Below are 128,467 nucleotides of genomic sequence, written 5' to 3'. Positions count from 1 at the left end.
CAGATGACCACTCTCAAAAGAATTGCTATATTTATTGAACAGAATGTAACACAACATGACATGTAATGAAAGTGACTGGATTATATGGGTCTTTCTCACCGACATGACAAAGTGAAGTCATTCAGTCGTGTCCAACTCTTTGTGATCCCGTGGACTGTAGCCTACCAGGCTCTTCCGTCCATGGGATTTTTCCAGGCAAGAACACTGGAGTGGGTTGCCATTTCCTTCTCCAGGAGATCTTCCCTGACTCAGGGATTGAACCTGGGTCTCCCATATTGCAGGCAGATGCTTTACCATCTGAGTCACCAGGGAAGTCTCACCGACATAACATTGAGCAAAAAAAATTTGATGTGTAGAATATTACATCGTGCACCCAGTTATACAAAGTTCAAGGATATCATTTAGGAGTGTGACTATCCAAAGAAAAAGCTGGAGAGAATTGAAAGTATTTGTTGTTGGTCAGTAGGCCTGGGCACAGAGAGTAGGGCAGAAGACTATTTTCAATATATTCTGTAGCAATAGTCGAATTTTAAAAGCTGCGTATGTGTATAATTTTTATTTTAAAAATGTGAAAATAATTTTTAAATGAAGGAGAGGTATGAAGAAATGGAAACTATGAGGGACAGTTGGGAACAGCATTGGTTCTGAACAGAAATAGGAGAGGATGGTCAGCTGTCATGGGAGATGAAATCAAGGGAGGTTTGTTTGTTTTGACTGTTTTTTTAATTATTATTATTTTTTGGAGTATAATTGCTTTGCAATGTTGTATTAGTTTCTGCTGTGAAATGGAGTGAATCAGCTGTGTATATATATTCATATATTTTCTCCTTCCTGGGCCTTCCTCCTATCACCCCCCACATCCCACCCGCCAGGTCATCACAGAGCACGTAGTTGAGCCCCCTGTGCAATACAGCAGCTTCCTACTAGCTATCTGTTTTATATATGGTAGTTTATATATGTGTTGTGATTTTTTTTTTTTAAGTTAAAACACATTTGACACTAATGGGCATCCCTGGTGGCTCAGAGGTAAAGAATTTGCTTGCAATGCAGGAGACTGGGGTTTGATCCCTGGGTCAGGAAGATCCCCTGGAGAAGGATACAGCTACCCACTCCAGTATTCTTGCCTGGAGAATCCCATGGACAGAGGAGCCTGGTGGGCTGCAGTCCATGGGGTTTCAAGAGTTGGACACGACTGAGTCACCACCCCACCATGTGACACTACCGTGAAGAGTCCATTCAAGAAGGGGAGGTCAAGGATGAAGATGATTAGGGAGAAAATCCAGACCATGGTCCTTGAGAAGGCATGAGGAAGTAGGGATCACATACCTTTGATGGGGTGAGGGTAGACACTTTGTATGTAATAACAGAAAGGATGAGGAAGAGGGCAGAGGCAGACAGAGGTAAGTGGGCCTGTTGGGTAGAGGGGATGTGAGAAAGGTCCTATCCAATGGGCTCATGGTTCTCTTTAGGGGAAAAGAGATCACTGAGAAAGGATCATTGGCTAGGAGAATGTTTCAGTTCAGTTCAGTTCAGCCGCTCAGTCATGTCCACCTCTTTGCGACCCCATGGACTGCAGCACGCCAGGCCTCCTTGTCTATCACCAACTCCCAGAGTTTACTCAAACTCATGCCCACTGAGTTGGTGATGCCATCCAACCATCTCATCCTCTGTTGTCCCCTTCTCCTCCTGCCTTCAATCTTCCCCAGCATCAGGGTCTTGTCCAATGAATCAGTTCTTTGCATCAGGTGGCCAAAGTATTGGAGTTTCAGCTTCAGCATCAGTCCTTCCAATGAATATTCAGGATATCATTTAGGATGGACTGGTTGGATCTCCTTGCAGTTCAAGGGACTCTCAAGAGTCTTCTCCAACACCACAGTTCAAAAGCATTAGTTCTTTGGCGCTCAGTTTTCTTTATAGTTCAACTCTCATATCCATACATGACTATTGGAAAAACCACAGCTTTGACTAGACGGACCCTTGTTGGCAAAGTAATGTCTCTGCTTTTTAATATGCTATCTAGGTTGGTCATAACTTTTCTTCCAAGGAGCAAGAGTCTTTTAATTTCATGGCTGCAGTCACCATCTGCAGTGATTTTGGAGTCCCGCAAAATAAAGTCTGTCACTGTTTCCACTGTTTCCCCATCTCTTTGCCATGAAGTGATGGATCCAGATGTCATGATCTTGAGAATGTTTAGGGAGAGAGAATCAAAGCTTTGAGAGTGGGGACATTACAAATTAAGTCATTGTAGTGTTGGATCTTGTCAGGCGTCCACTTGAGGTTGGCAATCATGAGTTTATGGTGATATCAATTCTTTCATTTGTATAATTGCTTTAACAGAAACTTTCAAAACCAGGGAATATGTACCCCTCCCCGCTTCCCTGAGATACACAGCAAAGCACAGTGTCTACTCAAGGCCACAGGATAAACATTGCACAACTTTTGGAAGGTGAGTTTACATGACAATAATTAATTTGAAACATTTTTATTTAAAAACCAAGAACACATAAAACATGGATTAGAACACAAAGTTCCGATAGATTTTTATAGTAAATCAGAGTATTTAAAAATTTTTAAAAATCATGTATATATACATATAACTGAATCACTTTGCTGTATACTTGAAACTAGCACAATATTGTAAATTAACTATATTTCAAGATAAAACAGCTAAATTTAAGAAAAATTTAATTGATGTATAGTTGATTTACAATATTGTGTTAATTTCTGGTATACATCAAAGTAACTCAGTTATACATATGTATATCCTTATAAAATATTCTTTTTCATTATGGCTTATTATAGGTACTAAAGATAGTTCTACTGTGCTATCCAGTAGGATCTTGATGTTTATCCACTCTATATAGAATAGTTTACAGCTGCTAATCCCATTATCCCTCTCTATTGTTCCCCCAGTTTACCCCTGCAGGCAATCACCAGTTGGTTCTCTGTGCTTCCTCAGTGGCTCCGTTGGTAAAGAATCTGCCTGTCGTTCAGGAGACCCAGATTCAATTCCTGGGTTGGGAAGATCCCCTAGAAGAGGGAATGGCTACCCACTCTAGTATTCTTCCCTGGGAAATCCCAGGGACAGAGGATATTTTAAACGGGATATTATGATGACAAGAAGTTGCTCTAGATTCTCCCTCAAATTCCTGAGTAAATGATTTGCTTGCTCCCTTTTACAGATAGGAGTACCCAGGTGAAAAAATCTGAGAACAAATGATGTAGGCCACAGTGGGTGTGGGATTCCCCCAGAGGCCAAGTGGAGGTTAGGAACCATAATTCTGGACCCCAAAGCATGCGATTTCTCTACCTTCCCATGCACATCTAAAGATTCTTCTTAAAGATTGTTCATTTTTGTGTTAGAAGGTTCTGTTAAACTGTGTTCTAAATGATCCGTACAATAATCCTGTAGTTCTTCTATTTAACAGACAATTGCGACTGTGGCTCCAGAATGCTGGCTATAAATAGAATTTTATTGAAACCCGTGGCAACCCCTGCTTGCTGTTGGGAGGGTGGACCACTCGGTTATTTTGGGGCTTCTCTTTTGGTAAAATTCAGAGCTGTACACACTGGGCTCAGGCTTGTACTAAATCTGGACTCTGTTTAGGGAAATACATTTGCATCTCTGTCATCCTTGCTGTTTGACAGATGAGTAGAAGGAGTCACAGAGGTGTTGCTTGCTTGAAGTCCTAAAACTCACAAGCAGAAGCTGCTAGTTTCCTATTCTGTCAGAGTAAATGGTGCTACTATTTTTGGTTCGGTGTTCTTTTCCATTTCTGGTTATCGTGATCAGAGAGAGAGAGACAAATTCTACTTTGTTTCTAAGATACTCTGTGATCTCTTTCAGGCAGCTCACAAGCCATGTATTGTCACGGAAACTCTCACATAGTAAGGTCCTTGGGTGACGGTGGCAGGTGGGGGCTCATGTGTTCAAACCCACGCAACAAAATAAAAAGAAAACATTACCTCAAACTCTGTGCCAGAAATGATAATGAAATCTGTGGACTTAACCCTTCTTTAATAACTTGTCAAAATCTGTTATCTCCTTAAAGCTATGCCCTTTGGAAAGAGCGAGAGGTGAATACATCTCACTGGTAATGAGTAACATTCACTGAAAAAGCATTTAATGAGGGTTTAAAGGGGTTAAAATTATTTCAAGCATTTAGGAAAATCCCGAATTCTATCTATATGCTGAAAAGCATAATATGATAACAGAGCCTAATAATACAGGGCCATTATCATCCCAGGAAGAGCTTGGTTTCAGGGGTACAAGAGAGGTGCACCAGTTCTTCTCAGCAGAGACTGAGAAGATGGGGGGGAAAGCAAATGAGGAGGTTGTTACAGATCCAGCCAGAATGTTTCATCATGTTTTTCAATTGGGATGGTATTTCACAATGCAGGGTGTATGGATAGAAAATTACCAGTCTCCTTCTAGACTTGGAACTGCCTCTGTGGCAAGGAGACTTGATGCTCTTCACCCTCCCAAATCCCCACCTGCCAGTACACTTGATTTTGTGCAATCTTTTCTTCTTGAGTGTGAGCTGGTCGGGTAACTTGCCTCTAATCAATGAAATCCATCAAGACAGAGGGTTCCCTTTCTGGATTAAATGATCTAAGATGGTCATGTCCCAGCTGCTGGCAGACTCTCCATGGCTGGCTTTGATGCAGTAAGTGGCTGTGTCGGGGAAGTTCACGTGATCTTGGGACCTCAAGGCAGCCTTTGGTCAAACAGCAAGCCAAACTCCACGCTCAGACTCCTGACCATGGCGTCCTAACTGAGACAATTAACGTGTGCTGTTTAAGTTGGGAAAACAAATACCAGCACGAATTCATCATGCCCTCTCACCCCTGCGTCTTTCGTCCATCTGTCCCTTCCACCAAGAATGTCCTTCCTTATCCTTTCCCGCCATCTGGAAGACTCCAGATCTTGTGATAGTCAGCCATGACACTTCTTCCATGGAACTTTTTAGAACAGTGGAATTTTTTTCCCTTTGTGCCTTTAAGGCACCTTGTACCCTTTCTTGTCATGCTTGTTGCATTTTCATTGATGAAATATGGGTGTGCCTGTTCACTGGACTGTGAGATCCTTGAGAGCAGGGGCTGAACTTCTCCATCTGTTTCCCCAGCGTCTACCAGAGTGTCCACCCCTGTGTTTACAATATTAGTATCTGCAAATTGGATAAACAGTGTCCAGAGGAAAATTACCCAGACTATGCCTTTGTAAACATGCCAAGGATCACAAAATCATCCTGGTTAAATCTCACTGTCTTAGAGGTTTAAATAAGCAGTTTCCCAGTTTGTGCTGTTGGCCTCTAGTTTTGAAACCACACTCCTTGTGGTTGATTGCATTAACATTTCAACATAGGAAAAGGGCCTGAGATACTCAGATAATTCATTTACTTTACATCAAGAACAGAATGAGACCTGGATGCCTGACTACTGTCTTGATTTTCAGTGCTTTCCAGTCTCTTACCCCACTTTGCATCCATTCCAGCTGTCCTACTTCTACATCCCTCCTCTTGCCATTGTCTTTTGTTTCTTAAAGGCCCAATCCTCTCCCACCATGGCCTCCATACTAGACTGTATGCAGAATCACTCATAGGGCACCTCAATGGTAAAAGTGGCCCCTTACCCTACCAGTGAAACTGCAATCTGTGGACACCTCTTGTACGACATCTCTTATAACACTTCTGTCCATAAAAATAGGAACTTTATACCGGCTCTTCCTTTGCTTGGCAGCATCTCACAATGGTGTGCTGAGAGACTTCTTTACACTTGAAGGTTAAGTGCATGGGCTCCAGTTAGACGATCACTGCTTTCATTCATCAGCTGTGACACCTTGGGCAAGCTATTTCTCCATACTTAAGTTTCCTTATTAGTCAAACAGAGTGTTAATAGTACTTACCACACAGAACTGTTTCAAGAGGTTTGGGCTTATTGATACATCCCTCAAGCTCTTGAAATAGTCCCTGGCACTAGATAACTGCTTGCTCTTGCTGAAGATTACAAAGTTTGCCAAGTAATAAGAAACATGTGAAAAAAGATTGACATGCTAAGTTCTGGCCAACACAAAGTTAGAGAAACACCATGCAGGAAGCATTCAATATTGTGGCATTGGGCAAGTCCAGGTTGTGTCAAAGGATGCGATTGGTTCAGTTTTTTTTAAAGTTAATTTACTTTTAAAATTTTCTTGGCCATGCCACACGGCATGTGGGGTCTTAGTTCCCCAACCAGGGATCAAACCCACTTCCCCTACGTTGGGAGTGCAGAGTCTTAACTGCAGGACCACCAGGGGAGTCCCGCAATTTGTGATGCCCATCTCTTATTTTCTTGCCTTTTCTGTTTGGTTAACAGAATGATGTCCTTCCTTCAGATGTCTCTGCATCCTGGCACCCTCATCCCAAGGATCTTGGTAATTATCCTTCCAGCTATGAGAAAGGACAAGTTTTACCTCCACTTTTTTAAATGTGAAAACTAAGCCATTGAAAGATAAAATAGGAACTGATGGATATACTTTGGCCTATGCTTATTTAAACCCTTTTAGGTGCAAGGCTTCCTGTTACAGCTTCATGAAGAGGGTAGTCCACATTAATTTCTCCTTCTTCTAAAGGAGAAAGCCTATAATATGCGTCTTGCTCAACAAGTTACTATTTCATTGTTCTCTGCTTCATGCATATTAGTTATGTTTCACCAAGGATACTGTAAACTTCCTAAGGATGAGGACTAGATTCTGAACCCCTCTCATCCTGCCCTAATCACCCCAGGGCCAGATATCAGATCACTAGGGACAGTCCTTATGTCCCAGAGAGCATTGAAATTATTCAATCTAGCCGACCCTGAGTCTGCCTTGCCTGCTACCATGCCAAGTCCATTATTTCCCCCAAAAACCACAATAAAGGTGCCTACCCATGGTTTCCTTCTCTGTTTCTCTCTGCCGACTCATCTTGCAAAAAGGGTGGACTGTGGTAGACAGCACTGCTCTTGTTGATCCTGATATCTCTGTTCTACCAAATTCTCCAAGTGTTGGTCTCTTCCAATCTTATCCTGCAAATTCTGCTAATGAATGACAAGGGCAAGAGAAATGTTTGCCAACTAGGTCCTGCATGAGAGTGTCTGTGACCTAGTCTCTGTTTAAGAAGCTCAAAATATTTGATAATCCAAATTAGAACCAGGGTTGTTCAGAGGGTTCCAGTTACTCCAGGCTTATCCCAAAGGATGGCCAATATTAGCTATGATGTGGGTGTACATGAAATCTACCAAACTTGTTTCAGCCATCTCAAAAGCAGATGAGGACTTCATGACGCCAAATGTGTGTTATCATAGCATCCTGTGAGAGGCTGAATCACCGAGCTAAAAGGTGAGGCCAGGAGCCGGGTCGATGGAGCTTTTTTTTTTTTTTTTAAGATTTCTTATTTTTTTTTCACATGTAGAACATTTTTTAAAGTTTTTACTGAATTTGTTACAGTATTGCTTCTGTTTTATTTTATTTTATTTTATTTTTTGGTCATGAGGCATGTGGAATCTTAGCTCCCTGTCTGGGGATCAATGCACTGAAAGGCAAAGTCTCAACCACTGGACCACCAGGGAAGTCCTCTGATGTCGCTTTGAAGCCCGATATTGTTCAATCACTTTGAGCAACATCCACACCTTCCCTCACCTCCATTTTTTTCTTCTGTTGGTTGTTGATAATAGTAGGATCATGGTAAAGGGCAAACATTTGTAAAATCCTTGCCTATCATAGTGCCTGCTATGGAATATGTATTTGATCAATGAAAGATATTAGTGCTATCACAGAAGTGTATACAACTTAAGTCACCACTTCCTGGTCTTCATTAATTGGGCAAATAAGTCTTCCTTATTTCTCACTCCCCTAGAATGAGTGAATCTGCCCAGAAGACAGAATTACCTAGAATGCCTCCGTCAATACTTTCCCATTTTGAGATTAAGATCAGGATTTATCATTTTGTTTTGTTTTACTTGTGGACATAAAAAATTCCTAGCCATTTAAATGAAAACAATTGTATCTATATATAAAAATCTATATCATGGGTTAAAGTATTAAAAGTGACAGCTTAGGGTCAGAGTGATGTTTCAGTGATATCTTAATGGTGCACTACAAAACTCCAAAATGTTTGCTTTATCCTCATTTCAAGTCATCAGAGTGGGCACTGGAAGGATTTTTATTAATAATACATGGGGCACCATGTTAGACTGACAGTGGTGACTAGCTGTCTAAAATTCTTTCTGGGACAGGGCAGATATAAACAAAGCAACCAATAAAAACTGTAACCAGGGAGACTTGCTCCCTGGGAATATGGTTTCAGGTGGAAAATTCCTATGCACCAGTTTAATAAACTATTTTAAGTTTGTTCCTATGGCATAAAGGCCATTTTTGTGTGTTAGTCAACATCCACATGGCCCGTGCTAAACATGGACTTCCTAAACAGAGAGGATATTGGCATCACTCCATAGAACATCCAGACAAGGCACTAATAGGTGTCCTAATGATGGGAACCTGGATAATTTTAGTTTCTCTTGATTTGTTTTCCATGTAAATGTGATAGGATCACAGTATGAGAGGGCAAGGCATCTGAGAGATTATGGCTGCACAAATACTGTATGAACTGAAACCTCAAAAATATCCCACCACTCAAAGACAAATGACCAGATGATAGTCTACTTCAGATGCAGAGGAAATAGGGCTGCAGTCCAGGTGATTGGAGTGCTTTTCTTCTCATTCTAAAGCTGCTTGACCCTTGTAAAACATCATCACAAATTTTAATACAGTATTTAAATACTCTTATCCTTACAGCAAATGTAAGTGTTGTAAAGTGGTATATCTGTTAGAATCTTCTGAAATTGTTGCGAATCAATGGTGACATGAATGGTTCAGAAATGAATGTGAAATGAAAGGATTCAGGTATGAGAAAATAATGGTATCTATGGAGTCTTGTGCAAATACACTTTAAAACCTATGTTTTGTGTTGTTTTCTTCTCAAAGAAAAGTGCTTCAAGGTCCATCTTTAACGGCTGTTTAAACATCTTGTGTCTGAATTAGCAGCTTCCTGGTACTGAAACGTGACCGTAATATGTTCTCTGTTTTTGAAAGACGTCTCCGTGGCGTATTAATTTCTTTCAGGAACTGATATTTACTTTGAGGGGGATTGTGGAAGAGTCGTGATGATAATTCAGAAGACAAATAAGCCAAGGAACAAAATAGCTTGAGGTGGTAGTCACTCGGGCTAGGCTGAGGCCAGGTGTCTACATGTAGAATAAAGAGAGGAAATGATTTTGGACCAGCTTGGGGAAACTTTGGACTTGGAGTTAAATCGATTCTGCAACTTCAATTTAATTCTCTGCACAAGACAAATAACAAGAACCTGTATTCTCCCCTCTCCACGGTTACCCAAACACAGTGACATCATACAGGGGACCACTGGCAACTTCTTTCAAATCCACAGGATGAAGAACATGCTTGAGCCTAGCCTATGCCCTTTGCAACTTGTTCTTTACAGCAGTGCTGGCACTGTTCTCACGCCATTTTCTCATCTGTCAGGTGAAGAGGGAGCAGGGTGAGTAGTGGGAAGTACCCGGGGCTTAGACCTTCAAAGCCCAGTTCAAAGCCTCGAGTGCCATTTAATGGCTGTTTGCTTCAACTGCGCTCAGTTGTCTCTGCGCTTCAGTTAAGGTTTCCTCAGGTGTCAAACAGTAGCAGAGATACTAACCTTCTAGGGCTGTTGGGGGTGATTAAGTGGGATCACTTATGGAAAGCTTTCTGTACACAGTAAACAGCTGTGGATGTTATTATGGGGACCCAATGGCATTGACATCATGTATTGTTACCTAAATCATTCGTCCCAAGGAGTTTGCCAGCGATTTCTGGGAGTTGGTACAGGTGTGTCGGATCTGTTCCCCAGAATCCTCCTCATTTCCTGCTGCTCATCCCTCTGGGCTCAGCTCTCCATTGCCACTGTTGATGCTGTCTGGCCATTTTGGCGGCAAAAGAAAAAGCATTGCTTTTTCTGGTTTATCTTGTCACCCACCTGGGACAGGTCCTTTCTCTTAATCCCCATCACTGGGAAGACATCAGCTTGCATCTCAGTGAGAGCTTACTGGGAATTCAGAAATAGTGGGTAGGAAGCATAATTCAGAGAGAAATTTACCGACACAGCACACAGTCTGAGCCAAACTCCAGGTGCCTTGCTGGGTCCCCACAAGAAGAGCTCCAAACCGCTCTGTAGCTCAGAGGTGGGGCCAGAACCACTCCAGGCCTCAGAGAGAAGAGGACAGTTTTGCTCGCTCCGATATAAGGCTCACTTCTGTGTTCTCTGTTCCGTCCTAAAGTGATTCTTGTAGGAGGGAACCCACCTCACCTGGAGGAATGAGCTCTGGCCATGATAAAATAAAGGCACCCACAGTAACTGGGTGGGGAAGGGAGCCCCAGAACTTGTAACCCCCCACTCCCGCAAGCTTCTGGGTTTTCCTCAGGAGTCACAGAGACTCACAGCAAATGAGGCTGTGGAGCAGGTGAGGCTGGGCCACTGGAAGCTGTGTCTGGGTCCTGAGAGGCAGTTCTAAGATCCTTCAGCGACGATCAGTGGGATGGTGGCTGTCCTGTCTTCCTTTTCACAACTAGTTCAGGAACCGGGCCACATGGAGGCAGCAGGTCCTCAGGGAAGAGCAGCCCAAGGAGCTAGAGAGGGAGAAACAGCCAGAACAAGGGAGGCCAGAAGAGTAGGCAACGCTCCGTGGACTTCCCTATCTATCTAGGGATGTGGATCTGTTATAAATGTGTAATAAGTATGAAAATACATGTTGCTGTTAGCTGTTGTTGTTTAGTCGCTAAGTTGTGCCCAACCCTTTGTGACCCCATGGACTGTAGCCTACCAGGCTTCTCTGTCCATGGATTCTCCAGGCAAGAACACTGGAATGGTTGCCATTTCCTTCTCCAGGGGATCTTCCCAATCCAGGGATTGAACCTTTTTAAAAACTTATTTATTTATTTTATTTTTAATTTTTTTTAATTTATTTTTTTATTGAAGGATAATTGCTTTACAGAATTTCGTTGTTTTCTGTCAAACCTCAACATGAATCAGCCATAGATATACACATGTCCCCTCCCTTTTGAACCTCCCTCCCATCTCCCACCCCATCCATCTCAGGTTTCTGAACGATACAGCAATTTCTGTTGGCTCTCTATTTTACATGTGGTGATGTAAGTTTCCATGTTACTTTTTCCATACATCTCACCCTCTCCTCCCCCTCCCCATGTCCATAAGTCTGTTCTCTATGTCTGTTTATCCACTGCTGCCCTGTAAATAAATTCGTCAGAACCATTTTTCTAGATTCTGTATATGTGCATTAGAATATGTCTCCTGCATTGTCAAGCGGATTCTTTGCTCACTGAGCCACCTATTTTTTAAAATTTTTTGGCCACACCACAAGGCATGTGGGATCTTAGTTCCCCAACCAGGGATTGAACCCTTGCCCCCTGCCGTGGAGGCACAGGGCCCAAACCACTGGACCACCAGGGACATCCCCTGAAATTCTTTAAGCAGTATAGTTTGTGGTGATTTGTTAAACACCATAGAAAACAACACAATTGATATTTGTACAGAGTACTTTTTTCTGTCCTTTAGTTTCAACCTTTCTAGATCCTAATATTTTGATTGTTTTTCTTATAAGCAGCACATAAATAGAAAAAAATCAACTATCACAGTATTAAATGTATATGTATATACATATGTGTGTGTGTATGAATAAAACCTATATATGTGTACGTATGTATGTATATTCAATTGCTGTCTTTAAATCTTGGGTCTTAACTCCATCCATCAGCATTTATTTTTTTTTAAACTTTCAATGCTATTTTCTCTCCTCCTTCCATTTGTCTCCCAATCTCTGCTTTTAAAAGAGCCAAGATATTATTGTTTTCTTATAATTTGTTTTCTTGTTGACCGTTTTAAATACACAAAGTGGCTGAGCCTTATATTCGATATTTACCCGCTTTTTGCTTATGTAGCCTCTGAAAAACTTTCTATCACAGTCAGTGACCTTGTACAGAAAAAGGTCCCCACCATCGTTCTAAGTAAACACTGGAACATAATGCCCGACAAAGCAGCCTGACTATGGAATGTGGGTAGCAAATTTGCAGCCTGGCTAGCCTGGCAGGGAAAGCATTCAAGAGGGCTCTTTGTGTTGGAGCAAAGCAGCAGGAGAAGACTAAGGGCAAAAGAGGTAACACAGGCCAAAGCTTGCTGGCATTTGTGGATCTGATTCCAACAGGTTTAATATAGCTCGAGTCAATAGTGCACACGTAGTTGTGAAGTCAAGCATCATTAGGACCGACTATTAAGATTGACACTGGGGACCTGCAGGCAAAATGCTTGGAATGAATGTATGGTTTTTCTTCAAGACAGGCTGGGAGAACATACCCCATCAAGATGCTACAGTTCTGATGGGTGCGTTAAACGATGTGAAACCAAGTAGACCAGAATACAGAGGATTTTGTCATCAGAATGAGAAAGATTCAAAGACCAGCTGTGTGTTTGCTACCTGAGCTAGCCTTGGCAAGTTCATGGGGGAAGATTTCAAACCTTGGATTGGTCTGGTGAGAGAGATTTAATGGGGCAGACAAAATGTTCAGCACTTCATATAGACATAATTGATCCCAACTTCCAACTGTATAAAAATAAGACCAGGCCTGTCAGGGATGATGAGACAATACATTGCACACGTGAAACCTCTACATTGCTCCAGGTTTCCAAGGACTATGGTTAATTTTCAAGGGGTTTCTGGCTCCAAAGCTCAAAAATCATAGCACCTCTTTATAGAGTCCTGCTGGCTACCATGGGCCTGTGTGGGGATGTTAGCTCATGATAGCCCCTGGTGAACACAGCTGCTTCAGCTCCATCATTCCTCTTACCATCAAGCATCGTATTCAAATTCTTAGAAATCTGAAGCTAAAGATGTTCCTTTATCCTTTTCAGGGCGAGGAGGAGGGATTCTGAATTTTGTTATTTACATTATGTGTGTTGCTAAATTGCTTCAGTTACGTCCAGCTCTTTGCCACGCTGTGAATGGTAGCCCGCCAGGCTCCTCTGTCCATGGGATTCTCCAGGCAAGAATACTGGAGTGAGTTGCCATGCCCTCCTCCAGGGAATCTTCCCCACCCAGGGATATCGAACCCATATCTCTTAGGTCTCCTGCATTGGCAGGCAGGTTCTTTACCACTGAGCCACCAGGGAAGCCCTGTTTATATTATAGCTAACATTAATTGAGTTTTCATATATGTAATATAAGGTGTTAAGCACTTTATGTGATCTCATTTATCCTCTCAAGTCCTATAACTGAAGATAACTTTTTTGAAAGAGTAACGTTTCGAAACAATATATGGGAAAACCACACTGTACATGTGAGAACATCGACCTAAAATGATCAATACCAAGGCTTTTGGCAATAAAATTACTGGAAAAAAATCTATTGGACATCTAGCTAAAAAGAACATGCAATTTATACAGGGAAAAATTGGATTATCGTCAGACTGTTTAATAACAAAGAGTGAATAGATAACACATATGTATGTGTATGTACATATAGGGCTTCCCAGGTGGCATTAGTGATAAAGCACCCACCTGCGAATTCAGGAGACAGGAGAGCCAGTTCCATCCCTGAGTCGGAAAGGTCCCCTGGAGGAGGACATGAAATCCACTCCAGTATTCTTGCCTGGAGAATCCCATGGACAGAGTAGCCTGGCAGACTATAGTCCAGAGGGTTGTGAAAAGTCAGATATGACTGAAATGACTTAGCACTCAGACATGCATGTATATATAATATATTAAAGAAAGAAAAATGTGAGCTAAGGATTTTATTTCCAGCAAAACTTTCAAATATAACTAAGACAAACTAGTAAACATGCATGAATGCGGGAATTTTGTTTGTATGAACTCCTCCTGAAGATCTACTAAAGAATGATCTTTTGGCGGGAGGGGGGATTGGAATGGGGAACACATGTAAATCCATGGCTGATTCATGTCAATGTAAGGCAAAAACCACTACAATATTGTAAAGTAATTAGCCTCCAACTAATAAAAATAAATGAAAAAAAAAAGAATGGTCTTTTGACAACCAAAATAACTAGAGAGACATTGACAGAAGAACAATTGGCGAACATTAAGCATATTGTTACTTTTAGAACTAAGACCAAAAGAGACTCAAAGGGAGAGAATATAGTATGTAATGGATATATGCTCTGACAATAGAGATATTGGATGATTGTTAAAAATGGAGAGAATGTGTGAAAACTTTGTAAAATGTTTTCTGTAATTACATGGGTGATGGTGGAATTAGCTTGCTTTTCTGAGACTGTTGTGTATGCTTTGTAGTTTAAACAAATAATTATGCCATATTCTAAGTCTGTTGTTCCCAGTATCCTTTGGAACCAGGATTCTTACTATGAGAGAAAGGAGATACGAATGTAACATAGAAAAGTTCAAGGGAAAAAACCTCTGTAATCTTGAATTTAAATAGAAAATATCAGTGTGAACTCATTGGGCATTTTATCTCATTGCTTTTTTTCTGGCTCTATACACTAAAAATGCCTTAAAACAATGACCAACACAGTTGGTGTGTTGCCTGGGAGAGTATTTAATGGTGTGAGAGTGTGTATGTGTGTGTGAAGCAGCTTTTGTCAAGGCTCTCCCCCTCCCCACCTTTGCTCACTTTCTGGATCCTGCTCTATTTTTACAAGGATACTGATCTTTTATGGATCATGGCTCACCTTTCTTGAGTAGCCATTAAATCTGCTATTATTTCTAAACGGTTCAACTTGACTTTTTTCCCTGAGTCATAATGGTTTATGACGTTACACCCGTGGGTCTTGAGCACACCTGTGGAGATGCCGGTTAGAGGAGGTCTTTCCTTGAGTGCCCAGAGACAAGATCAGAGAGGAACAGAGGGCTTTTGGAAGGCACTGAGAGAATAAATGCTTGATACACAGTGAAACAGAAGCAGAAAGTCCCCAGCAACCATCTCACCCAGATATGCAGCTATTCTTTTTTTTTTTTTTTTTTTGAAATTTCACGTCTTTATTTTATTTATTTATTATTTTTTTACTTTTTTTTTTTTTTTTTTTATTTCAACTACAGAGGGCAGGTCTTTATTCCCAATCCCGATCCCCCCTCCCACCTCCCTCTCCACCCAATTCCTCTGGGTCTTCCCAGTGCACCAGGCCGGAGCACTTGTCTCATGCATCCCACCTGGGCTGGTGATCTGTTTCACCATAGATAGTATACATGCTGTTCTCTTTGAAACATCCCACCCTCACCTTCTCCCACAGAGTTCAAAAGTCTGTTCTGTATTTCTGTGTCTCTTTTTCTGTTTTGCATATAGGGTTATCGTTACCATCTTTCTAAATTCCATATATATGTGTTAGTATGCTGTAATGTTCTTTATCTTTCTGGCTTACTTCACTCTGTATAAGGGGCTCCAGTTTCATCCATCTCATTAGGACTGGTTCAAATGAATTCTTTTTGACGGCTGAGTAATATTCCATGGTGTATATGTACCACAGCTTCCTTATCCATTCATCTGCTGATGGGCATCTAGGTTGCTTCCATGTCCTGGCTATTATAAACAGTGCTGCAGTGAACATTGGGGTGCACGTGTCTCTTTCAGATCTGGTTTCCTCAGTGTGTATGCCCAGAAGTGGGATTGCTGGGTCATATGGCAGTTCTATTTCCAGTTTTTTAAGGAATCTCCACACTGTTTTCCATAGTGGCTGTACTAGTTTGCATTCCCACCAACAGTGTAAGAGGGTTCCCTTTTCTCCACACCCTCTCCAGCATTTATTGCTTGTAGACTTTTGGATAGCAGCCATCCTGACTGGCGTGTAATGGTACCTCATTGTGGTTTTGATTTGCATTTCTCTGATAATGAGTGATGTTGAGCATCTTTTCATGTGTTTGTTAGCCATCTGTATGTCTTCTTTGGAGAAATGTCTGTTTAGTTCTTTGGCCCATTTTTTGATTGGGGTCATTTATTTTTCTGGAATTGAGCTTCAGGAGTTGCTTGTATATTTTTGAGATTAATCCTTTGTCTGTTTCTTCATTTGCTATTATTTTCTCCCAATCTGAGGGCTGTCTTTTCACCTTGCTTATAGTCTCCTTTGTAGTGCAAAAGCTTTTAAGTTTCATTAGGTCCCATTTGTTTAGTTTTGCTTTTATTTCCAATATTCTGGGAGGTGGGTCATAGAGGATCTTGCTGTGATTTATGTCGGAGAGTGTATGCAGCTATTCTATCCTCCTCTTTCTCATCACACCTTTGCTTGCTGGTCTCTAATACACACACAGCTAATGTTCTTTCATTCATTAACATCACCTGGTTATCAAGTCCCTACTAAGTGCCATTCTAGATTCTAGGGACAGAATGGTGAAAACGATGGGAGGCTCCATGCCTTCCCTGTGGTGAGGACGATGATAAACAAATACACTCAGATAAGATAATGTCAGAGGATGAGGTGTGTCCCATAACCCTAGAAGCTTCATTGACATTTATTGAGTGTCTTCATCAGACACTGATTCACATCCCCTCCATGTGTTAATTCACTTAATCCCTTCCACACTTTTATGCTGCCTCTGATGTTATTATCATCCACATTTTATAGAGGAGGAAATGGAAGTACAGAAAGCAAGATTAAGTCACTTTCCAAGGTCACCCTGCCAGTAAGTGGTACTGTTCAGTTCAGTTCAGTTCAGTCGCTCAGTTGTGTCCGACTCTTTGCGACCCCATGAATCGCAGTACGCCAGGCCTCCCTGTCCATCACCAGCTCCCGGAGTTCACCCAAACTCGTGTGCATTGAGTTGGTGATGCCATCCACGCGTCTCATCCTCTGTTGTCCCCTTCTCCTCCTGCCCCCAGTCCTTCCCAGCATCAGGGTCTTTTCCAATGAGTCAACTCTTCGCATGAGGTGGCCAAAGTATTGGAGTTTCAGCCTCAGCATCAGTCCTTCCAATGAACACCCAGGACTGATCTCCTTCAGGATGGACTGGTTGGATCTCCTTGCAGTCCAAGGGACTCTCAAGAGTCTTCTCCAACACCACAGTTCAAAAGCATCAAGTCTTTGGTGCTCAGCTTTCCGCACAGTCCAACTCTCACATCCATACATTACCACTGGAAAAACCATAGCCTTGACTAGATGGACCTTTGTTAACAAAGTAATGTCTCTGCTTTTTAATATGCTATCCAGGTGGTCATAACTTTCCTTCCAAGGAGTAAGTGTCTTTTAATTTCATGGCTGCAATCACCATCTGCAGTGATTTTGGAGCCCAAAAAAATAAAGTCTGATGCTGTTTCCACTGTTTCCCCATCTATTTCCCATGAAGTGATGGGACCAGATGCCATGACCTTAGTTTTCTGAATGTTGAGCTTTAAGCCAGCTTTTTCACTCTCCTCTTTCACTTTCATCAAGAGGCTTTTTAGTTCCTCTTCACTTTCTGCCATAAAAGTGGTGTCATCTGCATATCTGAGGTTATTGATATTTCTCCCGGCAATCTTGATTCCAGCTTGTGCTTCTTCCAGCTCAGCGTTTCTCATGATGTACTCTTCATATAAGTTAAATAAGCAGGGTGACAATATACAGCCTATTTGGAACCAGTCTGTTGTTCCATCTCCAGTTCTAACTGTTGCTTCCTGACCTGCATGTAGGTTTCTCAAGAGGCAAGTCAGGTGGTCTGGTATTCCCATCTCCTTCAGAATTTTTCACAGTTTATTGTGATCCACACAGTCAAAGGCTTTGACATAGTCAATAAAGCAGAAATAGATGTTTTTATGGAACTCTCTTGCTTTTTCGATGATCCAGGGGATGTTGGCAATTTGATCTCGGGTTCTTCTGCCTTTTCTAAAACCAGCTTGAACATCTGGAAGTTCACGGTTAACGTATTGCTGAAGCCTGGCTTGGAGAATTTTGAGCATTACTTTACTAGCGTGTGAGATGAGTGCAATTGTGTGGTAGTTTGAGCATTCTCTGGCATTGCCTTTCTTTGGGATTGGAATGAAAACTGACCTTTTCCAGTCCTGTGGCCTCTGCTGAGTTTTCCAAATTTGCTGGCATATTGAATGCAGCACTTTCACAGCATCATCTTTCAGGATTTGAAATAGCTCAACTGGAATTCCATCACATCCACTAGCTTTGTTCATAGTGATGCTTTCTAAGGCCCACTTGACTTCACATTCCAGGATGTCTTGGCTCTAGGTGAGGATCACACATCGTGGATTATCTGGGTCGTGAAGATCTTTTTTGTACAGTTCTTCTGTGTATTCTTGCCACCTCTTCTTAATATCTTCTGCTTCTGTTAGGTCCATACCATTTTCTGTCCTTTATCAAGCCAATCTTTGCATGAATGTTCCCTTGGTATCCCTAATTTTCTTGAAGAGATCTCTAGTCTTTCCCATCTGTTGTTTTCCTCTATTTCTTTGCACTGATCGCTGAGGAAGGCTTTCTTATCTCTCCTGCTATTCTTTGGAACTCTGCATTCAAATGGGAATATCTTTCCTTTTCTCCTTTGCTTTTCACTTCTCTTCTTTTCACAGCTATTTGTAAGGGCTCCTCAGACAACCATTTTGCCTTTTTGCATTTCTTTTCCATGGGGATGGTCTTGATCCCTGTCTCCCGTGCAATGTCACGAAACTACCGTCCATAGTTCATCAGGCTCTCTGTCTATCAGATCTAGCCCCTTAAATCTATTTCTCAGTTCCACTGTATAATCATAAGGGATTTGATTTAGGTCATACCTGAATGGTCTAGTGGTTTTCCGTACATTCCTTCAATTTAAGTCTGAATTTGGCAATAAGGAGTTCATGATCTGAGCCACAGTCAAGTGGTACAAGTAACATTTAAATTCAGACCACCTAATTCTTGAGCCCTCAGCTTTAGCCATTAGGTCATGTGACTCCTGCACTGCTAGGGGAACCCTGAGTCAGGGAAACATATAAAGTTCCCAGGGGAACTTGGGGCTGTGGCTGGGATGAGGAGCTTGCATTAAATAGGGTAGTCAGGGAAGACTTCTCTGAGGAGAGGGTATTTGAGCTGAAACCTAAGTAAAGAGAAGTGGTCAGATATGTAAAATACTGAAAGAAGTGATTTCCAGGCAGAGAAATCAGCTAGTATAAGGATCCGAAGGCAGAAATAAGCTTGAATTGTTTGAAGTACCAACAGAGAGCAATGGAGTGGTTATAATCTTCATGAAAAAGGAATCCAAATTTAAGGCAGAAAAATCTGACTTATATTTGAGTCTCAGTTTCATTTATAAAAAGGAAATGATAAGCCGACATTACTTGTTACACAATTAAAGGAGATTGTGGTAGCCAGAATGATAATCACTGTTATTAATACTTCCCTGGCAGTACAGTGGTTAAGACTTCGCGTACCAATGGAGTAAGTGTGGGTTCAATTGCTGGTGGGGATCTAAAATCCCACATGTCTCAGGGCTAAAAAATCAAAACATAAAATAGAAGTAATATTGTAACAAATTCAATAAAGACTCAAATTAAAAAAAAAAAAATTAAGTTGTCCACGTAAATATAGCCTGGCTAGCTTGCCTTTTTCCATAAGACCACATCTGTGCTACTAGTTAAAGTTTAATTGAGCAGGTACTGGGTACCTACCACAACACACATGTATTTTAAAGTCATCACATTTATCTTGGAAAGCATCCGTTATCCTCATCTTGTAGAGCACTAGCCAGAAGATCTCAGAGGTTAAATAATATTTCCAAAGACAAAGATCTAAAGTATGTTACAAGACAGCAGTCCTAACCCAGTTTTGTCTTACTTTAAAGCACAAGTGCATTGTTGTACAGCAGAAATTAACACATTGTAAAGCAATTATATTCCAATTGAGAAATTTTAAAAAAGCCTAAGTGTTTCTTCTATACCATACTTCTTTATAAATCATAGACTCATCCACAGCACGCAGGGAACAATGTCTTGTTCATATTAATAGCATCACTTCTGATGAAGACACTGTGTAATAAATCTTTTCTATCTGGAGGTTAGGATGGTGATGGTGATAATACTGGAGTGAAGAGAAGGAAGTAAAGCAAAGTGAATTGGAGACATGGATTGCTTTGGCTGTGTTCCTGTCCTCAGATGTCCAAACGCTTCTGACAAAACACGCTCTTCCCCTGCTCTGAAGCTGTGCGGTCTTGGCCTCAGAGAATCAAGAATCAAGCTGATTGCAAACTTGGTGCATAACAGAGAAAATAAAGACATCATTTACTGACTGATTTGGACTAAGAAAAGATGTATTTACTTGCAGTTTATTATGTTGAATGTGACAGGCATACATTTGGGCTTTTTATTGAATGATGACTTACTACATACAGGAATTGGTGCAATTTGTAATGCAGATTATGTTTTTAAACAAAAAAGGGTGCAAATACACTGATGACTGTCACATGACTTGCTCTGCACTTCTCAAAAAGTGGCTTGAGTGTGGGCGGAACGACAAATATACCCTAGATGCACAAATGTAATTTCCAAAGAAGATGATTCTGGGCAGCTTCCAATTCAGTCGGGCAGATTTAGACAGAAGAAATCCACAGCTAAGAAAAGCTAAGGATCTTAAAATAGCCAGAATTGGAGTAGCATCTTTTGAATCATTCCCATTAACTGCTGAGATGCCTCCAGACAGAGCAAGAAGAGCCACAACTAAAATTCGAGTGTGGGATGAGAGAGTACATGTCGCATCTTTGTAAGATTACATAAGTTAAACACCTGGCAATCCCATTTTTACTTCTAATAACAGGCAGTTGGGGGGCAGGAGAAAAGAGGAAGAGATCCTCTCTCTATGGTGGAAAGCAATAGAATGAGAGTCTGGTCCACGGCATATTTTCTGAGTACTGAGTTTTGTGACCTCATCGGCTTCTAGGCATTGAGCCAAATCTTGTCTTGTGATACATTTATGCAATTCCTCGAGGTCGCAGACTTTGGTTTTTCACTTTGAGCGCAGTTGTGACTTGACCTGTGGGCAGGATTTGTTCTATCCGCCCCCTTTCCCCACAACCAACCACCATATTCATTTCCCTCAGCACGTGACTGCACAAACACTCCACGTTTCTTTTAGAGGAAGGCAAATTCTATTAATTGCTTTTCTCTGTCTGACTGTTTGGGCTTCACAACGGATTTCATCCAGCCATTAAGAAAAGAGTATTCATTCATGTTAATAACTTCCATTTAAGCTACTGGTGAGTAATATCAAAGAGAATGTGTGACTAAAGGAGCAACCCATGCAAAGATCTGAAAATCCGTGGAAACATTTTTATTTCAAGACTTTTATTTGCCTTAAGGGACAGCAAAGCACAGCCGGATATTTTCAAATCATGTGTCACGGCTTTTCTCGTGATTCAAAATTAAAGCTTTCCTTGCTTAAGAGAGCTTGCGGCATGCACGACACGACACGTCAAGACGGTTTCTTCTTGCAAAACCTGGGAACTTCACAATAAATTCCGCTATGGAGATTCTGACTCCTATTTACCCCTCACTTGGTAATTTACCAGGGCAATTTCCCCTCCTGCTGAGGGTGGGCAAGCCCTGCCCCTCACACAGGCTGCAGAGCCCTGCTTCTCATGTGAGAGCAAGTGCTACGCCCCCGGCTACATTTCAAAGAAAAGCTCAGCTTGCCAGCTCTTGTCAAAAGTTCCCACAGACAGTGATTCCACTTAAGGCCTGGGTGCAGCGTTGGAAGCTGGAACAATTCAGATCTACACTGCACATCCCGCCCCAACATGTGCGTGTGGATCCAGGCTCACACGGGGGCTGGTGTCTCGCTTTCCTAGGTGGTGAGGGTTCCAGTCTAATTTGGGGCAGCCCAGCATGGATTGCCTTGGCTTGCCTTCCACAGACCTGCTTTTTCCTTCTCTCATTACCCAAAGAGGGTCTGAATTTGTTGGAAAACAGGTGAAGGAGTGAGAAGGCATTACCCAAGGTCTCTTTGCTCCTCTGAGACGCCAAGCCACATCAGCCCTGATGGTCTGCCTTCGTCTTAGAACTAGCTGGTCTTTTGACACAGAGCTAAGTTTGATCAGTGGCCTTTTGTCTTATTTTGTTTGAACTGCTGGTGGGAGATGAAGTAGGAAAAAGGAACTTGCAATAATCATCCCTCCCCTCCACCCTAACTTACCTATGCTGACCACCCTACAAGCTCACTCCATCCCCCAAATGCCTCCAGATAGGGACTGATGGGTGGGGGGCAGTGGTGAGAAGGAGGAGAAGAAACAGGAGGTATGCTCTTGACCTCATGTAGAGGGAAAGAAGTGGTATTAGAAAAAGTTCTGTTCTCCAGCACAAATGCCAACTTGGGTGAGATCTTGGAGAATGTGTCTTAGTTTGCTTGGGCTGTGTAGCGAAGTGGGTGCCATAAAGTGGGTGCCTTCCACAGAAGAATCATATTGTCTCACAGTTCTGGGGACCGGAAGTTCACGAACAGGTGCCAATAGGCACCTCACTTTGTGCATCTTTAAATCTGGAATCATATTACCACCTAACAAACGAGGCTGCTGCAGGGATAGACGACAGAGCAATCTGGTAGCAAATATTATTTTGCAATTTTGTTTGCAGCTAAGTTTGGTAACTGTTTGAATGCAGAGTTCTTAAACTTGCTTCCTTGTGAGGGCTTCAGGGAGATTGTTCATGCCTCTGTCTCAGCTTTTGGTGTTTTGCCGGCTATCTTTGGCATTCTTTGGCTTATGGAAAGTGAAAGTGAAAGTTGCTCAGTCGTGTCCGACTCTTTGCAACCCCATGGACTATACAGTCCATGGAATTCTTCAGGCCAGAATTCTAGAGTGGGTAGCCTTTCCCTTCTCCAGGGGATCTTCCCAACCCAGAGATGGAACCCAGGTCTCCCACATTGTAGGTGGATTCTTTACAACCTGAACCACAGGGGAAGCCCTTGGCTTATGGAAGCATCAACCCAAACTGCCTTCATCTTCACATGGTGCTGTCCCTACTTTATTTATTTTCATGAGTGCTGCTTACTACCCATTAAACCAACTTCATGACCATGGATGGGTCATGACTCACAGCTTGAAAAACACTGGCCCAGCCTATACAACATCAGCTGCAGGCTGAGCTCTAGGGAGCCAGCAGAAACTCTGAGGCTCAGATGAGTCAGTCAAAGTCAAGGCGCACTTCTGCTCAGCTGACTTTCACCTAGGGCCCTATTCCAGTAACCAGACTCTTGCTTTGATTCTTGTACTAAACTCCAATCCTGGACCACTGTCTGGGGCTCCAGCACAAGACTCTCTTTTGTGTTTTATTCTTCCTACACCGAAGGCTTGCTTGTGTGGTTGGGTTTCCACTCCGTGCTCTCAGATTTCCCAAACTCTGACTTCAGTTGTCTGGCAGCTACTGTAGCACCCTGCATAGAGTGGCCTTTATTGGTCATTGAATGAATACAGGTGTGGGAATGGTTTGCTGCTTATTACTGAATCAGTGGCTTGCTACCTTTCTGCCCCTTTGAACTTCCTGCTAAGCCCATGGGAGACCTCTCGGGCGTGTCTCTGCGCCCTCTGCAACTCTCCTTGAGTTAAATGAATCCCAGCTCTTCTGCTGAGAGAAAAAATAGGATAGGAGTCTGAAGTCAATCGAAATGGGGGCTCTAGTGTGAGAGGGCTTGGGTGATGGGGTGACAGGAGAGCACAAAGCATCTGAGATGGAAAGTCAGGGTGGGGGGCGGCACAGGAAAAGGCTGGTACCAAAGAGAAGCTTCACGAGAGGAATCGGGGCAGCATCATGAGTCCTACAGACTTGGCACTTAAACTTAGTCCTGACTTGTTCACTTCAAGCTCACTTCTATATCTCACTTTGTGCATCTTTAAGTTTGGAATCATATTACCACCGAATAAACAAGGCTGTTGCAGGGATAGATGACAGAGCAATCTGGTAGCAATTATTATTTTGCAATTTTGTTTGCAGCTAAGTTTGGTAACTGTTTAAGTGCAGAGTTCTTAAATTTGGCTATGGCCAGCCTTAGGCAGATTCTGGTGTCCTCTTTTCTTCCTTTTTAGTATTCCCCACCTTTCCCACCTCCTACTCCCCTAGAAAGGAATCTACAAGAATTATTCCTGCTAAGGTAGCTGGTGATAATGACCTGGAGAGATTCCCTATCCATATGGATGTTGGCATTTTAAGAGAAAACTAAGGTGAAAAATCTTAGTAACCTAATTGAACAAATTGCTGCTAGCTGAATTTCAGGCATTACAATGAAAGTGGAGAGTGTATTTTGACTATGAGGGTCTCATTGGTATCTCTCAAAACATTGTAACTGGGGTAGATTTCAGACTTAGAAGTTGGCAGCACAACTCATGGCTTCTATTTATACATTTAAACTTGACCCTAGGATTATATAAAGCAAACAGAATTTTTTCAGCTTTACTCAAAGATCAGTATTTTTCAGTCTTAAGAAAAACCCAATGAAATCAATCACTGGTCCACCATGAAACACAGGTACATCATTATTTAATCTAATTTAACCAATTCTAATTATTCATTCATTTACTTCCCAAGAACTCTATTTCCCACTTCTCAAACTAACTTTTACAACATTATTTTTTCAAGTACGTACTATATGTGGAAAGTCTGGGTAAGGCATGTGTAATTAAAAATGGATTAGGTACTCTTATATCACACTCCTTTGTTTACACCTCTCCTAAGATAGTATATATGTGTGTATTTGGGTGTGATGTGTGTGCATATATATATATATGTATATATATAAAAATATAAAATCTGGATATGTTTATAATATTCCAGACATATGCTTATAAATATTCATGAGGCAATCTATACATAACTGAATAATTTAAATTCCTTAGCATCACCTGATCTGTTTATAGAATTCCTATTCTTTCCCACTTGAGCATCACCTCATTAAGCTCTTCTCAAGCCCCTCTCAGCCAGCATTCTGAATGTGCCTAATGCAACTGGTAAAGTTTATAGGGCTGTATTAGTTTTCTATTGTTATATAATAATGGACCCAAAACTTAGTAGCTTAAAACTATGCAAATTTATTATCTTCTAATTCTGGAGGTCAGAAGTCTTAAAAATCAAAGAGTCAGCAGGACTGTGCTCCTTCTGAAAGCTTTAGGAGAGAATCTGTTTAATGTTTTTTCCAGCTTCTAGCAGCTGCCTACATTCCTTGGTCCATGGCTTCTTCTTCCACCTTCAAAACCAGAAACAGAGTAACTTCAAATCTCCCTCTTTGCTTCCGTCATCACAGCTCCTCGGATTTTGACCTTCATGCCTGTCTTAAGGGATCCCTTGTGATTATATTGGGCCCTCTTGGAGAATCCAGGGTAATCTCTTCATTTCAAAATCCTGAAATTAATCACATTTGCAACATCCCTTTTGCTATACATGTTAAGAGGTTCCAAGGATTAAGACATGAACATTTTTGGAGGACCCTTATTCTCTCTACCACAAGTACAAAAGAAAAAGTTTAATAATTTTGTGTTTGTCAAACTATTTCCTGAAAATAGAAGAAATGGGGTTTCCTCATGATGGCGTGTACGCTTGCTCTAACTCTCTGGGTGTCGTGCTTACAATGACGTTACCATTTGAAACACTGAATATATACAAGACTCCAAAGGATGAATATGGGAGACTGTAAACAGACTTCCAAGGTTGGGAAGTCTTAACAACAAAACAGGAAATTCTAAAAGTAAAAATTGTTAATAGTTTAGTTTCTTGATTTTTTAAAGTGTTAGACCTTATATGTTTAGGATAAAAAGCATTGTCATCTTGATATTCTCCCTAAAGAACCCACTAAAGTCAATGTGTTTAGAAACCACTCATTCTTTACTAAATCACTGATTTAATGCTTACTGAGCACCCACATCATACCAGGCACTGCGCTGGGCATTGGGGTCTGATATTGACCAAGATCGACAAGGTCTTTGCCCTCCTAAGCACACAATCTAGTGGAAGATAGGAAAAGTGCAAGAATTATTACAATACTATATAGTAAGTGTGTGACACAAATGTTTCCACTATTGTTCCCCCTACACCCACGTCTTAATGCAGGAACTGTCTACCACCTCATCTCTGGGTGTCAGGGCCCAAACACCCCAGAGAAGAATTGGGAGAAGAATTTATGGGGATCTTAAGCTCTTAAATAAATGGAGGGGAGCAGTGACTACCAATACATTTCAGATGGAAAGCAACAAACAATTGAACTATTAAAATGGAAGCTGCCAAGGACAAGATGAATAGCTAACACTTCCCCAACTGGGCAGATTGCAGAATGCCCCAGAAAGGCAACAAATGGCCTACAGGCACTGGTTCAGCTTCACCAGGAATCCCCAGTGCTGTTCACTAGGGTTAGTAAACTTTTCTGATGCTGACCCTGCTTGTCTGTATTTGTCCTGCCCAGGCAGACCTCTCATTCCCAGTCCCCACCTCTTCTAAGGTCATGTCCATCCTCTACCCCACACACTCCTGCTCCTCAACCCAAAGGACCCTCTATTTATATGTATTGGTGGGGAAGCTATGCTCCATTTTTCTTTCATCCTCTTTCTACTTCTATTTTTGTGGTCTAAATTCTGTTCTTTGATTCCCTCCGGACTTCTCTTCAGATATTCAAAAGCCTGTTTAGAGGTTAAAAAGAAGTACTGAACATTGACTGTTTCCTGCTTTTAAAATTCCTACTTTAACTATCCTACTTTTCCTCCAGGCAAAGCAAATGCCTCTGACAAACAGAAAAGTCACGCAAGTGCGAGGATGCTGGGGAAAGGAAAGCACAAAGACAGACGTTTCGAGATATTATCATGCAGTTAGAGTTATGGCAGGGAAACCTCAGGATGCTGACGGGCCAATCAGCGATCAGGTTACACAGGGCCCGCAAGGATAGCTTCAGAACAGTTGAACAAATGCATAGGAAAATCAACTTTGAACCTGAACTTATACCTCATAAAACCTAATTGGTTTGTATCACAGACCTATAATTAAAAGCTAAAACGATGAAGATTCTAGAAGAAAGCATAGAAGAGTATCTTTGTGACTTGGGGTAGGTAAATATTTCTTAGAAAGGGCATAAAACCACTAAAACTAACAGGAAAGAAATCCAACAAACTGTATTCCATGAAAAATTTTAAAAACCATGTATATGTATGTATATGTGTCACTGAATCACTTTGTTGTAGAGCTAAAACTAACACAGCAGTATTAATCAACTGTACTCCAACATAAAATAAAAAGGTAAAGAAAGATTACCAATAAAAAGGTTATGGTTATGAAAATATTCCCTGTACCTATATCTGACAACTGTAACTCTCCAGAATATACAAATCAAGAACAAGGTTGAACTATCAGACCCACAGCTTCTGTGAGAGCCTGCTACATTTATTTTTGTTAACAATTTATTTATTTTAGTTGGAGGATGATTACTTCACAACATGGTGATGGCCTCTGCCATACATTAACAGGAATTGGCCACAGACATACACATGGCCCCTCCCTCCTGAAACCCCCCCCACCTCCCTCCCCACCCCACCCCACCAGGTTGCACCGGCTTTGGGTTCCCCGCATCACACATCAAACTCCCACTGGCTATCTATTTTACATATGGCAATGTATATATTTCAATGCTCTTCTCTCAAATCATCCCACCTTCTCTTTCTCCCACTGTGTCCAAAAGTCTGTTCTTTATGTCTGTGACTCCTTTGTTTCCCTGCACGTAGGGTCATCGCACTATCTTTCTAGATTTCATATATATGCATGAATATACAGTATTTGTCTTTCTCTTTCTGACTTACCTCATTCTGTATAATAGAGTCTACTACATTTAGACAGATGTAGGTACTGACGACAGTCTGATGGTTCCCTGGACCCACCCCTCAGGCCCTAAGGGGAGAGGTTTCTAACCAAAAATAGGTTTTCCCAGACAAAGGCATCTCAGGACATGATTCACTCTCCTTGCTCCATTTATTCACCAAAACATGGTTACTAAAATCTTACCAAAGAACTTTTGCAAGTCAACTGGTAACGCGATATTTTCATGCAATACCCCGTTTAGCTAAACCCTCTGAAGTCTGCAACTGCAGAAAAACCCTGGAGGATTGGACAGCTGCTCCAAAGGATTTCTGAAAATTCTGCCTGTGGTTTGGTAATCGGGGCTGTGGTAATTTTAATCCAATAAAGGATAAACATAGAAAGTTGTCAGAGAGTCTAAGAACCTCAGAAGGAAACATTTATACAGTTTCTTTTCTCATGGAGTCATGCATCAGAGAGTTGGTGTGTCCAGGCAGAAGGTTTATACAAGTGTTTGCATTTCTGCCTTTGAGTTCAGTTTTCTGAGGATGATTGTTGAAGAAACATTGGCATATTATAAGAGATTTTGTAAGACCTCAAAAAATCAGAAGGAAAAAAATTACTTATAAGTCCGCATTCAGTTTTTCTTACTCCTATCATCATAGTTTAGATCATATCTTTTCTCCTAGCATCTTTTTTATAACATTTCTCTATATTTAAAGCTACCTGCGAACCAGTTTTCCTTAACTATGTCCCTAATGGTAGATATTCAGATTGTTTCCAATTTTTCTTTCTTTAACCAAGATGAATAATGCTGTAATGAACATCTCTGTGCACTAATTTTTAAATCTATTTCAGAATATATGCTTAGAATTCTATCCAAAATTCTATATTACTGTGTTTAGGGACATGAAAAGAAAAGTTAAGGGTCTTGATACTTCATCAGACTGGTTTCCAAAACCTTCACACCCTTTTATGACAAGCCTAGAAGTCCCTTTTCCACTGTATCTTTAACAGCACTAGGTAGTCTCAGTTTAGAATCTATGGCAATTTAATGTGAAAAACACTCTCTTAGAATCTACTTTAGAAATGAGTTCCTTTAGTTAATTTTCATTTACTGTCACCCGTTTCTCAAGTTGGAATATGTTTATTCCAAGTTTTTAAAAAGTGCTTTTCTCCTTTGTTTTTGTCCTCTCTGACTATCTTTCCTATTCTTTCTTACTAACGCTCCACTTTTCTCCTCCCAACCAGGAAGGCTGTTTAACATTCCACTCAGAATGTCCACCAGATGTTGATGTGGCCACTGACGTGGGGGAGGGATGGATACAAGAAATTGCCTTTAGTTCTTTTCATCAGAAACTTGTGGAAGGCTAGTGTGAGACATTCCTGTAGTAAAGGTTGAATAGAATCAATTTTCTAAAATCATCAGACGAGTCTTAATCTGAATCCTGATGGCATCGTGTAACTTTGGCTTCAGCTCCATAGCGCTCCTTGAGAAGTTATTGAATTCCTGATTATTGCTTGGGCATAGTTAGAAGAAGGGCACTCTGTATTCCCAGAGGTATTCCTCTTCTCTAGATATCTTTTGGCAGACTGCTTTTTTTTTTACTTTTTGGTCACGTGGCGTGGCTTGCGGGATCTTATTTCCCTGACCAGGGATTGAACCCTCGCCCTTGGCAGTGAAAGATCAGAGTCCTAACTACTGGACCACCAGGGAATTCCCATGCTAGACCATTCTTAAGCATCCAAATCTTGGGAATACAAAAACATCCATTTCTTCCTCCCTGGAAAACCCTTATCCATTCAGGTTTCTGTAGTTCAAGAAGAATACCTTGTGAATGGGGTAGGTCACATTGGCTTATGTGACCAATTAGTGACAGCTATTTGACAATAGGATTTCTTTATTTTATTTAAAGGGATATGTTGGGGAAAATAACATGGGAGAAGTAGATAAAAATAGAAACAGAGAGGCAGTGTCACAGAGATTGAAATAGAAAGAGTGAAACAGACAGACAGATAGAGAAAGAGACAACCAGATGTAATGAGAAATGAAAGACTGTATCTATTTTGTCTCAGGGGTGTGTGTGTGTGTGTGTGTGTGTGTGTGTGTGTGTGTGTGAGAGAGAGAGAGAGATACTCATGTGAAACAGGGGATTTAACTTTCAATATACAGTGCCAATGTCCCAAAATATACCTTTGCCTGCAAGGCTCCTGCAGGTTCATTTCAGCACTTGGAAAGGCTGGCCTGATTCGTGTGGTCTCTCAGAGGCTTCCCGTGGTCCTTATCCACGAGTCCCCTTGTAGATGACTGCCTCCAGGCAGAGAGCTGCTTCTGGGCAGCAGGAGAGGACAGGAGGCATCCAACTATTGAGCTGATGATTCCATTAGATGATTCCAGAATAAGTCAGCAAACAGTAAAATAGAATATGAAGTGAAGGAGCAAAAGTCACAGATAAAACATAGAAGAATGGAGAAGGAAATGACAACCCACTCCAGTATTCTTGCCTGGAAAAGTGCATGGACAGAGGAGCCTGGCGGGCTGCAGTCCATGGGGTTACATGACTGGGCATGTGGGCACAAGGGTGGAGGGAGATGGGTTGGTAGCAATAAACTGGTGGAACTTAAAGAAAAAACATAGAAGAGAGTATTTACATTTTAGGGGTAACTAGAAAGCCTTTGGGATCCTAGAGAACAATGACTAATTGCTAATGAGGAATTAGAAACTTTCGGACAAGGGAGACCAGAAGGCTCGAGAGTTGTTCTTTGGCAGAATGTCTTCCTAAGATCCTCCATGGAAGAAGTCTGAACTGCCAGCTTCTTCAGATTTCAAGACACATGCTAGTAAAAAGCACCCAAAAGAAGAAAATGACTTCAGATGCTGCCTCTGGGCTCATGGGTTGCTGCTTCTAGAAGAGCAGGTGGGCATCATACATTGGGAAGTGCTGATGGTCCATTCCCTAGGGAAACACTTGAAAACTGTGGCAGTGGTTTTAGAGCAGAGAGAGAAAGCAAGCTTTTCTGTGATGCTGTCATCAGTTATTCACAGCTGGATATATTTGTCTCGGTTCTGTATAGGATTAGGAGCTAAAGGTCCCCACATACAGCAGCAGGAAGATAGTTGAGCTTGGAAACTGCCTTATATTATTCCTCCAACTTCCTGACTATTTTCATAGGGATAGACGATACCAAGTAAACAATACAACTTTTGCTTGTTGCTGTTTAACGAAGTTAACTGAATTTGGCTGAAATGTGGCAGGCTCAGAGCTTCTAAAAATGAGGTCTCGCAAGACTATGTGATGGTTTTCTTGTCATCGCAGGTTTGATCCCAACTTTTTATCACCTTTGAGATTTCCTGGCTTTAGGGTGTGCTTTCTGTTCCTTGTTCAGCAGGTGGAGCTCTGTAACTATTAAGGGAATGACATGTCTAAGCCTGGAGAGTTTTCTTTGATTCAATACAGATCAGACTTTTTGGAGAGGGTAGAACACCTTGGACTATGGTGACTGATTTGTTCTTGTGGGGTTTCCTTAAAAGAAAGTGTGTCTTGACATATTGCTTCTGAGAGTGTGCAACCATAGAGAGAGTCCATGATAAGCATTTTCCCTTTTACTACGACTGGTATTCTTTGCAATTATTCCAGGTCAATTAAGTTTGGTTTGGGGGATTGGATTTACTAGTGTTATTAGCGTACTTGGCACTGATAATGATTACAATTTGCCAAGTGAGCATTAGGAGGTTTACTGTCTAGCTTTGAACCATATGATCATCTCTCTCCATTTGCTCATTAGGCCTTGAAGTCCCAGCTCTACTAAATTCTCAAGACTTTTACCTATTTATTAAGGTTTGCTTTCCCAAAGCAATGTAAAAAAAATTATTTTTCTTTCTCCAAAAAACTTTTCCCCAAATATGGCATGTTCAGTCCTCGGTCGTGTCTGACTCTTTGTGATCCTGCGGACTGCAGCATACCAAGCTCCTCTGTCCTCCCCTGTTTCCTGGAGTTTGCTCAGATTCATATCCATTGAGTTGGTGATGCTCAAAACACTGATAAAAGTGCTAATGATGAGATAAAAACACCCATAATAAATGTGTTAAGGAGAAATTATACGTCCATATTGTCTTTTTCTTTTCTCCTACTTCTAATGCTGATGACTCTGTAAGAAATACTACAAATATATGATATCACTCAGATGTGGAAGCTAATTTTAAAAAGATAAAAATGAATTTATTTACGAAGTAGAAACAGACTTACAGATTATCAAAACCAAACTTACAGTTGCCAAAGGGGAAGTGTGGGGGAAGAAGGAATAAAACTGGAGATGAATATGCACACACACTACTATATGTTAATATAAGATACACAACCAACAAGGACCTACTTACAGCACAGGGAACTCTACCCAATACACTGTGATAACCCATATGAGGAAAGAATACAAAAAAGAACGGATACATGTTTCTGTATAACTGAATCACTTTTCTGTACACCTAAAACTAACAACATTGTAAACCAACTATACTCCAATAAAATTGAAATATGAAAAAAAGAAAGACTGAGAAGCCCAAGACTTTAGTGACTTGATACTGTTTTTTGATAGAGTTGAAGCCCAACTGACATTAATTGGTGAATGAATGGGTGGATAGATGGCTTGATGGAAAGAAGGACAGACAGAAGATTTGAAGTTTGGATGATCCTTGCTGAAATTTGCCCACAATACAGTACTGATATTACTGCTTCAGAGAAACATACAATATTTATTTGTATGAAGCTTACTCAGAGAAGTTAGCCTAAATAAATGTTGCAGTCCCATCCTATAACTTTTAACAGGCTGTCACAAATATTTTTGTCTAAAGTTTTCAGACTTCCAAAATGATCAGAAATAACAAAGGGTACAGTAGCACTTTTATTTTGTACAGCATAGCAGAAACAGGGACAATTTTTAGAACTGGTATAAAGTGGTTTTTATGAATTTGAGACTCGCTTGCATAATATTTGCCAAGAGTTGTGTAAGACTAGAATGATTAAATGCAGTATACATTCCAACAAATATTACTTGAGAACCTACTGTGTGCCAGTAAGTGTACTAGGCCCTGGGGGATCAAGAGTGAATATATCTGTTTATGTCTCTGAAGATCCTACAACCTCATGAGAAGGTGCCATATGAACAGATCATATTGAGACATTATGATGAAATTACCACCATCTGGATCAGGGAAGAGGTTTAGACTACGATATTCTTGCAAGCACTACCTGATTCAGCTTTCTTTCTTAGTATCTAGGGAATGTCTGGAAGATTTGTTGGGCTTAAAAACTATATACTGAAAGAATGAATGAAACCTGAAGACTGAGCAGGAATTTCTGGAAGGAGATAATGTCTAGAACATCAGTAACTATAAGGATACTAATAATGATGGCTAATATTCAGAGAGTTTATTATGTACATCGTTTAAAATCCTCATTTGTGTCACCTTCCTCCCGAACTCTCTGAGATTAATATTATGATTATCTTTATTGTACTGAGGATAAAGCTAACACACAAAGATAGGTTAAAAATTTTCCCAAGATCACCTACCAATAAGTGTTAGAACCAAGATGGAAACCCAGCACTACCCCCTGAAATATGGAGGGGCATTTCAGGCACAAGGAACGGTGGGAGCAAAGGCAGAGCAGTGAAAATCCATGTTTGCACAGATCTACTAAGAAGGTTGAATTTTCTTCTGCAGGAGATCAGAAATCACTGAATTAAATCACTCAAATAAACGACATAGTTAGATTTCTGCTTTAGCTAAGGCATTCCAGTTGCTGGGTGGAGGTTAGTTGGAAACCTTGGGCTAAGACTGAAGGGGTGTTGAAGGATAAAGAAGAGTTCACCACGTGAAAGATGTGAGAGAACAGAAGGGTTTGGGGCGTTGGGCGCACTGTGTGGAACGGCTGCCTTTGCCGGGAACCTAAAGCACCGTACTCTGGTTGTGGCGTAAATCGTAAGGGTGATAAGAGACGAGGGCGATGAGAGGTTAAAGGTGGTAAATGGGGACAATACTGAGCTTGAACTTGTTTCTTTAAAAGTAAAATCCAAGACCATTTAAGAGTTTTGATCAAATGCATATTTCAGAAAGATCCCTCTAGTATGTAGAAAATGGACTGGAAACTGTAAAACTGAGAGCAAGACATAAAGGCAACAAAAACGGGGTCAGCGGAGTCAGAGAGATTTTTAGGAGATGGAATTGACAAGACTTGATGATTGATGGATGGGTCATCAAGTGGTGAGAGAAGTAAGGAGGAGAGTCACCACAGATCCTGGTTGCATCAGAGTAGTTACTATTAGCGCCTCCTTTCACTCTTAAGAACACAACACTTTAAGTGATAAAGGATATGGTTACTCTTGTTAGAAGTGAAAGATGTCTCATGGGGTCTCGGTTTGAGCCACAGAATGAATGCCATTCACCAAAACAGAGGATGAAGGAGAAAGAGCAGGGGTAAGGATGAAGACAAACTGGACATTCCGGACACATTGAGTTTAGTGACTGAGGTTAGAGGACAATGGGAATCTTGACGATCTTGTGACGTGTCAGGGCCAGAGATGTAGCTTTAAGGATCGTTTGCATAAAAATGGTATCAGATCCAATCAATACCTTAGAGCTCCTGTCACATATGAGTCAAGGCTCTGAGACATCTTGTCTTCAGGACCAGATGGTTGGGAAATTTTGGAGAAAAGCAACTAATCGAATATTTTCTGTGCACCTTCAGCTGAGTGGATGGATGTTTCCAGTACAGGGCTGGTTAGTGGGATTTTCTGAGTAGGGCCATCAAGTAATCATTGTGACTGGGACTGCTACTGGTGCCGTGTGGTTCAGGGTCATGCTCCTGGTAGAAGAATATGAGAGTTGGTTCTTGTCATGAAGGACCTTGTGGTCAAGTTAGGTAGATAACAGCTGACTATACAACCAACTATTGTCTAGTTAGTGACACACAAAAGACAATTAAAATGATGAATTCATTTTGAAAATGAAGCATTTATATATTCTAAGTTGGCAGTACAAACTAAGAGCATTTTAGAATTTCTGAGCGGAGAAAGAACACCATGAGCTGGAATAGTGACAACCACTTGCTAACTTGGCATTACATCTTCCTGAGATGTTTTTGGGAACAGGCATAGAAGGACCCCCATGAATGGTTCTTTCGTATGAGTTTATGCCCGTCCTTACACTGCTGGGTACTGTCTTGCCTGACTGCTGGAAATCTCAGATGTATCAGCATTCATGTCATTTCTCCCATGAACTAGAGTTGGAGAGATCATGTGGAAAGCTTCAGGGAGGTGCTGGGCTTTGGCATAAAGGAACAGGCATCCAGAGTGTAGCACATACAACAGGTAACAAGTCAAAAGAGTGGGCCAAAAGTGAGTCTGGCATCGATGAGAATCATTAAGGAAACTGGAAGGTTCATGGTGAACAATAACGGAGGAAAGGTTTAGAGAAAACTTATTCTCTTAGATGGAGCTCTCTTCTGCAGACCTAGAAGCTCCTGCTTATCTTTAAGAAAGTGAAAGTCACTCAATCGTGTCCAGCTCTTTGTGACCCCATGGACTCCTCTGGCTGCCAAGCTCCTTTGTTCATGGAATTCTCCACGCAAGCATACTGGTGTGGGTATTCATTCCCTTTTCCAGGGGATCTTTCCAACTCAGGGATTGAACCCAGGTCTCCCACAATGCAGGCAGATTCATTGCCGTCTGAGCCTCCAGACCCCATCCAAATGTCATCACTTCCATGGAGGTTTCTGTGATCCTCCAGACAATCAGGCCGTCCTCTCTGTGAGCTTCCAAGGCACTTGTTGATACCTCTTACCACGGCATCAATCACAATCACTCTGAACTGGTTTACCAGGCTGGTTCCTCCATTGGACTCTGAGTTATTTGAGGCTATAAACTGTCTTTTTTTTCCTGTCTCCCCAGGATTCTAGTATAGTACTCAACCTATAGAAGAACTTGATTAATTTTAGCAGATTAAAGATTTAAATGACAGATAAGATGGGACTTACTTCTCCTGCCAAATGGGTTTACTAGCTGTCCTCAGACAAGCTTCCCCCTGCCCTGTCTCTGCCTTCTGTCTATCAACATTCCCTCCAGTGCGGCACTCCCCTCCTCTCTAACATCTAATTCTCGCCTTTTCCTCTAGTAGTGTTAGTCGCTCAGTCGTGTCTGACTTTTTGCCATCCCATGGACTGCAGCCTGCCAGGCTCTTCTGTCCATGGGATACTCCAGGCAAGAATACTGGAGTGAGTTGCCATTCCCTTCTCCAGAGGATCTTCCTGACCCAGAGACTGAACCTGGGTCTCCTGCATTGCAGGCAGATTCTTTACCATCTGAGCTACAGGAAAGTCCCCTAGTTTTCTTCTAGGTACTGCTCAAAGTCCAGAGCTCCCAGGCAGCCTCCCCTGGGATGTGCCTTATCCCTTTGTCAGCAATCTTTGGTTCATCTGATCACAAAGACTCTTACCCTCCTGGACTGGAATTCCCCCTCTTTTATAGTGAGGAGATGGAAAAGCACCAGTGTGGGATTGGCTTCATCCTAAAGTTGGGCAACAAACATTGTATAGAGTGAGAGCACAGTTCAGTGAAGCCCCTTCCTACTGGCGAGGCAAAGAGGGACACAGTTGAACAATCCAAGGAAACCAACAGGAGTCTTCTCTGTGTGATGGCAGCCCTCTTTTCCCCAGGCTCTGGTTGTGTTTCTCCATGTTTATGTGTCAGAAGCCTTCCAGCTCAGCCCGGAAGCTAGCTTTGCTACTTTGTGATTACAGTGGGCAAACCTCTGTTTAAGGGAGATAGATACACATCTTTCTAGATCTTGCTGACCCCCTTGCCTAGATTTCTAAGCCCAGCCAACCATTCATAGTATTGCTTTTTCATTAGCAAGTTCTTAGCAGAGTCCTGTCTCGCGTAAACCCAAACGAAAGCACCAGGACAAACCCTTCAGTGTCTCTGAGTGGCTGTCCTACCTGTAGTTAAACTAAAAGAAGTGATCATTGCTTTTGTCCCCTGGAGAGCTTTCTCCAGTTTCAAAGTGGGCCAATAACTCCCTGAACAGAAGAGGAAGCGAACTATATTTAAAGCAGTGCCTTCTTGTTTCTGTTTTAGCCATTTTGGCAAACCACTTGAAAAATGAAATCTTTTGGCCTAAACTCAGTTAAATCTCAGATGCAGTTAACTGTGCCAAGATAATTCCAATTTAGCATCACCTTACATTATTTAAAGCTGTGGCTGAGGAAGCATCCACAGGGGCCATCAAACAGAACTGGCTTGAAGTTTTGGATCTTGTTTGTTTTTTTGTGTTTGCTTGCAAAGAGGGGGCGGATATCAAAATGTATGGCAAACGGGGGTGGGAGTTGAAGGTAATTCACTGGTTTATCCACTCAACAAGTTTCTTTTTAAGCAGTCTGTGCCAGACACTACACTAGGTGCTAGAAATAAAGTGATAAATAAGACCCAGGCTCTGCTCTTGAGAGGTTCATGGGGATTCAAATATTTATAACCCAAACCAGAAGTCCTGAAATGTAAAGAGCTAAATGCTGTATGTGGGGGCATGGAGAATGCCACACCTACACTTTTAGAGGATTCATTTGAGCTGGAACTTGAAAAACAAGTGAAGTTTGCTTGAGAGGAAGGGCATTCTAGGTGGAGGAAACAGCTTGTGAGAAGACAGGCATGAAAAGGCAGGAAATGTTCTAGAAGCAAGAAGTTAACTATCGGAAATAGAATGAAAGAGATGTAAGGGACCATACATTGAAGGCAGATTCAAAAGGGTCTGATAAACCATGGTAAAGACTTGAAATTTGTTCTGTAAGCATACGGAGTTATTAGTGATATTTAACAGGCAAGAGAGTCAACAACATCTGGGGAGGAAATGTCAGCAGACGCCCTCATAGATGGACATTTGCTCACCATGATCCCATTCTTTCTTTCAGGAAGAGAACGCTGACTGCAACACGGAAGATATTAATACTTGGCATGCGGAGACCATGAGCAAGTTTAGGAGACTGTTGTGACTGTCAGATGGGAGATGATGCACTGATCTGAACTACAGCAGTTGACAGTGGCAATGAGAGGCCAAATCAAAAGATATTTTGATGATAAAATGATCAGGAGTGAGTCTGGTTAATTTCTTCGAGGCCGTGTAGGCGGCATATAGCCGGACTCAGAGAGCTGTGAACTGCCAATGCTGGAATAGGACGCAGGAGGAGCAGCCAGTTTGGTTAGCTGCAGGGAAGGGCAGGGTGAGTGAGGAAGATGCTGGGCCTGGCTTTGAACATAAGTCTGATGTAACAGAGATCCTGGTCAATGGTTCACCACCTGCGATGCTCAGCCTGCCCCAGACCTGAGGATTTAGAATGTCTGGCAAACAAGAGTGTCTTTAACTCCTGTGGTGATTTTTGAGAAGATCTTCCCACCTCCTCCTGGTTGAAAACCACCTCGGGTGGCTTCCAACCACCCTCAGAATGGAATCCGCATGCCTCTCCATGGTCTAGAAAGCCCATGACTCCTGGCCCCTACATCCCTCTCTAACCTCATCTTGGTCCCCTCTTCACTGGTCCACACAAGCCCCACTGGGCTTGTTTCTGTTCCTGAAACTCCCAAGAGGTCTAAGAGGCCTTAAAACCTTTTCCTATTCTGGCCCCACTGACCTTCCAGGTCTTTCTGTTTATGACTCTTTTGTATCATCAAGGTCTCAGCTTAAAATTCTCCCTCCAACAACCACTTCCTTGTCTGTCTCTCCAACCTCAGTAAACCACCCTCCCTCCTCAGGTCACCACATGGGACCCTTTTTGTTTTCATCACTGAACTTTCATTATCAAAAAGCAGGTTCTTCTCACAGACAGAGAAAACAAACTTATGGCTACCAAAGCGGGAATGAGGTGGGGAGGGAAAAATAAGGAGCTTGGGATGAACAGATACACATTATTATATATATAACAGATAAACAACAAGGACCTACTATATAGCAGAGGGAACTATATTCAATATTTATTCAATATTTTGCAATAACCTACCATGGAGAAGAATCTGAAAAAAGAAAATGTGTGTGTGTATATATATATGTATATATATTATGTATATATATATATATATATATATATATATATATATATATAACTGAATTGTTTTGCTGGACACCTGAAATGAATACAATATTTTAAATCAACTAGACTTTAATAAAAGAAAACAAAAACCAAAACCCCAAAGGATGATAAACTGGAGTGGTTTCTGGAAGCTGTAGCCCCATGTACCCTTCATGAAAACAGGTGCTGCTTTTATAGTTCTGGTGCTTAAGAATACAGAACATAGTAGGTGCTCAGTAAACATTTGCTGAAGGATCTAATAAGGGAGGTAAGGAGGGAGGCAGAGGGCACTGCAGAGGTCCAGAGCACGGGATCTAACTCAGGACATGGGAACAAGGGATCTTCTGAAAGAAGTGAAGTCAGCCTGAGTCTTGAGAACCGAAGAGGTTCCCACTAGGCGGAGAGAGTCCCACTAGGCTGAGCTGGAGTGGTCAGAGATGAGGCTGGGGGATGTCCGAGGGCAGAGACTGGGCCCTCCTGTAGGAGACCACAGAGCATCCTTTAGCGGCTAAAATGGGAGGTTCTAGGGCTTTATTCTGGCAAATCTGCTGACTGGTTCCTGGCTTCTGTGACCTTTGCAGAGTTGATCTGGCACATCGCTGTGTCACCTCTGACATTTCTTGGGCTTTTTTTTTTTTATATTAAATTCCTATCAACTGCAAGTATCCAATTAGAAGAGGTAGTTTGAAAATGGGGAGTGGGGGAAGGAACTTGAAAAATACCCTGTTTTTTGAGTCAACCCATCCAAGAGCCTTGTCTCTGCCATGAGAACCGGTTTCTGAGTGCTCTGTACTGTCTGTGAGGATAAGCCACTGCTGCGTGCTGTTTGTGCAAGATGTTGGCAAGAAGAATGGCGAGCGATTGCTGTTTCTCTGGGGCCCTCTGGAAATGAGATGCCTGTCTCCCCAGGACACTCGAGAGAGCCAGATTCTAAATGAAATAGAGCTGCATCTTCATGAAGACTGTTTTGTGCACTGAATTCAAAGGATTTGTTTCTGCTGGTTTTCTTTATCTGATATTTAGAACTTGCATATAAGGCTTTTCCTGTTGTTGTACTCAATCATGTTGGATTCTTTGTGACCTTGTGGACTGTAGCCTGCCAGGCTCCTCTGTCCATGGAATTTTCCAGGCAAGAATACTAGACTGGGTTGCCATTTGCTACTCCAGGGAATCTTCCCCACCCAGGGATCAAACTCATGTCTTTTGCATCTCCTGCAGTGGCAGGCGGATTCTTTTTACCTCTGTGCCACCTGGGAAGCCTAAGGCTTTCCCTACTTGCTTTCTTTTCCTCCAGTCATCCCCCTTTTCTATCCTTTTTCCTTGAACTCTACATCAGAAATAAAAGCTTTGCAAATTTGGAATCATGTAGTTTGGACATCAAGATTAAACAGGCACAGATTTGAGATAATAAGAGTCAGACTTGTTCTTACTCAGCATTTGCCAAAACTTCAGTTAGTCACCTCTCACCCTGGTGACTCTCTCCATAGGCACACAATGTCAGTATGATCTCTGTTTTTCTTTGAAGAGATTTCCTTTTTAATTTTTTACCCATCTTGAGCATTATAAAATCATGAGTAAGATGCTATATTTATAAATTGTCCAAAGGCATGTTAAAATAATCAACTATTAAAAGTAAAAATATCTGTCCTCAATAAAGCTAGGAAAAAAAAAATCTGTCCTTTTCCAACTAAATTCATCTTATGGAGGTTCCGGAACTTGGGAGACACTGGCCCAAGACCAAGACCTGACCAGTTTACATGTTTACATCTGTACTGGCTGATCTCATTCCTCCTGAGGATTCTAACCCAATCACAGGATTTTCTGTGACTTCCCTGGTGGCTCAGACGTTAAAGTGTCTGCCTACAATATGGGAGACCTGGGTTCGATCCCTGGGTTGGGAAGATCTGCTGGAGAAGGAAATGGAAACCCACTCCAGTACTCTTCCCTGGAAAATCCTATGGATGGAGGAGCCTGGTACGCTATTGTCCACAGGGTCACAAAGAGTCAGATACGACTGAGTGATTTCACTTTCACTTTCACTTTCTCCAGGCACATCTGCTCTTCTTTAGGTGGGATCCAGTATTAATTAATTAATGGGGATCCAGTATCACCAACGCAATGGACATGAACTTGGGCAAAGTCCAGGAGATGGTGAGGGACAGAGAGGCATGGTGTGCTGCAGTCCATGGGGTCACAAAGAGTTTGACACTACTGGGCGACTGAAAAACAACAACAAATTACTGAATTCTAAAGACTGTTTTGCAGGTTGATCAATTAGTTGATATTCACAATCATGCATTGCAAATCAAGAGAGTCAAAGGCATGCTAAAATCATGATTTTATGCTAAAATATCATGATTTTGAAAACACTTTATAAGCAGCAGTTACTCTTTACATCTGAAAGAAGAAAGATCTTTTTCAGGCATCTAGAACTCTGGCCCTCCCTTCCCTTCTCCTGCTGAATGTTTTATAGTCTCCTCAGCTTTGTGGCTTTTATCCATGTTTTTTTCTAGTTTCTCCTTTGGGGTTTAATGGTGCAGATCACATCAGCAGTTTGTCATCTTGTGTTTGCTCTGAAGGTATTGCTATATGTTTTGTAACCTTTGTATCTATCTATTTATCTAGTTTTAGAAGGCAATGAGGTGTTCCATACCAATGAGTCTTTAGATAATTAAAACTTATCCTCTGTAAGCTCCCAAATATTTTAAAAAATCTCAACCGTTTTGATAGAAATCTTTTAAAATATATTACACACTTGATTGCCTTCTTATATAAACATAATATAATTTCACCCTGGGAGATGTATGTGTACAGTAGAAGGAGAATCTCCAATCAGCTTGAATTTGTTTATATTTGTGGTTTTCTCTTTGACCCAAGAGTGACACCATCACAAGCTAATTAGATTGATTTCTTTTTTTTTTTTTTTGTTCTGACTCGAAGGCCCTGTCTTCAAGGAGCTCGGAGCTCACAATTTTGGGGCGGAAGTAGGTATGTGAATATATCAAAGATATAATTAGTGATAAATATTGTGAGAGCCTAAGAAGATAGACAGTCTAGGACAAGTTAGAGTTGTGCTGGGACAGAAAGGATAAATGGGAGAAATAAAAAGAAGATGCCTGAATTTTAAATGATAAAAAAGTCCATCTGGACCAGAAAGGTAAATGAATTCTATGAGAGGGCATAGAAAAGAAAACACAGACGCTTGACTGAGTGATATGTCTGCTGATAAAATCTTCAGAGCCCAGAATGTAAAGATGGCTTTGTTTGCCAAGACAGTTTTCAGTTTTACTTTGATTGCGACGAGGAGCCCTGAAGATTTATAAAAAGTAAAGTGGCATGATCAGATCTAAGTTTCAGGAATCTCACTCTGGAGCATTTTTGCATTCAACGAAATTAAGCATCCACTTTGTACAGAAATAGATCTATTCAAGCATGATAGTCAAGCAACCAAAGTGGGTGAATTCCTTGCATTCATGGAGGTAGAGTTGAAAGTGAAATAGGAGCTAAGCCCATTAGGAAATAAATTGAATTCATCCAACAGACAAGTTTTGAGAGATTTTTTGCACAAAGATCTAATAGGAATTTACAGAGATGTAGAAGATGACTCTAGGGAAACTCCCAGGAGTCAGGCTTAGGTGGAGATTGGTGGTGGTGAGGATTAAGGGAGACAGAGCTGGAGCTCCTGTAAGAAAGAGACTATCTCATCTATCTTTGGGAGCATTCCTGGGCATGGCTGACCTAATCTTTCTCCTACTCTGATCCAGATAATCATCTTCTCTTCCATGCTACCTCTTTGTCTTGTACACCATCTAGGTTTGCTTCTGCTATTAAACAATAATGTATGTTTACATTTCTTTCTTTCCTACTATTCTCGGAGATCTCATTTATCTCTGCAAGCTCAGGACCAGACACTTAGATACTTGGTACTTCAGTAAACCTTAGTTGAATTATCAGTAGTGAGTGAAAGAAGCTTAGGGAGAGAGCAAGGGTTTTTGATTGGGGGCTAGGGGTGGGTAAAGGAGTAATAGAGAAAAGATGATTAGCTGAACTTTGAACATATTGAATTGGGAGACCTTGTGGAATATGAATGTAATGAGAAATAACAGAGTTTTAGATATATATATTTGGTTTTTTATGTTTTCTGTTGTGTTTTTTTAGATATACATTTTGGATTCATCAGCATGTATTAAGATCTGTGTATAGATGTCAGTCTTTGGGCAGAGGCTTCCCAAGCATTTTCCTCTCAGAGTAAAAAGGAGAGGGCTCAGAATTATAAAAGCGGGGGCGGGGGGGGGGGCACTATTGGAAGACCATGGGATGATCCTCAAAGAAAAGGAGAAATCAAGGGGAGAGAATTTAAAACAAGAACTGCATAATGTCACTGAGGTCACAGAATAGAGTTTCAAGGAGAGTGCTAAATACCACAGAGATAAGAGTAGATGTACCATCTTATTTGGCAGTCACCTTTGGCTAGGAAGCTCTGAGTGTAATGTCAGGGCCAACAGCCTGATGGTACAAAAATGAGGCTTCTTCTTCCAAGAAGCCTCAAGAAGAGAAGGAGAAGAAAAGGGTCATTATTGAGGCTGATGGGAGCTACCCCAGAAGCCAGGGTGAGATTTCCTCAACTGAGAAGGACTGAATGTATTTTATACTGAAGGGATATGAAAGAGGAGATAGCTGATGGAGCATGGTCCCTGAGAAGACGGGCAGATACAGAGACCAGGTTGGGGAGCTGACTTTGAACACCGGGAAGACTTCCGTTCTTTCAGGCTAAGAGAGAAGGACTTAAAATGGGTCCTTGTAGGAAAGGGGGCAGGAGCTTGAATGAATGTGTAGCGGATGGCCTAAACCTTCTCAGAGCAGTGCAGTATAAAGATGCACCAAGCCAAGAAAGAAGAAAACCGAAGGAGGAGGTCTGGGGCTTCAGGGAAAGTCTTGAAGGCTTAGAACCACATGTTGTAAAATGCAAGAGGGAAGTGGCCTTGGGCATGTAGGCTGATACTCGAGAAGCAATTGCCGCACAAGTCTGCCCTGTCTGACTTCCATGGTTTATTCTAAGTCCCTGCATCTCCTACTGTATTGATTTCAGCAAACCCTCTGATCTCTCCTCGCAACCTGCTAAGAGGAGCGATTTATCTTTCCCCTGTGCTTCTGAGTGGGAAGGAATAGCTTCCAGCAGAGTGCAGCTAAAAACACTGCCCCTTGGAAACAAAAGACGCTTTCTTTTCTGCCCCTGCCCACTGTTCCCTTTGCAGCATCTGGCCAATGAGGATTTAAGTGTTACTTTCATGCACATCAAAATTGTCCTGAGATTTGATTTTAAAATGTCCTCTCCCTTTCCCCTCCGTCACCAGCTGTGTGTGTGGGCTCCATCGGGTTATTTACTCTGTGGTAAAAGGTCCTGAGAGACTGCGCTTTTACTGTCCTCAGGTCTTTTTTTGTAGCTATTCTGTTTCCTCACTCCTTTTGTCACTTATTGTCAGACTCTCTGCCTACGATTGTTTGAGGCTATATACTCGTTTCCTAGGGCTGTCATACAAAGCACCGCAAATTGGATGATTTAAAACAAAGATTTATTCTCTTACATCATATACTGGAGGCTAGAAATCCAAAATCTAGGTGTCAGCATGGCTGCACTCTCTCTAGAGGCTGGAGGAAAATTCTTTCTAGCCTCTTTCTAGCTTCTGGTGGTTGCTGGCAAGCCTCAGCATTCCTTGGCTTGTAGCTGCATCACTTGACTCTCTGCTTCTATTTCTCTTCATATGGTCATCTTTCCTCTGTGTGTGTGTGTCTGTTTGTCTGTCTGTATTTGTGTCTTATATGGACACTAGTCATTGGACTTAGGGCCTTTCCTAATCTAGTATGACCTCAGCTTAACTAATCACATTTGTAACAACCTTAGTTCCAAATGAAGTTACACTCAGATTTCAGATGGATGGATAATGCATTTGGGGGGCACACTATGTAATCTTGTACAGCCCTGTTATAATTTCCTGTTGTTCATACACTGGATTTGCCAAAAAGTTTGCTCGGGTTTTTCTGTAAGATATTATGGAAAAACCTGAAGGAGAATTTTGGCTAGCCCAATACTACAAGCTGGGACATTAATACTATAGCCAAACATAGCCTCTTCTTCCCCAGAAGACGTCAGCCTGGAGTCAGCCTGCAACCCTTGGTCATCAAGCTGGCTCTAGCCCCCAGATTTCTGAGTGAGGAAATGTTACTACCTCTACTGTAAAAGTCTAAGAGGAAAGCCTAGCCATTTATCTCTCTTCCCAGTGTAGCTCACACAAAGATGGAGCAGGCTGGGGATTCCCAACCCACAGCCAGCTTCCAACAGGGTCTCTAGAATGAGGGTACAGGGGCCTACCTGTAAGTAGAAATTCCTAGTGCCTGGAATTTTTTCTGGACTCTTGTACCAAATGAAAGCTACCCAACAAACTAAGACTCTCAAAATCTGTTAAAATGAAAGATTAAAACTCATGCTATTTCGGATTTCAGAGTATGTGTGCTTTGCTGATAAATGTATTTGATTTCCACAGATCAGATGATTCTTTTTCTTTTTTTTTCCCTTTTCACTATGCTGAGCTGGAGTTATTTGCTGATAATGTAGCCATGAGGTACAATTTTTGCCCCTTTCTGATTTTTCATTTTTAATTTGCAGACTTCCACTTGACCTACTTATTAGAGAGTTAAGGCTTAAACGCTGTAGGCCTTCAGTGTCTCCCTCACCCTATGCAAAGCCACACAGAGAGATGTATGCCTTCTTCCCATTGAATTCAGGGACCGTTCTAAGGGGACAGTGGCGCAGAGATGCTGGCCTGTGCCTTCCTCAGTGACTGTGTTCCCCATCGCATCATGTTGATCTAAGCATCCATTGCCGACACCTTCACTTATTTGGTGTGTACCTCAGAACTTTTTCACTCGCCTCTTGTTCTGATGTTGAGGGACGCATTCTTAACAGGCAGCGTAGCCATTGCCTAAATCTTTAGTATTTTCCCCAAGGTGGGTCCCCCTCATCATCCTACCTTCAGATAAAACACCTCCTTAACTTTAATCAAGAACATATGGGAGTAAACACAACCTGAATCACGATGGATGTGGACGGAAGTGGATGCCAGACAGAAAAGTACAAATAGGAGTGTTTATAGGATGACAGGGCTTCTCTGGTAGCTCAGCTGGTAAAGAAACTGCCTGCAATGCAGGAGACCCTGGTTTGATTCCTGAGTTGGAAGATTCCCTGGCAAATGGACAGGCTACCCATTCCAGTACTCTTGGGTTTCCCTGGTGGCTAAGACTGTAAAGAACCCACCTTCAGTGCGGGAGACCTGGGTTCCATCCCTGGGTTGGGAAGATCCACTGGAAGAAGGCATGGCAACCCACTCCAGCATTCTTGCCTGGAGAATCCCCATGGACAGAGGAACCTGGCGGGCTACAGTCCATGGGGTCGCAAAGAGTTGAACACAACTGAGCGATTAAGCACAGCACACAGGATGACAGAACGGGAACTGGGAAGAAAATGCACATAGGCTTAAACAGAGGAGTTTGTTCAACCAAAGAATGAACTCTCCAGAATTTATTTGCATTCAATCATCACCTTTTAGCCAATCCTTAATTTCTTACCCTTCTACAGATTCTTCTTGTACAAGCGTTTCTATTTCTCTTACCATTGATTTCAATCCACCTCGGCTTTCTTTATTCCCCCCCTCACCCTGTTGGAATATTTATGACTGGGTAGCTTGTAGTGATTTTGGCCATGCATTCATTTCTCTCTGCACGCTTTCTATTTCCTTCGTGGCTTTCTCTTCAACAGCTTTATCCTGTTTCATTTCCCTCAGCACTTACCCCCTTCTTCCAAAATTAGCTCTACTAAAATTTAATGTCTTTAGTTTCCCCTTCTGCTGTGGCTTCAATTCTCTCTGGTATAAACACAACTATTATTAGCCAATCTCTTTGCTGGTGGGCACGTCTGTCGCTGCAGTATCCACTCTCTCGCTGTGCCCTTGGTCTTGAATCCACACAAACACGGCTGCGCTTGCTTCACCCCTTGCCTGCAGTGGGCATGAAGCTCTGGCCTGTGCAAACGACGTGCCCCGTCTGTAAGTTTTCTCTGCTCTCAGGGCGTCCTAGTATGTCACAGAGTATAGGGTGTCCGGCTAACTGCTCCCCGCTCTGATGCTACCAACACCACCGAAACTGCTATGACAGTCCATCCTATGGTTAAAAATGTGAATTCCCCCTGGACTGACCGTTAAAAGGGAATGCACTGAAGAGAACCACAGCCTGATTTTTTTTTTTTTTTTTTTAACGTGCTTCATTCTCTGACACTGCCGAAACCATTCACGTGGAATATGCATGCTTTCTCTCTCAGCTTACCAGTTTCAAGATGTTCAGTCTGGGCTTGCTCTGTGCTGTGTTTAGGGTATTTTATTCAGCATTCAACTTGAAAGCTTCATTTGATGGACACGACTGAAAGATTGAGGCAAAAAAAAAAAAAAAATGTTGCTGTTTATGCTCCCAGCCTTCTGGAAGAGTGGAAAAATACTCACCTCTCCTGAACATTTGCTCTACTGCAGTTGCCAAATTATCTCACAGCCAGTCACTCTCCAATTTGACAGCATGGCATTTATTTTTAAAAAATTATGCATTGTGGTGTCTGTTTCTGTCTATGACACATTCCTTATAATAATAATGGTGGTGCTTTGGCCTTTCCATCTTGCCTTTTAATTCAAGAATCTTCCAGGGCTTTGGACCCCTCATCACTGCTGCAGCATTTCATAGACGAAGAGGCAAGGGCGGAGATTAAGTTACAAGAAGGGCAGAGCTGTGGGGTGGGTTCTCAGCAATCCTGATCTCACCCAGCTGGAAAGTCTTCTATCTCCATCTTAGTGACCTTCCATCTCTCTTACCACTTCCTCCTGCTTTCTTTTTTTTTTTTAATTTAATTTTTATGTTATATTAGAGTACAGTTGACTACAATGTTGTGTTAGTTTTCAGGTGTATAGCAAAGTGGTTCAGTTATCCATAAACATATACCTGTTCTTTTTCAGATCCTTTTCCCATTTAGGTTATCACAGAATATTGCATAGAGTTACTTGTGCTATACAGTAGGTCCTTGTTGATTATCTATTTTGTATATATAGTAGTGAGTACATGTTAATTCCCAACTCCTAATTTACCCCCACCTTTCCTCTTTAGCAGCCATAAGTTTGTTTTCAAAAACTGTGAGTCTGTTTCTGTTTTGTAAATAAGTTCCTTGTATTAAGTTTTTGGAGTCCACATGTAAGTGATACCGTATTTGTCTTTCTCTTTCTGATTTACTTCACTTAGTTATGCTTATCCCTAGGTTTTTTCAGATTGCTACAAATGACATTATTTCATTCTTTTTTTATCCTGCTTTCTTATTAGTGGTAAACTGTTTCCCAAATCCCTCTCTCTCTTTGCATTTTCCCACTATTCACAGACTCTGTATTTATTTTCATTGGAGTATAATTTCTTTACAACGTTGTGTTAGTTTCTGCTATACAACAAAGTGAACCTGCTCTATGTGTATATATATATATATATATATATATATATATATATATCCCCTCCTTCTTGGATCTCCCTCCGAGGTTTTAGACCTTAATAGTATGCCTCGCTATTTCAGAAAAGAGAATTATTTGGAGTATACTAGAACCTGAACAATAGTTTTGAATCCCTTGGCATGATAAGGGTATGTCCAAATACCTTAACAGCATATTCATCCATTGAATTTTTAATGGATGAACTGAGTTTTGAAGAACAAACAGGAGTTAACCAGGCAAGAGGGGAGAAAGATCATTCAACTTAGAGGAAGCAGCACGTGCAAAGTCCCTGTGGTTGGCAGGTGCACAACAGCTTGTATAAAAAGAAAGAGGATTGGTGGGGCTGGAGCAGGCTCAGGGGTCAGAGAGAATACAGAACCTGATTGGGGTGGAGACAGGGCTGGAGCAGTCCATTTGGAGCTCCATTAACCTCGTTAAGAATCTTTGTCAAAGCAATGGTGAGCCTTCAAATACTTTGGGGGATGGAGTGATTTAAAAAAAAAAATCTGAGTTTTTAAAAGATTACTCAGACCATGAATTGGAACAAAAACTGAATCGAGCAGCATGGCTCTACAATTGACATGGTGGGGGTGGGGAGAAAGCCAATAACCCCCAGGGATGGCAGACATCTTTTAGAACTTCCTTGGGAGCTCTAGGTGTTTTCAGCAATCTGGTTGCCTGGAAGAAAACTGGGGTCAAGATGAGGAGGTCATAGAGGGTAGGGGCCTAAGCCCCAGAGGCAATGAATTTGGAGCTAACCTGATGCCCAAAGGAACACCAGGTTGTAGGTGAGGCAACAACACTGCAGATTCTGGAAAGACTCAGAGAATAGCTCCATCAACCAAACAGAGGAGAAATCCCAAATGACTGGATAATTACCTCGAGGAGATGTCTTTAAGCTAGAAGAGATGACAAGCTCATGCGTTTTGTGCCATCAGCAAAAATGGAGGCTAAAGAGCAAGGTGAAGTTAGTAAGGGAAAGTAAAGTGTATGGTATGTAAATTCAAAACCATTAAAAAACTGATTGAGTCAACAGTGCAAAATAACTATGTACAGTGCCTTCAAAACTGACTAATCTTATACAATTTTATTTCCTTGTCGATGTCAGCTTCCCTTGATTTGGGGAGTAGCACATTTGGAAACAATTGCTGATCTTGATAATGACTGAAGGAAGTGAGCTTAGGTGTGTGTGTACATGCTCAGTCGTGACTGACTCTTGTGACCCCATGGACTGTAGCCCACCAGGCTCCTCGGTCCACAGAGTTTTCCAGGCAGTAACACGAGTGGGTTGCCATTTCTTCTCCAGGGGAGTCTTCCCAACCCAGGGATCAAACCCACATCTCCTGCATTGGCAGGCAGATTCTTTACCACTGCACCATCAGGGAATCCCCCCAGTGAGCTTCCAAGTTGTCATTTTTGACTCAGCTCAATAACCAGAGAATTGCACCTAAAATACTCAAATAGATTCATAACATGCAAGTGTATTGATGGATGATGGAAAATGTAACTCTGGTTAGGTCAGAAATTGCACTGGCCTGAGCAATGTCTTCTCCCTTTAAGCAAGCTCTCTAGAAAGTGAAATCACCACAGGGGGCTTGGGGAGTGTGGCATCAGAATTGGATTGGAATGTTTATTGGCATAGAGTCTGACAGTCCCCTCACTAATATGGGAACATAACTTTCACCCTCTCCCCTCTGAGGTGCTTGGACAGGCATGGCCAAGCTTATCTCTACAACTTTTCTTTCTCTTTGCACCATAGTCTTTTCATTTTCGGCCATTGATTTCTCAATATTTGCCCACACAGATGAAGACCCACTGGTCAGAATTTGCTCTTTTTTTAATATCAAGAGCTTCCTACCGAGCTTGAAAGAAGTGCAAATTCTGATGCCTTTTATAGTATAAAAACCAAACTCAAGTACCCTTCAGCCTTCATTACAGCAAGTCTTGTTATTTAGAAGTTAACCAATTGGAAATTCATTGCATCGCAGCCTCTGATGAATGAACATAGTCATTCCATTTAGCCCATCACAAATGTGTCCTTCTCCAAAGGTGAGTAATTCCAATTTTCATGCCTCGGCTGCTGAATCTGCAGGACTGGCTTCTCATCATCACAAACTCTGCAGAGTAAACATAGAGGCAATGTCCAGAAAGTGGGGAAATCAAGGGGGTTGCTGGCCATCCTTTAGTTCTCACCTTTCTTTCTTCTTCTTGTATTTTCCTTCTACCCCTCCAAACCCAGCTTCTGTTCTTCTCTGCTCCCAGCACATAGGCATAAAGTCCCATGGATGAAGAAAAGCAAAACCTGGGGAACAGGGTGAGACTATAGATGGGGTTGATGAAAAAGCTTTGATGTGATTTCACCTCCCAAGTCATCCAGGCTTCATGCACAACTGGTACCTCTCATGGCCATTGTTCCAAAGCATCTCCTTGTTGCCTCATCTGTATCCTTGGCTATCCTCTTAGTTCACTCATCGCCTAACTCAAGACTTCCACTGTCACCTTGGTTATCCTTCCCTGTTGTCTTCCCCATGTGGAGATGAAGTGGGGGGGGGTTGTGCGTGCATGCTGATAGATTAAATTGGATTAGAATGGACTAGAATGAATTGAAAGCCAGGGAGAAAGCTATCCACCCACTACTGCACAAACAGCTCCCTAGAAGGGAGAGAGGATCGATGAGAACCTCACCTAGAATTCCACACTCCAATCCCCTGGACCTTATTTTCTTTTTCCAACTGCACTTTCCATTCTCTGTGATTTTACCACGTAAAAAAGGGAAGTAAGGATGAGATGCCATTAGTGTTTGCCCAAGCACTCTACTTCGACTTCCTCCAGCAGCCAAAGAGACAGAGGCTCTGCTCTGGGTCATGACAGATGCTAAAGTACCACATTAAATCACCTAATCCCAGGTTCTTCCTTCTGCTTGTTTGTTGAAACAGCAGATGGCATCAGGACCTAGGCCCTCCCCAGACAATGGGGACCCTTTGAATGAATTACATTGGTTTCAGATAATGTTAATGACCCATCATTTCCATTTAAACAAGTTAATAGGTGGCCACTTAATAAACAAAGGTAGCCAATGATGATAAGCTAGACACTAGACTAGATGACAAGCTAGACACTATCTAGACACCAACTCCGGGAGTTGGTGATGGATAGGGAGGCCTGGCGTGCTGCAGTCCATGTGGTCGCAAAGAGTCGGACACGACTGAGTGACTGAACTGAACTGAGACACTAGACGCATGATAAATAAAGATCGCCCATCATGATAAAGCGATTCCCATGTAACCCTAGTGGTAAAGAACCTGCCTGCCAATGTAGGATATATGAGATAGGGTTCAATCCCCAGGTCAGGAAGATTCCCTGGAGGAGGGCAAGACAACTCACTCCAGGATTTTTGCCTGGAGAATCCCATGGACTAAGGAGCCTGGCGGGCTACAGTCCTTAGGGTCACAGAGTTGGACACAGCTGAAGTGACTTAGCATGCACAAATCACGATAAAGTTGCTTTGAGGTTTTTTTTTTTTTAATTCTTTTTTCTTCCAGTTTTATTAAGATATAATTGCCACACAATACCGTGTGAGTTTCAGGGGTGTAGTAGGATGATTTGACTAAGGCAGTTTTCTGCCATGCCTCTTGTTATGCTGAAGATCCTCAAGTATTCTTTGTGGTCGTGGACCTTGGCTTCCCTCCCAGGATGTTTCACAGAAACATGATGGTGGCACCTTAGTGCTCAGATATAATTGCCAACTAAAAATAGGAAAGAAGAAAAAAAATCTAGCTTTAGAAAAATGACAGATTGGCAGGCTGAAGGTGGGTTAATAGGAACAGGAATTATCTGCTTGAATGATACTCATTCCACAGTCCTGGTCCCATTAACACTGCAGGCAGGACTGAGATGCTGGTTCCATTAACACGCCCATCCGAGTTCTCTCTGTTTCCTCTGTTCTCCAGTACTGATCAGTTCCTTTAAAAAGTGTCCTCAGGCTGAAATTTTCCCTGTTTGACATCAATCCAAAGGTAAATTGCCTGCAAAGTTTGAGACAAATTGTAATTGTGTTCATGTCTGCTTCGCAACGTGTACAAGCCTTCTTTTCCAGTCAATTTTCATTTTTGAGGGTTTTTCTCTACAGCTCACTTTGAGTCACTGACAATGATTTGATAACAGACTTTTGCCTGCTGCATTGTCTAAGGAAGAGTTATTTTTACTTTTGCACATTTAAAAAGAAGAGAGAGTAAACATCATGGCATTATTGTGCCAGGGTGGTGCAATGGTAATGAACCTGCCTGCCAACGCAGGAGACGCAAGAGATGTGAGTTTGATCTCTGGGTCGGGAAGATCCCCCAGAGTAAGAAATGGCAACCCACTCCAGTATTCTAGCCTGGAAAATTCCATGGACAGAGGAGCCTGGTGGGCTACAGTTCATGGGGCCACAAAGCATCAGACACGACTGAGCAACTGAGCACATATATACAAGTTGCATAAATAAAATGCAGTATTAACAACATGTATTACCTGGAACTATATTCGTATCATGACAGCTAAACAAAAAGAGGTAGAGATAGTTAGACAGTAGATAGATATACAGACAGACATAGTTGGGTTGGTTTATGTTTATACATATCTAGACAGATCCATTCATCTCTTTATCAGTGATGAATCTAATTTTGACACAGAGATCAAGATTTTGCTGATGGACCTTTATATGTTCTTTCTTGTCCCTGTAGATTAAATGACTTGTATTCTTTTTTGGAGGAACATGGACTCTACCTTAAGACTATAGGAAATGCCTGCTGGTTTATGCCCAGCCTTCCTGGTTGAAGAGTGTTTCAAGCTACATTGCTTGGGCTGTAACCAAGGATGTCTGTAACTTAACAGTCCTGTTACCTGAATGATATTTTTTTTTCTTTTTTTTTTTTTTTTATTTTAAAAATATGGAACGCTTTACGAATCTGCGTGTCATCCTTGCGCAGGGGCCATGCTAATCTTCTCTGTATCGCTCCAATTTTTTAGTATATGTGCTGCCGAAGCGAGCACCTGAATGATATTTTTTAAGGTCATCTCAATGTCAACTCCATCATGTCTCAGGGTGGCAGGATCCCAGTGGGTTAGAAAAGTGAAAGTTAAAGTATTAGTTGCTCAGTCATGCCTGACTCTTTGTGACTCCATGGACTGCAGCCCACCAGGCTCCTCTGTCCATGGGATTTCCAGGAAAGCAATACTGGAGTGGGCAGCCATTCCCTTCTCCAGGGGATCTTCCCAGTCCAGGGATTAAGCCCAGGTCTCCTGCACCACAATCTGGTAAAGCAGATTCTTTACCATCTGAGCCACCAGGGAAGACATGGGCTAGAAAGCCAGTATGTAAAGCCAGACCAAGGATGGTAGCAAAGCTGACCAGAACGTTGGAGCTAGTGAACAGGTTCAGGTGTCTGAGTTTTTATGTGGGGTTTCACCAAAGCTTCCCAATTGCTAGAGATGCTCCTTTGAATGATTCCAGACCTTAACTGTACTGACCATTCATGGGGCCACTTTGCCAGGATGGAAATATTATCATATTGTTATTACTTCTTCATTTTCCTTTTGTAAAGAACAGAAGCACTTTTGACTAGATCTTGTAGGTAGAGGGCCCTTTTCCTTCTTTACAAGTCAACATGTAACTGAAATTTATAAGAAAGAAATAAACAAGTCACTTAGTTTCCATGACTTGCCCTATTCTAATTTCTGCATATTCTTCTTCATTTTATTGGTTATAGAAAGAGAAGGAATGAGAGAAGACTGGATTTTTGAAAAGATATGTCTGTTTTCATCAAATCTGATAAATGTAATTGTACCCAGTTTTAGAAATGCGTTAAGAGGAAATATTTGTTTACACCTTAAGCTGCATAAAAAGCAATATTGCTTCAGTCTTGTTAAATCAATTACTCTCTGGGCTTTCAGGAGTTGGCAAGCAATTCTGTATGCCCTCAAAAAGAGCTGAAATTGCAGAATTATTATTTAAAATCTATATGATTCACCTCCTCCAAAAAATCAAACATAATCCCTTCTGAAATTCAGATTGGACAATTTCAATCGCAAAAACATTCATTTATTATTTCTGGCACTCCCTAGATGTGAGGGACTTCTTGGGCCATTCAATCTGGCCCAGCTTTCATAATGAAATCTATCCCTTAGATTAAAGGAAAATAAACAGACTTGGTACCTTAAGCTAACATGATTTTCTGAGTTTTGGAGGGCAGCAGATTGTTTATTTTTTTTCAACCTGATAAGTTTCCAAGGCGAAATGATTTATCTCTGTCTGGTTCTTCTTGGGATATTCACTGGGCAGAAAGTGGATTAAGGAAGAAGTATAGAATGGGCTGAAATAGAAAGGCAAGGAACTCTACAGGCAACGCTGAATGGGCAACGGCCTAACCTGATTACTGTGTATCCTCCAAAGAGAGCAAAAATCAAATTAAACTGGAGAAAAAGAAAGTGGAAAGAGAAGGAAATTGCAATATTTTGGTCTAAGGGAGATTGCATTGTAGGGTTAATAGAATTTAGATGGCAACATCATTTTAAAAACTAGATTGGCTTATGCCTATAATTCCTCAATGTACCGTTCACAGGCAAGGTTTATGTGTGTCTTTCTCTGACATGACACAAGAAAAAAAAACGTTCACAAATGATAATTGCCTAGTGCCAGCAGTCCCACAGTTCCCTTTCAAAAGAGAACAGGGAAAAGAGCTGTTGCCAAGGCGAGCTCAAGACTGTAAGACCCCAGAGTTCTCCAGTATCTGAGTCCCACCCACAGCTGTCATTTCTCTCCAAGGCATCTGCTTGGAACCTGGAGAAGCTCCGTTCCCCAGGCTGACTTGGAGGAAATACCCAGCTGGGATCCACCTAACCTAACATGCACTCTCCAGTGACAGTAACCCCATGGGCTGGGGAGGCTCCGCACTTTCTGAAGGGGGTGCCTTGCAGTGTCACAAATAGTTCTTATTCTCCAGAGGCAAGACACACACAGACTTGTGAGCAACCCAGTATGAGTCCAAGTTGAATGTGAATATATGCCAAATTGGTGTACAGACCAGCTGTTCTCAAGGTTGTCATGATCATGCGGAGAGAAAAACGTGGAGTTAGGGCCACCTTTGCTATAGGGGGCTTCCCAGGTGGTGCTAGTGGTAAAGAACCTGCCTGCCAATATAGGAGACTTAAGAGCTACTGGTTCAATCCCTGGGTTGGAAAGATCCCCTGGAGAAGGGCATGACAACCCACTCCAGTTATTCTCGCTTGGAGAATCCCAGGGATAGAGGAACCTGGTGGGCTACAGTCCATGGGGTCACCAAGAGTCAGACATGGCTGAAATGACTTAGCACACACACCCCCATTGCTATAGCACCACATTCCACGACCTGTCTTATCACCATCACAGGCAGCATTCAGACAGCACCAGGTGTGCTGGCGGCAGGGGGTGGGGAGTGAAGCATTTTAGGGCCTCACTGCAATGCTGTGTGTGGTCAAGAGCAGAAAATGAAGAATAGCTACCTCTCAGGAGAGGTTGTCCATACGATGCCTTCAGTAACTCCTGGTGGTGATGTGAGCTCTCAATTGCATCGTCTTCCCCAAATGATGGATAAGGAAAGCAAAGCTGAGTGTGGTAAGTTGTAGGTAGTTGTTGGGAAAACTTGAATTCAAACAGTGGTCTGAATCCCAAGGCCATTCCCTTAACTTTGAGGTCTTACTGCTCTGTGCTGAGTGGGCATGGGGGTAGAGCCCATGATCTCTGTCAGTAACTTTGAACCACACCTCCATTACATGCCTCCATGACAGCTGTAGGAGGAAGTCTTAAGAGAAGGTTCTGGGGAGGAAGAAAGGCTTTCAAAAATCATTAGGGTTGAGTAGGCAAAGGGAAAGGATGTTTAGATGGTGGAGACAGACTGGGAGACAGCGGGCAGGGCAGTCCCAGTTAAGAGTCTGGAAAAAAGGACATTAAGAAAATTAAACTTATACCTCAGTCTTGCTCTCCACATGGTGCCAGGCATGTGCCACAAAGCATTCTCCTCAGACACACAATTCCCACTGAAGTTTTCTTCCTGTCTTTTCATAAAGCTATCATGTTCAGTCAGTCACAAAACCCCAGGGTATCACGGGACCTTGATCCAGATCAGACAAATATTTCCAGGGACGGGGAGCTCACTACTTCTCAAAGGAGCACAGTTCTTTGGATGGACAGCTTTCGTTCCTTTTGTCATCTCTGCTTCTTAAAGCCCCTCCGATATTTAAAGACCACTACCCTGTACTGAATTTCTTCCTCTCCAGGCCAAAGAAATACAGTTTCCCCGTTTTAAAAACTGTCCCCATGCCTTTGCTTTGATGTAACTACTTCCAGTTTGTAACTTCCTGGACACAGCACAGCTTTGGGAAGCAGGGAGTGAGTTCACATTAGCAGATCTACGTACAAAGAGTACCACTTTAAGAGAGGCAGAAAGGCTCCAAGAGGAGATGAAAATCATATCACTCATACATATGTGCAAGTAGTTAAAGTGCAACTACACTGCCTGCCATATGAGGGATCCCTCAAGTCTTACTGCAGCTTTAAGAACTCCAGAAGTATACATGCTAAAATCTTACACTATCACACCACTGGAAAGTTAAATTGTGTACATTTCTATTGTATTTATTACATCTTATAAACTTTTAATGAAACATTTTTATGAGAATATTTGTTTCTGGCAACCTTGGCCATCTTCAGAAGATGTGTGACTCCCCTTCCTGACCTGCACATAACGGGAATTTTCCATGGTTAGGTGGCTGAGCGTAGACCCTCCATATTAGGAGTCGGTGACTATTAGGAACCCAAAGGCCACATTTCAGACACACAGATCTATGCTCAAGGTCTCTCTTTCTTAGCATCCTCAAAGTGTCTTTGGGCTCCAAGATGGCTACTTGAGTGCCTGCCATCACAGCTTTCTTCCATTAAAGCAATGGAAAGAAGCAAAACAGTAGAAATGGACACACTTCTCCATTCTTTTAAGAAAGCTTCCCAGAGTTCCTTCACAGTACTTTTATTTATATCTTATTGACCAAAATTAAGTCATAGCTAGACTTTGGCAACATAGCTGTGAGGAAGGGTTAAAAATCTTGTCTTTATTCCAAGCAACAGTACAGTCAGTTTAAAAAGTAATGGATTCTGTGACTAAGGAAAATGGGAAGAATGCATGTTGGAAGATGATTAGAGTTTCTGTTCTCCTCAACCAGCATTGTATGAGAGCACCTACTCCCCCATATCCTCACCATCACTGAGTATTACTGTTTCTTTACATCTTTGCCAAATGACATGCTCTAAATGGTATCATGTTATTTTACTTATGTTTCTTTCATTACTGAAAAGGGTGAGCATGCTTGCATATTTATTAACTACTTGTAGTCTTCTCTGATAAGTTGCTCTTTATATCCATAGCCTACTTTTTTTTTTCATCTTTTTCTTACTGATTATTAAGAGCCTTTTATTTGTTAGAAATATAAACCATATACCATACCAACTTTTCCTCAGTTTTTAAAATTTTACCATTAAAAAAAATTTTTTATGTCCCTTAGCCATCAGTATAGATACTATCCAAAAAAAGCCAGAAGATATGACAATTGTTGGCAAGGATATAGAGAATTTGGGATCCTCGTGTACAGTTGATGGGAATGTAAAATGATGAAGTGCTATGGAAAACATTATAGCAATTCTTCAAGATATTAAAAATAGAATGACCAGGTGATTCAGTCATTCCACTTGATATAGACCCCAAAGAACTGACAGCATAGTCTTAAAGAGATATTTGTACATTCACATTCATGGCAGCCTTATTCACAATAGCCAAAATGTGGGACTAACTCAAATGCCCATCAGCAGATGAACAGATAAACAAAATACAGCACACAGTACAATGGAATATTAACCAGCCTTAAGAAGGAAGGAAAATCTAACACTTGCCACAGCATGGATAAACCTTGAGGATACTATACTAAAGGGAATCAGCCAGTCACAAAAGGACAAATATTGTATGATTCTACTTATACGGGGGTACCTAGAGGGGTCAAGTTCATAGAGATAGAAGGTAGAATGGTAGTTGCTAGGGGCAGAGAGGAGGGAGCAACAGGGAGTTGTTTAATGGGTTACAGAGTTTCAGTTTTGTCAGATGAAAAGAGCTCTGGAGATTGGTTGTGAAGCAATGAGAAAGTACTTAATACTACCAAACTGCACACTTAAAAATAGTTAAGATAATACATTTTATGTTATGCATATTTACCATAATTCAAATATATTTTCTTTCACTAGATTGAAAATCCTTCTCTTTTATAGTTTTTACCTTTCACAATCATGTTTAGGAAGTCTTTTTTTTACCTCCACGTGAAAAACGTTTTTACCTGTGTTTTTTTCTTCTGTGGTTGAGTGTGGGATACTCAGGTACAATTGATTCATTTCCTAAGATATTATCAGTGGTTGATAATAATAAGTTCTTAGGCTCCTCTGTTATTCACTTTTTTCCTGTAGTCCTCACTTCCTATTCCAATCCTCTGCTTCATAAAACCATTCTAAGGTATTGAATATGTATCTTTTTCATTTGCATATGTTTTTGCTAAATATGTATTGTATGAGATTCACACATTTTAACTGACATAAACGATATTGTGTTATATATCTCATTCTGCTTCTTACTTGTTTCACTCGGCATTGCATTTTTAAGATGTTCTGTGTGCACTTGGTCCATCGCTTCTAATTTCTGCTCAGCCTTCCTTGGTGTGCCTCTTAACATTTTACCAATCTGCTGTCCCAGCACTGAACATTCCAATTGCCTCCATCTTCCCAGCACAAACAACACGGCATCCACTTATGGATTGTGTGAGATGGATTTCATTTATCAGAATGAAGGACTTCTGTTCAACAAAGACTAACATTTATAAAACTGGTATTTTTAAAATGACAAAGAGGAAAATGGTATTCACAATGTGAAAATTAACAAGGGGTTAATATCTACAACACACAAGGAACCTTCTCAAATCAAGAAGAAAAAACCAGAAACCTCAGTAGACATTGGGCAAAGGAAGTAAACAGGTATTATAAAAATGGAAGTACAAAAAACTAAAAAGTATTTGAAGAGATGTTCAAATTTATTAATAATCTGAGATGTGCATTTTTAAACAAACTTGTGCTCTTAGAATGATAAAACCCAGAAACTAGATAATATCACATATTTGTGTGGATCTGCTCACACGGAACCCTTGCACTGCCAGTGGGAGTGTAAACTGCGATCAAATTAACTGCATACACACTCCTGACCCCAAATTCCACTCTTTCACCAGCATTTTTATAGTGTGGGGGTTTGTTTATTTTTAGCACATAAATATTTAATCCATCTGGGATTTATTTTGTTGTAGAGTATAAGTATTGAGCAATATTTATTTTCCCCAAATGTTTGGCCAGTTGACTTAACACTTTTGGATGACACTACCTTTTCCTCCACTGTCTATCATTTACTGACTTCTTATAGATTCCTGGGTCTGATCCCAGGTTTTAGGTTTCTAAACAGTGTATCTTGGGGTTGCCAGGCAGTGACCCACTTGGAGAATGTTTAATCCCTCTTGTGCTTTGTGCTTTGATGTCAAGAGTCATGTACTAGCTACAGATCCAAAGGAAAAACAGTCACAGAAACCAAGGGCTGTTTCCTCCTGATAGTTATAAATTCCTGTTGGATGGAACTCTGGTTTCTGGCTTTTATTCTTAAAGGAGCGAGCCCCGTTCACATTCCTCCATCCTGGTCTCCCAAACCTCTTGTAGCATCTTGTTCCATCTCTTTGACGCAAGAAGTTACACTTTTATTATTCAATATTTATTTATTTATTTGGCTGGGCTGGGTCTTAGCTGCGGCACTCAGGATCTGTGATCTTCGCTGGGGAATACCGGATCTTAAGCTACAGCATGGGGCAGGAAATGGCATCCCCCTCCAGGACGCTTGCCTGGAAACCCCCATGGACGGAGGAGCCTGGTGGGCTGCAGTCCATGGGGTCGCTAAGAGTCAGACACGACTGAGCGACTTCACTTTCACTTTTCACTTTCATGCACTGGAGAAAGAAATGGCAACCCACTCCAGTGTTCTTGCCTGGGGAATCCCAGAGACGGGGGAACCTGGTGGGCTGCCATCTCAGGGGCCGCACAGAGTCGGACACGACTAAAGCGACTTAGCAGTAGCAGCAGCAAGCTACAGCATGTGGCTGGAACCTGGGCCGCCTGCAATGGGAGCTCGGAGTTTTAGCCACTGGAATACCAGGGAAGTCCCAAGAAGTCAAATTTTACATCTCTCTCTGTCTCCCTGTCTTATTGAGTGCCCAATTCATTCTGTTTCAAAAACGAAGTCTGAAGTCTTGAACAGAGTTTGGAAACCAGAAAACCTCTCTGGAAAGTAGCAATTTAGCAACTTGAAGATTTCACACAGACCAACAAAACAATACAAAACAAAAAACCCACCTTCAGTACTGTAACGCCTCTCGGTTCCTAACAGTGAGCCTGGGGGCACTCCCGCGAGATCACGCGTTCTTCCCGTGCATGCTCAGTCCAAGAAACAAGATGTCTGCCCACAGAGGGTTAACACCCTGAGAAGCTCAGACACCTGAAAACTATCTTCACATCAGGAGAATCAAGTCACATTGCCAGGATGCAGCAAAGTGTGTTCTTCTTGAAGAGTGTCAGTCACTTTCGTCTTAAAAGATGCAGACAAGCACTTAAAGGCTGTCAATCATTTCCCTTGAGGGGAGACAAGAAACTTTTAACATATGAATTGCCAATATTTTTCCACAGTAAGGTAAGTAGAAAATTGCTTTTAATGTTAAAAAAAATAAAATAAAATTGCTGGACCAAAAGACCAGGTTTTTTCCACGAGAATATTTGGAATAGTATTCATTACCTGTCAGATGAAATAATAATATTGGGTTGGTCAAAAAGTTTGTTAGAGTTTTTCTGGAAGATGTAAGGGAGAAACTTGAAAAAACTTTAAAAAAAAGTTTTTCCAACCCAATAATGATAATAATAGACTTATTAAAGCATAAAGAAAAAGATCTCGTCTGACTTCCCTTGAAGGTGATGTTCCATAAGCAGCCTGGAGACAGATAATATGCCAGAATAGCATGTTTTCTGCTGAAGAAGGCTGACAACCAAATTGTGCTGTCCAATGTAGCAGCCACCAGACACATGGAGCTATTTAAATTTAGTTAAAATTTGATAAAACTAGTTTTAGTCATACTAGCCACATTCCAAGTGCTTAACAGCCCCATGTGGCTAAATGGCTGCTATACTGAATAGCACAGGAGTAGAACATTTATGTTATCACAGGAAGTTCTACTGGACACGACTGATTAGATCTTTTCTACTTAAAGTGTAATCATAGACCAGCAGCTCTGGCCTCTCCTAGGAGCAGGGATGTGCTCCATGGGCATGTGGCCTATAGAAGGGCAAAAGACCTCATGCTTAGGACTCTGCTCGTGGTTTAATACTTTGTTGTCACTATTTTGAAATTGTTGATTTTTTAATAAGAAATCCTGAAATTTCCTTCCCTCTCGAGACCCACAAATGATGCAACCACTTCTGCCTGGGTGCTTGTTAACAAATGTAGAACCTCAATTACATTTGCTGAATCAGAACCTGAATTTTAACAAGACTTCCAGATGACTTAGGGCTTCCCCGGTGGCTCAGCAGTAAAGAACCGCCTGCAATGCAGGAGACACAGGATCGATCTATGGGTCAGGAAGATTCCCCTGGAGACGACATGGCAACTCACTCCACTATTCTTGCCAGGAATATCCCATGGACAGAGGAGTCCGTGGGGTTGCAAAGTGTTGGACTTGACTGAGCACAGATGACTTATGGACATTAAACTTTGAGAACCAGGATCTTGAAGAATAATTCTCAAACATTTTAAATCTACAGACTCTTTCTTAAACTGATTAAAATTCGCACAGACCCAAAGATATAAAATAGATGAAAATAATTATGCCCATTAGGCAATTATGTAATCATTGATCAGCTTAAATAATATCAGGTTATTTGTGGATCCCTAGGATTTTTTTTTTCATTTATTTTTATTAGTTGAAAGCTAATTACTTTACAATATTGTAGTGGTTTTTGCCATACATTGACATGAATCAGCCATGGATTTACATGTGTTCCCCATCTTGATCCCCCCTCCCACCTCCCTCCCCATCCCATCCCTCTCGGTCTTCCCAGTGCACCAGTCCTGAGCACTTGTCTCATGCATCCAACCTGGGCTGTTTCACCCTTGATAGTATACTTGTTTCAATGCTATTCTCTCGAAACATCCCACCCTCACCTTCTCCCACAGAGTTCCAAAGTCTGTTCTGTACATCTGTGTCTCTTTTTCTGTTTTGCATATAGGGTTATCGTTACCATCTTTTAAAATTCCATATATTGCGTTAGTATACTGTATTGGTCTTATCTTTCTGGCTTACTTCACTCTGTATAATGGGCTCCAGTTTCATCCATCTCATTAGAACTGATTCAAATTAATTCTTTTTAATGGCTGAGTAATATTCCATTGGTGTATATGTACCACATCTTCCTTATCCATTCGTCTGCTGATGGGCATCTAGGTTGCTTCCATGTCCTGGCTATTATAAACAGTGCTGCGATGAGCATTGGGGCACGTGTCTTGATCTCTTTTTCCTGTGTCGTTGTGTATGCCCAGGAGTTGTCTGGGTCATATGGCAGTTCTATTTCCAGTTTTTTAAGGAATCTCCACACTGTTCTCCAAAGTGGCTGTACTAGTTTTGCATTCCCACCAACAGTGTAAAAGGGTTCCCTTTTCTCCACACCCTCTCCAGCATTTATTGCTTCTATAGACTTTTAGATAGCAGCCATCCTGACTGGCATGTAATGGTACCCCGTTCGTGGTTTTTTTGATTTGCATTTCTCTGATAATGAGTGATGTTGAGCATCTTTTCATGTGTTTGTTAGCCATCTGTATGTCTTCTTTGGGAAATGTCTGTTTAGTTCTTTGGCCCATTTTTTTTTTTTTTTTTTAATTTCTCTGGAATTGAGCTGCAGGAGTTGCTTGTATATTTTTGAGATTAATCCTTTGTCTGTTTCTTCATTTGCTATTATTTTCTCCCATTCTGAGGGCTGTCTTTTCACCTTGCTTATAGTTTCCTTTGTTGTACAAAAGCTTTTAAGTTTCATTAGGTCCCATTTGTTTAGTTTTGCTTTTATTTCCAATATTCTGGGAGGTGGGTCATAGAGGATCCTGCTGTCATTTATGTCAGAGAGTGTTTTGCCTATGTTCTCCTCTAGGAGTTTTATAGTTTCTGGTCTTACATTTAGATCTTTAATCCATTTTGAGTTTATTTTTGTGTATGGTGTAGAAAGTGTTCCAGTTTCATTCTTTTACAAGTGGTTGACCAGTTTTCCCAGCACCACTTGTTAAAGAGGTTGTCTTTTTTCCATTGTATATCTTTGCCTCCTTTGTCGAAGATAAGGTGTCCATAGGTTCATGGATTTATCTCTGGGCTTTATATTCTGTTCCATTGATCTATAATTCTGTCTTTGTGCCAGTACCATAATTTCTTGATGACTGTGGCTTTGTAGTAGAGCCTGAAGTCAGGCAGGTTGATTCCTCCAGTTCCATTCTTCTTTCTCAAGATTGCTTTGGCTATTCAAGGTTTTTTGTATTTCCATACAAATTGTGAAATTATTTGTTCTAGTTCTGTGAAAAATACCATTGGTAGCTTGATAGGGATTGCATTGAATCTATAGATTGCTTTGGGTAGTATAGCCATTTTCACAATGTTGATTCTTCTAATCCATGAACACAGTATATTTCTCCCATCTATTTGTGGATCCCTAGGATTTTATGGAAGAGCTTGAACACCTTTAGTCTAGAATTCTTTGGTTGGAGACAGTTTGCAATGTCAAGACAACACCAATCCTATACCCTAAAACCGACAGACCCCAGGGAAGACAACTTTCTTGGAATACACACACGAGAACCATGGTAACCATGGTATTGTGCAATCTTTGTGTGTGATGTTAGCCAGCCCACATTAGGGCATATAGAAGCTTCCCATTTTGCACTGGGCACTTCACCACATCACCTCATGTACACTTCACAGGGCTGTATAGGAGAGCTGGCATGAACAGCATCTTTCACACAAGTCAGTCAGTCAGTCAGTTCAATTGCTCAGCCAACTCTTTGCAACCCCATGGACTGCAGCATGCCAGGCTTCCCTGTCCATCACCAACTCCTGGAGCTTGCTCAAACTCATGTCCATTGAGTCACTGATGCCATCCAAGCATCTCATGCTCTGTCATCCCCTTCTCCTCCTGCCTTCAATCTTTCCCAGCATCAGGGTCTTTTCCAAGGAGTCAGTTCTTCGCATCAGGTAGCCAAAGTATTGGAGTTTCAGCTTCAGCATCAGTCCTTCCAATGAATATTCAGGGATGATTTCCTTTAGGATGGACTGGTTGGATCTCGTTGCAGTCCAAGGGACTGTCAAGAGTCTTCTCCAACACCACAGTTGTTACACGTAAGTAAGTGAGGTTAGACTGGTCAAGTAACCTACCCAAGCAGAAGCAGAATTTAAACTCAGGTTCAGAATTTGGATTAGGATGGAATGAGTGAAGTGCTCTCAAGTGCAAACTGTAAGGGGAAATGGGCAGAAAAAACTCAGTAATCAAGGTAAATAATATTTAAATTCAATAATTTTAAAGAATCTGAATACAAAAATATCCATGATGAACAAATTGCCATAATTTGAAATAAAGACAGACTGTTGGTTGTGACCCTGCACTATTGTGCAACAGGGATGGCTCCTTTCAGTCAACTCATTGTTCCCAGTACTGCAGGACCGTCAGTCTCCACTGCCTTGATGCCCAAGGTTGACCATAGTTCATGAACAGATTGGACAACACAGACATTATATGCAGTCTTGCTTTCTGATAGAGATTTTATAAACATTTCTCATTTTGTCTGAACTAGAGGAGGATGTTTTAATAAGCGTTTATTAGAGGTCAGGGGCTTCCCTGGTGGCTCAGCTGGTAAAGACTCTGCCTGTAGTGTGGGAGACCTGGGCTCAATCCCTGTGTTGGGAAGAGCCCCTGGAGGAGGGAAAGGCTACCCACTCCAGTATTCTGGCCTGGAGAATTCCATGGACTATATAGTCTATGGGGTCACAAACAGTCGGACACGACTGAGTGACTTTCATTCACTCACTTAGAGGTCAGACTTTTTTCTTTTGCCTCAGGCTGCAAATGTGGCTTGCCACTGCCCAGGTTTGTTAGATTCTAGATTCTGGGTTAGAAAGTCTACTTCGGCCTACACCTGTGGCTCTGAATCCTGGCTGCACATTCAAATAACCTGAGGAACCATCAAAACATCCCCATGCCCCGGACCCATCCTCAGAGTCCTTTTAGTTTGCCTGAGTGGTTCTGAATGGGGCTTGGCTTTGGGTTTGTTGCAAAACTCTCCAGTTCATTCTAATGTGTGGCCAAGGTTAACAATGATTTTGCCACTCTGCACTGCCTCTCTTCAAGGATGACAGAAATCCAGCACACAAAATGAAGCTCTCTCTGAACTTTCTGTAAGGTGAAGTTGGCTGGAAAACACATCCTCTTTCAGACTGGAACAAGAATCATAGAATTTTAGATCTAGATGGTGCCTGAGGAATCATAGATTGTTGAGCTAAAAGGACCTCTAATTAGATTGCCAATCTTACTAATGAGAAAACAGAGGCTCAAATATCGTATGATCTCATTTATATGAAGAATCTAAAAGATAAAACAAAACTAAAGTTCCCAGATACAGAAAACAGACTAGAAGTGGGGGTGGGCAAAATGGATGAAAGTGGTCAAAATGTACAACCTTCCACTTACAAAATAAATCAGCCATGGCAATGTACAGCATGGTAATTATAGTTAATGATACAGCACTGTATATTTGAAAGTTGCTAGGAGAGTAAATCTTAAAAGTTCTCATCATAAGAAAAAAATTGTAACTATGTGTGGTGAGGAATGTTAACTAGACCAATTATGGTGATTTTGCAATATAAACAAATACCAAATCATTATGTTGTACACCTGAAACTAATATGTATAATACTATATGTCAGTTATACCTATGTCAATTATGTTCTGGGTACTTTCTCTGCATAACAAACCAACCCTAAATTTAGTAGTATAAAAGGAAAACATTTTACTATGTCCACGATTCTGTGGGTCAAGGTTTTTGACAGAGCACTATGTATGAGTGCATGCGTGCTAAGTCACTTCAGTTGTGTACAACTCTTTGTGACCTTATGAATTGTAGCCTGTCAGGCTCTTCTGTCCATGGGATTCTCCAGGCAAGAATACTGGAGTGGCCTTCCTCCAGGGGATCTTCCTGACTCAGGGATTGAACCCAAGTCTATGTCTTCTGTAATGGCAGGCTGGTTCTTTAACACTAGCACCACCTGGGAAGCCCCATGTCAATTATACACCTATTAAAAAAGAGAAAACAGTGGGTCAGAAAGATAACCAGACTTGCAAATGAGGGGCAGAGAGAGAGGAGCAAAGGGCTTCAGGAACTCAGCCCAAGCTCTTTGCAAGGCCCTCATGAGAAAAAGAAGTCCCTTCTCTCATCAAAAAGAAATTTAAGCAGCCCCCAAAGTCAGTAGATTTCCCCTAAGTCATAAGAATTATAGTAAAACTTGTCTATTAATTCAGCATGTTAAAACATTTTTTAGAACAAATGTGATCAATTTGAATCCCAATTTATAAGGGGACAGCCTGCAAGCCAAACTGTTTGTTTGATCTGTACAATGCTTTCTACTCAATACTCTGTGATAACTTACATGGGAAAAGAATCTGAAAAAGAATGGAGATATATATATATACACACACACACACATATATGAAACTGAATGTTCACAGTATGCTATACACCTGTCACTAACACAACTTTGTAGATCAATTATACTCCAATATAAAATAAAAATTGAATTAATAAAATAAAAAGTTGACCCAACGTTTAAACATGGAGAGACCTCACCTAAAGTTTTAAGATAATGTACTTCCCGTGCAGGCTTGGAATACTTGGCACTGGGTCCTGCATTCCTGACCATAATAACTAGCCAGGCCTGAGTCACCGCTGCCCATTGGAGGAAGCCTCCACCCCTTCCCGCTGCAATTCAGGACTCTGTGCGGGCTAAAAACGAAATCGGACATCTCCCAAGTGCCAGAATCTTCCACCCATCTATTTCGGGTATTTGCATTGACTCTTTGGCCTGGGTTGTATTTGAGTTTGCAGCCAGTGGTCCTGTTGCCAACATGCCCATCGTTCCCCAGGCATTGGGGGCAGAAAGCAACTCCTGGGCTCTCTTCTGATTGGAAGAGCCGGGCAGGCTGGGTGGTGAGGTGGGTCCTCTACGGTGAACCCCCGGGGGGCTGGATCTTCTATTCTTGAGTTTTGCTGTCAATCATCCTAACACTGCGGACTAACAGATCCTTTCATTGGAAATCTCTGCCCTGCGTCGTCAAGGTCCCTCTTCCTGCTGGCTTGCTTTCCACCCATCCCAGGATGCCCTCCCTCTTTTCATGTAAAGTCCACTCGTCCTTCCAGGTTCAGCTTCCTGGATTACTCTGATCCGTGGTGTCCTTTCCCTTCTCAGAAGCTCCTCCCATGACATCATGTCAATACAGAAACCATATGCTCTTTTGATTTCCCCAGGCCGGAGGATAAGCTCCTTAAGTTTGCCTACTTGTAATTCCTTTGAATCCTCCCTAACACCCTGGACGGTGCTGGACAAACAGGATCTTTACAATAGACCCTGTGCTTTTTAAACTCAGGCTTCCCCTCAAACTCCCTCCGCCTTGGGAGCAGGCGATGCAGCTCCCACTGTCAGGCACTAGAGGTCGCTCGGCTACACACATCTCGCCCTGCCCAGGTTCCATGCCGCACACGGAGGACTAGCGCCTCTGGAAGTAGGGCAGGCTCATTTATTTCCTCTCCAACACAGCCTCGGGCCATCAGAGCTTCTGATGTCAGGGTCCCTGCCGCGCAAGCTGCAGAATGAAAACACTGCGAATAAGAAAGGTCACTGCCTCCGCTCTGCACATTTACTTCTCACCTGAAATCTCTGCTTCACTAGCAACATCCCGGCTCAGGCTCTGAATGTTTTTCCTGACTCAGTGTTCCAGCAGGAGGGAGAAGAAATCTGTGACTAGTGCGCACACGTGTGTGTCCTTACAGATTACTGCCTCAGGTCCGTGGTCCAGCGTTGTGTCAAGGTAGGCTTCCATCTGCTCTCCTCTCCACCAGCTCCCAGGAAGGTTCTGACAAGGGCACTGATGCCCCAACTCTGTTTTGCTTTGGCTACTGTTGTTTTCAATGAATAACAAGAATGACCTTTTAAAACAGGCCTTATCAAGTTGTTCAGCCTTGAAGTAAAGGCAGCAGTCAGGTTTTATTTGAGAGACTTGCTGAGCCCAACAATATGAGGGGAGCACAGTAGGTCTGAAAATGGGACAGGTGCCATGGCAGGTGGGAGGGGCAGAAGAGGGAAGACCTAAGGGAAAGCTGATCACGCACACCCAAGGGCCCAGCATGGTGTCACGTTGGCATTGCAGACCGTGACCCTGACACTGGTTGAGTCAGAGTGATTGTAGAGCTTAGCAAGTGACGTGTCCATCATGGAGACTCTAATGAATGTCCAGACACTGGGAAGAAAGCTTGGAGGAGAGAAGACCTGGACCTTAAAGCTCAAAGAACAAACTTTCTGGGCTGGAATAACATATTTCAAGGCCATCTCATTGGTAACTTCTAAATAGCACTCAGACCTCTTTAAAAGAAAGGCCAATTTGTGTGTATGTCATCCATCAAAAGGATGCATTTATTAGTAGAATAGCAACTCTGAAGCTGGACTCCCTGAGTGGAAATCACAATTCTGACATTTGCTAGGCATGACTTAAACTCTCTCTCTCTCAGTCTATTCATCTGAAAAATGGGACTAATAATAACACTTATTTCATGAGGTTAAACAAGTTCCTATATGTAAAGTGCTTAGAATAGCATGTGGTACATAGTAAGTGCATATGTAAATATAAGCTTAAAAATTATCTGCTTTGCACAAAGATCACAATAAAGCCCCTCTTTTCCATGCTTGGCTGTGTCTGGAATAAAGAATGAAAAAGAACTTTTCCAATTTTATACCTAAGTGTTCACAATACCATTTTCAGTTCAACAAGTCTCTCCTTTCCTACACAGTCAAGTTTATAATTATCTTTAAAGTGTTTATTTTCTTTTCATCCCACCTCTCTTTATATAAAAAGTCTGAAAAACGTGGGTAAGGGAACAAAATCAAGAATTGGTTCTTTGAAAAGATTGGTAAAATTGGCAAATCTTTTGCTGTATTGATTAAGAAAAAAAGAGTGAGAGTGCTTAAATAACTCGAATCAGAAATGAAAGAGGAGTCATGACTACCAATTTTACAGAAGTAAAAAGGATTGTCAGAGGGCGCTGTGACCAGTCTTGGGCAAGAAATTGAATAACCTGGATGAAAGGGACGAATTCCTAGAAACCCAACCTATCAAGACTCAATCACGAAGAAATAGAACATCTGAACAGAACTATAACTAGTAAGGAAATTTAATCAGTAATAAAAAGCTTCCCAATAAAGAAAAGCCCAAGACCAGATGGCTTCTTTGGCAAACTCTACCAAACATTTAAAGAAGAATGACATCAAGCCTCCTCAAATTCTTCCAAAACTTGAAGAGGAGGGAACACTCCCAAGCTCATTTTAGGAGGGCAACATCTCCCTAATACTAGAGCCAGACAAAGACACTACAAGAAAAGACAACTACAGACCCTGATGAATATTGATGAAAAATTCTTAACAAGATAGTAGGAAACAGAATTCAACAGCAGACTTAATACTATTAAAAAGTCAATACCACCCAAAATGGTCTACAGCTTCAATGCAATGCCTGTTAAAATCCCAATTTTCTTTTTTTTTTGCAGAAATAGAAAAATCTGTTCTAAAATACAAATGAAATCTCAAGAAACCCTGAATAACCAAAGCAATCTTAAACAGGGCAGTGCTGGAGACCTCACACTTCGTGATTCCAAAATTACTACAAAATCACAAATCAAAACAGTGTTGTACTTGCATAAATACAGATGCCTGGACCAATGAAGAGTCCCTTGGACAGCAAAGAGATCAAAGCAGTCAATTCTAAAGGAATCAACCCTGAATATTCTTTGGAAGGACTGATGCTAAAGCTGAAGTACCAATACTTTGGCCACCTGATGCGAAGAACTGGCTCCTTGGAAAAGACCCTGTTGCTGGGAAAGATTGAAAGCAGGAGGAGAAGGGGGTAGCAGAGGATGAAGTGGTCAGGTAGCATTACCGACTCAATGGACTTGAATTTGAGCAAACTCCAGGAGATAGTGAAGGAGAGAGGAGCTTGGCATGCTGCAGTCCATGGGGTCTCAAAGAGTCAGACATGACTGAACAAACAGCAATAAGAGCAATGAACTGGAATAGAAAACCCAGAATAAATCTCATATACATGGACAAATATTTTTTGTAAATGTCAGGATCATTCATTGGTCAAAGGACAGTCTTTTCCAAAAAATGGTTCTGGGAAAACTGGATATCCACAAGCTAACAAATGAAGTTGGACCCTTATCTTACATTATATGGCAAAATTAAAATTGATCAAAGATCTAAGTATAAGAGCTAAAGCTATACAGTTCTTAGAAGATAATATAGGAAGAAATCTTCATGACATTGGATTTAGCAATGATATCTTGGATATGACACTGAAAGCTCAAAGAAAGAAAAAAAAAATAGCTAAACTGGACTACACCAAAATTTAAATCTCTTTTCATCAAAGGATACAGTCCCCTGAATGAAAAGGAAATCCACAGGAGAGAAAATATTTGCAAATTATATGTCGTGTAACAGTTTAGCATTCAGAATATATAAAGAACCCCCACAACTCAATAACAACAACAAACCTGATTTTAAAATGTGCAAAAGATTTCAAGAGACATTTTTCTAAAAAAGATATACAAGTGGCCAAAAAGTACTTGAGAAGGCATTCAACATAGCTAATCATTAGGGAAATGTAAATCAAAACTGTAATGCGATATTACCTCACATTCATTTGGGTGGCTACTATAAGAAAATAGAACAGGAAATAACAAACGTTGACAAGAATGTAGAGAAATTGGAAACTTTGTGCACTGTTAGTGGGAATGTAAAGTGATGCAGCTGCTATGGAAAACAGTATGGCAGTTCCTTAAAAAATTAGCGGTAGAATTACCAGAAATTATGTTTCTGGATGTGTATATACCCAAAAGAATTGAAGGCCGGGCTTCAAAGAGATATCTGCACACACATGTTCACAGCATTATTCGTTATAGCCAAAAGGTGGAAGCATCCCAAGTTTACATTGAAGGATGAATCAGTAAACAAAATGTGGTCTATACATACATTGGACTATCATTCAACCTTTAAAAAGAAGGACATTCTGACACATGTTACAACATGGATGAACTTTGTAAACACTGTGCTAAATGAACTAAACCAGTCACCAGAGGGCGAATACTTTATGATTCTAGTCGTATAAGGTACCAAGAGTCGTCAAATTCATAGCAAAAGAAAGTAGAATGGCGGTCCCCAAGGTCTGGAAGGAGGGAAGAACAGGAAGTTATTGTTTCTGGGGTGCAGAATTTCCATTTTGCAAAATGAAAAGAGATCTGGAGATGGATGGTGGTGATGACTGCATAACCATATGACTGTACTGAATGCCACCAAACAGAACACTTACAGTGGTTCAGGTGGTAAATTTCATGTATTATGTATGTTGCCAGAATGAAATAACCTGGATAAGAACATAATCAACCATTCATTCCTTCAACAACTATTAATAGTTCCTGAGGGCCTGTAATGTGCCACGCTCTGTTTCAGGTGCTGAGATGCAGCGGTGAGACAAACGCATGTCCTGCACTATGAGAGCTCTAGTCTAATTGGTGGGGTAGGGTTGGGCAGGGCACAGGCAATACACAAGAAAACAGAGAAGTGGGCAAGGCAGTTTCGATACCGATGAGCGCAAGGGCAATGAACAGGGTGATAGGATAGGAATAACTTAGAGGCTGGGGTTTACTTATGATGGGCTGACCAAGCAAAACATATCTGAACAATGACATGTGAGCCAAGATCTGAAAGAGGAGATGAACTAGACATGCAAAGAGCCTGAGTAGGGATAAGATGTTGTTGTTCAGCTGCACAGTCGTGTCCAATTCTTTGCGACCCCATGGACTGCAGCACGCCAGGCTTCCCCGTCCATCACCAACTCCAGGAGCTTACTCAAACTCATGTCCATCGAGTTGGTGATGCCATCCAACCATCTCATCTTCTGTCACCCCCTTCTCCTCTTGCCTTCAATCTTTCCCAGCATCAGGGTATTTTCCAATGAGTCAGTTCTTTGCATCAGATGGCCAAAGTATTGGAGTTTCAGCTTCAGCATCAGTCCTTCCAGTGAACAGTCAGAGTTGATTTCCTTTAGGATTGACTGGTTTGATCTCCTTGCTTGGTCCAAGAGACTCTCAAGAGTCTTCTCCAGCACCACAGTTCGAAGGCATCAGTTCTTCAGTGCTCAGCCTTTTTTATTGTCCTGCTCTCATATCCATACACGACTACTGGAAAAACCATTGCTTTGACTGTACAGACTTTTGTATACAATATGTTAAGATAAGATAAGCAAGTGCAAAGGCCCTGACATCGTAAAAGGCTTGGGAAATCAGGGAACACAAGAGAGACCTGGGGCTGGAGCAGGAAGTGAGAACGGGACAGAGTGAGTTTGGAGAGCTGGGCAGTGGCTACATCATGTAAAGCTTTGTTCCCTGGATAAAAGGGTGTTGATTTTATTCTGATGAGAAGCTACAGAACATATCTAAACAGAATAGAGACATGATCCAATTTTTGTTTCAAAGTATGGCAATAAGAGAGAAAGCAGTGAGCACAGTAAGGAGATGAGAGGCGATGGTGGCTTAAACCAAGATGAAGGCAGCAGCAGTTGTTGTTGATCAGTCACTAAGTCATGTCTGACTCTGTGGCCCCATGAACTGCAGCCTGCCAGGTTTCTCTGTCCTTCACCATCTCCCAGAGTTTGCTCAAACTCATGTCCATTGAGTCAGTGAGCAGCAGAGATGGAGTGAAGTGGATGGATTTTAGATGTATTTTTGAGTTAAAACACAGAATGGCTGATAGTCTGACAGTGGAGGCTGAGGGAAAGGGAGAAATTAGTCTTTATTTCTCGTTGCTTTTGACATGCGTGGATGTGTGGATATTGGCATTTACAAGAGAAAGAGCAGAAGACAGTGAAAGAAGCAGCCCGGGCTAGGAGAAGAAGGGTTTGGTTTTGCACATGTTACATTTAATGTGAACATCAGATATCCAAATGGAGATGTTAGATCGGCGTTTATGTACACAAGTTTGGGATCCAGGAAAATGGCCAGGCCTGGGGAAGTAAACCTGGGAGTCATCAGCGAATAGATATTTAGAGCCAAATGCCTGATTGATATTATTCTAGGGAGAGTGGGTGTTCTGGATATTTTACATGGCCCTTTGCCTGGAATGGAGTGTATGATTGAGCCCATTAGTAAGAGAGTCTCACAACAGTTTCCCACTAGAAGCAATTTTTCTCTCCTGGATCAGATGTGCACGTCTGGGTTCTATAACACACTGAGGAAGAGGGAGAACTTGGTTGAGGGTGTGTGTGTCTTTTTTTTCCATCCCTTCTTCCAAGACTGTGTTCATTGAACAAGTTTTCAGTGAACGCCAGACGCAAATGAATCGAATTGCTTTCCTCTTCCTACTCTGAGCAAAGCCCTAGATGGCGATTATGGCAGGCAGATGAGAAAAAGAAGTGTAATTCTTCCCTGTAAAAAGCTTAACTACTCAGAAAGAAAGGAAGTTAGTGAAAGAGTAAGATAATCATAGGTAAGGCATTATATGGGTTCAGTGAAGGAAAGAGAAACTAGTTACTTTATTCAGAAAAAAAGGATGGATGAAGTGAACTAGGTGCATAAAAAATTGTGGAAGATTTCAGGAGTTCACTTTTAATGGGCCCCGGGACTGACTCCTTTAACATTAAAGAACTGACCACCAGGAAGCTAGGCACCAGTGCATCTGTTGAGTTCAAAACCTTGCCTTAACAACTGCTATTCAGGAATCAGTAAGTTGGAATCTGGAAGTGGCCAGCACTGGGCAATTATGGAAATTGTCTCTTAACACTGAGAAAAACTGGGCAATTATGGAAATTGTCTCTTAACACTGAGAAAAGCTGGATACTAGGATCTAGAACACTGAGTCCAGCCATGCCTCACCCCACCCCACACCCCCTACACACACACATACACACACACACACACACACACACACACACACACACACACACACAGAGCTTCCTTTCAACACCCAGGAGAATGGATGTGGAATATTGCTGAGAAAATATTTTGCATCCTCATAACCCTTTCTGTCATTTAAACCAGCCAAAAAGTAGGGGAATATGGTCCCCACCTCACTATAGCCTTTCAAACCTAGCACAAGTTCACCTGCTTGTCAAAATCTGTTTCCTGTCCTGAATCCTAGATGAAACAGTCTGAGAAATGTGCTTTTCAGCCTTCTTGCCTCTGAGATTCAGAGAGGTACCCTAGGAGTGGTTCTTCCCTGGGAGTGAGTTTCCTGCCCTCTCCACTGCCCTGGAGACATTTGGTAATGTTGGAGACTTTGTTGGTTGTCATAGCCGGAGGGTGAATGCTACTGGCGTCTGGGTAGAAGCCAGGGATGTCATTAAACTCTGCAGTACACATGATGGCCCCTCATGACAAAGAATTATCTGGCTCCAAATATCAATGGTGCTGAGGTTACAGAAACTTTGTTATAGAAAGAGGATGAAATAGAAATTAACTAAACCTAACCGTTGTGTCAAACAATGGTGAAGGACCCAGATTAGTTATACAAATAATTAGTCTCAATGGGATTTTTATTTACTTATTTTTAATGAACATCAATTATGCAGGAGGTGGAGAGGGTCCAGAATTTTTCATGAATGCCATGGGGAACAAATTGCATTCTGAAGATGGTGAAAGACTGAATCACTATATGCTGAGACAGGAAAGTAGGTGATAAGAGTCAGGAAGGGGAAATAACCTAAGGCTTGAAGTTAGGAAAGAAAAGCCATGTTTGCAAGCTGCAAGGAAGATCAGCCTGACTATAGCAGGAAACTGAAATTATGAAGTTTTGAAATAGGTGTTTAAACAGGTGGTATCAGATTGTGAAGAGCTTTGAACATCTGGCTGAGAAGTTTGGACTGTAGTGTGGTGGAGTGGAAAGTCTTAGGAACCAGGCAAAAGAAACATTGCAGCCTGCCTCCACCTCCTATAGTGAGATCCTGGAAATACTTTTTACCTTTTCCCTAGCTAGAGATACTATGATAGCCATCTGTGCTTTATGTAAGATCAGGATAGTACATGATCCTATTCCTCTTTTGACAATAAGGACTGAAGGAGACTTGTCTCTTCCCCAATTCAAGAAGAAACCAGACAGTTCTACAACCTTACGAGCCAATCTCTCAACGCAACCACAGTGCTGGGACATCTAGCCTCTTAGTCGACAGCCAGGCAAAACAGTAAATGGAATCACATTGTTTTTTCCATTTTAGAAATATTTCAGTTTATTTAAATTGTCAAGTAGAATATGAAACCAAATTTGTACCTATTACCAGAGAATGGACTTAACTGGGGTTTAAGGAAAAGTTTCTACAAAGGATCACAAGAGACTTACGGAAAAAGGAGTAAAGCCCTAATTTTAAACAAACAGAATTCATGTTTCAAACAGATTAGACAAAAATTGATATATACCCCACTTCCCCTTTTTTTATATATTTAGAAAGTACAGATTAAACAAAAGGTAGCTGTATCCTTTGTGTATACAATGCAGATTATAATTGTGCAAACAACAAAGCTGTCAGTCTGTTACCCCAAAATTCTAGTGTTTGGGGCCAGGGGGTTAGGGTATTTCTATTACTTTACTAAACACACTGAGATCATCTGTATTTGTTTTTATCTCTCTCTCTCTCTTTTTTTCTTTTTTTGGTTATAGCCATCTTAGTGAGACTAAAGACTAAAGTGGTATTTTTTTGTGACTTTGTTTTGCATTTCATTGCATAATAACTAATGACTGTGAACATCTTTTCATGTGTCTGTTGGCCTTTTGTATATCTTATTTTGGAGAAATTCTATTCAATTACTTTGCTCAGTTTTTGAGTTATTTGTTGCCTTGTAAGAATTCTTTCTATATATTCTGAACACTAAACCCTTAACAGATACATGATTTGCAAATATTTTCTCCCGTTCTGTGGGTTATCTTTTCAGTCTTTCAGTGGTGTCCTTTTGTGCACAAAAGGTTTTCATTTTAACCAAGTCCAGTATATCTATTTTTTTCTCTTGTTGCTTTTGCTTTTGGTGTCCATCTAAGAAAACATTGCAAAATCCAAGGTCATGGAAATTTATCCCTCTCTTTCCTTTTAAGAGTTTCATAGTTTTAGCTCCTATATTTAGATCTTTGATCCATTTTGAGTCATACTGTCTTTTGAATTATCTTGCCTTCTGTAGAACTCTGTTCACAAGTTGCCCTACCAACCTCCATGTCCCAACCTCCTCTAACAAGTGTTGCCTGCTCACTACCTTCCCACAATGGTCTATTTAGACCTTCTTTCTCTGGATAGTGCCCCATTCTCCAGATCTTTGTAAAAGTGCCAGCCACCAAAATCTTTCATCGTGCTCCCTTCAGGTTCCCTTCAAATTCTGTTCTTTGCTGTTGGCGGTGGAAAAGAACTGAAGTAACTGATGGTTTCTTAGAATTCAGAAGAGCTGATCAGTGGAAGACTTTGCCCTTTCCAAGATAGATCACAGTTTACTAGTGGACATTTTTAATAGACTATTTTTAGAACAGTTTTTGGTCCACAGTAAAAGTGAGAGGAAGGTACAGAGATCTCTTATATCCTCCCTGCTCCCACACATGCATAACCTCCACCATTAGTAACATCCCACACCAGAGTGACACAGTTATAACAATTGATGAACCTACATTAGCACATAAAAACCACCCTAAGTTCATAGTTCATGTTAGGGTTCATGCTTGGTGTTGTATGGGTTTTGACAAATATGTAATGACATGTATCCACAATTATGGGCTTCTCTGGTGGCTCAGTGATAAAGAAGCCACCTGCCAATGCAGAAGACATGGGTTCTATCCCTGTGGGCTATACTCCATGGGGTCATAAAAGAGTTGGACACTAACTTAGCAACTAAACAATAGCAAATGCACCATTATTGTATCATGTGGAGCAGTTTGCTGCCCTAAAAATTCCCCATGCTCCACCTATTCCTCCCTGCCTCCTCACTGGCCCCTGGAACCTACTGATCTTTTTACTATCACCATTGTTTTGCCTTTTCCAGAAGGTCATGTACATGGAATCATGTAGCCTCCTAAATGGACTTTCAAAATCCAGTATTGCCTTATTTCAAGCACAAATCCACAAACTCTTTGAGGAAAGGGATTGTCTTCTCATATGTCCAGGAGGCATTTATTATCTATAGAACGTGTGAATGAATTCCTAGTGATGACACATTTCAATATCTTAGCAATCACAAAATAGGCAATACCTTTGGAAAGAAGAAGGTTTATAATGATCTTCTAGTGGGAAGTCAGCAATGAGAAGAGTCTGGGATCACTTTTGAAAACTTAGGTGATATTCTTCTAACAAAGTCTTGGACTATCCACCAGTCTAAGACACGACGACACTTTAAGAGACAAGGGCACAAATAGCAATTGCCACTGCAAATGAGATAGTCATTGTGGCTTGTAAAATTTCTACATGATTTCCTGTGATATTGCTCATTCACTCTTAGGCTATCCGGGTGGGTTCAGAACACAGGAATAAAGAACCACTTCTACCTTCATAGGAAAATGAATAATTCTTTCCAAGCACTTCAGAATGTCCTATTCCATGATGATAAGATAAATATCCCATTCTTTTCCCTCAGAGAATCCCCTGCTTTCTGTAACATTTCTTCACAAAATTGTTTTGCCAGTTTTGTGCATACTCAGTATTAGGGTCAATTTATGTTTTATCTTAGAGTTGTTTATTATTGGAATCTTGAAAGAGCTGAACATGTCTTTGGTTAGTCAAAGATATTTTACTTTGGTGATGTAAACACAACAAATTAGAAAAGCATTTAATGTTGAAATTATGGGAGATCAAATATTTAATGTTCAACAGTCAAACAGCAGAGCAATTAATTTACCAAGAATTTTTACATAAGATAAGAGCCATGACTAAAAAAATACCTATTATTTCAAATGTTGGTCAACTCAACCAACAAACTAATTATTGCGGGGTGTGTGTGTGTGTGCGTGACAGAGTATGTGTGTGTGTGTGTGTGTGTAAAATTGCCAACCATTTCCCCTTGAAGAACTGAACATTGCCAAAAAGCATTTGCAATGTTGAAAAGAAAGAATTTTTTTTTTTTGCTTATAGTTGAGAAAGCAACTTATTCTATCTTCTCCTTAGTTGGCTTCTCTGTGTGTGTTCTGTTTATTTATTTTGGAGACTGTAACTGGTAGGAGGACAGGACCCATGTCATCCTAGTTCATCCTAAAGGGAAAGAGGATTGTTGGTGGCTTGGGAGGAAGGGTGGGACAAAGGGGGCGGCTTAGCAAATAATTAAGTAAGAAGTAAAGCCTCCTGCTTCCTGTAGGCAATAAAAGACCAAGAAAATATTGGAAAATTGAAAAGGATTATTCTCATTTGACATTTCATAGGTCCCACCATGAAATTTACATGAACAGATATTCTGTAGATGCTTTGCCTGCCAGGGGAGTGAGGCTTGGAGGAACAGGACTAGGGGATGGAAGTTGCAGTGAATCATTTAATTGCAGAAGCGGTTGGCCTTCATCTGTTCCTCTGACTTGCTCTTTCTTTTGAGTACATGCACACACACACACACACACACACACACACTCTCTCTCTCTCTCTCTTTGTATTTTCCTTCTTTTTCCTCTTTCTCTCAGTTTCTTTTTCTTTTTTAAGTAATTAATTTATTTTAATTGGAGGATACTTACTTTACAGTATTGTGGTGGTTTTGGCCATACATCGACATGAACCAGCCATGGGTGTACATGTATCCCACCACCATCCTGAGCCCCCCTCCCACCTCCCTCTCCACCCCATCCCTCTGGGTTGTCCCCGAGCACCGGCTTCGAGTGCCCTGCTTCATGCATCGAACTCACGCTGGTCATCTATTTTACATATGGTAATAAACATGTTTCACTGCTGTTCTCTCAAATCATCCCACCCTTGCCTTCTCCCACATAGTCCAAAAGTCTGTTCTTTACATCTTTGTCTCTTTTGCTGTCTTGCATGTAGGATCATTGTTACTATCTTTCTAAATTCCAGATGTATGTGTTAATATACTATATTGGTGTTTCTCTTTCTGACTTACTTCACTCTGTATAATAAGCTCCAGTTTCATCCACCTAATTAGAACTGACTCAAATGCGTTCTTTTTTTTTAAATGTGTTCTTTTTTATAGCTGAGTAATATTCCATTGTGCATGTATACCACAACTTCCTTATCCATTCATCTGCTGATGGATATCTAGATTGTTTTCATGGCCTAGTATTGTAAACAGTGCTGCGATGAACATTGGGTTACACGTGTCTCTTTCACTTCTGGTTTCCTCAGTGTGTATGCCCAGCAGTGAGATTGCTGGGTCATATGGCAGTTCTATTTCCAGTTTTTTAAGGAATCTCCACACTGTTCTCCATAGTGGCTGTACTAGTTTGCATTCCCACCAAGAGTATAAGAGGGTTCCTTTTTCTCCACACCCTCTCCAGCATTTATTGTTTGGAGACTTTTCGATGGTGGCCATTCAGACTGGCGTTAGATGGTACCTCATTGTGGTTTTGATTTGCATTTCTCTGATAATGAGTGATGCTGAGCATCTTTTCGTGTGTTTATTAGCCATCTGTATTTCTTCTTTGGAGAAATGCCTGTTTAGTTCTTTGGCCTACTTCTTGACTGGGTTGTTCGTTTTTCTGGTTTTGAGCTGCATGAGCTGCTTGTATATTTTGGAGATTAATTCTTTGTCAGTTGTTTCGTTTGCCATTATTTTCTCCCATTCTGAAAGCTGCCCTCAGCCTGTTTCTTATGCATTATCTCATTTCTTTGGAAAATACGTACTTGAAGCATGTGAATATTTTTGCATTTAAGAATCAAAATTGTATTTTCCCCTCAAAAATGTAAAGCAGATCAAATGTTTTCTGTATCTTTCACCCTGGTCTCTCCCCACACCCTCCTCACCCCCTGTAGGTTGGTTGTTGGCTGCTTCTTTTACTTATAGCTTCCTTACACACTAGGTGAGTGATACTTAACAGAAAACTCTAACCCTGTGCAAGAAATACTAGTGGAGAAAATGTGTGAGAAAAATGTTACTTTGGAATACCTCTCTTTGCTGTTTAATTTGTTTATTCCCTGCCTTATGCCAGAAATTAAGGATCACTCACAAAAATAGGAATAATTTGGAAAGATACAGTAAATTAAAAGCAGATCAGAAGTTGGATAAAAGGAAAAATAAAGATGGAAACCAGGAACAGATCATGTTTTAAACTTGCTCAGATCGGCTCCTCTTTTCCTTTTAGCTGACCAGATGTATTCAAAGAGATTGTTTTAGCAAAGCCCCCCTTTGTCAGAGGTAGCAGAGAAGATTATCTTCCTTGGAGAAAAGATTGTCTGGATTTCTGTTTTCTATTTAGTTGCTGTATCAGTAAAGTGAATGAAGCAGTTACCTTTGCTGGGAGAAGGTTCATCAGACACAAAATGAAGAATTAGGGGACATGAAGGAATGATGTGAGGCCAGAATCAGAAAAAAAATAAAGAGCTTGCAATCTTTTGACGTCTAGATAGAGTTTGCATGACACGTTATGTCCTAGGAGACTGTTCAGCACGTGCATTCATTTAGTGATTTTTTTTTTCCATTTATCTAAATCAGGATTTCTCAACCTCAGCACTACAGGCATTTTGGCTGGATAATTCTTTGTTGTTTGGGAGTGTCTTGTGCATTGTAGGGTGTTTAGCAGCATCCTTGGCCTCTGTGGACTAAATGCCATATCGCTCCTCAGGTGTGACGAGTAACAGTGTCTGAACATTGCTCAAAGTCCCTGACATGGCAAAATTACCCCTTATTGACTTAAATGTATTCAAACATTCATACCAGGCATCCTGTGAATTGGAGAGATACGTGTTTTCTTCCTTCACGGAGCTTGAACTCTTTATTTGCAAAATGAAATGCATGAATGTGGACATTAAGTGAATGGAGGAAAGACAGGATAAATTCAGTTGCTGTGAAGATCAATTGAGACGACCCACAAAAAGTGTTTATGGTAAACCTTGGCATATTGTACATGGTCGATCAGTGTTTACCATTAAAAATGTTCATTACTATTGCCATTGTTACTGTCAGCATTGATTTAAAGCATGATGTTTTTCAATATTTTTTAATTGCTTTCTCTCTCTTAATCATCACAATTTAGTGGGTCATTGTTGGTGTTGCTCCTATTGTATAGATGAGGAAACAGAGGCTCAGAGAAGAGATGGGTCCCATTGATAGCTGGTAAACAGTAGGCTCAAGACGCAAGTGGCTCTAGTGGTAAAGAACCTGCCTGCCAATGCAGGAGACACATGAGATACAGATTCAATCTCTGAGTTGGGAAGATCCCCTAGAGAAGGGCATGGCAACCCACTCCAGTATTCTTGCCTAGAGAATCCCATGGATTCTGGGGGCTATAGTCAATAGGGTCTCAAAGAGTCGGACATGACTGTATTTCTGAGTTAGTAATAATTGAGTTACTAAACAGTAGGTTCAAGACTCAGTCTAGTCAAATCCAACTTTTTTCATCTCCTCCATACTGTCTGCTACAAAGAGAAGAACTGGCAGGACGAATGCCACAGAGTGAGACATCCACGCTGCGTATAATTGTGATCAGCTGTGGACATCTGTCTTTTCTTTCAAACACAGCTCCTCCTAGACCACCATGTTATGTTGTTAGCAAATGAAAATCAAAAGCCAGCTTGACACCCTTGTATTTTTTTCTAAAACTATCTAATATTCATCTAAGCCTGTGTTCAATTAAGTCGTGTCCGACTCTGTGACTCCATGGACTGCAGCACGCCAGGCCTCCCTGTCCATCACTAATTCCCAGAGCCTGCTCAAACTCATGTCCATCGAGTTGGTGATGCCATCCAACCATCTCATCCTCTGTGGTCTCCTTATCCTCCTGCCTTCAATCTTTCCCAGCATCAGGGTCTTTTCCAATGAGTCAGTTCTTCACATCAGGTGGCCAAAGTATTGGAGCTTCAGCTTCAGCTTCAGCTTCAGTCCTTCCAATGAAGATTCAGGACTGATTTCCTTTAGGATTGACTGGTTGGATCTCCTTGCAGTCCAAGGGACATAGGAGAATGAAAAAGCTGGCTTAAAACTCAACTTTCAAAGCCTGCGTATCCAGTCATAATCTCTGTTCAGAGTAGCTGCATTAGTAGCTGCATTAGTAATGCATTAGCATTAGCATTAGTCATCTTAAGATGACTCTTAAGAGTCATCTACCCTTTGTGTACACATAGTAGGGGCAGCACAGAACCAAGGTTTCCTATCCTATGTCAGAAGCACACAGCCTTTCCCAAGAAAACCTTTGGCACACTACAACTATGTCATGAATCATTTCTAAGATCAAGGTATTGCCATCTGTGCCGATGGTAGTTGTTACATGAGAGATAGAGTTACTGGGCCTTACTGTTCACACGCCCATGTACCAATTTGTTCCCATGGAATACAACTTCTGCAAAAACCAGTTGGTCATGTGAGACCCTTGACTACCAATGCTGAGTCCTCAACATTGTGAGTTACCGGGGCTGGCCGACAAAGAAGTGAAAGATGCTATTAGAAGGTTGAGGAATAGAAATCACGAAGTAAAGGACTCGTCATTGTTCCATGAAGATGTAACAAAAATTAGTTTTGTTCTGAATGTCAGATTTGGATTTGGGAAAACATTGACCTTTACCATCAGAGAATCAACAGAGTCATTTCCCCTGTACAGTTAGTGGCTCCCCCCCAACCCTCCCACTTTATTACCACCACTCCGCCTCCCTCCACCTACACATACAGACCAGGAAAACATTTACAGCTGGTGAGTATTTTAGCAGTGTGGTTTTAAAAGGTATTTTAAATTTTTTCTAGAGATCATCTTTCTGACATGGATAATGCTACATGATGGAATGAAGACCTCCAAAGAGCTATTCCTATTAATAAACTGGCTGATAAAATGTCAGAGTGAGCCACTGTTCTGATTCTCAAGTAGCAAACCATGTTGTAAGGATAAAACTTCTCCTAGGAATGCACCAGGACCTCCTCTGCCTTGAAGAAAAACATATTTTTTTTTACTGTTTAAAAATTATAATAAAGGAAGGACTAGGAAGGAAAATTAAAGAGAAGCAAAGAAACGAAAATAACACTAGACACCTTTAATTTAGGAAACTTGGGAGATCTTCCTGGTTATTTAAAATTTGTTGGGTAGCAGAACATATACATTAATCACAAATACCGTGTCATCAGTTCAGTTCAGTTCAGTCGCTCAGTCATGTCTGACTCTTTGTGACCTCATGAACCGCAGCACTCCAGGCCTCCCTGTCCATCACCAACTCCCGGAGTCCACCCAAACCCATGTCCATTGTGTTGGTGATGCCATCCAACCATCTCATCCTCTGTCGTTCCCTTCTCCTCCTGCCCTCAATCTTTCCCAGCATCAGGGTCTTTTCAAATGAGTCAGCTCTTCGTAGCAGGTGGCCAAAGTATTTGAGTTTCAGCTTCAACCTCAATTCCTCCAACGAACACCCAGGACTGATCTCCTTTAGGATGGACTGGTTGGATCTCCTTGCAGTTCAATGGACTCTCCAGAGTCTTCTCCAACACCACAGTTCAAAAGCATCAGTTCTTTGGTGCTCAGCTTTCTTTATAGTCCAACTCTCACATCCATACATGACTATTGGAAAAAGCATAGTTTTGACTAGACGGACCTTTGTTGGCAAAGTAGTCTCTGCTTTTTAATATGCTGTCTAGGTTGGTCATAACTTTCCTTCCAAGGAGCAAGCGTCTTTTAATTTCATGGCTGCAATCACCATCTGCAGTGATTTTGGAGCCCAGAAAAATAAAGCCAGCCACTGTTTCCACTGTTTCCCCATCTATTTGCCATGAAGTGATGGGACTGGATGCCATGATCTTATTTTTCTGAATGTTGAGCTTTAAGCCAACTTTTTCACTCCTCTTTCACTTTCATCAAGAGGTCTTTAGTTCTTCACTTTCTGTCATAATGGTGGTGTCATCTGCATATCTGAGGTTATTGATATTTCTCCTGGCAATAGTATATATCATATATACACATGGATTATGTCCATCAATCATTTACTTGATGCTTCTAAACACAATCCTAAATTTATATGCATCCCATTCAAGAACTTTTAAAAAAAATTATTGTTCCTGGGCTTGAACTGGTAGAAGGGGGAATGACAGGTCTGGGATTTACTTACTCTCTGTCACTGTGGAAAAGCTTGAGCATTTGCAACTGTATGTCAATAATTTTTTTTTAATCTGCTAAATATGCTAATATTTCCCTTTAAGGTAAATATTAATTTCTTTTCAATTAAAAAAAGACACTAGAAAAAATAATTTCAGTAAGTTATTTATCTGGCTGAGTTTCAAATTTCTTGCCTGTAATATGTGAGTGGTGCTAATAGTTAACATTTATTGAATATTGGCCACATTCCAGACGCTCTGCTTTGTGCTTTACATTCATTATCTCAGTTAATACTTTCAACAATCCTTTAATGTATGTTTTAATATTATCCCCATTTTCCAGATGCAAAACTGAGACTTAAGGTCAAATGAATTGTTAAAAATCCCACAACTAATGAATGTCTTGGTAGGAATTCAAGACCAGGTACAACATAATCCAGAGTATAAACTCAACTATGTTCAATAAAGTTAAATAACCCTTCACATATCCAGCAGAGTAGAGTGTCTGTCGAAAATGGTAATAAACTGTGGCTGTGGATTTTAAAATAAAATCTGCCTTTAGGTATCTTTGCTTATGAAAGAGGTTCTCAACTTTGTTGTATGTTCAGATCACAAGGGCTATCTCAAAACAAAACAAAACAAAACCTTTGCTCACATTTCCTCCCATACAAATGAAATCGATATCTTTGGGACCTAGGTATATGTTTTATTTTTATTTTCAGAATCTTTGAGACCTAGGTATGTGTTTTATTTTGTATTTTTAAAGCTTCTGGAGTTCTGATTCCCAGTAAGATGGAGAAGCACATGCCACCCCATCTCTCCCACTGACTGCAATTATAAAACTTGAACAGATTGCATGGAGCAGCTATTTGAGGGTTCTGAAAAGTAAAAAGTAATAAGAAAAAAAGCAGGTGGATTGGGGAAGAATACCAGAATTCTCAGTCCCACTAAACTGTCAAAAGATAAAGCATAAGTTTATCTTTTCTTTTTTTCTTTTTTTCCACTTGAACTCAAGGTGTCCTGAAACCCAATGGCACAGACAGAAATATTTCCACAAGAAGCCCTTTATTTCTAGCACAAGAAGAAAAATGGTCTCCCAATATATAGACAGAGTAGGAGAAATCTTGTTTTTATAATATTCTCTTTTCTTTTTTCTATTCTCTTGATCCTTAGATCCCAGTGACCAGTAGGCACTTTGAACTTTAAAGGAGGGAGTCCTTCCTCTCAGGTGAGAAGAACTGTGGTCTCAAGAAGGTAAGGGGAACTCTCCTACGTATTTTTCTCTCTCTGTCCTCTCACTTCTCCTCCCTGGTTATGGGTACATAGTAAGAAGTATGTGACAGAGTAGACAAATAAAGCCTCAAAAGACCATAAAGGGTGCCTCAAGAAACTAGCATGTATGGTGGAGATGGCAGAGAGGGAGAAGATCCAGGAAGCATCCCCATAAAAAAGTGTCTTTGTACCTCTAGTGCCATGAACTCTTCACATGTAAATTTGATCCTGACCAGCACCTCACAGGTTGTGAGAGGTGACCTATGGGGTGGATTCTTACCCAGGTCCTAGAGTGGCCACTGGATGGTCCACATGTAAGACTGATCTCAATAGCAGTTCAAGGCTTTGACTATGGAAGAGACAAAACTCCTGAAGGCTCTCTGGAGCCAATCAGCTTATTTGACTGGTAAAATGAATACTTCAAAAATCTCCATAGATTTAAATAATACTCAGATCTCATAACCATCAGAGATGTCCAGGATAAAACCCTGAAGTACTCAGCATGTGAAGAACCAGTAAAATCTTCACTTACATGGAAAAAGGCAACCAACAAATGTCAACACTGAGGTGATACAGTTAGAATAATTTGATAAAGACTCTAAAGCAGCTAGGACAAATATGCTCCAAGAAGTAAGAGTAAATCCTGTTGAAGTGGCTGGAGGGATAGAATGATAGATTTTTCATTAAAAGTAAAAATTGTAAAGAAGAACCAAATACAAATTTGAGATCTAAAAAATAGAATAACCAAAACAAAAAACCTCATTAGATGAACTCAATAGTAGAATGAAATGACAAAGGGAAGAGCAGTAAAATGAAGATATAGCAATAGAATTTAACAATTGAGTAAAAAAAAAAATTATGCTATTAAGATGAAGATAATCCCCACCCTCTTCCCCAGAAAAGAAGGTGCAAAATCCTGTCCACTACCACATCCGTGTCTTGGAGATATTTATTCCACTTCTAGTTCAGCTGCAATCCCACCTGGATATGTTATAATCTAAAGATTAAATTGCAAAAGTTAATAATTGCCAACAAAACTGACAGATGTGTAACTAGTTTGGCCAATAAAAAGAGAGAGAGATGGAAAAGACCCAAACAACCACCAACATGCCTTACATAAAATAGCAGAAGGAAAAAGGAGGAAAAGAATTGGTTTCATATGCTGACAAGTGTTGTGAGTTGAAGTGTCCCCTCTAAGAGACAGAGCCAAAGTGAAAACAACGCCCAGTTGTGGATATGACTGGTGATGGAAGTAAAGTCCAAAGGTGTAAAGAACAATACTGCATAGGAACCTGGAATGTTAGGTCCATGAATCAAGGTAAATTGGAAGTGGTCAAACAGGAGATGGCAAGAGTGAACATCGACATTTTAGGAATCAGTGAACTAAAATGGACTGGAAAGAACAAATTTAATACAGATGACCATTATACCTACTACTGTGGGCAAGGATCCCTTAGAAGAAATGGAGTGGCCCTCATAGTAAACAAAACAGTCTGAAATGAGTACTTGGGTGCAATCTCAAAAATGACAGGATGATCTCTGTTCATTTTCAGGGCAAACCATTCAATATCACAGTAATCCAAGTCTATGCCTCAACCACTAATGCTGAAGAAGCTGAAGTTGAATGGTTCTATGATGACCTGCAAGACCTTCTAGAACTAACACCAAAAAAAGATGTCCTTTTCATCATAGGGGACTGGAACGCAAAAGTAGGAAGTCAAGAGATACCTGGAGTAACAGGCATGTTTGTCCTCGGAGTACAAAATGAAGCAGGTCAAAAGCTAATAGAGTTTTGCCAAGAGAACACACTGGTCATAGCAAACACCTTCTTCCAACAACACAAGAGATGACTCTACACATGGACATCACCAGATGGTCAACACTGAAATCAGATTGAATATATTCTTTGTAGCCAAAGATGGAGAAGCTCTATCCTGTCAGCAAAAAACAAGACCTGGAGCTGACTGTGGCTCGGATCATGAACTCCTTATTGCCAAATTCAGACTTAAATTGAAGAAAGTAGGGAAAACCACTAGACCATTCAGGTAGGACCTAAATCAAACCCCTTATGATTATACAGTGGAAGTGACAAACAGATTCAAGGGATCAGGTCTGAGAGACAGAGTGCTTGAAGAACTATGGACAGAGGTTCATGACATTGTATAGGAGGAGTGATCTAGACCATCCGCAAGAAAAAGGAATGCAAAAAGGCAAAATGGTTGTCTGAGGAGGTCTTACAAATAACTGAGAAAAGAAGTGAAGCTAAAGACAAAGGAGAAAAGGAAAAATATACCCATCTTAATGCAAAGTTCCAAAGAATAGCAAGGAGAAATAAGAAAGCCTTCCTCAGTGATCAGTGCAAAGAAACAGAGGAAAACAATAGAATGGGAAAGACTAGAGATCTCTTCAAGAAAATTAGAGATACCAAGGGAACTTTTCATGCAAAGATGAGCACAATAAAGGACAGGAATGGTATGGACCTAACAGAAGCAGAAGATATTAAGAAGAGGTGGCAAGAATACACAGACCTGTACAAAAAAGATCTTCATGACCCAGATAATCATGATGGTGTGATCAGTCACCTAGAGCCAGACATCCTGGAATGTGAACTCAAGTGGGCCTTAGGAAGCATCACTACGGACAAAGCTAGTAGATGTGATGGAATTCCAGTTGAGATATTTCAAATCCTAAAAGATGATGCTGTTAAAGTGCTACACTCAGTATGCCAGCAAATTTGGAAAACTCAGCAGTGGCCACAGGACTGGAAGAGGTCAATTTTCATTCTAACCCCAAGGAAAGTCAATGCCAAAGAATGTTCAAACTACCGTACATTTGCACTCATCTCACACACTAGCAAAGTAATGCTCAAAATTCTCCAAGCCAGGCTTCAACAGTATGTGAATTGTGAACTTCCAGATGTTCAATCTGGATTAGGAAAAGGCAGAGGAACCAGAGATCAGATTGCCAATATCTGCTGGATCATCAAAAAAGCAAGAGAGTTCCAGAAAAACATCTACTTCTGCTTTATTGATTATGCCAAAGCCTTTGACTGTGTGGATCACAATAAACTGTGGAAAATTCTTCAAGAGATGGGAATATCAGACCACCTGACTTGCCTCTTGAGAAATCTGTATAAAGGTCAGGAAGCAACAGTTAGAACTGGACATGGAACAACAGACTGGTTCCAAATAGGAAAAGGAGTACATCAAGGCTGTATATTGTCACCCTACTGATTTAACTTATTTGCAGAGTACATCATGCGAAATGCTGGGCTGGATGAAGCACAAGCTAGAATCAAGATTGCTAGGAGAAATATCAATAACCTCATATATGCAGATGACAACACCCTTATGGCAGAAAGCAAAGAGAAACTGAAGAGCCTCTTGATGAAAGTGAAAGAGGAGAGTGAAAAAGCTGGCTTAAAACTCAACATTCAAAAAACAAAGCTCATGGCATCCGGTCCCATCACTTCATGGCAAATAGACGGGGAAACAATGGAAACAGTGACAGACTTTATTTTCTTGGGCTCCGAAATCATTGCAGATGGTGACTGCAGCCATGAAATTAAAAATCACTTCCTCCTTGAAAGAAAAGTTATGACCAACCTAGACAGCATATTAAAAAATAGAGACATTACTTTGCCAACAAACGTCCATCTGGTTCGAGCTATGGTTTTTCCAGTAGTCATGTTAGGATGTGAGAGTTAGACTATAAAGAAAGCTGAGTGCCAAAGAACTGATGCTTTTGAACTGTGGTGTTGGAGAAGACTCTTGAGAGTCCCTTGGACAGCAAGGAAATCCAACCAGTCCATCCTAAAGGAAATCAGTCCTGAATATTCATTGGAAGGACTGTTGTTGAAGCTGAAACTCAAATACTTTGGCCACCTGATGCGAAGAGCTGACTCTTTGGAAAAGACTCTGATGCTGGGAAAGATCAAAGGCAGGAGGAAAAGGGGACAAGAGAGGTTGAGATGGTTGGATGGCAACACCAACTGGATGAACATGAGTTTGAGCAAGTTCTGGGAGTTGGTGATGGACAGGGAAGCCTTGGGTGCTGCAGTCCATGGGGTCTCAAAGAGTCAGACATGACTGAGCAACTGAACTGACTGAAAAAAAAAATTGGAAAAGACAATAACAACAGAGAATTATGAAGTTATGTGGCCATACCAAAATACCTAATATTCATGTTATTGGAGTTCCAGAAAGAGGAGAAAGTAAAGTGCACAAAAAATATTTGAAGAGAGAGTTGCTGAAAATCCCCTGAATTTTGTGAAAGACATCAGCCTACAGATTCAAGAAACTCAGAGAACTCCAAATGGGGGAAAAAAAACCCATAAAGAAATCCATGCCATGACACATCTATAATCAAACTGCTAAGAACTAAAGACAAAGTATTAAAAGCAGGGAAGGCAACGTTTCAATTGACCATGGAAGTCTCATAAGAAATCACAGAAGTAGAAGAAAGTGGCATGACATTTTAAAAATGTCATTAATTTTTTCATCAAAAACCACGGATATCAGAAGGAAGCATGTCATGATATTTTTTAAATGCCAAAAGAAAAGGACTATCGATTCAGAATTGTATATTCAGCCAAAATAATCTTGAGGAATGAAAGAAAGCAAAAAAGGTAGTCTCTGAGGGAAAACTATGAAAATTCTTAACCAGCAGCTCTGTCCCCTCAAATCACAAACGAAAACCCCACAGAAGACAAAAACCAAACAAACCCAAGACTCTTAAAAGAAAGCTCAGACAGATATTTGTAAAATTTCAGATGGAAGTTTATAATATTAAAAATGAAGGAAGAGCCATAGAAATGATAGGTATAGAGGGAAATGTAGACTACACTTATTTCATTCTTTAAAATATGTGGGATGATTGAGAGCATAAATTATGATTATGTCTGATTGGGTTTCAAAATATGTAGATATACTATATAAGACAACTGCAATATGGATAGCAGAAGGCACAGGAATCTATTAATACATATTGATAAAATTTCTACATTCCACTTGAAGTGATAAAATATTGACCCCAAGTAGACTGTAAAACTTAAGTGTGCTTATTATAATCTCTAGAGAAACCACTGAAAAATAAAAACAAGAACAAAATAACAAGCAAAAAATCTATGCAAAGAGGTATATCCAAAAACACAATAGAAGAGTTTAAGTGGAATACTGAAAAAACATTCAAATAACCCCAAAGAACACAGGGATGGGGAAGGAGAGGGATGAAAAGAGAATAAAGCAAAAAACAAATAATAAACTGTAGACTTAAATCTAAACACAGCAATAGTTATATTAAATAGAAATACTCTTAGCACCCCAATTAAAAGACCGAGATTTTAGATTAAAGGAAAGTCCACGACCCATCTATATATACTGTCTACAAGAGATTCACTTTGAATACAATGATAAAGGTGGATTAAAAGTAAAGGATGGCAAAGTCATGCAAACTGTCATCAAAAGAAAACTGTGTAGCTGTATCAATAATCAGAGTAGAGTCGGAGAAAAGAAAACTGTTAAGGATAAAATGGAACTTTACATAATGATAGAACAATTGATTCACCAAGAAGACATAAGAGTCCTAAATGTGAATACATCTTACAGCAGTTTTCAGAACACATGAAGCAAAACCTGGCAGAACTGAAAGGAGAAATAGACACATCCACAGTCATAGTTGGAGACTTCAACATATCTCTAGGTAATTGATAAAACAAGTAGACAAACCAAAAAAAAATCAGCAAGGGAAGCTGGCGAAAATTGAACTGAATAACATAAAAGTTGAGTAATGAAAGAAGAAAGGCCTTTGAACTATTGCAAACAAATATCACCTACTTCCCAGTTTGTTTTGTACACATATGTCCGTTATAAAAGTGAAAATCCATATAGTGCTTTCACTAGAGAACCTTCTACACAAACCCTGTCTAAAAGAATTTCCATTCATTCCCCTAAAATATGATTGACCTTAGGCAGGACCTTTCTCCCTTCTGGGCCCTCTTTTACTTCTCTGCAAAGTAAGGGGATGGGGGCTGTCCCCACTCACCCTAAACTCTTCCCACAGGATCAGACTTTATCCAAGTTTTCTTCCAGCTCTGTGATTTTCCCTAAGCTTTTATTTCCAGTGACTTTTTTCCCCCTAGGCTGGTGTTTTCAAATTGTTCTGTACTGATAGAGCCAAAATATCTTTCCATCTTTCTATTGTTTAATTTGCAAGGAAAGTATTAAAGATAAGACAGGGTAGGGAATTGAGTCATTGTCACTCAGCCCAAAGGCTGCGGTCTGGTAATCTCCCCTCAGACAGAAACATTTTGAAACAAAGGTGGAAACCAATATGGAAAAAACAAAAGTAGAACAAGTTCCAACCAAACATATTGCTTTATTTTCTGCTGAAATCTTTTTTCCCCTGTCGTGGAGAAACAGCTTAGGTAGTATTTAACCAAATATTACTTATGTGTGATGAGAAACATGGTTCTATTACATTTAGGAAGTTGCATGTTACAAACAAAACCTGACAAACTGTTCCAAGTTTGATAATAGGAGGAGAAATGGAATAAATTAAAAGGTAAACCACATTTTTCTCAGCTTCCTGATGGGTTTTGTCCAAATAGCTTGAAAAATTGCAAAATATTGTTTAGGTAATTTTCAGGTATTCTGCTATTATTTGCATTGGAGCAAAGCTTATTGAACACTGTATTGTTCTAGTTCTAGGCCCTTTGGAAGGCAAAGAGATATAAAAGAGTTGGTCTCTGTTTTCTAGTTATTGTGAGAGCTTCTTCCTGGACTGCAAATTCCAGGAGGGCAGACAGTGTATCTGCTTTGTTTATCACTGTGTAACCGGTTCCTAGCACAGTCCTGCAAATGGGGTGCTCCAGACTACTTACTTGGTGATCCAAGAACTTGATTACAGAGTTAATCTTGTTTAACTCCTTAATGAGAGAATGCATCCCTGTACAAAAATGGCTGGTAGTTCAGATGGTAAGAATCTGCCTGCAATGCAAGAGACCTGGTTTCAGTCCCTGGGTTGGGAAGATCCCCTGCAGAAGGGAATGGCAACCCACTCCAGTATTCTTGCCTGGAGAATCCCATGGAGAGAGGAGCCTGGAGGGCTACAGTCCGTGGGGTTGCAGAGTCAGACATAACTGAGTGACTAACACTTTCATCATATGTATATACATACCCAAATATGTAAAGTATAGCAAACAGATTCATGCACGCAGTTTATCTGCTATATGTACATATGTAACAAACAACAAACAGACTTTTTAGTTTGTTTTTACCCATGTGCAAGTAAAAGTGTTAGTCACTCAGTCATATCTGACTCTTTGTGACCCCTTGAACTGTAGCCCACTAGGGTTCTCTGTCCATGGAATTCTCCAGGCAAGAATACTGGAGTGGGTTGCCATTACCTTCTCCAGGGCATCTTTGCAACCCAGGGATTGAACCCAGGTCTCCTGTATTGTAGGCAGATTCTTTACCATCTGAGCTGCCAAAGAAGCCCTGTTTTTACCCATAGAGAGCCCCGCCCTCCCCCAGAACAACAAGATTGATGAAATTTGTCAGTTTCGTGGCTGTTTTTCTGAGACTCTAATAGTACAATGCTTCTAAAAACCAATCACAGAGATTTTGCTTAACTGCAGATTCTGATTCAGTAAGTCTGGGGGCAAGGTCTGAGATGTACATTTCTTACAAACTTCCACTGATTGTGGTCCCTGGAACACTCCTTGAGTGTGGAGACATAGCATGCACTGCCAAGCAAAAGTGGTATTCAGGTCCAGGCAGAGAAGTTATAAGGACTGCATCGTGTGACCAGGACAGGGCTATAAACACAGAATTTTTAAATCTGGAAATAGCTGTAGAGATTATGTTGGAGGCGTGGTGTGGATCCTTAGATATGAAGAGGTTGAAAATGACCTTCCTGTAAATCCATGGCTGATTCATGTCAATGTATGACAAAAACCACTACAATATTGTAAAGTAATTAGCCTCCAACTAATAAAAATAAATGAAAAAAAAAAAAGAAAGAAAGAAAATTACCTTCCTGAAGCCCTCCAGCCAGTTGTGGTTTGTTCCCACTGGGTCTGGGTCTTGGAACTTCTGATTTTAAACCTCCTGTTCTCTCCACAAGTTAAGGTGTCTACTTTGATTAACAAATTTAAGAGCAGTCACTCTATCTATGGGAGGAAGAGCATGTCCTGCAGAGACCAGGGATGTGGTCTAAGCTTACAGCCTTAGTGTAAGTGAATCTTGGGTCTCGGGTAACATAGCTGAGCTACCTTCTTTCTCTGAATCACTGCCCAGGTGGCCTATATCTGGTTCCTGCAACAGTGAGAAAGAAGTGGAATTGGGGGTCCAGATGAGGTACAGCGCTCAGAGCACCCCACAAAATAACCTTTGCAGCCTGAATCAGGATATATGCCTCACCCCAGGAGCCTGCCTATGAGTGTTTTTGGGACAGGCTAGCTCACGTCCAGGTGACTAGGTCCTGAGACTGAATTTCTAGGGTCATCTGGACAGTCTGACTTCCCTATCTCTGACTTGGGAAATGATTGATTGCCTGCTCTGATTTCACAACACTGATGATGGCTACTTCCAAAATAACACCTTAAAAACTGTTCTTACCTGGTTTTATCTTCATCAGACTGGCCCACGTGGATGAGAATAAATGTAGGAGAGAGCATGGTCATTGAAAATGTAAATAAAATCCACAGTTTCTAAGTTGCTTGGAAGTCACCAGACTTTTTCTTGAAGCATTCCTCTGGAGACTGTTTTCGAGGGAAAAGCCTCATACTGACTGAATCTCAGGACACTCCCAAAATCTTAATTCTGTTTGCAACATACCCATTACAGTCAGATGATGAGCTATGTGTGTCAGCTTGTCAGGGGGGTGGGCGTGTGGAGAAGATGCACAGGCAGAAAGCATCAATAGCAGTTAGTGCTTTGAGCTTAAGGAAGCTGCTGGTCTTCTGGCATCACTGCTAAATTTTGGAGGGTCTTAGAAGTCTCTAAGCCCATAGCGTCCTCTATAAGTGAGAATCACAGGATTTCTCCTCAGTGAACGAAAATCTAATAATAAATTTGTATCAACACATTTAAGCCACCTCTTTCTGAGAAACCGAGTCCTTTTCTGGGGACTTTCTTTTCGCAAACTCTCCCCTTCCTCCCACGCTCCACTACCTTTAACTTTTCGATGGAAAGAGACAAAGCAAAGCCAGCAAGACAAGCATGAATCTTCAGGGTACAACGGAAGGCACATGGGGAGTAAATACACATGTGTCTGAGTTTTGACTCTATCGGTAATTGGCTCTGTGACCTTTAGCAAGTTGCTTAATTTCTCTCATGTTTCCATTTCTGGTTATGAAATAAGTTGAACTAGATTTCAAAATATTTGTTTAGTCCTTAATATCTAGGCTTCTACAGCTTAGTTTCTTTCTAGGAGACATAAGAGATTCAGGTTTGATCCCTGGGTCAGGAAGATCCCCTGGAGGAGGGCATGGAAATCCACTCCCATATTCTTGCCTGGAGAATCCCATGGACAGAGGAGCCTGGATGGCTATAGTCCATAGGGTTGCAAAGAGTCAGATACGACTGAAGCAACTTAGTAGCATTGGCAGAGCTCATAAACCCATCCCCTGGATTCTAACTTATTGAGACAAAAACTTGTTCATGAGACTTCTGTCCTATTGAGTTTGACATTGGAATTCACTTAAAAAATAAAGATTATCTTGACTAAAACACATATTAAATCCCTACCAAAGTCAAGGGGAGATCATCACTCGGTACATTATTAATTTTAAACTAATCAACTTGGCAGTTCGTGATTGATAGCCCATTTCCTTGTCATTTTCCATTCTCCAAAGCATTCTTTCCTCGTCCTTAGGTTCATCTGACATCATTCTGACACTCTCAGGTGGATGTAGTCAGTACCCACCCCTCCCATCCCTACCCAGCGGGGGAGACTAACACAGAAACACAAAGCCCTATCAGTTGACAACAAAACATTGAGTCTCACAGGAAGTAGGTCTTGCTTTGTTTTAATAAAAACAATCTTAGAGCACATACACACACACCAACCACACATGGAAAAAATGTGTCATTTGTACCTTTGCCTGGAGGAAAATGTTGATATTGTGCCATGATTAATAGAAATGAAATCAACGTTAAATCTCTAAATGACTTTTCTCTACACGTGGAAAGGGTCCACAGTTTCATACTCAGAGGAGAAAGGCAGAAAGAAACCTGATCTAAAGTGACTTGGCATTTTGGTTCACCAAGAACCGGAGTGCGGAGAGTCAGATCTTGGGGAATAGGAGGGAGACATCTGAACTGCTTGAAAGCGATTACAAGAGAGATAATGGACAATTACATCAGAACTAACTCAAACCTGCCATGAGGCTCAGTCGCTCTTCATTAATAATGGGGATGCTGGCAAAAAATGAAATAGATGAGTGAGAGGCCTTGACTAAGCACACACACTTCAGCACATGCTCTGCCAAACAAGTTTGCATGTGGCATGTTGTAACTTTACTACTCGGAATCATAAAAGAGCTGGGCAGGATTCCCAGAACATTGCTAACTTTTCTTTCTTCTGCGGTCCACATATTATAATTGTATGATTTTTTTCCAAAGCCATTTTCAACTCTAGAAATGGAGAGAATATGCAATGCACATGCTACCCAAGTTTAGACCGAGTTGTGCCCTGACAAGTTCTGCCCAGCATTTAGCTCCTAAGGGAACTGTGGTGGTTTACAGTCAGAGAGGAAACGGAGCTAGCACAGCAACTAAGTTCAAGTCCCTTCACGAGGGTTTGATTAGCCAAAGGCTTCGTCAGCCTGGCCCCCTCCTTCTTGGCAAGTGATCTCAGCAGCAGGTAAGGTATCAGCCAACTCGGCTTCATTTCTCTTCACCCCAAAGTTCTGGAGATCCTCATTTATTCTCAGCTCCTTTCATCCATCTTAGAGACAAAAAGCATCCTTGGGACTTCCCCGGTGGTCCAGTGGTTAAGCACCTGTCTTGCAATATGGGGGTGCAGGTTCCATCCCTGGTGGGGGATGCAGAGCAACTGAGTCCACAAGCTGCAACTGCTAGCCTGCCCACTCTGGAGTCCCTTCACCACGACTAGAGAGCCCGTGCGTTGCAGTGAAAACTCCTGCATGACACAAGAAGACTGTGTGCCACAACTAAGATGCCAGGCAGCCAAATAAGTAAATATATTTTTTTAAAAAAGCATCCTTCATCTACTCAAAAGCCACACCCACCATTTTTGCCCTGAATCTCATCTTCTCCTTCTTGATTCCCCAATCTGACCATCCATATTATGTGTGGGTTCATAAACAGAATTATGGATCTCCTTCCATGACTTTCTCCTCTTCACATTCTGGCCCACAAGTACCCCTTCACTCAGCTTTTCAGATCAGGAAAAATGGTTTATTATCTGAGTTTTAGCAGCTGGCACCTCAGAACTCCCCTTCCATCTCTGTGCTTGAGATAGTTCAGAGATCAGAGTCATGGGAAAGGGAAAAAAAGAAAGAAACCCGGGAAATTCATTCCCTTGCAGATGATTTCTTCAGCTTTCAACCTTATCCCATGATCTGCTTATATGGACCTAATTTTCAGAGTCCTTTTAGCATCTTTTAGCAAAGTTTCATCTTTGAGGCAGGTCATTTTTCTTTTCTCTCTCCTGTGGGTCTCTGTCTCTGCTCGTGACTTTTAAGCAAGTCCTTCTCTATAAAACTTCCCTCTTTCCACTGCCTCTATACCAAAATTCCATCCTGCTCTCTTCTTTTTCTTTTCTCCAAGCTTCTGAAACTGTTCTTTCCCACATGAACTTAGACTCCTTTTCTGGCAGAGCAGGGCAAGCCCACCACAGCCTACCTCTCTGGCAGATTGCAACTAAAAACTCTAGACAGAGCACAAAAAGTAATTATCTGAGAACTCTGGGAACCAAACCTAAGCAGGCAGGGGTTGGAGAAAGGAGTTGAAACTTGAGGTGACCTTCAAGTGAATTAATTTCTCAGGTCTTTTTTACCCTGGCTTTGCCCTGAGGATGACCCCCAGCACAGAACTGGAAAGGGGTCAGCGTTGTAGGTGCCTAAAACTAAACTGCTATTCCAGCTTTTTGGACTGAGACTTGGAAAAGGGGGTTTTATGGGCCAGAGAGTGTGGAGAAGAGAGAACTACATAAGGGGATCCATAATTCTGTTTTTGAACCTGCACAAGTGTATGTGTGGATCAGACCCAAACCAACAAAGCCAAGGCTTTGTGAACTGAGCTGATCTGCAAACCACAGCCCAACTCTCATTAACCCCTAAGTGGCACACGCAAGGGACATACTCAAAGCAGCGTACTAAAGGCTTTAAAAGCTGAACTGAGATTAGAACCACCGCCCACAAGAGGCAAAACAGAACTTTCAATCTGAATTGAATGAGGTTGATTATCTGATGAATCAAACGAATTTTAAAAATCAACACTTCCCAGAGAATGAGAACAAGAACCTACACGACATAATACTAATGGTGGCCATTGACAATGCAAAGTTACCCAGACACACACAGAACCAGAAAAATGTGATCAACCTGCAGTGGAAGAGAGAAGCAACATAGGTCAGCACTGAGATGATCCAGATGTTAAAACTTTCAGATAGAAATTTTAAAGCAGCTTTTGTAACTGTGATCCATAAAATAAATCTAAAAGTCCTTGCAATGAACAGAAAGTATTTCTTAGCAGAGAAAGAAACTATAAAAGGGAAGTAGTTAGATTAGAAAGTATAGAATTGAAAAAGAAAATACCTGAAATTTAAAAAATGTATTGAATAGGCTCAACAGCAGAATAGAGATGACAGGGGAAAACGAGAGTCAGTGAACTTGAACAGAGATCAATAAAAATTATCTGATTAGAAGAACAGAGAGAAACAATAAAATGAAAAGAGAGTCTTGGGGACCTATAGAACCATATTGAAAGGTCTAACATATATGTCACAGAAATTTCAGAAAGGGACAGAAAGAAAATATGAGCTGAAAACTTCCAAAATTGGAGAGAGACATAAACATAGAAATTAAAGCAGATCAGTGAACTCCAAGTATGTTAAACTCAAAATCAGCTGCACTCGACACATCATAATCAAACTACTGAAAACCAAGGATTAAAAAAAAATCTTGAAAGCTGTTAGGGAAAAAATGACACATTGCACATAGGAGCAAAGTGATTTGAAGGACTGTGAGCATCTCAGAAATCGTGGAGGTCATAAGAAAGTGGATCAACGTCTCAAAAATGCTGAAGGACCAAGAATGAGGTGGTGCTTACATCTGAGAGAGTCTGGAGTGCATGCTGATGACTCAATATGGGTTCAGGTTCAGGAAATGGGGAAGAAATCTAGAGATTAGTACTGGGGTGGGGCTCAGATACAAGGCAGTCAAGGCTTGATTAGCAACTGAATATCAGATTCACACACACACACACACACACACACACACACACACACGTGCGCACACTCAAGTGCATGGGGACACCCAGGGGCCAAGAGATCATCCAGTAAATTGGGGTAGAGGTCAGACAGTCACAGCTTCAGGAGAGGAGGGCTCTAGGGGGTGGGACACCTGGCTGGACACTAACTCTTTTTTTGTATGTGTCTAAAACATCACACCTTTGTTCACACCATTGCCTCTGCCTTGGTCTCCTACTTTCTCAACTCAATATGACTAATTTTCTGCCTATCCTCAGTGGTCTAGTTCACATGCAACCTTACTCATTCTGCAGAAAATTTACTGTGTACCAGCAAGTGAACGTCTCCATCAAGACTTCCCAGATCTTCCCACCGAGAGCAGTTTCCCCCTCCTCTGAATTTTCATATCAAATCATTGTACTCATTTTAGATTTAGCCATAAGCATGTTTATTATTGATACTTGAGGACAGAGGTTGTTAGTTGTTACTCACCTTCATGTTACCACCAGGGTCAATCATGGTGACTTAAATGTACTTATTAATACTTTTAATGAACTATCTGACAGATTACCATTTTCTCCTCCCAAACCAATTAAAATGCTACCAGTCATTAAGAGTAATATGAATTGTCTTAATTTTTTTAATTGCTTGATAAAACAAGTCTTTACTTAGCAAATGATACAAAAGTTAAAAGACAAAAAGAACACTGATATTTCTTAGAATTATTTTTCACAATTCTTTGGTATTTACCCATCCTCAGAAGAATCACAGCATGTAGATAGGACAGGAAGAGAAACCTAAAACCAAAAGACCAAACTAATTTTACAAAGTAGAATACTCAGAGATTAAGAGGCTGTTCCAATCCCACACTCATTGAACCAGACTAGAATATAGTTATTTTTCGGCTCTCCTTCTGGGGTTCCTGTTTCCTCCAATTCAATGCTGCAAAGTGTAGCATTACTGAAAGAATAGAAGGCCAGAGATTGGTTGATTAACATCCTTGAAGCGGCCGTTCTCCTCCCGCAAGATTAAGGAGCCCTTGGGAAGGTTGTCCTAATGTTCGACTTGTCCTTCCTGAGTGCCTGAGGCTGGATACAACAGCCGCTTCTGCCTCACCAGCTACTCACTGTTTATAAGCCCTTCACTTGAAGTACCAGAGTTCAGAGGGAATCAGTTATGAGCCGAGAGGGAAAGCATGGTTGGAAAGAAAAGCTCAGCATCTCACACTCTCATCAATTCTTTAAAAAACTGAGTTAAGGGTGCTGCCAAGCCCTTATTGCCTTTGGTGCCTCAGTGTTTCTACTTGTGAAAGGACGATGAAGATGCTAGGAACTCTGGAAACAAAAATGGAATGCATATAAACCGGCCACTAGGTAAAACAGCTTTCAGATATGAACAGAAAAAAGCTGGGGAAGTATGAAGAGTTTTAAGGATTAAAAAAAAATAAAAAACTAAAAAGATAATCCTTTTAAGAAGCTGATTTTTTTTCTTAGTCATTCCAGAAGTAAGAGGGACAGGGTAATACTGCCAATGCTTAACTCCAAAATAGATAAAAGATTTTTTTTAAAAGAGAGAGGCTGCTCTATTGAGGAAAAAAGCCCTGAAATAACCTATCAGTGGTGTTCAGAAGTCACAAGGTCATCATTCATCTTTATAAAAGGAGACACTGAACAAAGATGAATAAGGTAAAGCGTTTACTTTTACATAACGCCAGGACAGGTGAAAGAAATAGCTATAATTCCACAGGCCTTGAGCATGACAGAGAAATACAAAGCTTTAGGAAATATGCTATGAAATGCTATACTTCTGGTTTCAACAAATGCTTGGAGACATCATGAAAGACCTTTTGATGTGGACAGAAAATTTTGTCCACTATTTCTTTTAAATTCATTTTTGGGGGGATCTTTTAAAAACTTGAAGTATAGTTTATTTACAATGTTGTGTTAGTTTTGGGTGTTTTGCAGATTCTTTTCCCTTATAGGTTATTACAAAATATTGAATATAGTTTTCTCTCTTTTAAATCTTTTTAAAACAATTTTTTTTCCCCCAGAGCTCTCCTCTACTCTGTCTTGATCTAAGATCAGTAAGGGTTAAACAATCCATAACTTTGGAAATTTGCATCTAATTTTATACCTTTGGCCTTAATATTTATCAACTTCAACACAGGACAATGTATTACTCTAACAATAGTTAACATTGCTGATGCCATGAGCTCTCCTTTGGCTCTCGAAAATAATAGCCTTTGTAGGACTCTTTAAAATTAATATGCACACACACAGGCACACATTCTTACAAAATGAGGAATGGAAAGAAAAATGAATGGGTTTGTCCAGTGAAACCTTGACATAAATGTACCCCTAATGGTGGAGGTAAATATATAGGAGACCAGGATCACAGACTGACCTATAGCAAGAATAAAATTTCTTCAAAATCTCCTGTTTATCAAGAAACTTACACAAAATTAAAATTGTACATTGTGATATATGTAAGTTTCTTTTAATATTATCTTAAAAATATACATTTGGCTATATACAAGTTTCTTTTACTGTTGAAATAATATTTTCCTCCAAAATTCCATATATTATTTTGTATGATTGGCATCCATCAATACAATATAACAAAAAGAAAGCCCACAGCACTTATGATTCAACCTTCTGGCTATTTTCAGGCCAAGTGTTTTGGTTTATTTTTTCTTTTGAATTATTCAGATCTCCATACCCAGTCATGCCCCACACTTTGCATAAATATAATACTAAGAAATCTTATAATTTTTTATTAACTTGCAGATTTTTTCTGGGGTAGGAATATTGTTTAAATATTCCCTAAGGAGAAACCAAGTGAGAGGGAAATTTTCCTCTGAGTTTTCAATTGTAGCTGATAGTGAATGGGAAATCACTTCTCACTTAGATCTACATGGCTGTTTGTGAGCAGAAAATAGTTTTAATTATCCTGACTGTGCAACCAAAATTTCTGGGACAGTCCCAATTTCATTCTTTTCAATAAATGTGAATTCCCATTATACTTACAGGAAATTGTCCAACACACGTATTCACACAGGTGATTAAAGTCCATTGTAGAAAGCTGTTCACTGCACCCTTGTGGGTAATGGTAAACAACAGGAAACAAGTTAAACGTCCTTCAGTAGGGAGAAGAGTTTAAGAAATTTCCATACATCCATATAATATAACACCAAGTAGAATCAAGTAGATCACTATGTACTGGTCTGAGAAAATAGTCAAGATACATTGTTCATTTGAAAAATATCATTACAGAACAGATGTTTAGTTGTACTTCCATTTGTGTTACACTTCTTTCAACTATATATGTTTGTAAAGGGTTAGAACATTTTGGCAGGACATATCAGTCAGTTCAGTTCAGTTCAGTCGCTCAGTCGTATCCGACTCTTTGCGACCCCGTGAATCGCAGCACGCCAGGCCTCCCTGTCTATCACAAACTCCCAGAGTTTACTCAAACTCATGCCCATCGAGTCGGTGATGCCATCCAGCCATCTCATCCTCTGTCGTCCCCTTCTCCTCCTGCCCCCAATCCCTCCCAGCATCAGGGTCTTTTCCAATGAGTCAACTCTTTGCATGAGGTGGCCAAAGTACTGGAGTTTCCGCTTCAGCATCAGTCCTTCCAGTGAACACCCAGGACTGATCTCCTTTAGGATGGACTGGTTGGATCTCCTTGCAGTCCAAGGGTCTCTCAAGAGTCTTCTGCAACACCATAGTTCAAAAGCATCAATTTTTTGGCGCTCAGCTTTCTTCACAGTCCAACTCTCACATCCATACATGACCACTGGAAAAACCATAGCCTTGACCAGATGGACCTTTGTTGGCAGAGTAATGTCTCTGCTTTTTAATATGCTATCCAGGTTGGTCATAACTTTCCTTCCAAGGAGTAAGCGTCTTTTAATTTCATGACAGGACATATCAGAAACAGACAAACCCAAAAATATCCTCTGTGGTTGGGATGAAGAATTAGAGATAAATGGAGACTTTTGTTTGTTACTCATATTTCCTAACCCCTAGTATTTCTATGTCAACTCTTCCCAATTCCTCCAGTTCTCATTGCTCTCCACCATGTTTGAGACCTGGTATTGTCATAAATCATACAGTACTGGCCACAGGATATGAGCTTGCATGAGACTGGTTGGAAAAGTAAAGAAGATAGAGGTCACAGAACTTGATGCGCTATGGGGTTGACTGATGAAGGAGGCAGCCAGTGGGTCCATGAGTCATTTCTAGAGGGATGAGATATTCCAGTCACCGGCAATGTCAAGAAAATCCTGATCAGAAGTGGGTGTAGGAGCTATCAGGAGGAGGTGACACAGGAAGTCAAGCACATGGAACATCATCCTTCCAAATTGTCCAGATTTTTCCTTGAACTTGGTTTGTGGTGGACGTTGCTATTGCAATGTTGTGCTTGTGCCCAGTTGCTCAGCTGTGTCTGACTCTTTGCCAACCAGTGGACTGAGCTCCTCTCTGCATGGGATTTCCCAGGCAAGAATACTGGAGTGGGTTGCTGTTTCCTTCTCCAGGGGAGCTTCCTGACCCAGGGATTGAACCCACATCTCGTGTGTCTCCTGCGTTGGCAGGCAGATTATTTACCACTGTATGCAATATCTATTCTCCTTTTCTTCATTATTAGAGAGCCAGAATTTCTTTTGGGGCCACAGAGTACCCAATTAAACACAATCACTTCCACAGGTTTTCTTAATGTTAGAGGTGACCAAGTTACTCAGTATTGGCCAATAGCTTGAAAGCTAAGACTTTTGGGTGACACTGTCTGAAAAATTTTCTTTTCCTGATAAAATAAAAAGGACAGATTCAGTGACTTATTATGCCTTTTGCCTTCATCTTTCAACCTGATTGGAATAGTTCTGGGGGTAGAAAAGTCACCTTGCACCACAAAGATAAAAATCAAACCATAAGGATGGTAAAGCAGGTCATTCATGAGGACCTCAGGCACTTTCAGAGGTAGCCTGGGAGTCCTTCTGGAGCTCCAGTCATATAAGAAAAATGGCCCTCTGTTTGGCTAAGCTGTTGACATCAGGTGTCTGTGGTCAAAGGTAATTAATTCTACCCAATTCTGGATCCTCCAAAAAGGTTCAGATGAGAGGAAACAAGGGGCTGTTCAGTTCTGGATGGGTCACAAAAGCTCTGTGCAAATAGGCTGTGATCCTGCTGAGTAGGGAAGTCTGGAAAATAGACCAGGAAACTTCAGGAGAGGCCAGGCAAGGACCTGGGAAAACACAAAGGAGGCTGCATATTGGTAGGTGCCTAGGAGGCACCTGAAAATCAGCGGTCTGTTTGTAGAGCAGGATCCTGCAGGTAACAAAAAGTGGGGTGACTTCTAGCCGTGGGATAAAAAGGGGTTGAAAGAAGGGTCCACACTATTGCCAGGATTAGCTGCTTTCTGGTCCTCAACCTGTGGGGTTGATTTTGATTCACAGGTGCTTGTCCAGGCCATGGTGGTGAAATCTCTGTATCACTTGCCTTCATTTCTCTGCCAGGACTGAGAGCTTCAGGCATCATTTGCACGCAGCTGCTCATGGGTGTTTGGCTTGGCAGAGCCAATGACCTGATGTTGGAAGTGATGGGGGAGGGGAAGAGCTGTACTCCAGTGACCACGCTCCTAGAACTAGGAGCCCACCATCACTTGCTCACTTCTGTTACTTTTACTTTTCTTAATTAAAAAAAAATCTCCATAGTCAAGGAAAGGTGAGTAAAAAGGGATAAATAAATGTTAACTGGGAGAGTTTCTTTTTAAATTTTTTTCAAACTTACTCAGAAGGATGCATTATCTGTTAGTAAGTAGTGTAAGTAATTATCTTTAGCGTGGAACTGGTATATTTTTGGCAATCCCACTGAAATGGTGTAAACAACATTTCCTGTGTCAAAAGCAGAGATCCAAGTCTGTTTTAGAATGGTCCTAATCTCCATCTATTATAATTTCCACCAATAACTTGTCTTTTTATATATGCTGGCATCTGTGTGAAAGACAGCATCCCACTTTGACCAAGTCTCCATCTGGTGACAGGCGGGGGAGCAGGAACGTAGACTGTCACTTTATGCAGATGGATTTCTATTAATACAAACAAGTGACCCTAAAAGAGAAATTGGCTAGCTCCAGCAGAACTTTAAGAAGATTGTTCTGAATTTCCTGAAAGCAGGTTATTTCTAAATACATGGTGTTGCCTTTTAAACACAGATCAGGCATTTCTGTCCTTCTCAGAGCTGGTTTCACAAAGTGGGTTTGCTGTTCTGAGCCCATTCGCTTCGGGCGGGAGTGGAAGGAAGTGACTACAATGAAAGAGGTTTCTTATGGGAAGAGCCCCGAGTTTTGCTGTCCCCATTTCAGCACTCATCAGGTTATGAGTCCTGGAGAGAGTCAAGGAGGAGGGCAAGAGAACTGAGGGGAAGGGAAATGGTTTCACCCATCGTGACTCCTGGCCACCCCTCATTTATCCTGCTTTACCAAGAGAATATGTAACTTTAAAATATACTCCAGTGCATCCATCAGGTAAATTCACGTTTTGAACTTAACACGAGCAATACTTTTCCAAGGGTGTCTGCTTTCGAGGATGGCTAGAGAGGTTTTCTCTGGCTAATTCCTCTTCCTTTGTGAGCCATCCCAGGCCAGCTGTGGCAAGGAGGACACCAGTTGGGCCCTGGAGAGATTCACCAGGATAACAAACCCTGGTTGTAGATAGCCCAATGGCCCATCAAGCGAGACTGAGTCATGCAGATAACTATGACATGGTTAAAAATAATATTTTTGGAAGAGTTTTTTTAAACTACCATTGTTTCAGTACCATTTCAGAGTGTTTGCCCTATGTTTAGCCCTACTATTACATACTTTGTATATTTCTTTAAATTTGTTCAGTTTTTAAAAGATATATTCCCTCCTCTCCTGACCCTAAGCACTTATATGTGTGACATCAGTTTGATGAGCTAGTTATATTTTTTTAGTACACAATAACATAAATAGACAACTAAAATAAAAACTTTTCGGGGGCTTCCCTGGCAGTCCAGTGATTAAGACTCAATGCTTCCAATGCAGGGGGTGTGGGTTCAATCCCTGGTCAAGGAACTAAGACCTCACATTCCCTACGGAAAAAAAAAAGTTCACTCAAGTATCAGCTCAAATTGTCCTGAGCATCCCCAGTGGTCCTCTTCCTACCTTTTGGAGAAACGCTGCTTTATAAGAGTTTTTGGTGTCCTTGGGGGAAAGGCTATGTCATTACCTGAAAAACAGCAAATGCAGAATGCACTACTTGATCAAAATCTTGCAGAGATAATGTGTGTGTGTGTGTGTGTGTGTGAAAAATGTACATATACCCCAATATGGGAATAGCATTAGCTCTATTAATATGTAATATGGCCTCAGATTGAGTTATGTCTTTTTTACAAGTGCTACCTTTATTTAAAAGTGATGGTTAACTCATTGGCTTAATTTTAATAAGAACTTTATTGAGATATAACTCACATACTAGAAAATTCACACTTTTAAAATAAAAATTCAGTGTTTTTAGCATATTCACAAAGTTGTGTACCACCAATAATATCTACTGTTAGAACATTTTATCACCCCAAAAGAAACTCTGTACCCAGTAGGAGTTTTTATCCTACTGTCCCCTACATCCAGCCTCTGGCAATCATTAATCTACTTTCTGTCTCTATGGATTTGCATATTCTGCAAGTTACATATAAATGGAATCATGGAATCATATAATACATGGCCTTTTGTGATTGGCTTCTTTCATTTAATATAATATTTTCAAGGTTCATCTATGTTGGAGCATGTTTTAGTATTTCAATCCTCTTTATTGTAGAATAGCATTCCCCTGCCTGGATATATCATATTTTTATTTATCTATTCATTATTTGGTAGACAATTTTGCTATTCGTACTTTCTGGCTATTATAAATAATTCTTCTATGAATATTTATGTACAAGTTTTATGTGGACATATGTTTTAAATTTCTATGAGTCTCTATCCAGAAGTAGAATTGCTGAATTATATAATGACTCTATGTTAAACGGTTTAAGGAACTACCAAATTGTCTTCCAAAGTGGCTACACCATTTTATAATCCCAGAAACAGTGACTGAGGATTCCATTTTCTTCACATCTTTGCCAACATCTGTTACTGTCTGTCATTTTGATTTTAACTATCCTAATGGATGTGAAATGGTTTTCTTATTGTGGTTTTGGTTATTACATGTTTCCCAGATAACTAAGGATTTCAGGTTTATTTTCGTGTGTTTGTTACCCATTTGTTTGTCTTCTTAGGATAAATGTCTATTCGATCTTTTCCCTATTTTACAATTGGAGTGTTTGTCTTCTTCTTATTGAGCTGTAGGAGTTCTTTATATAGTCTATATATGTCTTTTATCAGATATATGATTGCAAATAGTTTCTCCTATTCTGTGAGTTGTCTTCTCATTTTCTTGACAGTGTCCTTTAAAGCACAAAAGTTTTAAATTTCATTAAGCCCAATTATATTTCTTTTTGTTTCATGTGGTCTGGGTGTCATATTTAAGAATCTGTTGTCTGATTGGGTCACAAATATTATGCCTGTGTTTTCTTCAATGAGTTTTATAGTTTTATATAAAACTTATATTTAGGTCAGTGATCTGTTTTGAGTTAATTTTATATTTTACTTGTGGAAAGGGTCCTGTTTCATTCTTTTTCATTGATATCCAGGTGTCCAAACATTGTTTGTTGAGAAGACTGTTCCATGCACATCGAATGGAACAAGGATTCTTGGCACCCTTGTCGAAAACAAATTCATAAATTTGTCAAAAACAAATTCATAAATGTATGAATTTGGGGAATTCCCTGGTGGTCCAGTGGTTAGGACTCTCACTTCAACTACAGAGGGTTTGGGTTTGATCCCTGGTTAGGGAATTAAGATCCTGCATGCCTGTTGCCTGACACAGACAAATAAATAAAACAATAAATAAATAGATATTATCCTGTACTTTCAATTCTATTCCATTGATCTGTGTGTCCAGCTTTATGCCAGTATCTCAGTGTCTTGGTTATTATATAGCTTTGTAGTAGAGCTTGAAATTGGGAAGTAAGAATCTTTTAACTTTGCTATTCTTTCTCAAGATTGTTTCGACTATTAAGGGTTCCTTAAATTCCCATATAAATTTTAGGATCAGCTTATCAGTTCTGCCCAATGAAAGGCAGTTGGGATTCTGATACAGAGTGCACTGAACCTGTAGATCAATTTGGAGACTATTACTACCTTAATAATACTAAGTCCCCTGATCCATGATCATGAGATGTTTTCTCATTCAGTTAAATCTCTTTTAATTTCTTTCAACAAAGCTTTGTAGTTTTCAGTTCATAAGTCTTACACTTTTTTTGTTAAACTTACTCCTAAGTATTTTATTCTTTTGGTGTTATTGTAAATGGATTCAGACTGAGTTTTACTTTCTTCTTTATACTTTCCCAAAATTTAAAATTTTTTACAATAACATTCTTTATTATTGTCAATAATATTTTTATAGTCAGAAAGAATACAAAAGATCACTTCAGCCCCAGGAAGAATTGGGAAAACTAGATATGGGCTTTGGAGGATTTTTTTTTTGATATATGAATTTGTCTTATAATTCGATTCAAATAATTCATGAAACCTCTGATGGAACTTAAGTTGATTTCATTCTTAACTGCATGTTTAACCTATTGTAAAGATGGAAAATACACATTTATTACTCACAACATAACAAATTTTAGTCATTTTGTTTAATGAAAATTAAAAATGATTTATTAGAGGTAAGATCAATAAACTCTATAACCTTGAGTCTATAAAGCAAGTCAAAATAAAACACTTCATGGTCTTACAGAATAGATGGGATAGGAATGGCACTCAGTGTGAAGGGAAAAAACGTCTGTTGGCTTGCCAGATTTTGAATGTAGCTGGCCTGACAGAGTAGCTGAATCAGCCTCTCACACCCCAACCTCACCCCAGGCTGCAACTTTCCTTTCCCTTCAGTTCAGTTTGGGTGGACTGCAGCATGCCAGGCTTTCCTGTCCATCACCAACTCCCTTTCCCTTGCAGGTTCATTATGCGTGTACGTGCTCAGTCACTTCAGTTGTGTCCAGCTCTTTGTGACCCTATGGACTGCAGCCTGCCAGGCTCCTCTGTCCATGCGCTTCTCCAGGCAGGAATACTATAGCGGGTTGCCTTGCCCTCCTCCAGGGGACCAAACCTGTGTCTCCTGTGTCTCCTGCCATTGCAGGCAGATTCTTTACCCGCTGAGCCACCTGGGAAGCTCCGCAGGTTTATTACATTCTAGTTTTAAATCAGATCCATCAGTTGAATCACCAGGCCCCTTGGAGATCTCTACCAGAAACCTCAGCAAAAGATGTCAGTTTATGGCTTAAACCTCTCCTTTACAATGCTGTTTGTTTATTGGCTTTAAATCAAACAGGACTTGCTCACGTTGGTGGTAGGACCCACTTGTTATTAGCCCTTGGCTGTTTTAGTGAATATAAGACTTACTTGGTCATTGTAGCAGCTGCAAAGAGTCAGGTCACTCATAACAGAGCTAAAAGATCTTTCAGATCATAGAGATAGTCCCCTGGGTAAGGCTAAACCTCCACAGTTAAAATCATAGATCCTGGCAAGAAAAATTACCTGCCAAAAATATCCTGCATGGAGAACAGAATTCAGCTTCTACAGTCACTCAGATAAGCTCTTAGAAACTATTTCTTGTATAACGTAAGACAGTCAGTCCTCACCTGAAAAGAGTGTACACTAACACTCAAAATGCTCTATGTTTGCTTTTCCAGCATCATCCAGTAGATGATGATGGCTTCCCAGTAGACCATGTCAAGAACTGAAAAAGAAGTGTTTGAGAATTCACTCTCGGAAAAGGCTCATCAATATAAGCATGTCAGATATCTAAATTTGGAAACTAATCTCAGGTCCTCAGACACAGAGAACCAATAAAGAACACTTCATGATACCATTAGAAGCCTTTTAACAACTGCCAGCCTTTAAAGCAAGAACTGGGTAAACTGAATCCCTTGTCCCAAAATCTAGACTTCTGAGGTCTTATGTACTGGTGTCTCTACCCGCTTCTTTCATTGGGAAAAGCATTAAGAAGTTAGCTAGGTGGGGATTTCCCTGGTGGTCCAGTGTGTAGAATTCCATCCTCCCAATGCAGGGGGCCTGGGTTCGATCCCTGGTGGGGGAACTAGATCCCACATGCCACAACTAAGACCCGGCGCAGCCAAATGAATAAAAATAAATATTTTTAAAAAAGAAGCTAGCTAGGAATGCAGTCAACTCCCATAGTATCTTTAAGGCAGAGAGAGACAAGGCCCTCTAATATAGCCCTCTTTATAAAAGACCCATAACTTTCTTTCCCAACAAGAAACTGAACAGAAATCTGCAGCCCTTCAGGGACTGAGACTCTGTACCCATCTCTGCACACATCCAAATAAGGCTTAGCTCACCTCCCAAGAAAGGAAATTGAGTCAAGGAGGTCAGGTGAGAAAGGTCAGGATCCTCTGTATGCCTTCCTGAGGATGAGCAAAAAGATTTCACGCTCTTTGAGAGCGAACAGAATAAAAGGGTCAAGGCTTTAACCACGGTTCTCCTCATGAGGCAGTATCCTGTGTGATAACATTTTCGTCAGTAGAAACTCTCAGGCAAATTGCTCTGCTCATCTCTCCCCGGGAAGCTTAACCCTAACCCTCAGCCAATCTCTTTCTCAGCAGTCCTAGAACAATATCCTGCCCTGTATCTGCGTGACTTCTTTGCAAAACCTTCCCTCCAAAGATGGCCTGATAGACCCAAATCCTTCCTTTGACTGATATGCTTGGCCCTGATAAGTCAGGCCTCGCCAGCCACGGGTCCACAAGACTAGAACCGTTTAAGGTCAAGTCCTTAAAGAGAACTATGGCCTTTCTTTCTGACACCTGGAAGTGTCTTCTGGTGACAGCTCATCTTTGCCTTTAAAGTGGGAAGGTAGAAGCAAACATTCTGATTTTAAAAGGTATCTTTTAGATGCTAATATCGCCCATTTTCAGATCACCACGTGTTCCAGAAAATCCTTCCTTATCTGACTCTTCAATTCCTCCTTGTATTCTTCTCAAGCTTCAAGGCAGAGGTATTCTAGTGGGGGTAAAGGCTCTGGCTACATTGATTTTTGCTGTCATTAGAGGGTCAGCTTGTGGAATACCAAGTGAATGTGATTCATTTTATTCAGATAGCAAGAATGTACACCTCCTAATTCTGGTCTGGCTTCCTGATGGGACCAGCTTGGTCTATCATCATATATCAATCCTACCTACTAATGGGCACACAGAGTCCTTTAATGTGTGGAATCACTCTGACAGTTTTCAGCATACATTAGCTTACTGAACACTTGTTGGAAAATTGAATGACAGGTTTGGCAATGGTTCTTTAAAATTTCATCTACAGAAAATAAGAAAAGTGGAGATTTATCCCCATTGGTCATTTCCCTAGGGATGTCTGCATGAATCAATAAGGACTAAATGCATGCCATAATGACTCACTGATGGCATATTGGGTGACTTTGTCATGAAATTTGCTTATATTTTTAATCAATAATGAACATACCCTTTAGTAATCTTCGTTTTTTTGTTTTTCTCTGTTTTCAAGGTGGATATTTTAAGTTGTGTTGAACAACATTAGTTCCTCTCTTAAATTTACTCTGACCACAGTGGCATATGCTTATTAATAATTAAAAATGCTAGTTGAATGTTGAATGAATAAAAAGATGAATGAATGAATCCATGGAACAAAAATAAATAATTTTAACTTATGGCTATAATATTGCTGCAAATGTCTGAAAACCAAATATATATACTGACAGCTTTAAAAGATAGCAAGGACAAATGATAATATTGATTTTGTTATGTAATCAAATTGAAGGAATTTTTCATCTTGCTATGTCCAACAGTCTTATTGCAACAAAACAACACTAAAAATGAATGAATCTGATAATGCACAAAACTTACAGATGTAGGATTATGAGATAAGAAAACTAATAATATCACAAGATGATCAAAAGATTTAAAGCAAGCTTTCAAGATATCTACTTCAATCAATCTAACAAAAAATTATAGATAAGCTGGAATTCATCTTGACTGTCCTCTTTGGATAAGCCGTATATTTTAATTTAGTAGAGGCTTTTAATAAGGAAAAGGAAAAAATAGCAAAGTTAAAAAGAAAAACATCCTTTTACGAAACTGAATTTTATAGACCTCCAAAGTATTATGTTTCACTATCAGGGCCAACAGTATGTGGAGACAGAGTAGCTGCCTTTGATGTAATCTCTGCAAAAATGGTTACCAGGAGGATCAGTCTTTCTTAACTTCACGAATTCTTTCTATCAACTTGAAATCTCCACAATCTCTTAATGTTTTGTAGATCCCAGTTTTGACTCTGGAAAAAATATCTGTTTTAAGCATCTGTTCCGTCATCTAAAGCTGAGAAAGCTCTCAGGAGTGTAGTAAAAATTGCTTTCGTTCCGTCTTAATTCAGTGGTCCCCAATTTTTGGAGTCTTTGACAGTTTTCATGAGTACTGTCACATTGATCTGTCTCACCCTCTGTTTTTTCTTTTATTGGAATTTTATTGAGATAATTGTAGGTTTGCATGCAGTATAAGAAGTGATAGAGATTTGTTGTACACTTGACCCAGTTTCCCCTAATGGTAACATTTAGCGAAACTAAAGTATAATATTCACAACCAGACATTGACATTGATGCAATTCACTGTATTCAGATTGTGTGTGTGTGTGTGTGTGTGTGTGTGTGTAGTAAGTCCTATACTATTTTATTGGTGACCTCCAATTTTTACCAAATTATTTGCCCTAATTTTCTCCTTAGATATAGTTCATTTGGGGTATTTTCAAAGTGAAATCCCCACATTTAACCTAGAATGTTCCACATCTGCCCCAAATTAGAGACTCATTGGTTTACTATTCATCTCTTCAGTGGTCTACATCAGCTTTCTTCTTAAGATTACAAAAGACAAATTTTCTTGGATTTAGATGAACATGAGTCATCTCTGGGTTAATCTGTTCCATTTGAGTATAGATTCCAGATTTTTCATGGTTTATTTGTTCATTCAAAAAATATTTACTGGTTGCTTGCTGAGTCCTTAAAGTAGTTTCCTAGGAGCCTGGTGTACAGTGGGGAAACAGCAAGCATGATCTCTGCTCTCAGAAGACTTAGGATCTACTAGACCGCCAGGCTTGTGCCAACAATAAACTGCCAGAATCAAGTAGGTAGAGATTAGCTGAAAGGGTGGTCACATTTTTTAAAAAGTTCAATGCAATCTCCTCACTTGCCTCAACAAATAGATGACCTTCATTTAGCCTCCATAGGAATCCATCTACCTTAAAAAAAAAAAAAAAAGGGAGAAATATTACAAATAGAATACAAAGAGAAATGCTACAATAATATTCAACTTTTGTCATTCAGAGGGATTATGCAGCCAGATATAAACCAAGGAATCCACACTACTATCTTAGAGTTTCCAGATTCTTCATCTTTCCCTTTAGTGTGGCATTGGCCAAGCTTAAAGGACCCAGTTCATAGATTTCTTCTAATTGTAGAGAAGATACCACTTCCATGCTTTTCAGCTAGCCCAGAAGCTTTATGGTAGGATGATACAATGGAAGGAACCTTGGAGGAAAAACCAAAAAGAAACAAAAAGTGTTTAATTTATACAACACACTCAAATTATAGTGTGAGTAAAACTGGCTATCAGGCTACCACACATATCCTAAACAAAAATTATAATCACTGAATTTATTAGACAGTCTCCACCATTCAAATAGACAACACCCTTAGCCTCAGGTTGACTTATTCAGAATCTCGGAATATATTTTGCAGTGAACTCTTTAGGCTTCCCCTTCTAAAATTCATTCTTCTACCCAGACTATGATTAAGTTATTTTATCATTGGAACTGCCAGATCGTTCCATCTGCCCTTTCCCAGTCCCAAACTCTAATCCGTTCTTTGGGCAAGGGTTTTGAACCAAGTTCTTGTTCAAGTGCATGCACTGATTCAAAGTTTTTTTTTGAGTAAAGTCTGGCTTTGCACAGTTACCCTGTTATCAAGTGCGTACACCAATAGGGTAGCACCCCCCCCCCAATCTGGGCTAGCGTACAAGTCAGGATGCTAAATTTACACAACAGAATGTTGGCTTTGCCACCTGCACACCTGTTATCTAAAGCATATGGCTCTCTCTTTAATCAACAACACAAAACATAGGCTCTTCAGGCGCTCCTAGGAGATTTCAGTCCTGCCTCTGATCCAGCCCTTGGCAAAAGCTCACTTGAAACATCTGATATTTGAAGGAGAGTCTTTAAGGCATGCTAACTACACATTCCTTTAGGTACCTAAGTTAAAACATTTCCCTCTTACGTGTAAACATTTCGAAAATAATGTATCTGGACGCTCTGTGAGCCTCACACAGAAGTTCTCCCTCTGCGAAATGGATTATAATGGAGGTAAACACATATTTACTTGTAGTTTATTTTGGCATCATCTGCAATTCTGTATCTGATGAGCATATTTGAGAACAAAGATGAGGGTGCAGAAAGCTAGAGGGGACTATGCCTCTCACAAATTGATGGAGTCATCATACAGCACTCACTCACCTATCTCTGAAACTACTTTTATCATGGGAAATAAAGTTCTGAATTATTCAGACCACTGTTATTATGAGATTTTTATATTAAATGTAGTGAGATCGAATTTTGACTAACAGCAATCCTCAAGGAGCCCCTGGTGGCTCGGACGGTAAAGAGTGCCTGCAGTTCAGGAGACCAGGGATCGATCCCTGTGTCTGGAAGATCCCCTGGAGAAGGAAAGGGCAACCCACTCCAATATTCTTGCCTGGAGAATCCCATGGATGGAGGAGCCTAGCAGGCTACAGTCCATGGGGAGTCATGTGTCCAAGAGTCGGACACAGCTGAGCGACTTCACTTTCACTTTCTTTCCATCCTAATAATCATTGTCTTGCTCATTACTTCATTAAACAAATAATTTTTATCCCCAAATTATGCTAGGCTAAATGTAGATTAAAAAGGATAAAATACAGTCCTGTACTGAAAGAACAAAGTCAATAAAAATATAATGCAAGCCACAACATGTAATTTTAAACTTTTCAATAGCCGCACATAACAAAAAGCCAAAGTAACAGGTAAAATCGTCTTTAATAATTTATTTCACTTAACCTAATATATCACAAATATTAGCATTAACATTAAACTGAAGTAAAAGTATGCTAATGATATTAACCTCTCTTCAGATATAGGAGTTATAGAAATGGAAGAATCATTTCATAGGTTGACGGCTTTCTTTGCTGTGTGGATCCTTTTTAGTTCGATTTAGTTCGATGTAGTCCAACTTGGCTATTTTGTTGTTGTTATTGTCTGTGCTTTTTATGTTATATCTAGGAAATAGTTGCCAAGACCAATGTCAAAAAAGCTTTCTCTCAGTTCTCTTCTGGGAGTTTTCAGTCTTATATTTAAGTCTTTAATCCATTTTTAGTTGATTGTTATCTATGGTGTAAGATAAGGGTCCAGTTTCATTCTTTTGCATATGGATTTAGTTTCCCCAACACCATTTGTTGAAGAGACTCTCTTTTCCCACATTCTATTCTTGGCATTTTTGTCAAAGGTCAGTTATATGTGAATTTATTTCCAGACTCTCTATTACATTGGTCTACATGTCTGTCTCAACGACATTAATCCCTGTGATCCTGTGCTGATCTCTTGTTGCCATGATCTACTGTCTTCCTCTTTATTGGTTTCCTCTCTTGCTTGAGTGGAACACATCCTCCTGTTACTTCATGAGACAGGATATGTGGAAAGCAGATTTTTGAAAGCTTGAATGCCCCCAAATGTTTTTATTTTCTTCTGATACTTGATTAATAGTAGTTTTATTTCACAGAATTTTAGGTTGGATTCATTTTCCTCAAATATCACTTTGTTGTTTTAGAGCTATCTATTTTGCTGTTCTAAAAACCAGATACAAGTGATTTTTAATCACTGGTCTTTGATCTTCTTTTTCCTGTAGCAGCCTGTACACTTACTCCTTATCCCAGGTTCTGAAATGTCACAATTATGTGAACTGACGTGTTATTGTTGGTGGTGTTCTTTAGTTGCTAAGTCGTGTCTGACCCTTTTGCAACCCCACGGACTATAGCCAGCCAGGCTCCTCTGTCCATGGGATTTCCCAGGCAAGAATACTGGAGTGAGTTGCCATTTCCTTCTCCAGAGGATCTTCCTGACCCAGGGATTAAACCTATGTCTCCTGTACTGAAGGTGGATTCTTTATGGCTGAGCCACCAGGGAAGCCCTTTAGCCCTCAATGAGCCCCATTAAATCTGTGAATACATATTTTTCTGTTCTTAAAATATTTTACTTGATGATATCCCTTTCACTCTTGTATTCTTGTCTCTCAATAGAACTGTGTTAATCTATTGATAATTGGGTCTCTAATTTTCTTCTCTTATATTTTCCATATATATATGTCTTATTTTCATATTTTCTGAGTGAAATTCTCAAACTTACCTTCAAGTCTTCTACTGAATATTTTATTCCTATTATTACATGTTATCATTTTCAAAAAAGTATATCAATTCAATTCCACAAACATTTGTTGAATATTTATTATATTAAGTTTACTGCATTTGGGAATGGTCTGTTGGGAGTTGTAAACAAATTTTTAAAAAGCTTTTAATATATAAACATATACAGAAATATCTATGAAATAAAAGCTACATTAATTTGAGTCAACAAATCTGAAAGTAGAGAAGGAAGAAATGCCATCAGTATTTTTCTCATTTCTCATCCAGAAGTGCAACTAATGAGATTATCAGCAAATTAATTAAAAGACATTACTAATGATCATAATAAGAAAGCTGACAAATTCTCAAGTTTGATTGACACTACTCAAGGTAAAAGTTTGATTGACATCAATTCAGTCATTCTAATACAAGTCTCAGAGCCCGTGATAGATATAATGAGCATAAAGTTAAATTCTGGAGAAAATATATTCCATCCTGTTACAGAATATTTTGAGATCAAATAATAGAGCTCTTTAACAAGTACGTAGGATGTTCAACTACTGGCAAACCTTACATGAAGAGATCACTTAATTGGTTTTTGTCCTGGTTAAAAAAAGAATCCTCTAACCAAGGTCACATATGGGATTATTCACCAGTCTTAAATCTAGTAATAAAATGGATAATGGGAAGGCAAGAAGGGATATTTCACAGTTTTGACTCAAAATGTCTGAGCAGCGTTTATAATGGAGCAACACAAAAGAATTGCTATTTGACACAAACAGCAGGGGACTCCAATCCACTTTCCTAACACTATGGAAGCAAGACAGGGTTCTAGAAAAGGAAGTTGGAAAACAGGGCTGCATTGCTCTGAGAAAACCCACTCAAGTAAAAGGTGGCTTTTCTTTCCCCTGCCCCCAGCTTTATTGAGACGTAATTGACACATACCTTTATGTAGTTTGAGGTGTACAACAGGGTGAGTTAATATACTTAGATGTTGCAAAATGATTACCACCATAGCTCACACTTTAGTGTCATGTAATTACCATTTTGCTTTTGTGGTGAGAACATTTAAGATCTACACTCTTAGCAACTTTCAAGTATATAATACAGTATTATTAACTAAAGTCATCTTGCCGTACATAAGATCTCCAGAAATTATTCATCTTGTAACTGCATGTTTGTGCTCTCTGACATCTTCCCATTTCCTCCACCCAACCCCAGAGCCTGTAACCACCATTCTACTCTCTGCTTCTATAAGTTGGTCTCTTAAATCCCATGTATAGGTTACATTATACAGTATTTGCCTTTCTCTGACTTACTTCACTTTGCGTAATGCCCTCAAGGTCCACTCTTGTCTCAAACAGCAGAATTTCCTTCCTTCTTATGGCTAAATAATATTCCATTTTATATATAATGCTGCAATAAACATGGGACTGCAGATATCTTCTCCGTTCTAATGTTTATTTCCTTTGGCTATATGCCCAGAAGTCAGATCGTTGAATCATACAGTAGTTCTATTTTTAATCTTTTGAGGAAACTTAATACTGTATACCAGTTTACATTCCCACCAGTAGTACATGTTTCTCTACATCCTTACCAACACTTATCTGTTGTATTTTTTATAATGGCCATCCTAATAGGTGTGAGTGATATTGTGGTTTTGATTTGCACTTCCCTGAATATTAGTGATGTTGAGTACTTCCATATACCTATTAGCCATCTGTATGTCTTCTGTGGAAAAATGTCTATTCAGTTCCTCTGCCCAGTTTAAATCATGTTGTTTGTTTGTTTGCTGTTGAGTCCTATGAGTTCTTTATATAATTTGGATCTTTATATAATTTGGATATATAATTTCTCACATTCTGTAGTTTGCCATTTCATTTGTTGATTGTTTCTTTTGCTGTGCAGAAGTTTTTTAGTTTGATATAGTCCCACTTGTTAATTTTTGCTTTTGCTTCTTGTGCTTTTGGCATCACATCCTAAAAAATCATTGCTAAGACCAGTGTCAAGGGGGTTTTGCCCAATGTTATCTCTTAGAAGTTGTACAGTTTTAGTTCTCATTTTAAGTCTTTCCAATATGTGTAGTTTTCCCCCATTCAACCAAGCAATTCTCTGATACCAGCCTGGTGTCCTCCAATTCAACTCAATTCAATTCTGATGCTTCCTACCTGGAGCTGCTATGAGATCTCACAAGATAAGGGGCTCAGTCCTACTAGACTGTCTGTTTCTCACTTCAGATGCCAGTTACAAGTCCAGCTTGTCACCTGTGCTTCTGACCAATTGGCTGTACATAAGAGGTTCCAAGAAAACCCTTGTTAGGTCTGATTAATTTGCTAGAGTCACTCTCGGAACTCAGAGAAACATTTTAGTTACAGATTGCTGGTTTATTATAAAAGGATGTAACTCATAAACAGCCAGATGGAAGAGATGCACAGGGGAAGGTGTACCTGAAAAGGCTCAGAGCTTCCATACTGTCTCAGAGTGTCTGATACTCCCAGCACCTCCATGTGGAAGATCTCCAAACTCCATCATTTGGGATTTTTAAGAAGGCTTCATTATAGAGGCATGGTTGGTTGTTGGTAATCAAACAGTCTCTAGCCCCTCACCCCTCCCAGAGGTTAGGAGCTAGGACTGAAGTTTCAGTTCTAACCATTGCCAACCATCTAACCATCTGGTTGGTTCCTCAGAAGAACGATCCCATCTTAGGCTACCTTGGACTTTCCAAAAGTCACCTAATTAACAGAATAAGAGACACTATTATGGTTTCATCACTTAAGAAATCCAACTCTGTGCTAGGAATAGGTCAAAGACTAAATATGTATTTCTTATTATAAATTACAGTATCAAAGTCTTCAATCCATTTTAAGTTAATTTTTGTGAGTAGTGTTAGATATAGGTCTAAATTTATTCTTCTATATTTGGTTTTCCAGTTCTCCCAACACCATTTATTGAAGAGATTGTCCTCTTCCCCCATTGAGTATTCTTGGCTTCTAAACAGCAGCTTTTCATTTTCATACCTCAGGGTCCAGAAGGAAAAGCCAGCTGAAATTAGCGGATGAGGACATTGTTTTGTCTGCTGATATAAGAGATGTACCCCAAGAGAGGTGCTGGCATTTGACGTGAAGGACAGGGGAGCCTGGTGTGCTGCAGTCCATGGGGTGGCGAAGAGCTGGACATGACTTAGTGACTGAACAACAACAACAAGGAAAGCCTAACTGTCCTGTGACTATGATTCTTATTTGGACTTCTCAAGTTCAAGGACCTCTCATCATTGGGCCTGAATCTTGGGAGAGCTTTGAGTAAGTGATATAGCAGTAACTTTATTAAGCTTGTGTGGTCATGATCTATATGATTCTGACTCTGTGTTACCCAAGTTCAGTCAGGGAGTAAACAGGCAGTAGGCCAGCAGAATGAAGGCTGTTTCTATATGCCTAAAATAAAAGGATAAGCCACCCATTTCATTGACTTAACTGATTCAGACCTCTATAAGGCTGATCCAATTAACTGTGTGGCAGTTGGCTGGTTGCATGCCATAAAAAAGGAGCAGTTTGTGTGCTTAGTAGATTTCTTCCTTCGAAACATGATCTTTGTATCTTAAGAGCCTAACACAGTGTCTGGCACAGCATGGCTGCTCCATAAATACTTGTGGGATGAATGAGCTCTAAGAAATCTTAGACAAAGTAACTTAGTTCCATCATCACTACCTGCTGTGCTAAAAATCTCCTTGGCTGATTCTATATGACACTTAGGAGACCTTTCTTGGTTTTTTTATATTGCATTTCATCAGTTCCTGTTAGAGTCAAAGAAAAGAAGTTGAAACAGTTCTTCAGCAAATATTTATGGAAACCTACCATGTTCAAGGCACTTGTAGGAAAACTGAAACTCTAAGATAATCTTTTCCCTACAAAAGCTTATAGCCTCAAAGAGAAGATATGTATGCACATATACATTCTCAGAACTACAGCTTTCTATGATAAATGCATCTGTATGCAGTTATATACCCCAAGCTTATGAAAGGGTTATAAAATAAGTCTCTCTTTGGTTTGATGCTTCATATTGGTTTTTTAGTTTTTAATGTTGATACAGACACTTAAAAAAATTTTGACTGCACCAGGTCATAGTTGCACCATGTGGGATCAAGTTCTCTGACCAGGGATGGAACCCATGCCCCCTGCGTTGGGAGCATGGAGTCTTAACCAGTGGACCACCAGGGAAGTCCCTGCATCATATTGTTTAATGTTGAGATCTAGAATGACTCTAAGCTCTCCGTGGTTATAAATGACAATCTTTTCCCCCATAATTTCCCTTACTAAGTACTTCCAAAAAGTGTCTGAAATTTCTCTTCTGGGTAGTCTCTATTTGTCCCTCCTCCTGTTCTCCTCTTTTGTCTGCCTGCTCTGAGTCCTAGGAGGTGGACCTCTCCCCACACTACTGACTGTATCACCCGGGCTCCATAGTCCACTGGCTTATGGTTGGGTTGGGACAGTGGAATACACTAGCAGAAGATGGGGGTGCAGAGAGAAAGAATGGGGTGTGTATTCACTTCTCTTCTTCCCTGTCTGAGAGCTGTTCTAACAGCAGCTGCACCTCTCTCAACCACAGATCCTGTCTCAAGACTCACGACTCCAGCTCACGCAAGGCTCTGGGAACAGTATTCATCCTTTGCCTCTGTCATGGTTAATTTCATGTGTCAACTGGATGGGGTTGATGGGGTGCCCAAATAAGTGGTTAAGTCTTATTTCTGAGTGTGCCTGTGAGGATGTTTCTGGAGAAGACTAACATTTAATCAGTCGGTTGAGTAAAACAGATTGCCCTGCCCACTGTGGCCTCATCCAGTCTAGTGACAGCCAGAATAAAAGTCTGAGTAAAAGAAAATGACTGGGAGTAGGAAATGGCAACCTACTCCAGTCTTCTTGCCTGGGAAATCCCACAGAGAGAGGAGCCTGGCAGGCTACAATTCATGGGGTCACAAAGAGTCAGGCACAACTCAGCGTGCATGTGCGTGCACACACACACACACACGCACTACTGAGCAAAAGACCTTAAAGCAGTTGGTAGGAGAGAAAACCAAGTGAGGGATTGGATAGATAAAGATGCAGAGATGTGGGACTTGCCTGGCAGTCCAGGGGTTAAGACTTTGCCTTCCAAAGCAGAGGGTGTGGGTTTGATCCTTGGTCACGGGCTTCCCAGATGGCTCAGTGGTGAAGAGTCCACCTGCCATTGCAGGAAACGCAAGAGACGTGGGTTTGATCCCTACATCGGGAGGATCCCCTGGAATAGGAAATGGCAACCCACTCCAGTATCCTTGCCTGGAGGATTACATGGATAGCGGAGCCTGGCGGGCTGCAGTCCATGAGTTCGCAAAGAGTCGACACGACTGAGCACACACACACACACACACAGGGAGCTAAGACCTTATATGCCTCTCGACCAAAAATCCAAAACACAAAACAAGAACAATATTGTAACAAATTCAATAAAGACTTTAAAAAGTGGTGCACGTTTGAAAAATAAATCTTGGGACTTCCCTGGTGGTCCAGTGGTTAAGACTCTGTGCTTCCAATGCAGGGGATGAAGGTTTGATCCCTGGTCAGGGAACTAAGATTCCCGCATGCCATTCGGTCAAAAACTAGAAATAAACACTTTTTTAAAAAGGAAATAAAAAAAAGAAAATGATTTCTTTCTGACTGTCCTTGGACTCACACTAAGGCTGGAACTTACACCTTGGCTCTCTATCAGCTCTCCTGGATTCCAGCTTGCTGACTGCAGATCATGAAGCTTCTTAACCATCATCATTGCATGAGCCAATTCCTTATAATTCATGCATACACAACATACCCTTTTGGTTTTGTTTCTCTGGCTAATTTTTTTTTTCTCCTGACTATCACACCCCTTCAGATCTAGAGATGGTAACAGCTTCTTAGTGTTGTCAGACCCTGCGTACTTCAACATTGCTTGTTGGTACCTTTAACACTGCCCACGCCTCTTCAAGGCCTTCTCAGGTGGCACAGTGGTAAAGAATCTGCTTGCTAATGCAGGAGACGTGAGTTCAATCCCTGGGTCAGGAAAGATTTCTTGGAGAAGGAAATGGCAACCCTCTCCAGTATTCTTGCCTGGGAAATCCTAGGGATAGAGGAGCCTGGTGGGCTACAAGTCATGGGGTCACAAAGAGTTGGGCATGATTGAGTGATTGAACACACACATACACACACCTCCTACCTCTGTAAATAATCCCTTCAATAAACTTTCCCCAAATCCTGGTTGAGTAGGCATCTGTTTCCTGCCAGGAGCCTGACAGAGACAGTAGCCTCAGTGGCACATCTTCCCATTCACTATTCTGGCTGGGAGGACACAGGAGCTCAGAGCCCCTGAGCCCAGTGGTCCCTAAAGACCCCTCTCCAAAGCTGCTGGCCTCCAGACCCTCTCACCCACTGATCTACGTTTGTTTGGCAATGACTATTTCCCTCACTCTACTGAAGACTTTGTGTCACCTAGGAAAGAAGAATTCAGATAGGTCATCTAATACAGTGGAAATCTCCAATATGGCAGAGCTAGAGAAGCATCTGATGTGTAAAGATTTTATTCCATTTAAATATAGAATGATAACAGATTACTCAGGGTTGCCTACTCTGTCTTAATCCTTCATTAAAATAAGGTGGTAAGATGCCAGTTACAAGTAACTGAAATAATCCTTTTCTTTTTTTACTGTGTCTTAGGTACATTACAGATCAAAGAGGCTTTGGTCTTTTGGTTTTATATTCCAGCCATTTAAAATACATTACTTATTGAAGACGACATGTTCTTTGCCCTAACAACTAGCTTTGATACTTTGTCATGAGATTTTTCTTGTATCACAATTATTTATTTAAATATCCAGAGTAGTATACTTGTTCTCATAACAAGGCCTTTATATTATTTATCATTTTATCTCCAAAGCTATAATCTTTGGTACAGAAGGCACTATAAGCATTTATTAAGTGAATGAAAGAATGAATAAGTGACAGTGAGCCTTGAAATGTAACTCACTTGTAAGTTGAGAGCTATGAAGCTTGAGGGGCACAGGGTAATGCCATGGATTCCTGTCTCCTTCCTATGAAAGGTTCTGCCTCTCAGCTCTACCCAGGCTTCTTGTCGTGGTTTAGTTGCTCAGTCGTGTCCAGCTCTTTTGTGATCCCATGGACTCTAGCCCACCAGATCCTCTGTCCATGAGATTTCCCAGGCAAAAATACTGGGGTGAGTTGGCCATTTCCTTCTCCAGGGGATCTTCCAGACCCAAGGATTAAATCTCAGTGGGTTCTTTACCGCTTGAATCACCAGGTGAGCCTGCCTTGCCAGGGTATTTCCTACCTATTAGCTGTGTGTTGCGCTCTTCTGAAACTGATTAGCAGCCTATGAAATTACCCGGAAATTCTGAGGTAAGCTGTTCTCTCTTTCCTATGTCTGGCAAGCTGCTTTTTACCAATATAAGAAATTTTGCAGTTTTCAAATTATGACCTATTGAGAATATGATTCACAATATATCCCCTCTATTCTCCAAACTTCAAACTAAGTCACAGGAGAGTTACCAGTTTATGTACCACAGAGAAAAATCTGCCCCCCCCATTCTATTATTTATTATATCACAGCAAATTGGTGACTCAGTGATGAACCTAAGAATTTTAAGTCCCTGAGCAAACTTTCAAACTTTCATTATCCCTTACAATGCAGGGCTACTCTTGATATAATGTATATATGTGCATATATATATATTTCTATATAATATATATTTATAAATTATGTATATATATTTAAGTACATTATATTTAAATTATTTATTTATTTATTTAAGGAAGAAAATGGAAGCAACCTCTTTCTTCATTGTTGTGTGTTTCCCCAGGCAAAAGTATCAGAACAGTTAACCATCAGAAGACTGCACAACCTATGCACAATCATTTGCTACACCTTCAGTTTATAGAGTTCAGCAGAAGTGGATGTTTGCTCAGTCTTAGGTAAAGATGCAGGAAAATTCTAATAATTCTCCAGTGCTATCCTTTGTTGACTTAAAATTATTTTCAAGTACTAGTAGCCATCCGTAAATCACAAAGCTGTCAGTGGTTTAACACAAGAGGAGTTAGTTACTACTCATTTAACAGTCCAGTGAAGGTTTTCTGATGGGTGGACAGATTTCCTCTGCTGGCGATTCAGGGGCCCAGGCTCCTTCCATATTATGGCTCCTCCATCCAGTAGCTGAGTCCTTGGAGACCAGCAGCCAACTGGAAAAGCATGAAGAGTGTTCCATGAGAGGTTTTAGTTCACATTTCATTACAAAGAGCTCAGCCATATGGTTGCTCCTAACCCTGAAGGTGCTACTGCCCAGTGACGGCTGTACACCAGGAAAGAAGGACACATTTTTCTGTAAGCAAAGAACTGACTCTGCCACTGTAAGTATGGGCACATGGCATATAATCCCAAATAGAATATTTCTGTGGGTTTAGAGTGAGGGAAAAGGCAGGAGCTGAATCTGAAACTCAGACATGTGAACCATCTTCAGCCCTTATGGCTTCAGTAACAGGGAAGACCCTCTATAGTCTGTTGTAAGTTAATCACTGAACGGATGTTGCCTATAACCTTAAACCATACATAACAGCCCATCTCTGGGAACCCTGCCTCCCAAGTAATGAACATAAAGCTGAAAAGCCTTTGTTTTGCCTACAGGAAACATCCTGACCAGGCCCCCTTGTGAATGACTGCAGGGAGGAAGAAATTAACACATCCCCTCCTGAGGTTGACCAGAAGGAGGAAATATTTAACTTGACTCCCTCCCCTCTAGTGTAAAAGAAGCCTGAATTCTAACTCAGACAAGTTGGTTCTTTGGGATGCAAGTTCACCATCTTCTCAGTCTGCTGGCCTTCTGAATAAAGTCTCTATTCCTTGCGCAGACAACTCGTCTCTCGATTTATTGGCCTGTCTTGCAGCGAGCAGTACGAGGCGAGCGTACACTCGGTAATGAATTTCCACGCAGCCAGCCAGGAGCCTTGCTGCCCGTGGCCCGCAGCCCCGTTTGGGGAGTTTTCAGGTGAGGCCCTAGCAGCTGCCCATCGCTTGTCTTGCGGGTCTTCCCTTCAGAGTTCCCCAAAGCGGCACCAGCTGGCAGTGCTTGGCAGTTGGAGCAAGGAATGGACATTCGGGAGGTGACCAGGCTCCGAGAGTGCATACAGACGGACAAGTTGCGCTGGTATGTACAGCCAGAAAATTTTTTTCCTGTCTATTTGGGGCTTTTTCTCCAGAATAAGCTAATTTGTTTTGGGGGTACCCTATTGGAGAGAGGACATAGTTGCGTTTTCTCTTCGTTGGGGGCCTTTTCTCTGGAATAAGCCGATTTGTTTTGTATCTGACTGGGGTGCCTTGTTGGAAAGAGGAGTTGTTGGACTTCTACCTGATTTGTGAGTCAGTGAACGGGTTCGTTTGTTTCTTTGGATGCTAGCGTGTGTGTGTGTATGTGTGTGTGTGTGTTTGGATGCTAGCGTGTGTGTGTGTGTGTGTGTGTGTGTGTGTGTTTGGATGCTAGCGTGTGTGTGTGTGTGTGTGTGTTTGGATGCTAGCGTGTGTGTGTGTGTGTGTGTGTGTGTGTGTGTGTGTGCGCGCGCCATTTGTATTTTGTCTTGAATTTCTGTCTTTAAAACGGGAAATGCTTTATGCGTGCTTAGTCGTGTTTGACTCTCTGGGACCCTGTGGACTGTAGCCCACCAGGCTTCTCTGTCCATGGCATTCTCCAGGCAAGAATACTGGAACAGGTTGCTATTTTCTACCCCAGGGGATCTTTCCGGCCCAAGGACTGGACTCTCGTCTCTTGCATCTCCTGCATTGGCAGGCGGAGTCTTTACCCCTGCCACCTGGGAAGCCCAAGGCAGTGTTTTCACTATCCCTGAAGAAAGTCCTCCGCGGTGCATTTTGGGGAAGTGATCTGATGACAGCTCTGAACCCATGTGTGAGGGAAGGATGAGACTTAATTGAAACAATGTGTGGCAGCGGTGCTGTTAGGGTCTCCACAAGGGGTTGAGGCAGAGTTATCCTGGGACACTGTGCGCTTGTCCTGCTGCTACTGCTAAGTCACTTCAGTCGTGTATGACTCTGTGCGACCCCATCCCTGGGATTCCCCAGGCAAGAACACTGGAGTGGGTTGCCATTTCCTTCTCCAATGCATAAAAGTGAAAAGTGAAAGTGAAGTCACTCAGTCCTGTCTAACTCTTTGCGACCCTGTGGACTGCAGCCTACCAGGCTCCTCCGTCCATGGGATTTTCCAGGCGGGAGTACTGGAGTGGGGTGCCATCGCCTTCTCTGACCTGTCCTGCTGCCCTTGTCATATTAATTATGTTGTTTGTGGTCTCCTGTGTCGAAACCCCAAGACCAAACTTGAGCGTTTATTTAGGATCTTCTGATTGTCTTTTTTTAGGTTTTTCATTTCATTTTGTTTGGTACTGTTTCTCCATTTATAGCCAAATCAGTTTTGTGATATATAAAACTTTTACTGATGTGAAATGGAGAAAAGGAACAGGAGAAAAAACAACTGTCTGTTTTTATCCAAGAATGGGACATTTCCAGGAAGAAGAGAAATATCCACTTGTTTTCTAAAATCATCAGAAGCTACAAATAGACATAAAGGTCTTTTCCATAAATATTAGTAAAGAGGATTTTGCCATTTAGACAGGTAACTTGGATATGTCCCATCTGCTAGAAACCCAATTTGAATCCAACCTCTTTTGTAATCAATGGGTTTTACATTGTTGTACCTGACTCATGCCTGAAATTTTGGAATGGGAACTGTGAGGTCCCTGTGTTTGTCTGTTTGTACATGTGCTATAAATGTGTGGCATTACCACAGTTAATTTGTAAAAGAGCTGTATTCAATTGGCTTAAAGGAAATTAAGCCCTTATATGAACATTCAAGTATAAAAGAAAGAGATCAGAATGAATTTTGGGTTCCTGTGATCTTAAAATTCAGTATTGAATTATTTTTGGTATCTGTT

The 128,467-nt window shown here is 40.8% G+C and overlaps 1 long non-coding RNA gene and 1 other non-coding gene across 2 annotated transcripts; one reads left to right on the top strand and one right to left on the bottom strand.

The window, feature by feature from the left end:
• Positions 1–53,400: 53,400 nt before the first annotated feature.
• LOC122430244 lies at positions 53,401–53,509 on the bottom strand. The gene has a single exon (XR_006266317.1). It is a non-coding gene; the product is annotated as a U6 spliceosomal RNA (small nuclear RNA).
• Positions 53,510–61,089: 7,580 nt separating this feature from the next.
• On the top strand, positions 61,090–126,667 carry LOC122429879. The gene is made up of 4 exons (XR_006266182.1): positions 61,090–61,299; positions 86,347–86,427; positions 125,338–125,449; positions 126,156–126,667. It is a non-coding gene; the product is annotated as an uncharacterized LOC122429879 (long non-coding RNA).
• Positions 126,668–128,467: the final 1,800 nt, after the last annotated feature.

This window comes from Cervus canadensis, chromosome 28, assembly GCF_019320065.1.
Source record: "Cervus canadensis isolate Bull #8, Minnesota chromosome 28, ASM1932006v1, whole genome shotgun sequence".
Taxonomy (NCBI): domain Eukaryota; kingdom Metazoa; phylum Chordata; class Mammalia; order Artiodactyla; family Cervidae; genus Cervus; species Cervus canadensis.
Note: the sequence above shows the minus strand (reverse complement) of the source record. Positions and strands in the feature narration are given on the sequence as shown.